We start from the raw sequence: 144,179 nt of genomic DNA on the forward strand, positions 1-144,179 counted from the left end.
TAACATCCTTCTGAGGAACGAGGCAGAAGGGCTGTCTGAAAAACGGGGCACGGTCTCCAGTGTGATGGCCGGTGCTGTGTCTTGTTTCTATGGACTCTTTTAAGAGAGATGACAAGTTCTGGACGGTGAAAATTCAAGCAGGTACGTTTAGTGCAAAACATCATGCAAAGTTTCAAATATATTGTTTTCCAACATTCACTCTTGGGTTACAGAGGCAAACGTTCTGTTGGATGGTAAGACCTTTGGTTTTTTTGTAGGGTTTTTCAGGACATTTTGCAGTTATGTAGTGGTCCAAATCTTTAAAGAACAAACTGAAAGCAGAAATTGTAGCAGGGAGCCCATGGCTGAATTCTGCAGAGATTGCCTTGAATGCATTTGTTTGTCTTGTTCGCGACGGCAGCAAGCTGAGATTAATTATGCCACATGCAGCGCTGGCAGTAGCTGGTGAAAAAAAAAAACACACAGCTGACCTCTCCAGGAAATAATATGAGCAAATATGCAGTCATGTTTCCAGTATTAGACAATCCACTGCTAACAATAGCTTCTAATCAATCCCTTATTATACTCAATACTCTCCAGTCACTTTCTGCTGTCTGAAATATGGTCTTTAACATTGAAATTATGGAAGTGCCTTCCACATCTACTTTATAGACAATAACTTACCAGTGTTAATCACAACAAAAAAAATTGATTTAAGCACTCCTTTTCCATTTAAACTGCTGCTCAATTAGTTTCTGGTAAACTTCTTGAAGATTTGGAGGGCATCATTTTTTTTTATCCATAATTGGGGTTTAGGTGCCCCTGTTATGGGACTTGGAAACCCACCATGACTGCTTTGAGACAGGCACCAGCTCCCCCATGACCCCATCCTTCAATGGATGGATGGATGGATGGATGGATGGATGGATGGATGAATGGACGGATGGATCAGCTGCTTTTACATCTAATGCACCCTTCATTGTCCTGATTACAACAGAGAAACAGAAGCATGAGGACACTGAACAATGTTTCCTTTTGAAATTCCGTTTTAGCTTCAGTTAAGCAGCTCTTTCAAGATTACCTCAAACATAAATGATCAAAGACAATTTGCAGGGTTAATTAATATAGAAAACTTTGATTTACAATAAATTACGTATTCCCCTTTTATATGCACGTGAGGTATTCATTATGCATACTGTCCATCAAGTCTAAATAAAGCTAGCTTTCATTAGAAATCTGTTGTTGATCTGTTTAACACTTTAGTAAATTGACTCTAGTTGTGGATAATTACATAGCTGTGACCACACCATTTTATAAAGTCTTTAATCATCCCTTTTGTTATTTAAACCGTTATAAATAACTCCTAAATGCATGCCAAAATACTAAGGAGACCAGCAAATATGACTGTAATGCATTACAGTTATTGGGGATCACACAAATGCAGAGAGTTTAAAAGATTCTGTTGAGCATTAGAATAAAAATAAAAAAGGTATCTTGGCTCTCAAAAGACCACCACATGCGTTGGCTTATTTAAAGATAAACTTAATTTTTTTGTGTTTTTCTAAATTTATAGTTAAACAGAAGCTCCTAGACATGTTCCACAAAAATTATATTTTGCATGTAAAGAACTTTGTCACTTTCAATACTTTCTTGATCCAGTAATGCAAATCAGTGCTTCCAGATGTGTTCATTTGTGGCGTTTGGCTAATAAAAATGGTTGTGTTTGTTTCCCCCTGGTGAAGTCACATCAGTAAATCAGACATCTAACACCCTCCAGCCGCATGCTCGATAAACTCTGTTTGTTCCCTACTTTCTGTACATGTTCTAGGAGCAGCTAGTTTTATAGTCCTGCTGCTGGTAATGTGAAGAATTATAACCCCAGCAGCTCCTGGTTTCACTTCCTATCAATCAGAGGACAGAGGGCAAAGAGCCACACATCCTTCCCACATGACAGGTGTTATGAAGCTTGTAGAGGAGGTGTTAATGTTAGTGATGGATAGATGTCTAAGAGATTTTTTCCAAGACACAATGAAAAAATTGCCTTACCTACTCAGCAAGAAGTGTATGAAAAATCCACCTGTCCAGCTTAAAGAGGGGGGCAAGAATATATATAATATGTATATATATATGTATATATGTATATATATATATATATATATATATATATATATATATATATATATATATATATATATATATATATATATATATATATATATATATAAACAGTACACTAACTGGCAAAAAGGTAAAAAATATAGAATTGATGTGGATATAATTTGACACACTGTTTATCTATTATCGTGCATTCTGCAAATAGGGTGGAGTTTTTTTTTCCACTGTTAAATATGTCCACTGTGCAATATTTTACATTTACTCTGGTATTTACTTTTATCTTCTATTCTTGGTGTTCTTTAGATATAATTTTAGATTAGACCGGTTTGTCCTTTTTTTCTTCTTCTTTTAATTGCTAGTAGTTGTGTGTAACTGACTGTGTGTTTGCTGGTGAATTTAATTTGCCAACCGACTTTCCCCATTGTGGGGTAATAAAGGAATTCTTCTTCTTTGCAAAGAGCTGGTTCATCAGTAAAAACACAGCAGACGCTGTGAGTAACAACAGTGTGAGTGCATGCTTAATTGCAATGGACGGTACAACCCAACAGTCATGGGGAATTAGGAACCATGGGGTAGGTAAGAGCAAGAATGCAATATCTGCCATCCTATAGTGTTCATTGGAGACCATCATTACTTGTCACATGGCACATGGATCTGTAGTTATCGGTGCACAACACATTCACATTAGTCTCGTCTGTGTTGGGTGATCACAAGTTTCCTAACCAGCATATTTTAGATGCATAAGACCTGAATCCCATGGCTGAATTACCTCCTCCAGTTCTGCAGAGGCCAGATAAAGTGTTATTTATTCGATCCAGGTGAGTTGGAACAGGGATGCATCTAAAAGTTGCACCACAGCGGCTCCCAAGGGTCTGAAGCTGGGGACACTAATATAAGGCATCTGAGGCACTCTCTGTATGTTGTGATCTATCGTGCCTGTGCAAGTTCTCAGTTATCCGGGTCATGACAACAGAAACAGGCTCAAATCGGAGGAAAACGAACTTTCGTTCAGTTCTTTCTGAACATATTTTGACACCTGTCCAGGAGTGTTTGTCAGTTCTGGTGGCTTGCGCTTGAGCAACCTGCAGTTGGTGCTCTGCTGTTTTTAAAGGACATGGAGGCCCATCCTTCAAGGCATATTCTAGGTCAGATGGGCCTGTTTGCTATAGTGACCTATCCTATACATATGTAGACTGTATCTGTAGATGCACCCGTTCTTTTCGATTCACTCTACATGTGTACCAAATTATATCCAAATAAAACCACTCCATCTTGGTGCTTATTTTGGTGCATAACTTCTTCTTGTTGGTGTCACTTTTTACTCAAAAAAAAGTTTTTATCCTGAATAAAGACTTACTTTCTTTGCTGACTCCCCTTATTTGTTTACTCAGCGGCAACCCTCATAAAAGACACCCATAAAACCCCAGCGTACTAACTCCTTTAATGGTTTCCACATGATTTTATGTTCCTTTGTTTTACATCTCTTTTAACATTATTTGTTTGTTTGTGTGGAATCCCCTTTAAAGCCCTAAAAAATGCAAATGTTATCTTAATTGTTTTAGATTAAAAAATATCTAAATGAAAACATTCCAATAAAAATGTACAGATCAAGCTTGAAGCACATCAAGGCAAAAGAATTTCCATGATCAAGATTTCTGCCGTTTTTACACCACTTCCACTACCTGCTGCTGCAACTGCAGTGAGATCAAATCATTTCCATATCCTCTCTCACACCATGATGCCTGAGGATTGTCGCATGGAAGTGAAAATTAAATTGTGGCTCCCCAAACAGCGAGCACAGTGTCATCAGCTGCACCTGTAAACAGCACAGAAATCATTGTTGTGTAGAAATTTGGATTTGCATTACTCACAGTACTGATTGCTTTTGGCAATGGCATGCTGATTCAACTGGTGACATCCCAGCAACCGCTTAATGAACAACCATAATGTGCAAACACTCTCACAGGAACACCTTTTCTACCTGCTGGTGTGTGTTTGTGTTCATGCTTTAAAGCTTCTCCTAACAAAGGGCAAGTCACAAAGTCATAAGGAGCAATTAAGCCACCACTGTTTACTTTTTGAGTCTTTCTTGAAGTGAAAGATGTACAAAATGCTTCTTTGAATATTTTAGATTAATATTTATGAAAACATCAGAGAAAAAATATAGCAGCACTGCAGTATACAGTACCATATTGATGCCATGAATAATATTATTCTTCATTTATAAGTCATTGACCATGAACCAGAATCTATTAGAGCTGACTTCTGTCTGCTATTTATGTGTATTGTGCAACACCACAGATGTTAAATTATAAACATGCCAGCTGGGAATATGCATACCTTGAACTTGTCACACATTTGACAGAGGCTGTTGCTGACGGTTGCACAGCGTCAGATCAAAAGCTTGCTTTAATGGCAAACACACAACATTAAGGTGAGCAGAATATATTAGTTTATATATTCTGCTCACCTTATATATATATATATATATATATATATATATATATATATATAGTATCTATCTATCTATCTATCTATCTATCTATCTATCTATCTATCTATCTATCTATCTATCTATCTATCTATCTATCTATCTATCTATCTATCTATCTATCTATCTATCTATCTATCTATCTATCTATATATGTGTGTGTGTGTGTAACATCATTTTACATAGGCAGTACAGTGAAGGCCGATGGTAATCCACCCATTTTTAGCCCTACTTGTTGTCAATCAAATAAAGAGGAAAAGCTACCTTTATGTTACTGTGCATTCCTTTATTTCTATGTGAGCTGTTATGAAATTATGAAATCAAAAGTATCATCTCTACATGTGCAACCAGCCCTTTTAATGACTCCATGATGCTTAAGTGCCCCAATATAGAAATGAGTTTGCCATTCCTGTTCTAGCTCGTATGGCCTCATCTACAATATCACAATCTCAATTTTCATGGTGTTCTAATTCTTCCCAGTCAAATATTCTTGCATCACTCACTACAATACCTACACTATATTTCAAAGGGGTTACTTTGTAAAATCATTGACATATTTTACTTCATCCTACAGTAGTACATTGAGAATCCAACTTTATGTTAATAAATTACATAAATCTAATTTGACAATAAAGAAAAATAAAACATGTAGAACAAAGTCAAGATTTTTAGTACACTTAAAGATTCCATCATATGCTTTTGCTTTGTGTTCCAGTTTTGGCAATACTGCAGTTCACTGAAGCATTCTGGACATTTTGCTTCAGGCAGTAAGTGAAGCAGATTTTGGCTGCACTAAAACAAAGTAAACAGCTATTATCATTGTCTTATCTCCGTAGGATCAAAATTAAGGCTAACCATAAATGTGCAAAAATGCATAAATCAATTGTTTCCTGTTAAATACAATATTTAACCCCAAACACACAATAGTTGTAATATCCTTCATACAGTTTAAGAAATCAGTTATGAGATCATTTTAACCTAATATAACATAATGTTTTAATATTTTATCATTAATAGTATAAAAAAACCCTCAGGGTGTTAACATCTTAGATACTTTTCAAAAGATTTGTTTTTGTAATGACAACACCAGAGCAAAGTGCAAAGATAAGTCTCATAACATGGAAGGCCATGTTATACAGGCAACAAAACGATTCTGTGGACATGTAAGTCCTGTGGAGGAAAGAACAATGGATGCTACCATTGAGAGCTTTTGGACCGGAACCCATGGATCATTTCATGTTGATAAAACCTCAGTTTGATGTTGCCAGGTCACTATTCAGCTTTCACAGGCTTTTATGAACTGCTGTAAAAAGTAAAAGCTGACTAGTTTAGCGTATCTGCTAAAGTTTTTTTTTTTTTATCATACACTGACATTTTCTTCTCTCTCTCTTTGTTTCCAGGTCACCCGATAGTTGTATTTTTCCGGAATAAAGATACGTGGAACCAAGATGTTTCTTTGACCAACGCAGTAGGACATTTTGCATCCCAAGGGATTTATAGACTGGCAGAAACCTGGGACCAACATGGACATAAGTCTCGGACATTCCAGTGAACAAAAAGAAGAAAAGTATTTTGAAATTCTCATGAGCGTACAGTGATAAACTGATTCTCGACTTTTTGTCTAGCATCGACAGTAGCTTTCTCTCAACTCTGCTGCCCACCAAATCTTGCTTTGTACTATACTTCTAATCCAACGGATTTGAAAAACCCAACCATGATGATATTTATTGACATGAAGACTGGATTAGAGGGTGAAGAACCTCACCTTAAAAACGTGTTATGTGAAACTTTTGTGTCATTTTCTTGCCACAAGGAGCCCTGGGACTGTTGATGCATATCTCTTCGGGGGCTCTTGTGAGGTTATAAGCATTTCGATTCCTTTTAGCCTTATGGGGGAGATACCTCTTCTGTTTCTTTTTGTTGGTTTGAAAAAAGCCTGGCCTTTCTTCTTTTTAAGTTTATTAGGATGTAAAGTCCACTTTTGAAAGACACTTAAGATAAACACACCCAGAAATAAAAAAAGCTGTAATTAAAGGTCAAAGTAGCTGAGTTCTGCAAGAAATGCTTTAATGGTATCTGTTACTTTCAAAGCCTGGTGACTGCTATTCATTACAAATGTCAATATTATCTCAATAAATCTAAGTCAATGAATATTGCTCTTTAGAATAATTGCAGTCTGTGTTGTATTGGTGAATTGGAGGAGTGCAGCATGTTAAGGAAATGTTCTAGCAAATAAAACGAGGGGGAGTATCACTCAAAGGTAATCGGGTTCAATCTCATGGAAGAACGTAAATGTAAAAAAAAAATCAGCAAATACAAAAATAGGCCATGGACAACAGAACAAAAGGCAAAATGCAAACTTTGATTTTACCTCACATGAACAGACTATACAATAAAAACACCGTCTTAGACCTAGTTCCCTGAAACCTGTAAGCAGTATTGTGAAAAAGCACCCCTCCCCCTTACAGTTTTCTTCAGTTTTTGCTTTTTTGTCACATTTGTTTTGTCACAGTCAAAGGTTTATGATCATCAAATACATTTTTATATCATACAAAGACAACATGACTAAATTTAAAAATTATTTATTACAGGATAATAGCTTTCCAAGCTTGGCCCTTTGTCTGCAGAAGGTTTTTATTTTAAATGTTTTAATCAGCAGTGATTTTGGCCAAGAAACTCGCTCCTTTATGGTATTTATGTCCTGTCTCATTCTAATAGTGGAATCCTTATCATAAGCTCGTGTGAGTTCTTCTGTGGAATCGGCTGTCCCCGCAGGGAAGGTCCACCACGGTTCCGTGTTCTCCAGTTATGGACAATGTCTCTCAAAGTGGTCCATTGAGGTGCCAGAGGCATTTCAACCCAAGATTGGTAGTTCTCATTGACTGCGTATCTAATCTGTTCTTGAATTTATTTAGCTCAGCAAATTATTTGTTGCAGACCCGAAGCCCGGGTGTTTCTAGTGAAATTGTACTCAGGTTTTCGAAACAGATGGTTAATCACAATAAATTCAGGATTTAACTATGCGTTACATGGGCCAGATTGGTAAATGAAATGATCATTTGAAAATTGCATTTTTGTTGCTCAAATTATCCTTGTCTGACATAATTTTTGACCATCTGAAATATGCTATAATACATTGACTAAATAGTGAAACAATTCCACTACTATTTATTTCCCCCATGTATATATATATATATATATATATATATATATATATATATATATATATATATATATATATATATATATATATATATATATATATACTTATATATTTACTTATATAGCGCCAATTCATGATACATGGCAACAATAAAAAAGAGTATATATATATATATATATATATATATATATATATATATATGTACATACACACTACCAATCAAGTGGTCAAACTATCCCAATTTCCGCCTCCTTTCATTCTTATGAATAATGCCCCTTAATATATTATTACAGTGTGGCATTAAATAAACCCTCCAATGGAGGTAGGCTGTGCTGTGTGATAGGATGGTGGGAGATAACGGATGAATGGAAAAGGATTATTAAGTCCTGGTGGCCTTGCCAGCCAGCTGCATCAGTGGGATCCAAGGGCAAATAAAATGTCTGTCCATTCTTACGCATATAATGTGGTTACTATCATTACCGATATCAACGTGAAGCTTCATTCCCTTCTCTGTGGAAGCCGAGCAGCAGGCTAGGGGGAGGGGAACGGTTGGGAATTTATTTATGTTTCAGCTGCATGTCAAACCACCTTAGGGACAGGAAATCACACTGTAAAGGAATCAAGCCCTTTTGCTGACACAATAAAATACAGTTAGGAAATGCAAATGTTATACTGTAGCCTTTTAACTTATTGCTCGATACAGGTCATCAAAATATCCATGCATAAAGGACAAACTGGGAAATTTGTTCCGATTGCGAATAGACAGGTGAAGAAGAAACTGTTCAATTTATTATAATGTTTAAACTCCCAACAAATTATTACTTTATGGTAAATTTCATATTTTGTAAGTCAATTTCCCTGTAATTGAAACAGTGCATTCACAAGAATGTTTCTTATACTAAACATAATTAATTAAGCCAAAACGTAGAAGGGTTGCTCCCAAAGATCCGACCCATGGGACTGATGCTGACAGAGAGAAATGAGGAGGATCGCTATGGTTAGCAATCCAGGTTGCGTCTTGTTTGGTTAGAAATCATTAAATTACAGTAATGACTAATTTCTCATTCCTGCTTGTAATTCACCGGAGACCACCATGGATTTAATAAAGAGCTTGCGATGAATTACAAACAGCAAATGGCTGAGGAAAGGCTACGTGATTATGCAGAGTAATTCAAAAGTGCATTAATAAAACAATACAGAAACATTGCTAAATCATTTGAGATAAAGGCTATTTGCATAATTCATTAAGATTAATCAGACCAGGCAATCTACCACAGTGCTCTGAGGAGCAGCAAGGGGAGACATGGTTCCTGTCCCCTGGAAAAAAAAAAACCTTCTATCTACAAACAATGATACAAATCTACCCTTGGATCAGAGAATTAACCTCTGTTCACTTTACAACCCCTGCAGTGTTGAAACACAATCCTTCAGTCATCCACTTTAATGTGGGCTAATATTGTATTAATAATGAAAGATCTTTTCATACATGAGCTCCTCTGGGTTCTGTTGCTCCGCCACAAAAGACCTTCAAAAAAAAGAAAAAAAAAAGATGAATGGATTTTGCATGCGTCGAGCTTTAAAACCAGAGTGGATCTGAGGTTTGACATTATCTTTGTACTTCTTTTAACTTGTGCTCGTCATTCTCAACGGATGATCTGGACAGAGGTCGCAGATCACACTCACCTGTTGTCCCCTTACCAGGTGTGCTTACAAGGTTGCTGCTGTTGGAGTGAAGTCCACACGATTCATTCAGAGCTTTTGGAAAACAACTTGCATTAAAGCTCATTCACACATTCAGTTTTCGTTTTAATGTGACATTGATTGCAAGTCCATGATGTTTGTGCTGGATTAGGGAAGGAACTGTACAAACAGCACAGGAAGAAATGATGGACTCTATAATGCCAGAGATTTGTAGAACATATGTGAGACAAAGCTCAAATGTAAGCTTTCATCTTTTGTCTACAAGGTCATTGAAACCTTTAATTTATCCGTCTCGTGTAAAAGAGTTGGCATTGCTATGTTGGTGAAAGAAGCTGTTACTGGAAAATATTATTAAATATGATGTATTTTTCTTTACGGATAAATAAATTACATGCATTTACTTTCCCCAGATAATTTAACATAAGGTTTCCTAAAGGCATAACGTTTATGGTGGCACTTAAATGATTATGTTGTGCAATGTACAATTAAAATCTGTCAGGCAAAAATTCACCCATCAGACTAAACGGCAGGAATAAAATCATTCTGCTCATCTAAGTTGGAGGATTTTGTAAAACGTCAGGCCATGTGTCGTACAGAAATGAATGTGTTATAAAAAGAATAGTCCATTAAATAAAAAAAATATATATTATTGTACCTTTTTGAGAGTTAGAGGGTTTACCACCACCGCTGTTTCCTTGTGGCTAACGTTTTGGAGATTCCACAGGTTTATGTGTGGATTAGCGAAAAGCCACAGTAAATTCAAACTCCTGCACACAATTATTACTTCAGATTTTGTTATATATTTATTCCACACTAAAAAAAACAGATTCAAATGCATAAATAGAAGCCCAAATGGAAACGGCAGTGATGACCTTGATGAGTGGCTTTAAACTGCTGGCTGGCACAGTAATATACAGTTGGGGGATCAAAGAGATTTGGGTTTTTTTGTAATGTGGATCTATGAGCTCTTAACTGACTTTTGACAAGCAAATGAGAATTGTTCAGATTTTGGTTAATTACATTTAACAATTACACGTTAGATTTTAACCAGTTAATTCTGAAGATTTATCTGCCAATACATGGATAAAATGTCTTGTCTCCGGAGATTTCCCCCACGCAGGATCAAAGCAGGACTCGGAATATATCCGACTGAAAGATTCATTACAACAAATGAGTTATGAATTGTGCGATTATGGTGGCTTCTGTAGAGAGGTTCTGTGGCGTATGGAGGAGGAGGGAAACAGATAAAGCAGGAGAAAGAATGAGGGGGAATCTTTTAACAGAATAACTGAACTGAGAGGCTTACTGAGATTGAGAGGAACCCCGAAATTCCTTGGTGGTAGCTTTGTAGAGGAAGTTTCACGGGGAAGATTTGCGTTCCGGAGGGATTCCTGATATGAGCGGGGCAGATGAAGGATTGAGATTCGGGAGGGGACTGTACAGACGGAATTGGTGAGAGGGCAGGCAGGGGGTGGCTGGAGATGGGGTAGCTGCAGTGGAGGACTGTGGGCGTATTTCAGGGAGAGCTTTGGACTTTGTGGAAATTATCCTGAGTTGGCGCAGAGACCAGCCAGAGGACTTCAACCTGGGAGGCACAGAGAGCATGGAAGATGAGTCTGAGGAACATAAGAAGAGTAACATGAACACAATGATCAATCAGAAACATGAAAAACCTGGTTTGACTGTACCAGATGGGTTGAGCTAGGGCGGGACGATATAAAAAAAAAAAGTATATCAATAAAATAGAAATCATATTGACCGATATTGATAATTATCAACAAATTCAAAACAGATATTTTAACAATTTTATACTGTTGCTTAGCGACTTATTTTTAAATAAAGAAGTCACAAAATTAATTCAAATTCAACCCTTTATTTAACCAACTTTTTACTAAAACTGAAAGTTTTAAAGAAAACAATAACGTGTCTCTCTAAACTCTTTGGAGGGGGCGGGGCTTGGCGACAGAGTGATCATGGGTGTGCATTGTGATTGGCTGGGAGGATGTAATGACTATAATATTAACCTACATGATAGGCTAGGATGCAAAAGGAAGGAAAACTATTGAACTTCCCATTGAATCTTTTTTTTTCTATTATCGAATATACATCTGTCTATCGATATTTATTGTTATTGAATTATCGTCCAGCCCTAGGTTGAGCATCAGGTGAACCAGGTCATCTAACTGCTCCTTAAATCTCCAACAGCCAGGAGCATGGCCAACCAGCAAATATGTTCTGTTTATGCACAGGAACCCCTAGTCACACACCAGGATCATGACATAAATGGATACCCCTAACTTATTTTTTACTTAAAACATCTCCTAAATACAGCAGATTGCCTTTCATAAAAAAAACACATTTTCTATTTAAATTTCTTCTTTTAATCATATAAATCATCCTGCATATTAAACTTGCCCAGCGTATCTGCTGCAAATAGAATTCGTTATAGTGTGTTATGGTATGTGGGTTATTAGCTTATAGCTGGATTCATTGCAGGTTTTACAGACTGACGCCTCCAACGCTGTTGATTAAAATCCTCCCATGACTCCTTCCCGGAATGAATTCCCTGCTCGAATATTTCAAGCAGAAAATAATATTAGTAAAATGGTATTTTCTAACTGCGGTCAGGGATGGGTACACACACTCTCTAGAAGGGGATGACAATGACTCACCAATTCGTTTTTTTTTTTTTTTTTTATTGGAAGGCCAATAATAGACCAAAATATAAACTCAAGCTCATCTTAGAGGTCCAGGTTTCTGTACACAATAAATTATTGAAATAGCTAGTCGTATCATTTCAACGATTTTTTTTAACAATTACAATCTGTTTTATGTTTATATAAATCACAAAAGCTTGCACTCAGATACATAAAGAAAGAGTTTTCCTCTCTTTAAAAAATAATCATAAACCAACAACAAACACGGAGCACTTTTAGATCTGAACTCCGGAGGATCTTGCACTGTGCAAAATATGTACACCGAAAAACAAAATGCTCACTTACACAAACACCATCTGTTGGGTCTGGCCGGGCATCTTCTTGACAGGATGAATTAGTCTGAAAAACTGTCAGATACACTGGGCAAAATTAGATTTTCTCATTTCATAATGAAAGCTGACAGAATGTAATGAAAAACCGCTCGATCTCGTAAACAGGCAGAAACTGTAAAAGTCTCTCTGAGAAACACTTTGCTGGTCTCATTTAACCTAATGCGGAAGTTCTTTTTCTTTAAATATCTGTGTTACTTTTCTCATTTGAACTGGAGGTTCTCCTTCAGTTTTTGGTGCAGTGTGATGTTTTTTTTTTTCTCTGATGGCTGTTTGTGTTTCTGTACTCAACTTAAAGGCAGTTTATTTTGAGGTGAGCTGTGCATCTTTCTGTGTGTGCCATGTTGTGACCTGAGGCATAATGGGATTATCCTGCTCAAGGTAAGACGTAGATGCCTTGAATTCTAATATCAAACCCTTTCTCCGTGTAGCTGACACGTCCTCTCTCTATTTTTGTCATGCCTGACTGGACTGAGAGGCGATAAGCTTATGAATCACAACACAACCAGCAAGCTGCTTTGGCAGATCATTCATACGTTCTGCCAGGGCTACGTACAAGAGGTTTGTTTGCTGTATAGCATCACATACTGTACTTTAATTTGCACTAACAGCTGCTTCCCTGTGAAGAACACATCAACCGATCAGACTATTTCCTTTTTTAACCAAAGCCTGGTAGAAGAATCTGACTTGACCGCCCTGCTATTGATGAAGCTCCGACAGATAAAGTCTCCAAGCACAATGTTGGTAAGACATTAGTCCTGCCCGGCGCGTCTGCTCTTCTCTCTCATCAGAGACTCTCTCCGCTCCCACGTTGCATTATCTGAACGGCCCTGGGTCAGTGGAAGGGTCCGTTGTAATTTGGAAAGGAAATGATCTCTTGCAGAACTTGTGAGGCGGGCGAAGCAAAGGAACAGGGGAAGAAGAGGTGGGAGTTTTGAGTGGGTGTCAACAGGCAAGGAGAGTTGATGGAAAGGTGAAAATTTTTACTTTCTCTCCCGGCAGCTGGTGAATGTGTTAATAGGAGCGAGGCTTGCGGGGACCTGATGTCTATATGGGCGGGCAGACAGGGGGAGGCAGACCCATTAAATGAAATCCTGATGGATTCCTCGCTGCATTTTTATTCCCTCCCTGGAATCATTTTCATAGCTCTGCATTTATTTGTTTATTTTTTTTTTTTTTGACAGTTGTAAATAGTTAAGTCAAATGGTAATAGACAGGAGGTAATTCCGGGGCAACATTTCAGAGGAGTTAATAATGATGACACAATTAGAGTATCTTCATTCACCTGTTTAAAGGCTAAATGGCCCATCAATCTAATGTCATTTACCGCTCAAAGGTCCAGAGAGATTGCTTTCCTTCCACATCCTTTGCCATTGTAGATCAAGTAGACCTTGTGCCTCATTTTTGAGGACATACAGTTGATAATTTGACCTGATGTTAAATGAATGAGAATTGTTATTAATGGTTGATATTCATCCTTTTTTGCTTATTGGTGTGAGAATTTGAATGTTGAACGCTGCTGCACAGTGTCATCCAAAATCCGGCCTTGGATTCCACTCCCGGTGGACTGACAGGTTAGCTAACCAGATGGATTAAAAAAAGCCTCAACCAGTACAATGTTGTATAATAACAGATTTTACTGGGAAGAAGAGGACAGCAACAAATGCATCTGCCAACTGGAAAAAGGAAATCCTGAGGTTGTGTGGTTTACACCTGCACCTTACAGAAGACTGATTTATTTTTAATTGGCATTCTGTGCTCGAGAACACATTTAGCCGCTACAATTAGACAAATTGGTGGATGCAGAGCCCCGAATCAAACATATTGCACTGCAAAGATGTTCAGCATGCGCCAACTGGAATACATAGTTGGCACCGGTACAGGCACGGGGTACAGATGGAACAGTCTGGTGGCACCACAGGTGAGGCTTTGCACACCAATTTGTGCACTAATTTACTAAGCTTTGACAAGCAGATTCACATTGGAAAAAAATCCTTCAGACTAAGAACCATGGATCTGAAAAGAGAGAAAAATTAGGTAATAGAATTATCTTAAAAACTGCTAAAACTAACTACAAGATTTAAGCAGTTTGATCTTGGCATTAAGCTGAATTCACAACTATAACGTTGGCTTGACCTGTTTGCTGACTCTCCTTCCAATGTCACTTATATGAATTCAAAACCCAACCTTTCACCGAGAGCGAAAGGTTACACAAGCTGTCTTCAATAGAAGAGGGAGTGAAGCTCAAGGCAGTAAAGTTTCATTCAAATTTTATAAATTAGCTTTTATTTTCATACATCCAAATATATTGGGATGTTTGGCTGTTCTATTCCAAAGCAAAACATGAATATAGAGTGATCTGCCATTTAAAAAAAAATAATATGCAGGAAGTGAGAAACAGGGAATATGCTAAATAAAAAAATAGCACTATCTGTATTTACTAACTCAAAAATGAAATAATGACAATCCGAGCTAATACTGTACTTAGTTGTTTTATGAAGTCAACCAACATCATCTCACACCTATGAATTGTCAGGTATTCCAGCCCTGGATGATTGGAGAGTGTAATTTGCACAATTTATCTGCCTTTCTGGGGACCTGTGCACATGACAACAATCCATTAAAATCAGGATTGTTTTTCCATTTCTTTTAACACATCTACATGACAATGTTTTAATTGCGATCAATGTGCACATGACAGTAGTAGTAATGTGAAAAACAGAGTAATTGCCCTTCCGTGACAGTTGTTGCTTCAGGTGACGTTGAATTATAAAACGGATTCTGTGTTTTTAAAATTGGCCGGCATCCGTTATGCTATGCATATTCATTTCTACTGATTGCAGTCATACGGCACATTTGCCAGGCCAGTGGTGGCAGTAAAAATAAACCAAAGGCCAAACAACCAAACAGCCAAATTTTTTTTTTCTAACATTAGTAAAATCTCTGTAGGGAATGGTTGGTTGGATAGAACCTGTGGAGTATTGTCAGGTCATCTGTTATCACTTCTTCTATTCATAAACGAGTAATTGTAATTAACTTTGTATGATACTTTTGTAACTTAATAAAGTAATTTAATTTCTCAAGCCACCATTTTCTAGACCTCACAAATGTCCCTTTTGTCCTCTGTCTGAATATGCTATCCAGCTTTTCTTGTAACTCTTTTAGGTGTTTAAAGGACTATTACTTAACAAATAATTTTTGTTTCTATGGATAAATAATACTAGATTAAGACTTGCTTTAGAGTATACAGTTGATCCATTCCTCCCATTAAATTGTTATGGATGCATAATAGAAAAAGTTTAAATCATTACTTTACATTTAATTTTTTAACAACCTCCATCTGGCCAGAGTTGTTGCTTTGCGACGATATGATTAATTTTTGATATCTACAAAACATTGAATAAAAACTTTTTTTATTTTCTTAATACAGTAATCAAGAAAACTTAGATATCTAAAGCACAGGAAATGTTTTTAGTAAAAAAAAAAAGTTTATTAGAGCAACAAAAAACAGACAATACACAGTTGCAAGGAACCAGTACCTTGACTTTCTAATTATGAGCAAACATTATATAAAATGGAAGATGTGTAGACAGTGGAGTAAACAGGAAGTAGAAACAGTGGAGTATGTAGGCAGGACATGGAGAGGAACCCTCGAAGCTTTTGGCAACCTGCATCCAAACATCTCCCCTCCTGCAGAGCTGTCAGCACAAAACCATAAAAAATAGAAAATAATTAAGAGTTAACAGTCCATCAAGTCATAGAACTGTGCTGAAACCGTTCATAATTTATGCCTACATTAACTTAAAATACCAAAAAAAGGTCCGGCGTAGTATATTACATTTTATATTCTGGTACTTGCAGTTATTCACCACAAACCTACTAAATGCTTTAGATTCACTTACAGTCAGAACAAACAGCTAGAAGCTAGAGTTTGGCCAACTAAACGCTGTAGTAACGGGGATTTCCATCCAGCTGCTCGGTTGGATCAGCAAGCTGACCGGCCTGTAAATGGAGCTCTGCTGCTCTGAAAAATCTGAGACCAGATTCAAAATAATCCTGAGCACTGACTTTACAGATAAAGTTTTGAGGTGTATTCTAATTTTAATTCTATTCTCTTGCTTAAAACATCTAAAAACACTTTTTATGACAAGTTAAGGTTATAGAATTTATATATTTGGGCGCTCACGTCCTTAATGCTCATGGTGGCGGAGGGTTTTGCCCTGCCGCACCCAATCACGCCCCATCAACAATCCCGAGGAAAGGTAAAAAGTCCTACGTCAGACCGGGACCTAGTGTCTTTGAAATGACCCGTGTGACTTTGTGTAGAAGTGCGTATTGTCAGCGAAAACATATGCAGTTGTGATATACACAAACAGCTTTTCAATTTTAAGCAAAAAATATTGCTGTGTGCATAGGTCCTTGGTTTTACTTTAGAAACAACATGTTTAGTTTCACCCAAGTTGTTGATCAGGGGTTGGAACCAGTACGCTGCTTACTGGTTGGTGTGTTAGAGGTCATTGTCTTGTTAAAGCAGATGATACTCAGCTATATTTATCCATAAATCCTGATGAATCCAATCAATTACTTCGACTGCAGTCATGTCTTGATGACATCAAAAGCTGGATGACTTTAAATTTCCTGCATCTAAATTCTGACAAGACCGAAGTTTTAATCTTTGGGCCAGAGTCCTCAAAAAATAAACTTCTTAACCAATCACTTAATCTGGGTGGCATTAACCTGGCCTCTGGTAATAAAGTAAAAAATCTTGGTGTTATTTTTGACCAAGACATGTCATTTAAATCCCATATTAAACAGGTTTCCAGAGTTTCCTTTTTTCACCTCCGGAATATCGGCAAAATTAGAAACATTCTGTCCAGGAGTGATGCTGAAAAACTGGTCCATGCATTTGTTACTTCAAGGCTGGACTATTGTAATTCTTTACTATCAGGAAGTCCACAAAATGCAGTTCAAAGCCTTCAGCTGATCCAAAATGCTGCAGCAAGAGTTCTGATGAAAATCAACAAGAGGGATCAAATTTCTCCAATTTTAGCTTCCCTTCATTGGCTTCCTGTTAAATCAAGAATAGAATTTAAAATTCTTCTTCTAACGTATAAAGCCCTTAATAATCAAACTCCATCATATATCAGAGCTCTGATTACCCCGTATGTTCCTAACAGAGCACTTCGCTCTCAGACTGCAGGTCTGCTGGTGGTTCCTAGAGTCTCTAAAAGTAGAATGGGAGGCAGATCCTTTAGCTATCAGGCTCCTCTCCTGTGGAACCAACTCCCAGTTTTGGTCCGTGAGGCAGACACCCTGTCTACTTTTAAGACTAGGCTTAAAACTTTTCTTTTTGACAAAAATTATATCTAGAGTGGCTCATGTTACTCTCAGCTACCTTTATAGTTTTACTGCTATAGGCTTAGGCTACTGGAGTATATCAGGATCTAATTTTCTCACTCTATTGAGTTCTACTGTTCTTCAATTATGCATTATGTGTTGTCATTTCTGCTTTAACTTTCTGTTCTCTCTCTTTTCTCTTCATAGTAGGTACACCTGGTCTGGCGTTCTGTTAACTGTGACATCATCCAGAGAAGACGGCTCACCCGCTACTACCATCTAATGTAGAACAGATTACTAGATCAATGTGTGCTTCTGTGCTTTTTTGTTTCTCTTGTTGTGTCTCTGCTCTGCCTTCTGTAACCCCAGTTGGTCGAGGCAGATGACCGTTCATACTGAGCCCGGTTCTGCCGGAGGTTTTTCCTTCCCGTTAATGGGTGGTTTTTCTTCCCACTGTCGCTTCATGCTTGCTCAGTATGAGGGATTGCAGCAAAGCCATGTACAATGCAGATGACTCTTCCTGTGGCTCTACGGTTCCCCAGGAGTGAATGCTGCTTGTCGGGACTTTGATGCAATCAACTGGTTTCCTTATATAGGATATTTTTGACCAATCTGTATAATCTGACCCAATCTGTATAATATGATTGAACTTGACTTTGTAAAGTGCCTTGAGATGACATGTTTCATGATTTGGTGCAATATAAATAAAATTGAATTGAATTGAATTAAAGCAACCCTTTCAATGGCCTTTCCTTATTAGCATAAGGCAACATGACCCACATCAATCTTAACAGTAGACTGTTTTTTGGATTCTGTGTGCGGGGATTGGCTTAAAAACTCTCTGAGGACCACAGAACCATAAACAACAATTTGGCTTTCATCAGTCCAAAATTGTTGCGGCATTTCTCGTTAGGCTAGCAGAGTAGTAGCGTGTTCTTTCTAACCTCGTTAGCTCGTCTTCTTTCAGTGCACAGACTGCAACCAAAGCAAAACTTTGTGGCGACACCTTGGCTTCACATAGGCATCTTCTTAATGCTACAGTACTCACAGATAGTTTAAAACCTTCTTTAATAATCCTGGAGCACATCACAAATTTTTGCCATGTCTGCAATTTTATCATCCACCCTGATGGTTTTCAGTTTTCTTCCACATCTTTCTGATTCAGGTTTAAAGCTTTGGAGTTTTTTCCAGCTGAGCAGCCTATCATTTTCTGCACTGCTGTAATGGTTTTTGCTCTTAAACCAACAATTTTAACATAGCATACCATTCATATGAATGATGTCTGCGACATCCCATTATTTCGATTTTCATTTTACTGTAATGACGACTTACATTTGATGACTTCATCCTTTAGCAAGAAACAATTACGTTTTTCATGGAATTAATGACCTCACTGAACTTATCTTTTATTTCGAGCATGCCCCTTTTCATTACTGATTATGTTACACAGCAGCATGCATAACTATTGGACCGGTTTCTATTATTCCATGTCGCCTACTATTGAATAATTCCCCTTGTTGAAATATAATTTCTAAATATGGCTGCTGATAGTTAGTTTAACTCTCACTATACTGAACGCTGCTATAGATATCATTCACTTCTTAGTAGCATTTTAGGTAAATTCTCATGCAACACAAACATGGGAAGCCATCGTTTTACTTCCTCTATTTCATGTATTCAGGACATGTTTACATCCATAATCAAAATGGTAAAATTTATATTCAAAAGTGAGCAAATGTCATTATGCTCAGAAGTGATTTAACTATTTTTTTCTGTTTCACCATGTTTTATGTTTAGTCAGTTTCTTTCACCACATATCTTGAAAAAAAGGAGGATCTCAATGATAAATACAAGTAGTTTATCAGTGTAATTAAACAAAAAAAAAATAACAACCTGCTTGCTCATCACTCTAAGCCAAAGTGTGCTATAAGATCGACGGCCCAAGAGGTACAGCGGAACTTCCTCCAACAGATGTTCCTGACTAATTATCTATTGTATCACAGATCCCACAATCCCTCAGTTCCTGTGTTGTTCTCCGATGGGAGCCTGGTCATCCCTGTTTCATATCCTTGGTTTGGTCTCCTCCTACCTGGGGCAAACCTCTCCATCTGTGGAGGGATCTAAAGCGATGCACAGGCTGGCCCACCAGCAGCAAGGCACGCTGCTCACACACCTTTAGCTGTCATTTTCAAGTACAAACACCACTCCATGTTGCTGCTGTAGCTCAACGGGAAAGGAGCTATATAAAATGAGCAGTCCGCAACAGTCCACAGAGGTGGAGTGTGATGAAGGCATGTGACGTTCGCCACATGGCTTTATAACAGGCAGTTTTCATTCTGCTTCAATTCATTCATTTGATTCAAATGAAAAAAAAGACAACAAATAATAGCAGAAAACAATATGTTCTCTTTTCAAACCATTTTTGTGGTTAGGACTTGTTTTCTACACACCTTACTATGATCCACAATCTGCATGCTAGCACATTTATTCCCAATGAAAGCATTTTCATGAAATGCAAACTCCATCAGTTTGTGCACACTTTTTTACAAACACAGCCAGAAAACGTCACGGAGAAAGGTCAAAGAAAATTGCCAGTTTCAGTTACGTAACATCAAACAATGGCTTTGTTAGGTGTATAAATCTTCAATGCCTTTACAAGAATCTTCCTCTTGCACTGATAAGTGTATCTGGTTGAGGAAAGCGTTCCTATGGGCAAAGCAAACCCCGGAATCACCTTGGACATCCTAGGCCAAAGCTGAGGAGAGCTGGGATGGATTAAGATACGACTGGCTGCCTTTTGCAGTCCTGTCAACATGGGCTGGGTGTCTTCGCTGCACAGATCAGAGAGACATGAGAAGGTCATCGCCGCTGGGAAAAAAACGGCAGTGAAAATATTGTCCTGACAAGATGTAGAGTGACTTTTGCAACCCCGAGGCTTGAGATTCAGATTGAACAGTTGGCTGGAAGAAGGAGTGAAATTGAAGGAGGTGCTAAAGAGGGATTCGAAGGGTGTTAATGCCATCACATTTGTGTGAGTCTTCTCCTTCAAATCATTTTACGTAAGATATCAAGAATACACAGATGACACATAGAATTTCATGCTTGTCAGAGATCTCTGGATGCCTCACTGGATGTTTTACTGGAGAGCACCGAAGAGCTACCTGGTGGAGTGTACACACTCTCTACAGAGGTTGAACCTTTGCAATGATGACCCTGGGCTTCAGAAAAAGTGACACATTATTTGACATCCCAGCAAAAAAAACAACATACTGCTCCAAAGGTAGTTTGAGGTAACGGTCACTGCCTCTAGGTTTTTTTTTTTTTTTTTTCCAAAAGCTCCATACAGTGTCAACATTTACAACATGACGTTAAGAGTTGGCAAAATCTTATATCAACGATTAAATATTTGGAAAGATGGGTAAAGACGTATAGAATGAACTAAGCATCTTTGATTAGATCAAGTTGGTTTATCATGAGGAAAAGGGTTGGCTCTAGAGCTACTTTTCTTAAATCTGAACCCAATGAATCCTGGCACTATAAGTGCATGTCAATAAATTAGAATATCACTGAATATATAAAGCATATGCTTTATATTCTCGACATGCAGGGCGATCCATTCCAAGTATTTCGGTTAGTTTTGAATTTAAAGCTACTTAAACCATCAAATTCCATTTCTCAGAAAGTTACAATATACGTTAGGATAAAAATATTCTATTCCAGAAATGTTATTCACAAAACCTCTGACTTACTGTGAAAATCTTCAGCAGCAACAGTAACTAAAGTAGGCTGACAGGAAAGGAGGAAGAAGCCTTTGGCAAAGGACCACAGGCCAGAATTGAACCTGGGTCAGCCACATCCAGGACTGAGGTCTCCGTAAATGGACCATGTGCACTACCCCTGTGCCACCGGTGCACCCAACCTTTTTAATCAATAATAACACACCACAAAGTACAAAACTCTCAATGTTTTGAACATTTATGGTTTTAAATGGCAAATTTCATGCTTTTAAATCCTTCCTTTTCACATTCAAACCATTCAGTTGTGGTCTGTCTAAAGTGGAACTGCAATGCTTTGGTCTGAATTCTTCGTCAGTAAATTGTAGCCCGATTGTAACACATTATCACTAGCCTCTGAGACCGCGTCCTTTTCATGTCGCTCTGATGCGGTCCTCCTTAACCCCCTGCTGGGTCCTTCGTTTCCATACTCAGTGGGATAGGAGCCCTCGATCAGAAGGAGTCTCTGGGCAAATCCCTCGTCATTACTGGCAAAAATTACTGAAGCATTGATCCCTGAAGTGCTTCACGCAAACAAGGAGGACTTTCTTCACTGAAAAATACTTTCTGCCACGAAAAATAAAGTCTAACACTTCTTTGACAAGGTTCTGATAACAAATAATTAGAGCTGTAGAGAGGATCGTTGGGACTGACCTTCCCTCCCTTCAGGACCAGTAGAGGCAAGCTTTACAATGCCAGAAAAAGGGATGTTAAAGTAGCTGTCGATCCTACTCATCCCGGTCGAAGGTTATTTATACCCTTACCTTCATGTCGGCGCAACAGAGCACTGATGGCTGAAATGAGCCTACACAAAAGCCAGTTTTTACCTCCAGGCTGTGTCTCTGATGAACACTTTACAGTCAGGGTATCCAGCTATTCTACTGAGGGGGAAAAATGCCAGTACATACTGTTCCTGTTCTTACCTTTGTCCTCTGAAAGCTGATTTTCTGTTATAGATTGGAGTTGCTGTCTGCTCACTGTTACTTGTCTGCCTTTTTTCCTTACACGGTGCACATGTAAGGAATCCAACACGTAGGAATCCAAAGTGAAATTCCTTGTGCATACCCTCAAACTTGGTGAAATAAAGTTTATTCTGTTTCCGATGGATGTGTGATATGTGGTTTATGTGTTCATATTCATTTGTCCTGGCAAAGAAAAAAAAAAGAACATAAAGGATTATAGTAATTGATGCATTTTAAAACTTGCCTCAGATATGTTTTTATGCTCACCAACGTCATGTTGTTCTTTTGGGTCACATTTGTTGTTGAGGTTGAAGGCTGACCAGTTAAAGGACGATATCATTTATCACGAACAGTAGAATTGAAAAGAAAAGTTTCTTTGTGGGTCAGATTATACTAATTTTTTTATTTTTGGTTGTGTAGTATTATCTTGACTCTAGCTGAGCAGCTCTAACACTGGTTTAAATATGGAAGAAGCCAAAAAATATAATGAATGTGCTGAAGGATTAGGATGCTGCTTCTGGAACGCGGGCAGAGGTAAAAACAGCAAAATGGCTTCACGCAGCTTCAATAGCAGCTGTAATTCTGAACATAATGAGGAATTACATGGTTGTCAGGTACTGAAGAGGAGAATGTTAACCCAGTTGTTAGGCAATAGAGGACGAAGAGTCCTGCATGCAGGAACCGCCGACACAGGAGGATGACCCACCTACTGAGCTCCAGAAGGTTGCACTCCACAAGGGAAACCAAGACCGCTGTACTGCATCCTTATCAGAGTTACAATAACGTTTTATGAGGTGAAGAAATTGTTTCTTTGGTATGCCAAACAGTGAAATTTATGAAAAGGTATAAACTTACCATACCTGTTTTAAATTGGACAGATCATTTATGGATTACACATTGCTTCACTTGAAGAAAAAGTGCCCTTGGTGAAGTGAAATGTTTTGTGTGAGTACTTGATAATTTGCACTTTTGTACTTTAGGCTAAAGAGGATTAGAGGTTTGGGAAAATTGCATGTTAGCTACTCTTGTTTTGGAAAAGTCAACCTTTTGTTTGGTCCATAGGCTATGGTGCAGGATTTAGTGTTTTTAATATAAACCTTTAACAATATACTGAAGATTATAGAAGTCATGCTATTGTAAGAGAAGCCGCATGGCCAACTGCTGAGTTAGGATGAGGTATGAAATCTACTATCTTAGGTTAAAGCATGAAAATTACTTAAGTTCTCATGCCTTTACAATGTCGATCTGGCGCTTTAAAAAATCAATCTCACTGTCTGAAAAGTCTTGCTCACACATAAATCGAAAGAATTGAAATGATTTTCAAAAGTGGGATGATCTGTGCTCAGAGATTTGTGTGCTTATTGTATTCTGCAAAATTGTTGATAAAGCAGACAAATGAACATTTTAAAACACTTCATTGTAAGTTTTACATTAGATATTTAGAGCCAACATTGTTCCCAAGACAGAACAAGGTTATTCTGTTTAAAGAATTGTCTTTTTATCCAAGTGTTTCCTCCTCTTCAGCCTTTTTATCACTCACTGAGCCTTGTGCTGATGAGATCATCTTCATACTCTTGATATGTATTTCTCTCTACGCTGGCAGTTTTTGTTAAGTTTCTAGTATGTTACAGGAAAAAAAAAAAAAAAAAACTTCAGCCCCAATCTGCATTAGTTTGGCAGACTCTTATGTATTAGCTGTTTTTAATTTCCCATTAGACCCACAAAAGCTCTATTCATGTGCTGTTTTAGGTAACTCATTAATTTAGTGTGATGCATTTGAGATGGTGAGTGAGGGCCTCTTGCCAGGAGTTGGTTAGCATTTTATGCATAAAAGAAGCACAGAGTGGAGCAGATGGTTGCATCAGGGACTGATGATACTGACACATTGTAGTATGTGAATATGTCTTTGTGTCTGTTTGCAGGTGTGAATAATTACTTGCTATATTTAATTAGGATACTGGGGGGTGATAATGTGCATAAACCTCTATCATTTTTTATGGTCTATCTTATTTTGTTAGGATGCATGTTGGTAGCAATCTATCTCTTTCTCTTGTGGTTAACTATGAATTTGCACAAAAGCAGAATATAAAATTGAAAATTAAAAGAAGGAGCTGAAAACAGGTGTAGTTCGATAACAAAGCAGTGGGATGCTTGCCCAGCAGATTTTTGCATGTTCTGTCCAAGTAACTGTGGGCCATACAAAAGGCTTAACTGGTTCTTCAAAGCAGGAGGAATGTTTTCTTCTTAACTTCTGGCTTCAACAAGTGTGTGATAAATATGCAAACAACATGAAATGGTATAATTCCTGCAGTTGGTGGTTCCATTTCCATCTTTTACCATCAGACAAGGAACAAAGACAAATGTTGATGAAGAATCTAAACCAAACAATCTCTGTTTCCTTTTTTTTACCTTTTCCACAAAAAGCCCATAGAGGAAACTACTTGACTCATTTGTGTTTGGATTGACAGCACTGCTAAAAGAACAATTTCAATAAAATGAGCACCATACTTACGTTCTTTTTTGATAGGTAAAAACTCATCAGTAAATGACATCCCAATCTTTCTGACGACGCAACCAAATATGCAATTTTTTTGGGCAATTCTCCTGTTCTTTGCAATATGAAGATGCAACTATAATTATGTTTTCTCTACAAGGCTCTAAATATATTTCATTTAAATTTGTTCTGCAAAACACCATTTTCTTACACATAAGAATGCTGGTCCAGAAGATACGTATACTTTACCCAAACAGGAAAGAATGTAATGGGTTCAAATGCCCATTGGGGTTTTTCCTTTGGGAATTTCAACTATGCATGAATGAGGTTTCTCTGCATACCATGCTCCCCTCTCACAGTTCCAAAGAATGAATGTTAAGTTGAGACTGTAAATTGCCCTGAGGTGTGAATGTGCACATGTAGAGTTATTTGTCCTGTTTTTTTGCGGGCTCTGTAATGGTCTGGCCACCTATCCATGATGTAGCCTACCTTATAAGCAATGCACCAGGAACGCTGGTGACAATAAGTAGGACTTAGCAAGTGCTGAAAATTGAATGCGTAAAAGCAAGCAGTGAAGGTTTACATCATATAGGTCTAAAAAGGAATAAGCATTACAAATATTATGCTTATTTTAATCAACATTATAGATTTTAAAGGGGATTTTCTTTAAGAAGTATTTAACAAATTATTATATTATATTATAATGGATTATATATATATATATATATATATATATATATATATATATATATATATATATTTGTGCACATCTCAATATTAAGTTTCATTTCTAAGTATTGCAAATAGATTTGATCGCTGGGATAATGAAAGATGTGATGGAGCTCTCATGGAAGAACCTCTGAGGGGCTGGAGACATTGCAATTATAGAAACTATTGACTTGTGTTTCCCAAGATATGATCAATTGCAGTGGAATAATGACATCTCTGTGTTGTTTTGACCCATTCACAGCCAAGGCAATTTATTTTGTGTGACAGGAGGCTTGCGAGGGACAACTCTGCTGATGTGTGCCAGGGATCAGGGGGAGGCGAGTTCTGAGCTGGAAAGACAGAGAGGGGAATCAGAGGAAGGTCATTACTTTGTGCGTTGGCCTCTTTTAGGATGAGCACCCACATATTTTCCTTTGCTGAAGTTTGTTATCCTTTCCACTCATCACCTTTGACATTTTGGCCTCTGTAGACAACTTTCAACAGACATAAAAATATTTACCCATAAGATATATTCAAAATCCAACTTCTTCTTGTAATTTCATCACGGTAGCAAATAATAACTAAAAGGGATCTAGTCATGTATTATGACCTTGAAATGTCTACGCTTGTACCTCTCTCGCAAACAAAGGTTTTCAAATTAAATTATCACAACCCGTTGGTTTATTGTATTTAATTTCTGTGCTTTTCACTTCGTTTTTTTGCTCTATTTGTTAGTAAACAAAGCACTTTTGTGTATATTTCCATAATCAGACCATGTGAAAAGAAGTACGATATTGCACAGAATAAACAAGAAGAATGGAGCCCACAGACAAAGTTATAATGATGCAATACTACTACTACTACTACTACTACTACTACTACTACTACTACTACTAATAATAATAATAATAATAATAATAATAATAATACATTATTTAGAAGCGTCTCTTAGGACACCCAGGCACGGTATACAGCTAAAAGTCAACATTCAATGAAATCAAAAATCAAACAAAATACTACAAATATCACACATTAGAAATATATACAAGGATGGGTTAGTGAATAAATACAATTAAAACTGTATGTTAATTTTCATCTGTGAAAGATAATGCCAGTAAATCTGGTTTGTACTGTGAATTGGTTGGTATGATCCCATGCAGCACATGACTGAGGCATCTTTTTCGAATTACTCCACTATATTGCTTCCAATATGGTGGTGACATCGACGTGCGATTCAGTGCTCAGCATCTACGTATGTATGTAAGTGATGGAACGCAATGCCCAGCGGAGGTGCGAAGAGAGAGAGGTTAATTAACCCTAAATCTGCAGATCGGGTTGGTCCATGACCGCGCCAAGCTGCTCTTTTACTGTGAGCCATTGGCTCTGACAGTAGCGCCATCGATTGGCGCCATCTTGCTTTCTGAAAGTTTCACAGTAGACAATGATCAGCAGACAATGTTCATGTCTGCTGATCGTGCCCCATGCAAAGTTATTTTCATACTCAAAAAGCAAACACTATCAGCACGAATGCTTGGCATATATTGTTTTAGTTCAAGATGAATATATGTTATTTTTGTTTTCTTTTTATGGTCAAAATATGTGACTAGGCTCCTTAAAAAACCTTTTGCAGATGGTAGCTTTATAGTATTTACCACTAAAGAAAGTGTAAATTTGGATGTAATTGTTAAGTACTAGCCAATGTGTTGGTTGATGAGGACTTTGAATTTGGATGAAGAGGTAATACTATACTTTCGAACCAGAATAGCTTCAAATCATAAATATATATCATGTACAAAATGGAATTAACCTAAACACAAAATGTTCTTTGTGTTAAATAAAGCACTGCATCAAAGTTAATTGTGGTCCACTTAGATTGTTAAATTTATTTATTTATTTATTTATGTTGTGTCACTTTCTTTTTTCAAATATCACATTACACATGTCAGCTTACATAATAATATATATGATTTAGCAATGGCATCTAGGTGTTATTCGAGTGTATCTGTTGCTTTATGTCTGTTGGTTGTGCTGTTCTTTTTGTCTCTTTCCAGGTGATGGAGCAGACAGAGGACATTTTATCATTCTCTTCCTTTTATCTCCTCTTTCTTTCACCTCTACTCTTTTTTTTTTCTTTTCTTTCACTTTTTGTAAAAAAAAAAAAAAAAAAAAAAAAAAAAAAAAAAAAAGATTGTTAATGTAGATTGCATGAGTCATTTTTTACTGTGGCTATGTAGGTTCTTAAATGGAACATATTGTTAAAAATCAAGCCAGACTAAAGAAAACTAAACTAAAAGACTTGAAATGAAAAAAAAGCAAATGTTGAATTGATTCATAGTTCTAAACTTTTTTAGTGTGTTTCCTGTTTCACTTATTGTCACTTTGACATTATTCATCTCTCTTACAGACATATTTGCGATTATGAGCAGACGATCCATTATGCAACCAGGCGATGAGGTCATTTAGCAATTTTAGAGCATTTTAGGACAGCTAGCAGCTATTTTCTGTATTTATTTCTTTTTTTATCTTCTGCACTTATACTGCTGCCTGTAGTGGTAAACAGAGAAAGCATTGTTATCTGTTAAAAACAGAGTAAGACCTCTTGTTTAAAAGGTGGACATAAGTGCAGATTTTTTCCTCACAGACAAAACTGTTGAAAACACTTTTTTATATTTAAAAAACAACTGGCTACTAGACGTCAATGGAAGGAACAAATCTGAAGGACAAAGACAAGAAGGTTCCTGGCATGGCTAGAATAAATAGCTTCACCATGTGACAGAACACAGGGGTGAATATTTGTGAGCGGTTTCTCTCGTGATATAAAAACAGATTTTACAGCACTTTTTATTTTTCAAGCATTCTCTGACAGTGAAAAGCATTCGCTGATGTCGACAGGTCCTGCTTTTAAGTAAATCAAACATTCAAACATTCTTTGTATGCTTTATTTTAATAACTAGTTAGTACTTTTAACCTCCCATTACAACCACCACATACAGCTTTACCTTCAGGTCATTGTTTTTAATATAGTTTACAAAAAGATGTCGCTCTTCTCTCTGTCTGACAATGAATCAGACTAGACTTGTCCTGATTTCTGTCAGGATTCTCTACATCATTTCTTCTTGCTAAATGCCAAAAATAATGAAGGCAAATGTTTTTGTTTTTTTTAGAAAAAAAAAAAAAACAGCTTTCATGTACTTAATATTTGGTAGTCTTGTGTTTCAACTGTATGAAACATTTCAGGTATCCTTTCATTTGCTTATCTCAATATTTTGCTAAATGTTTGGCCCATTCCTCTTGACAGAACAGTGAAACCTGAGACAGTTTTGTAGGACGCCTTGCTCAGACAGACAGAGAGAAATACAGATATTACTACATTAGAAAAAATAAAAAGATAAAAAATAGGCCCATGCAGAATAAACACTGATTAGAATAAATATGCAATTCAAATAGAGAATAATGTTATTTCGTCACAATCACTGTGATAACATCTTGCTGATTCTGCAATACTCGTACTTCACAGCTGAAATTATGTTAGTGCGTGTAAACCTCCAATTTCACTTGTATATATATGCTGCAAAAAAAGTTAATGTCCAAGAAAAACCTCCGGCCAATCCAGGAAAACAAAAAAGACTTGGAGTGGAAAGATGAAGAAAGGATTTATTTTCATCTTTGATTTGATACTTTAGAGCATCAGTTCATCCTCATCTCTCCATGGATAGAGAACACCATGTGTTGTTTTTCTCTTTGTCTTTCCCAGAGAGCAACACGTCAGAGATCTCTTGGTACATGTCTGAAGAATTCATCTAGTAACAATGCACCGTTGTCAGCGTGACAAATGGGGGTTCACAATCAAAGACGAACTGGTTACAAAAAAGCTATTTGGACTTTTAGGCAAATGCAGATTGAAGTGGTCACCGCTTGGTTCACCCTGTTATGTAAAACTCTCTTCAGAAGGAACTCCTTTTATTCCCTCATATCTATATATCTCTGTGACACAGATAAATGGAACAATTGGAGACAGTGGAAAAAGTACTCCAAGTCCACTCACCTGTTCACTGAAAATGATCCATCAGGGACCAGCCGACCTCTCTGCCCGTGCTTCTGCCTCGTCTGCAATTCGTTTAAGTCCCAATCCCAGTTCCACCCACACATCCATCCTCACTTTACTGCGGCTATCTCCCGTCACCGGCACATCTTGGTCACAAGCCCCCGGTAATCACTTCACAGGTGGGGCTTGTTGAGCAGCTGAGGTTAAACATTTGATTGGGAAAAAAAAGGTTTAACTACATCTGCTGGGTGACTTAACTCATGAGATAGCTTTTGCAGTAGATTGTACAGAAACAAATTACAATGCTTTTATGTTGCTTAACAGCCAATTAACCACCTAACATTTAGTCCAAACAGATAAAATAGATCTCCATTGGAAACACAGGATAAATTGGTGTGATTAGGTTGGTAAGATTGCATGAAATTATTGTAACATTTGTCAAAAAGTTAAATAAATAGAGCAATCAGTGAGTCTTTGAATGAGAGGCATGTTGACTGACTCAGTGGGACATGTTTGGGTTGCTGAGATTATTGGTGCAGAGATTATGGTCACGATTGTTCAGTTCTTGTGGAAATCATGAAACCTGCATGGAAAGCCTCCCTGAAGACCCCAAATCACTTAGGTTGCACTGGGTTTAAACGGGAGAGAAATATACATTTTTTATCTATTTCCTCTGTTGTTTAGCTCATTGAATACACACGGCTGTTTTCATTGCCAGCAAACCTGGTGGTGTTTTCAAGATTGACATCAGATGTCCACTATCTTGGATTCCATCATGACTGCTATAAATTTGAAGATGGCAACCATTTGAAGACAACAACCATTAGGGGCGACAGTGGCGCAGGGGTTAGGGAGTTATCTCCTGCAATTAGTGGGTTGCCGGTTTAATTACCCACTCCGACCATTGTTTTGTCCTTCAAATTAAATTGTCCACTAACACTTCAACTGAATAGCGTACCGCGAGCGAGCTATTTTTAGAAACGTAACGTCACGATGACGTCACATCACGTGGTACGCAGTAGGGCAAACTTGCAAAGTCCGCCGCTGTTTCGCTGTAAAAGAGACGTGTGTTACCCTTGGTTTTACTCGGTAAACGACTGCTTTTTCCAAATCTAAAACCATGGTTTTTAAACATTGTTGCTATGGAACGTGCAACAGCGACTCGAGGTACGCTGATCGGCCGCATATGAAGGATGTTTTCTTCAAGACTGCCAAGGAGAAATGTGTGTGCTGGGTTCACCGGTGCAGTCGGCCTACACAACAGTTCAACCCGGAAAAAGTTACCAAATTCACGTACATATGTAGCAAGCATTTTGTCGGAGGAAAGGGCACAACCGAAGAACATCCTGACCCAATTCCAGCGACATCAAGTAGTGAACAGGTAAGAGTTTTTTGGTGGCCGACATGTTAATAATGAAGCGCCTGCTACCATGATAGCATATAGGCTATCATGGTAGCAGGCGCTAACTTGATACCCTGCTACCAGGATAGCTTACTCAAAAACATTTCAAATAAGACAAACATTAAATATATACCGATCCCTAGACGGTGATTACAAACAAAAAAACGGCCGACGACGGCATGACCGCCGCGCAGGGAAAAAAAACACAAAGCTTACCGTTCGATCAAGTCGGCCAGTTTTCCGGTCTTTTTAAGCCCTCGACACTCAAGCCATCGTTTGAGCTGAAGGTTGGTGTGTTCTTTGACAGTTCAACCAGTAATCCGTGCGCCTGGGACATCGTCTTGGGAAAGTTTAACGGCTATAAAGTCGGTCATATCGCTGTTTCTGTTGCGAGTGTAATAGCTGTTTGCTACGGGCGTTCTCTACCTGTATGTCCTACCTAAGCGGCAAAAGGGGCGTTGCTCTTGAGTCGGTGACGTCACGTGCGCGGTACGCTATTGCCTGGTGGCGGTGGTCAGAGGGCCCGATGGTACCGATGTATGGCAGCCTCGCTTCTGTCAGTCTGCCGCAGGGCAGCCGTGGCTACTAACATAGCTCACCACCACCAGGGTGTGAATGCATGAATGACTAACTGTGGTGTAATAACTCTTTAACTAGTCGTCAGACTAGTTAAAGCGCTATACAAGTACAAACCATTTGTTACTCAGATTTTAGATTCCATGAACAATATCTTAGACACTAAAATTGTAAATAGCATCACAGAACTGTCTGTTTTAAACACTTGTGATTATGCGGTTTAAGGAGAATGAACGCACACAGTGTGGTAGTGGCACAAATCTTAAGAAACTTACAAAAAGTAGTCATTGTATTCAGTTCAGTATTTTTTTTTAACATAGTACCAATTCACAGCAAATATCTCAAGGCACCTTACAAAGTTGATTTAATTGAATTTAAAATTTTTCTATCTAATGACACTGAGTAGATTGCATCGAGTCATTGACTTGCAGCATTCACTCCTCCTGGATGAGCATGTAGCCACAGTATATGAAACTGTAAATGTATGTACTACGGTCCATAATATGGCTAATGTATTATTAAATAATAATACACTGTTTAACTATTCAAAACAAAATCTTTAAATAAAGCTCAAAATAATTTCAGTCTATCTTTTTTAAAATGTGTTTTACATTTTACTTCCAGCTTATTGAGATCGATATCTCTATATAATAATAATATTAAAAAATATATGATGTGATTTTTTATTTATTTATGTATGTTTGAAGTTTAACAAAGCTAAATACAGTAGAAGTATGTATGTTTATCTCACCTAGAAGGTGTGATTATCTGCTCTTTATTTTTAGTTATTTTTGTTTTGTTTGTTTGTTTGTGGCAGCACTGGCAGAAAAAATGTCTGGTTTACCCTCATGTATGTTCATGTGTGAAACCAGTGCTGTGTAATTTCGTCCTAAACAAGAACTAATTCTTGACTTAGTCCTGCCAAGTTCATAGTACACAGCTCCAAATTCAACAAATTATCACTAATTTATCATAATTTATCTGAAATACGGTTTAAAAATAGATATATAGGTCTTGTCATTCACAGAATTGTAAATGTATTATGCAATTGCTCATCATCTATTATATTCTCTCCTGTTGTCTTTTCACATATAAACTGTATTTTATAGAGGATTGATTTCCAAAACAGCCTTTTGTCTCTTTCTCTTATTTAATGGTTTCATAATCAGAAAAAATGTATGATTGAAGCCTTTCATTTAAATAATGTTTGTAACTTTGGTCACTTTTAGTTTTAACCCTCTTTACCATGAATTTGCCTGGTTTTTTTTTTTGTTTTTTTCTACAAAGTAAACTGTCCCTGCATAGTAAAGATTTACTACAACAAGTTCTTTTGCACAACACTGTCACAGGGGTAATCTTCCTAGTAGGTTTGTAGAAACGTTTTAATGAAGCTTTTAAAATTTGTATACATGTTGCACTTCAACAATTTGCTTAAAATCCTTTTCCCTGCAACAAAATGAATGGATCTGTTTTTCCAAATTTGCCAAATGACATAGTATTTAGGAATGCATTTCTGGTAATTCCTCCAGAGAGATGTTTTCCTCAGAATTTTGTGGAATGCCTTATTAGGGCAGGTAATTGTTTCCTGTTTTAATTCCAATGAATAACAATAGAGTAAGAAAAAAACAATCCATCTATCTCTTTGAACACCTGCTGTTGGTGGTGAAAGAACTGTGATCTGAAACAAAAATAGGAGCAAATTGCACCCATCTGCTGGACTTGATTATGCATGAGCATGCTTTCATTCCCATCTGCTTTGTGAATCCAGGAGAGAAATATTGCCAAAATTTGGGAGCAAAATTGAAGAAATGGAAATTTTGGAGGAGTATACATACTTTGGTGTTCACCTGGACAGCAGGCTGGACTAGAGACACAATAGTCAAGTTGTCTATAAGAAGAGATCATCTATTGGGGTAGCAGCACCAGAGAAAGTGATTTAAGAAAGTTCAAAAAGCTGAGAAAGATAGCTGGAGACTGTTTTGGACCCTCAGCAGATGATTGTGCAAAGGATTCAGCATAAACTAGGGCACCCTGAGCATCCTCTTTATCAGACGGTCATGCAGCAACAGAGTGTCTTTAGATCCGCTGTGATACTGACCGCTGTAGGAGATCCTTTCTGTCCACAGCCATCGGGATCAACAACACTTCTCTCTATAAAATGAGTCACAACGACGTTTAATATCCCTTTGGAATTGATACTAAGTTTTTGAATAGAACTAAATTGGATTTTTTACTGTGAGAATGTTTCAAATCATTTCCTAACTATTTGCAAGCCCCAGAACACCATTTATTTTAACACATAATCGCCTACATTGTCTTTGGTGTGTGTAAGGCACACACTAATTTTCAGGTCAAGATGTTTAACTGCAGGGCCCCTTCTCATGTGAATTAATTGATATATGAAAGGTTGTAAGAGCATGCAACACAACAGCAAGCCAAACCATTTGTGGTTTGGACTAACTGATTCATAGATTGTTTCCTAATACCAGGAGATCTGATTCTTAACATTTGTTGAGTTGTTTGGATTACATTTTTGCCAGATTAAAGGATAGAGCTACAAATAATAAAAATGTGTCTAGAACAATTATTAGCTGTTGGATACAAAGCCATTTTCCAAGTATGAAGTTACCCTCAATCACTCTGAAAGACATCTCAAAGATATTCCCCAAAACACTTTCTGTTTAGTCCTGTTGAAATTGTTTGGTGTACAATGAAAACATTTTGATCGTATGGTTGGGAATTTGATTTGTTAGTTGAACTGTTTGTGTTTCAGCCACTTTTGAAGAGATTTCTTGGCAGTAAGGGTTGGAGCATAATGCCAGAGTGATTTTTTTTTTCATCTCCTTACAGTAGACGCTGCAGTTAAAATAGCCCGAGGTTAAAGTCACAGACTCTGAGATCCTCGCACCCTCGTGTACTTGTGAAATCTGCTACCATCCTATTTCCGTATCTGTGAATCACAAACTGTCATGCACAATTAAACAGGAATCACAGCAGCCATCCTTAACATTGTGCATAGGTTTCTTATAGAGTGTGTCTGCTCATACAAAGCTGACTTATATGATTAGCTACATCGTATTGGTAAAATGTCTCCCAATAGATTACACCTCAACTATTATGTATAAAATCCATCTTTGAACAGCAGTGAATTATGATTCAAAGTTTTTCACACTTCCTTAATATGTGTGGTAAACCTTGTCCCACATTGTTTTGTTGTTGTTTTAACAGCAAGCATCTGCAAAGGTTTCCTTTCATAAGTGGACCGGAGAGGAGGGCACTGGAAGTCCCTTTCCTGTTTTCTCAGTGATAAAGGACTAAGTGGTGATAAAACGGAAACACATTTCACAAAGTAGTTTCTTTAATTAGACAACAGAGTCCTGGGAAAAGAAGAAAAATGTTGGGGGAGGGAAGAAGGTAGAGAAAGAAGGAGAAGAGATTGTTAATTCCTTTGCTGTCTGTTTGCATTTGAGTACTCATTAATCTAAGATGGGGGCAGACCCTGTTGTCTTGCTAAGCATCTTTCTTTGAGAAACCACCCTTAGCCTTTGTGCAGCATTGAGAAATTGTCAAAGATGTTTCACGGGTAAGATGTGCCAAGATCGAGAGATGGATGCTGTTAGCATACCGAGCCTTTCTGCTGTCCCTCTTTACAACACTCACGGCCGTGCAGCCAGAATGTGAATCCATAACACTTTTCACAAGCAGAGAAGCTCTTGGATTGTGACCTTCAAAGTTTACTTGGAATACCAATCAAGTCTGGCCGCTTTAATGTTTGTTGTGTTCCTGTTACAGTTAATTGAGTTATTGTTGGCAGAGATGAACGAGCTCCTGCCATTTGTTTTGCCATTAGCGTTCATGTGATATCAGAAATGATTTAGACTTTTTTTTTCTTCTCAATTAGAGTAATGTAATCTGTGTTCATAGAATACTCAACCATGTTTGAAAAATATCTGCTGTAATTGAAAACCAGACAATTAATTTCAGCACAAGGTAAATCAATGGAAAGCGAACAAAAGGCTATGTTTTTGCCATTAACTCAGAACAATTGGCAGTTTGCATGCTCTATGTTGAGTTTCAGTTCATCATCGGTGTATACATACATATTTATTGCCCTGGATACACAATTCACATAGCAGTGGGTCTCAACAAAGGTGGCAGAGAGGTGAACATCAATCATAATGCCTCCTACAAGTGCGCTGGAATGATAGTAGCAGATGTATGTTTATATGTGTGTGTTTGTGAGCAAGTACGTACACGGATGGAGGGCTTTTCCTTCCCCAATCTGCTCATCCCCTAGGCATTGGCACCTCTTCCTTCTCCTGGAGCCTTGTCAATAACATGTCTGCTGCCTCCATTCTGCCCAGAGGAGAACACCACGTGGCTGGGTCTAAGTTGGAGCCAGAACACCCCCCCCCCCCACCACCACCCCCACCACCCATCCTGCTCTCCGACTGCCATTAATTCACTGTTTCGGCAGACACAATCCATCTCCCCTCGGCACCTGTTTGACAGGGGGTAAAAACAGGGATGAGATAGTAGGGTGCAGATCAATGCCTTTGATCAGGGTCTCCATCTCAGCAGTCATTCTTCTGCCACTGGTTGTTGTTGCAGTTGTTGATGTTGTGTTGTTTGTCCTGGTGCTCTTCAACAACTAAATTGTGGTTATAACGAAGGATGGATCTACAATCTTAGCAAGTACAGAAGGAAATAAATAATTTCACTGGCGTTATGACAGGGATAATAATTGATGAAATAGGATGCAGCACAAGAACCATTTATTTTCGCACCCTAATAATGTCTTGATCATGTGAAAACAATTCTCAATTGCTTGACATAATGTGTTAATTTCAGCTAAACAAGAGAGCAACTTCTTTAAATAACAAACTAAAACTAGCTTCGTTATACCAAATCGTGGTCTTGAAAAAAAATCACAACCAATTATTTTACACCACATTAAAATAATAATCGCATGAACTTCTGTTTTCAACTTCTGCACTGACTATAGTTTGACAGTTTTCTTCAGTTTTGCAAAACAGTCACATTCAAGAAATTGCTAAATTAGTCTTCTGCAGTAGTAGTAAAAGTCAGTCATGAATCACTCATCCAAGAAGAGATTTTCTAAACTTAGACTTTGGAACAAAAGAAAATGGCAAATGTTTGTACTGAGACTTAGACTTAGAGTGAACTTTATTTATCCCTTGGGATTGCTCCTAACTGAACTTATAAGGATTTCCGTATCTCTCTCATCTACAAGCAGGATGTTATGCCACTACATTTTCCCTGTTCTGCTGTGCAAAGTCAGTCAGAGACTATTCTACAGAAGAAATATTCTCCATCCTCTGTTTTCCTGCGACTGCACTGGCTTGACATTGATGTCCTTAATACATAAAGATTGCATTTGTTACTGCTAAAATGTGGACATAAAATTTCAATACATAGCAATGATGTCCTTCGGTTAAACGACCCAATAAATGCATACAGAGAGTGAAACAGCAGGTCAGGACTGTTAGAGCGCAGCTAAAGTTCATAGGTTCTCATAGGTCCAAATTTTATTTTTTATTATAGGTTTTCTTGGCACCAAGGTATAGCCCTAAACTAAATTCTTAATTCTAAATACTTAATTCTCAGTTTTGGACAATTAACAGTAATCTTCTGCATTCACAGAGTACATAAACATTTACACAAAATAGCTTAATGGAGAAAAAAAAAATATATTTTATGACAGAACAAAATACTTCATCTTTCAATGTTAGACTTTTACAAATCATGGAAAAATAAAATGTTTATTACCAGGTACACAGTTTATTAAAATACTACCCAGTGTACGTTATCAACAAACTTAACCCAAAACATAAAGAACTCCAATATGTATGATGTCCCACCCCACAACAGCTGTTGTGCCAAAATATCCCCGTTAGCTAAGATGAGAAGCTAGGCTGAAGCTGCTTGAACTGAATTCCAAATGGGTTCCAAGATTTATGCTGATTTCTGGACCCGCAATGAAGGCTAGTTAGTTTAGGTCTACTGGTGGTTCCTAGAGTCTCTAAAAGTAGAATGGGAGGCAGATCCTTTAGCTATCAGGCTCCTCTCCTGTGGAACCAACTCCCACTTTTAGTCTGTGAGGCAGACACCCTGTCTACTTTTAACACTAGACTTAAAACTTTCCTTTTTGATAAAGCTTACAATTAACGTGGTGTAGGTTACCCTGAGCTACCTCTGTAGTTAGAGTTTGCTGCTATAGGCTTAGGCTGCTGGAGGATATAATGACCTTTTTCCCTCACTCTGCTACATTCTGCCACTGCTCTCCAAATTTTATATCATTTTCTGTTATTTCAGCTTTTAATATTATGTTATTTGTTGTTTTTCTTTTCATTGTGGCTACTTCTGTCCTGTAATTCTGTTCAGCTGTGATACCGTATATCTGCATAATCTGATTGAATTTGACTTTGGAAAGTGCCTTGAGATGACATGTTTCATGAATTGGCGCTATATAAATAAAATTGAATTGAATTGAAATCGAACACCGTCCTGGAAGGGGGCATCAGCTGAGCTACCGCTGCCAACAACTTTGTATTGTTCAATAGATGATATGTGCGGCCCTGTTTTTTCCGTTTTTAGGTCTGTTTCTCCTGTAAATATAACTACTGCCTGAGCGTTTACTGTGACTAACTTTATGTGTTATCTTTCATCCTCTAGACTTGAAAACTGGCACAGAACTTGTCTCTTTAGCTGTGTTCCTTTCCTAGAGGAAGCCACAAAGTGTATCTCAATTCAGGAGCTGCATCCTTCAAAGGCTGCATTTGTAGGTTGAATACGTCACAGCGCTGCAACAAAGGCTGTCCCAATTCACAACTCCTTCAAAGGCTCCTTCAAAGCGTAGCCGACAAATGTCTACGTCTTCTTTCCGATTTAAAGGATTGGTTCGTGTATCCTCCATGGCTCACTCTATCCCTTGAAGAGAATTGTTCAAATGTAAACAGCAATGGCGGAGAGGAATGAAATGATGTGAATAAAGTTGGATATATTACACTTGCTGTGACATAAAAGTAACTTTTGAAAAGTTTTTATGCAACATTTTGATTATGTAAACCCAAAATATCTTCTCCGTGTACTGACATATTGCTTAATTTCAAAAGAGCTTGAACATGTTTGTTGCTACTGCACTAACAGCATGGCTTGCCTTGCCAGCTTTCAGCTGTTCGGGCGGTAGAGGTTTGCTATGCTGAGGGAACACCTCTCTCGGCACATTGCTTTCAAACACCCATTGGCTTTCCGCATTGATTGAAATGCAAAAATCATACAGTCACATATCAATGTCAGTATTTGTTTTATTCATCATTATTATTATCTACAATTAAATTTATTTTAACTTTGCTCAGAAATGTATAGGGTGTTTAAATTGTTAAAGTTTTTGTAATAAATTACAAATAGTATTTGTCATCAATTAATTTTATTTAGTGTAGTTCTAAATCTATATAAATTTACTTGTAACACTTTTACTTGGCTGGTTAACGAATGAAAATGAAAAGATGATAAAACAGCAACATTTTAAACAATTATTGGGAGCCATCATGAATATGTGAAGGGGATAATAAAACAGTTATGTGCAGCAGAGACTGCAGCATTAACTCTCGGACTCCATTTGTTGGTCCTCATGGTTGCTTCACACCGTCTCGGTTGATAGGCAACAGGAGTTACGCTGAAGTAAGGTTGGGGACAGCAGGTGAAGGCAAGACCATCCCAATTCACAAGCCAATCTCTCTTGGTCTTCTTTTTTTCGTGGCTGATGAAGGACGCAGTCGAAGTGGGATGGATGCAGACCCTGAACTGAGACACACCCACTGATAGAACTAATATTGCCATTGCACTTTTACTTTTTTCCCACATAGAAAGTACTTCTGAATCCGCCTTTTAGTACTCTCTTTGTGTCTATGCTCTGTCCTCTCAAAATCCCAATCGGTGTGGCAGATGGCCGTTCACACTAAGCCTGGTTCTGCTGCAGGTTACTTTGTTAAAAGGGAGTTTTCCTTTCCACTGTCTCAACATGCATGCTTGGTACGAAGGATTCCATCAAAGTTAACGACACACTGCAGACAATGATCCACTGTGGCTACTTGCTCACCAGGAGGATAAATGCTGCAGGTCAATGACTCAATGCAATCTGCTGGGTTGCCTTAGATAACCAACCTGTCTTTATTATTTGATAGAATTTACATTGTAAATTGCCTTAAGGTGATGTGTGTTCAGAATAGGCATTATATTAATAAACTGAATTGAATTACTTTACCAGTGCCTGGAAGTTTCATTGTGACAAACAAATGTCTCCAAGTGGTTGGAAAACGTTTTTTTCTTTCAAACTCGCCCCTTTAAATTAATGTTAGGTATAAGAAATTGCTTCTGACATACCTATGAAGTTTTGATATATTAGACTTTAATCAGCCTTAAGAAATGTCTGAACATTAAATTTATTTTAAAACCTTTCCTTCTCAGTTGTAGTGTTTAAAAATTATTGTCACTAATTTGTTATATCTCGACTGTTTTTCTTTTCTTTTACTTAATTCAGTCATAAGGAAATAGACTTTTGTGTAAATATGATTAAAATAGCTTAACATGGCTGCATTGTAATTGAAAATATGCCAAGCCAAAAATATGAAAAAATGTTTCCTTAGAGAGTTGCAAACTTAGCTTGGTTCTACAGAAACTTAAAAGTAAATTAGCTCTATAGTTGCCAAGCAAAGGACAGGACACTTACAACACTCTCTAAATGTGTTAGTGAGATATGTGTTTGGAGTAACCTGTGCCCTAATGTGCCTCTCCCTGTCACTATGCCCCTTGCATTTAATGATACAGTAACCGATGCACTGCAGTTACTGGTGACAGGTTGGGACATTAGCTTTGATATTTGTCCTTGTGTTATCCAAGCAACACATTGCAGCTATACTGTGACTGCTGAAAGGTCAGGGAGCCATTCTCCTCTAAACTTACTTCAAGGTGAGATCAACTGTTACGCTATAATAGCTAATATTATTGGTGGCTTGTGTCATACTGCATATTGTGGATTAAAGAGTTAAAGTAAAATACTGATGAGAATATATTTAGCTGCAGGAGTCCAAAGGGTTAACTTGTTTCAAAGTTTCTGAAAAATGTAGGACTGGAATTATAAACCATAATTCACAGTAGATGTGTAAACCTGTCATCAAATAAAAGAAAAAACATTCGCAAACATGAAATGAGGTGAAAATAATTTTATAAACAGTGTGTTGCTTGGCTTGTGAGGTGCCACACTTTCAGATGTTACCCCTCTGTGGATTGAGGATGAGGTTTTGAAAATATTTGATTTACACGGGGAATGTGTCAGTGCTCCTTTGATGCTTCAATGATATTTATTCATATAGTGATAGAAAACTCAGATAGCATACAGTAGTATACCAGTTATGCCTGTGGAAGAACAAACAAAAATTTTGTAAAAAATGTTGCAATAAATAGAAAATCATGTCTCAAAAGGAGTCATGTGTTACAGCCTCTGCGAGATTACTCCACTGCATATAGTGATCTTCGCAACCAAAAGGTATTTATCATATAAACAAACCTGAAGACCAAAAAGCCCCAAAAACCACCATGGCTGCTTCTCATAATCAGAAACACTAAAGTAAGTAAGAGTTGGAACAAAAGTTTCTTGATGATAAAAGCTGCTGTGAACTATAAGCTTTTGTTGGGTGAATAAAAGGAGCACAGAAAAACAACCTATATACAGTAAGTGAATCCATACATGTTTGTAAAAAAGAAATAAAAACATCCTCTGGCTTGTATTTTTACACTAGTCTGTAGGGTAAAATGTTGCTCTCATTTGCTCTCAGTGTGCATTTTCAGAGAAATGCACACTGTATATCTGGTATGTTATGTCATCCACAAAAAAAAAGGAAAAGGTCCATACTGCAATGACCAATTAGGTCCATGGAGAAGATCAGCAGGACTGACCTTCTCTCCATCCAGGGCTTGCGCAGACCTAGAGGCCGGAGAAGGGGTGCTATCTTCTCTGCAGACCACACACATCTTACATCCAAACTGTTTAGACTATCGCCATTATGTCAGTGCTACAGAGCACTATTTGCAAAAAACAGCTGCCACAAAGACAGTTTTTTGCCCCAGGTTGTCACTCTGGTGAACACAATAAACACTTTACAGACCGAGCAGTCAACTACACTGCTGTAAAGCAAAATCAGTATACTTGCAATGTCACAAACTCATTCTCCCCCTTTTCTTTTCTTTTCTTTACATATAAAAACACACAAATACCTAATGTCTTTTCACTGTGAGAACTGTAACCAAAGTAAAAACCCTTGATTGTCTCCAACATTGATAGAATAAAGATTATTCTGATGATTGCTGTAGTTTCAGTTTCGAAGTGAACTAAAATATTGCAAATGTTTCCAGTGCTCAGGTTCACAAAAAACAATAAAAAATTAGTTTGACTTAGGACTTCAGTTGCTCAGGATTTGCACTTATATACTTCCAATTCGCTTTGTTGTTGCTTGTGTGCAACCTGGCCAGCCAGGTTGATAATGTGTAGTCTTAGATTGATAGGGCACATTATCTATTTAAGACTGCTCCATTTGAATCTGTTTTGGAAAAGGAAAGAACTTCAGCAGAATTATCTGAGCTGATTTGGCAAAGCGACACTGTCCGCCTACCAAAAGTTGGTTTTAGCCAATCATGGTATCAAATTAAAACATAAGCAGCAAGCGTTATGACCAACCACAAAAAGGTGGGCTAGTCAAGGCACTTCTTCTTGTACTATCAAAGAAGAAATTGTGGATTCTTACAAAACAGATATAATAGCAGCATCTATGCGTGCGTCCTTCTGCGTTGCCATTTTTTGTATTGGTTTGACTGTGGGCTCAGCTGCTCTTGCTTTCCTCGCAACCAATATGTTCCGCCTTAAACCTCAATACTGCAACATGATTGGCCTTAACAGTTTTTGGTTTGGACACAAACAGTTGAAGCCTGAGCGGTACAAGATGGATTCTTACCGCGAGAATTCATCTTGCAGGCAAGGTTAGCTCATTTAAGAGTAAACTGAGGGTGCGGGGCTTAGTAATACAGCAATGGTTTCAAGTGGTTGTTATCCAGATTTCTGTGAAGGATTCCTTTTATGATGATATTCTCCTCACCGTTGCACCAACCAGACAGAAACTGGAGGCTTGAGGATGTTCAATCAACTGAGATGCCGAAGCGGATTTGCATGCAGTTCCTTTGAAAGCCAGTGCTGGTGAAGATTCTCAGTCATCCAGGTCATGGTCATTCCAAAAAAAGGTAAAAAACAAAGCAACTGGACTTGTTTTCCGTAGTTGAAGACGTTTCGCTTCCTCTCCCGGAAGCTTTCTCAATTCAAAAAGTCTGGAGTAATGATGAGTAACAAGCTTTATACCATTACCAAACAAAGGCCTGTAATGGCTTGGATAACATGCAAATTCAATCGAAACAGGTGCACCCCTTAGTAATGGGCGGTCGTTAAAGCCATTAAGCCAGCAGAATGGACCGAAACTGGTCCACTCCTCTGTAACGAGGAGTCGTTAGAGTTGTTATTGGCTTGGCTTAAAGGAACAATGTTTTAATCACCTGAATGAGGGTGAGAGTTAGATGGATTTGAAAGCCAGAGATTAGTATCCTTTAAAGATAATGCAACACATTGACATGATTAACTGCTGATTAGCTTGTGTCTGAATAGGTTTGATCACAAGGGGCAGGGGGAGTTCTGGAGGGTTTTCTGGAGGATCTCTCTCAGCACTTTGTGGCTGAAAGCAAAGAAAATGTGCTGTTTGTCTTGCTTATGGCTGTAGAATTACTTATTTGGACTACTTGTACTGGCTTGGTAATATCATTGAGTAATTTGTTTTTTTAGCTCCATGTTTACCAGATTTAAGCATCTATGTGGATCAACAGAAAATATTGTTAGAGAATGGATTTTTTTAACTTAAAACATTTAAAGTGATTGCTTTACTTTTATAGTTGTCATTGCACACAGACACAATGCACGTAAATGGTAAGGGAGAATGAAGGAGTTGGGAACACAAATCATATTTCATTATTCGTTTGGCAATCTTCACATGTTGATGAATTAAAGCCATTAAAGTCATTTCAGAATCATAGAAGCTTTGAATTGAAACCATTTGTACCTTTCTAATTTTTTACAGGACGTTGTCAGCATTTTCTGAGCATCATTCCACCTTTTAGGGTGAGATCAGTGATGGATTATTGTGTGTGTGTGTGGGGGGGGGGTTCTCTTGGGTAGACAGTTGGTGGTATCCATTTTATGCATGCTAAACCAATGATGTCTGAAATGCCCTTGTGCGACTGAGTGGGCCATCATCACACCCTGGTGTGATGTGCAGGCTTTCACAGTGTACTGTGCGTAAGGTGAGAAAACTGGGAAGTGCTGTGATGCAGTATATCAAGAGTGAGCTTGGAAGGCTGAACCATGAGATGAGAAAGATGACTGAAGCAGTGAAAGCATTGCACCAAATTAAAGTTAAACATCTGAGTAATATGGAGGAAAAAAACTGTTTTAAACATATAATAATTAGAGTTCTGAGAGGTGTGGACAGCCAAGGTTTTTGTGTGAAGAGTATTGAATACAAACCGAAAACATAAATAAATCTGAATAAACACTGCAGAACATCACCATCCAGAGGCAAAATCATAGTTAACATAAGTTGGCAGAGGACCTTTAAGAGTGTCATAATGCTCAAACATAGCTGCAGGAATTAATGTAGGGTGTGCCAAGGGTCAGGCTCTTCTCTACAGTAGCTACCTGTTTTCCTCTGTCCTTTGCTAGGAGAACATTATTTCATGAATAAACATAGAATAAATATTTTACAGGTTAAGTTTTTAATCACTCTATCAGATGTGATGATTTCCCCAGCAAACATTGAACGTTCAGACCACATCTGCCGAACGTAGACATGAAAGTTTGGCAAAACGTCATCAGATGACATTTGCCGAACACAGATATGAAACATAATTTCCACGTTTGGCGAACGTTTGATGAAAGTTGACAAACGACATCGCTATGACGTTCAATGTATTTTCGCCAAACGTACTTTGAATGTCCAATGAGCATGCCAGTATAACGTTTAGAGTACATTCGACGAACGTGCATTGAACGTCATAACGATGACGATTGTCAAACTTCACCGAACGTGGAAATGGGTGTTTCATAAGTCTACGTCTGGCAAACTTCCATTTAATGACATTCGGCAAACTTTTCAGACCACGTTCGGCAGAGGTGGTCTGAACGGTCAATGTTAACATATACTGTTAAAGTATTCTGTTGAACTTCAGCACCCAAAGTGATTTTGCATAAGCTTTTTAAAACTTTAAAGATATCATCCCTTCCCAGAAATAGCCTAAGTAATTTTGACACTGGATGCCCAAATCAAGTTATTACTCATTGGCGTGTTTGTGTTTTCTAAGAAAAAAAAATGCAAAGGCCTGATATGTGTTGATTATGACTGTTTAATGTGTGATTTCAACATTCATATTGACAACCCTGAAAACAGAAGTGGAAAAGAACCATGTGACACTCTTAGAAACTTTGGTTTAACTCAACATGTTAAATAGCCAACGCACAAACAGGGACATATTTTAAACTTAATTATCATTAAGGGTGTAAATATTTCAAGGTCAATGTAACTGATGTTGTCCTATCTGACTACTTTTCTGTTATCTTTAAAACCTTTCACTTTGTCCTGTAATTCAGCAGATGAACTAGTAGATAGCTTTCTGTCTAAAGTTTCAGACGTAATGACTGTATTGCTCCAATTAAAGTGAAGGATGTTTCTGGGAAGAAATAAATCTAGGTGGAGAAGTGCTCCACCAGTTAGCAGTGGAAAAAAGGGAGTGTCAAAAAGCTGAACGCAGGTGGAGAAAGACTATACTCCAGGTTCACTATAACATCTATAAAGACAGACTTTACAGATATGACTTACAACTGAAAAATTCAAGGGAATCTTTCTTCTCTGAGATCATAAACAAAACAATAATAATGCTCGTGCCTTATTTGTCACGGTCGACAGGTTAACAAACCCTCCTGTGACTGTGGCACCTGAACTCCATTCCACCAGGGCCTGTAACGAATTTTCTATTTTTTTTTTTTTACTGAGAAAATCCAAAAGATTAGAGGGGCGTCCATATCAAGTTCAGTACCAAAGCTGTCTCCAACTACAAATGATCTTGACAAAATGCCCCAATTCAGCCAAATAAACTACAAAAGCTTACAAGAAATCAAACACCAACTAAGTTCCTCCTCCTGCTGTCTTGATGTTCTACCCACAGCTTCCTTTAACGTCATGACGTCGGATTTGACTGAAATAATAACAATGTCCCTTCTGTCAGGTGTATTCTCCCTCGCCCTAAAAACAGCAAGTATCAAACCACTGTCGAAAAATAATAATTTTCACAAAACTACTACTGTAGAACTACAGGTCTATATCAAACCTTTTATTGAAAAAAAAAGTGTTTTAACAGTTAAATACCTTCTTAATAATGACTAGTCGAAGAATATTTAATGTGCCTTACAATCCGGTGCACCTTATGGTCCAAAAAATAGTGGTCCTTATGCTCCACTTATCTGGAAAAAAACCTGAATTCCTTTAAATCAAGGTTAAAAACCTATTTATTTAGAGTTGCCTTTGAATACTAGTATTGAAGCTTGTCGTCCAACTTGTTTTATATACTGACCTGCTGCTACTGCTCCACTGCAGTGTGCTTTCCTCTGTAATGTTTTCTTTTCTTTGTTCTGTTCATGTACAGCTCTTTGAATTGTCTTGTTACTGAAATGTGCTATAAAAAATAGACTTGCCTTGCCGTGCTTTGACTGGATAAGTGTTCTTTAAGAAGCCATCCAGTGTGAGAGAGCTTGAACTATTTTGAAAGAAAAAAAAACAATAGGAATGGAAAAGACTTTCATGCACTAGATGTGTAGATCTTGTAGAGACCACAATAAGACACAGCTACAACTGTAATTGTAGCAATAGGTGGTTGTAAAGAATTGTGACCCAGGTGGGATGCACATTGTTTTTATTTGTAAAAAAAAAAGATAACTGTGCATTATCCTTCATCATCCATCATCAGTGAATTTTCTTCCATGTCGCAATTATGTGTTGCTTTTTGTTGCTCTGTAATGTAAAATCAAAAGGAAATGCATGTGTGGTTGTAACGTCACAAAAAGGGAAAAAAAATATATATTCTCAATGTGCTGTTTAAGCAGTAAGCTAACAAAAAAGTAGGTCTTCAAACTGATTCACAACAAATTACACCAATAGGAGACATAAACAAAATCCATAAAGCTCATCATATTTCTCTGATGCAAATCCAAGACATAAAAAGTGTTCATCTGAGTATGTTGTGTTATGTGCGGTGCAGTGAGAAAATCTCCAGGGTCCTGTTAGGTTTAGTATTTAGACTCCTCGTGACTGAGGTAGAAACAGCAGCTAACATGAATACACTCTTAGGTTGCCCCACAGTGGGTTTAGGAACAAAACACCCACACTCACTTCAGTACCTGCGAGTAGTCAGCGCTGTCTCGTTTGACCCATTTAGTGCAACATTATGCTTACGCAGCTGGCATGATTTTAGCCGTCTTTACCCTCCCCCGCTATTTCTGCCCTAGCAAACTACCCTGATGAGCAATTCAAGACATGGATGAAGAATCAGTCTGTTAAAAAAGAACTTTAGATTAAGCCTTCAGAACATTATATCCATCCTCCACCTTACTACAGATCCCCAAGTGAATGTGCCAGAGTCTTGGTTTGCGATGCAGCAACTGCAGCAGCAGGCTGTGTCTGATCTGTGTGACCCAGGAGAGGGGTCCAGAGACCTGGCTGCTCGTTGAGAATACAGATCAACCGCCTACATGTCCCGAACTCTGCCCTCTCGACTCATTACTGCACACATTTCGCTTTCCAGGGAATCGTGGTGCTGCGGAGTGAACCTCGCATTGAACATACCTGTTGAGAATGTGGATGCTGTGGAAGCTTTTTTAACTGTGTGAGAGAGCGGTTGTGCATTTTAATCCTGCATTGTGTTCTGATGACCAACTGATAATTTTATTGCCGAGTGCAATTGGCTGATGATGGAGCAGCTTTCCTCTGCGAAAATCAAACACTTCATCCACAGCTATGAATCTTTGTAAAACGTCTCCGCAAATAAACACACTGTACAATCACAAACCAGTTTTTTTTCATCCTAAGAACTTCAAGAGATTTCCGAGCTGAACATTTGTTTGTTTTGTGGTAGTGATTATGTGTTTTGCTTCCAGCAGGCTTGCTAATGTCATCAGTTGATGCTGACATAATTTTAACAACTCTTTCCACTGAGAATGCACCCTAATTGGTGCTATCACTTTAAGTTAAGTAGTACTGGAAGCTGGCTTTGCTTATTACACTTACTTCAAACTGCGAAGAGCACTTTGCTGTTTGCCAAGTGGAACTTTTTCAGTTTTGTGTCAATTTTGTTTATGTCAGGATAAATAAGTTAATTTCTAATGTCCAAAATTTGAGCATCTTGTAAAAAAGTGTGAAAGCTAAAAGTGAATACAAAGGTGTCGCAAATGCAGCTGAAAGTTGCTAGAGTGATGATATTATGTGTTAAATGCTAAACTTGAGAATCTGTGGAATGACTTTTCAAGACAAAAGTAATGCTATCAAAGTTTCCAGCAACAGTTTGATATAATTAAGTGATGATTTTTGAGGATTTATTCTGTGAGTAGGAGGAAATCAGGAGAAATGCTAACTTAGAGCAGTCGCTTGTAGACTTGGCAAAGTTCCAGCTGTGGAGTGAATTAAAGGCTTTCTGTGCTAAGCTCAGTATGTCTGCTACTCACCAGAGGAGCAAATGACTGCATGTGACAAAAACTATATTTCAAAACCAAAATTCTAGTAGATTTCTGAAAGAAACTGCAATTACTGGTCCACTTCTGACAGTCGTTCTAGCTCTGATGTGCACAGCCCTATGTTCTCCATGCAGAATCCATGTCATCATCTAAAGATGGAAGTGCTTTTGAGCATAATTTAAAAGTTTTTTTTTTTGTTTGTTTCAGAAAAGTGTTTTATAATTACCTGGCTAATTGTGATTTAAATATATGTTTTACTTCTTTATTATTTTTAGGTTTAAGGTTAAAAAATATTATGACATTTGGTCTCAATGCTAATTTTACACATAGACGAATGGCTCCATCCCAGCTGCCTGGTTTGGGACTTAATCAGAGCTCAACATATTGGAGCTCTTCTTGGGTATATTTACTATATATTCCTACAATCAAAACACATTCATTAATTGTGGTATAATATGAATATACAACAATGTAGTCATCATTAATTTATTCTGTATATTTTTATGTGTTATTCCCTATTGCGTGGCAAGAACCATGTTCAGTGTTGTCATCATACCTGACCATTTTTAGAAAGCCACATAATTCAAATGTATGAGTAATTCAGTGATAAAAATAGAACAAATCCAAAGTTTGTGTCTACTGCTGCCAGACAAAGAAGTGAAGAACCAGTTTGAATTTTGTTTTTACTTACTTTTTTGACAGTTTTTTAAAAATTTGCTGCATTTGTTGCTGATTCTATAGTTGCATCTGGGAAAAAAAATGCCAAAAGTAATAAGGAAAAAAGTTTGACAGCCAACTGTAGCATATACAAGGTGATTTGTTTTTTGTAGCTTTTTGCTAAAAACTTGCAAACCTCAGTATTATTTGTGGCATTTTCTGAACTGATTTGAAAATGATGAAACCAGGCAAGAGGAGAACAAAGAGCTCATCTCAGGCTTATAGATGTTGAGAACTATTTTGAAGGCATGTCTTTAATAAGTACAGAAAAGAAAAAATAGATCAAGACTGGCTGGAGTTCTAAACAACTATGTCCAAATTTGGGCTAACAGCTCTGTTAACACTCTTTCTGCTCCAGAATAATATTGTTTTTTCTCATAAATCCAATGTTTTTTTGTTGATAGACCCTTTGAAAATCCTTTGAAACATTTGAAATGAATTTTGATTCAATCTACTTGAGAAAAATGCAAAAATGAAAATGTTAAATTAAAATGTTGAAGCCAGTTACCACACCATTTTGATCTTTGGCAGAGCTTTTCGTCATGCCTGTAAGATAATTACTAAATTTTGTTTTATTAGAAGATATGATGCCTTAGATTTATGTAGTTAAAACTTTCAGATTTATTTGTAAAAATTATATCAAAACATACAGTCTCATATGACAGACTTTGACACCAAAGAAACTTTTTAATTAGCATGAACTAATTTAGACACAGTGTCCTGGCATGTCTAAACGAAACGACAACAAAAGAAAACTGCTAAAACACAGCAAACATTTTTTTTCCCTATTCAAACTTTTCAGCTGTGCGAACTCAAACAAAGCCCACTTCATCATAATGAAGGTCTGTCACAGCAGATTGAAGGCCGCTGTAATGAATAATTATAGCATGGCAAAGGAAGATGGCAGAATACAAAGCAAAGAGAGAGTGAGAGGGGGAGCTGTCGAGTAAACAGGTGTGTGTCATGAATTACACATCTGGGCTGATGCACCTTACTTTTTGATGAATGCATTTGAAAATGTCTTTGTGCTTATTTGGGTTTTCATTTGCATAGCTAAAGAGATAAAATATATAACACAGATTTTGTTTTTGGGGAGCATGAAAAGCTTTTATGTGTAGGTACCGCCGTGATGTAATCCACCTTTGGGGTAGTTCGTTAATTATGCTACAAAGAGATTAATTAGAGAGGACAGATGCACTATGTGTGTGCAGCGTAACTTGTGCACCAGCGCCATTGTTAACCCCCACACAAACACACACCACAAGCACACATTTCCACAGAGCTCTCTGTGCCCTTGCTCGAAGCCATGTGCCCCGCGCTGTTGGTCACAGAGGTGGGAGCAACAAGCCGTGAAGCAGGGGACTTCCAGCTCAACAGTTCCACTGGCCTCTGACATCCCCCTCTAGCCCTGATGGTAAACTAACAAGTGCTGGACCGGGGGATGCTTAGGCCAGCTTAAGAAGATAATGACCTGACTGCACAGCTTGGTCCCAAAAGACTGGCTGAAACTATCTTAAAAGACTGGAGCACATCACGTGTGTCTCCTTTTTTCTATTTCTTTTCATCAACATACTCTCTAAAAAATAACTCAAATAACCAAACAGATTGCAAGTGGTTGTTGCACTACAATCTATTTTAGTTCAGATACATTTGGTGAAACTGCAGGCCAAATGAGACCACATGAAATTCCTCCAGCCAGATTACACAAACTTAATCCTGTTTTGATTGTGCATCGAGAGAAATATGTTTCTTTTTTTCAGCAGCAGACCATGCATGATTTACAAATCTATTAGGTTTTTCTGCAAACCCAACAGAAAGCTGGCTTCTTTGTTACTACGTTAGGTCTTACTAAACAGAAACTTAGTTTATAGCAGCAATTTGAAGAAAGCAGATGAAATTCACTAAGCAGAGAAGGAAATGTTCTTTGTTGTTGGCAGATATCCTGTTCAGCATAGAGCAAGACTTCTGCAGAATCTGCAAAATCCATAAATTCCAACTTTTCCAAATGTTAAAAACAAAGTTTAGTACCATACTTGGAACAGAATGACTAAGTGAATGGACTTGTCGATGGTTTTAAAACAATTCTAGAAAGCAACTTGACAGAAGAGTAAATTAAGTTTTTATATGCTTAACAGTTAACCCGTTATGTAGTGTCAAAAACTTTTCTGTGTTTTTTAGGAAGTGATTTCACAATGAATAGTCATTTAAAGCCACGTGTCCTCTATGGCATAGACTGTCTGCTAGTCTCTAACCAATGCTCAGTTAGATTTATGTGAGAATTTTCTGTTTTATTTTACTGTGTGTGTTCAGATTTTAACACGTTTTCCTACAAAGGACATTGAACTGTCAAAACCTATCAGTCTCCCTACATCTCCACCATCCTCTCCCTGTCCTTGAAAAATCGCAGATATTGTGGCCCCGCTTAAGGAAAAACTGCCTCCCATCAAGGTGATAGAAATTCTAAGGTGCCAGGGTCTCTTCGTCTCTCACTGGGATTTTTACATCCAATCCTCCAGGTTGCCGTCTCAGCAATGATAGTGTATTCAGGTGGGATTTGGGGGGGCAGTGGGGGTGAAGAGAGATGGGATGTAAGTGCTCCTGTGGGAAATAAGGGTCACTTCTTTAATCTCTTTCACCTGACTGTGTATGTTTTTTCTATTTTGGACATTGCATTTCAGCTAATATGTTTTACATTTGTTGTCTGTTCTTATGTTAAAATAAAATGCACGATAAAGAAAGTCACAGAGTGATGACTTATCAGTGCTTTAAAAAGGGCTAGCCTTTTCAACTGAGGAATAAAATAAAAAATAATTCATCTGAATTTTGTTATCTGCATATTTTAAATTACAGTTTGCATCCTTTTCTCAACTTTGAAACTGAGACACAAGAACTTTTAAAAAGGGTTATGTCTAGTGTTCTGTAGTTCTTGAATGAATCGTTCAAAAGAACAGATCATTTGAGTGTACGATCTGAACCGAATCACTACATTAACTGATTCGTACATTTCTCAGTACAATTGAGGAGGAGGTCAATGCACGTCTTGGTCAGTACTGGAACTTCGCCGCTCATGACTCTGAACACGCCCAGAGTGATTCATTCTACAGGGGACACGCCACAGGGAATGGTATCTGTTTCTCCAATCTAACAATCACCAGTCAAGCCACATGAAAACAAACTTGCGTGCACACACACATGCATGTTGTCCCAGTTCCCCTCATCTTAACAGACGCAGAGCAATGAAACTGTGGGCAAAGGAGACAGAAGAAGAACGAGGAATAGCAGGAAAGACAAGATAGACTATATATTATATACAGATTTGAATCTGTGTGTGGCCTACGTCAAGAATATAGAAAGGAAATGAAAACAAATATAAAAAATCAAGACACTAAACAAATAAAATATATTGTGATACATATATATAATATGCAATCTCTTGTGTCTGTCCTGCTATTACTTGTTCTTCTGTTTCCTTTGACCATGGTTTCATTGCTCTGTCCAGTACCGACCGAGAGGTGCATTAACCTGCTCCTCAACTGTACTGAGAAATGTAGGAATCAGGTAATGAAGTGATTCGGTTCAGTTCGTTCACTCAAATGATTCGTTTTCTTGAACAAATCATTCAAGAACTACAAAAACACTACATTCTGACACTACAGCTAAACAGAAATCAGCAGAATAAAGGAAAAAGCACAGCAAAGGCAGTGTTTGCCTGTGTGTTTTAGTGTAATTGTGTGTGTGCGTGTGTTAGTGTCTGTCTCTGAATTGTGGCAGATAGCCATCACAGCCAAAGTTATTGGTAGTGAAGGGACATTATCAGGCAGTTTAGTGGCGCTCTGTTCCAGGTCACAAATGCCTTGTTTACATAACATCTATGAGAAATGAAGACATTCAGCCTCTCAAGGCCAACACAGGGAGGCCAGATTCTAATAATAGTTATTATAAATCCAATTCTGAACGCATTTTAAACATCCTCGACTGACAAAATCACAGACACATGATCCTCCTGGTCCACCGTGTGTCCAGCTGCAAATATCCCGCCGGGGCACGAGGGCTTTCCTTTGCCCATTCTTCTTGTCGAGAAAATTTGATTAATTGCATTGAGAGTCCAGCTGATCAGATCCATAATTTACATTTTGGAGGATATGTAAACAGATGCTCCAAAAAGATTGATAGAAGCAGAAGCAGGGCAGATACCGGGGATGAAGAGGTGAAAGTAGAGGAGAGAGAATGTATCCGCCAGCATAGAGAACAGGAAGGGAAAATTCAAGATTGTAGAGATAATGGTGGACTTTCAGCAAACACCCCAGCACTGTTTCCCCTTACCATCCTCAACAACACTGAGTCTGATGTGGATCTGTTCCTAGAAACCACCCTTTCTCAGGACCTGTGATTGTCCTCATACATAAGCACTGTTCGGAAGAAGGCCCAACAGAGACTATTTCCTAACTTAAAAAGTTTAACCTTCCACAGAAGTTGCTGGTCATCTTCTACACTGCCAGTATCCATATGTCCGATGTTTGTCCATTATTGTGTTCGGCATATCCATAAAACAGGACAGGTTCAGAATGCTCCAAAAGTTTAGGTCTGCAGAGAGGATAATCAGGACGGATCTTCCCTCCATTCAGGAGTTGTCGAGGTCTAGTGTCAGAAAATGGACAGTTAACATCTCCACAGATCCTGCACACAAACTGTTTACACTCTTACCTTCAGGTCAGTGCTACAAAGTGCTGTTTGCTAAGATCAGACACCACAAAGACAGTTTCTTACCCCGGGCTGTCAATCTGACGAACACTTAGCAGCCCGAGTACCCAGATAGATACCAAGCTAACTTGTCTACTCCTTTCTTAAAATGTGTATGTTTACGAGAAAAAAATATTTATATTTACCTTTTTTTGTATATTGTACTTAAAATGTCTTTATCGAGAGCAGAGAGGAACTGAAGTCAATTTCCTTGTTGTATGAAGTATCGATTTTTGATTCTTTTGCAGCCTCTAGAGGAACCCCGAGGAAGAGGGAGCTATATATCTGACTGTTTGTGGTTGCCAGATGAGATGAAGGTGGTGCTGTATGCTTGGTGTGTTTGCAGCCTTCTCTGTGCAGACGAGAAGCAGGTAGAGGGCAGTCAGGCACGTGAGAAATTTTCAGGAAGGTTCCTGGCAAGCTTTATCCAAGCAGCTGACAAAAGAAACAGGAAAGAAAGTAGAAGGTAAGTATGGAGCATGATAACCTTAGCAGGCAGTAGATAGGATGCGCAGGATCTAGTCCATGGGAGGGAATAGTCTCTATTCCCGAGAAGGGACATTAGGCCATCAACCAGGACTTTGAAAGCTCTTCGTACTTTTCAACACAACTTTGTCCAAGTAATTTCAAGTTTTGAGGACCTTACTTTTCCTGACAAAACATCCTCGTCAGGGAGTACGACTTTCTGATTACCCAGGGATTGTTGAGGGCCGGGATAATATACTAAACAACAATGATTGGTGGAGTCTTTCATTCAGTGCTCTGATTTCTGCTCATCTGCCATGTTTAAGACCTGCATGATGTTTTTGTTTTCTAGTTTATATGAGATTGATGTTCAAGCTTGGGTGACCAGAACAGGGACACTCCCTGTTTTGGGTGGCCTTTCCCCAGCACAGGCTCTCCTCAGACATGTCCTGATTTCAGCTTTTTATGATGGAAGAAAGAAATTGCACGCAGCAAGAGTTATTTACCGTGCCTTGCTGCTGTGAAGATGTAGTAGAAGAGCTGAGTGTGCCTCTACCCACCCTGTCAGTGTTGCTGGTCAACCGATACCCAATAGCAATGTGCACCGTCGTCATGGCTTTCCTTTCAGAAATCTGTTCACCTCAGTTCTTTATGATCAAGAAAGGACCAAAGGAAGAAGACATACACCAGTTCTCCATCTTGCTTTTGTGAACAAAAAGCATTGTATGGGCTTCTGAGTTTGGCTTTGCTTGTTTGTTCTTTGGTTTCTTCTTTCTTGTTTTCTTCACCATTTCCCATTACATCGTGAACCGTGATTTAAATCTTTTCCAGTCTTTCATAGCAATGGAAACAGAAAGTATAGAAATTACCCAGGATCCTATTACCGGGATAAAATAAATCCCAGGGGGTTAAATCCTATGCCTTTTGATGGAAAAGGGGGCTCCTGAGAGGTGAGTGAAATTTACAGTAGAGACTTTTTCCAGCAACAAGGAGCCTGATTGCCACAAAAAGTGTTGAGAGCTACCAGCCAATCCTCCTCTTGTTCAACCACTCCTTTATATTGCCTCCTGCAGAGCCTTTGATCGGCTGCATCTCGAGATGATTAAGCCTGTCAGACATGCTTAACAACAGAGACTGACAGCCCAAAAACACACGCAGGATCTGCAGACAGCAGAACCAGTGTATCAGAGTAAACATGGGGGAATAGAACTTTTGTAAAAAAAAAATATTTTTCTTTCTACTTATATTAATTTGAGTGGATTAAGAGCATACCATTCCAATAAATTATGTGATTTTAATATGACAAATATAAAAAATCTTCTGGGAATGTGAATTATATTACAATGCATGTTTTATTATCCTTTATTACCAGCTTAATACTCAGCTTTGTTACTCTGCGTTTTTTAACTTTTTTCCCTATCAGCAAAGACAAAATGATCTATCATAAACCCAGAACTCCTGACTTATACAAAATGTGGCATAAAAATTCAGATTTCTTTTTGCTAAATTGTTAATGTATGGTCTCAAAACTCCCTAAACTCCCATTAAAAAGTCTTATGGTCAAGCTCTAAAATGCAACGTCTACTCAGAGTATTTGTTAGTTAAGGTAAGGTTTCCTTGTACCTCTGCTGGCATGCACAACTTGCCATTTAATCACTAACAGGAAATTAACATTAACAACTTAACTTCAAAAAATGCAGCCTTACTTTGCTCACATGTTGGATCTCTTGCATAATTCTGTAATTTCTCCAGACAAGAAAGTCTCACTTACTGAAAGTTTGCATGGTTGTATCTGACTTCACTCCCTCAGCTGCTTTGGCATCTCCAGTGTGAAATCCTCTGGGAGTAGTTTCTACAAGAGCTATCCACTTTTTAAGGTCGAAGCTCTTAATTATGCTGGGTGTAAATGAGAGGACTGAAGAGAGAGCTGGCCAGCCAGGGGGCCCGTGTGGGGGTGACAAAGCTTATACCAGCACAGCGGCTTTCTCAGCCGTAGGCTCTGCGACGATGAAAGGAGGAGAGAGAAAAAGGCAGAACATAAGGCATGTCTGCTAATGTGTCAACTCAGTAAGCTGGTAGGAGGATGAATAAAGCTGCTTTATCGCTAGCGGAATGCAGAAAAAGATGTTACTGTGAGACACATTTTACTAATTACAGTCTCAATGTTTGCTGTTAGATTTGTGGGTCACTGATTAACTCATTTGGTGGATTTATGAGTAACACAATGAACTGATAGATCTGACAAGAAATAGACAAACAATGCGCCCTTTCGGGTGTGTCCTGTTAGTCATCCAACCTTGTCGTGTTTTTTCTTTTTTTTTTGTCTTATACCAGGGTCATTGTTTAAGGTGTCATCCAACACATAAAGGAGAGTAAATGAAATGAAAAATAGCTTCAGTAACAGCTACACACAGAAGGTTGAAAAGGCAAACCTGAAAATGCATTGGGGAAGTATTCCAGAGTTTAGACACAATTAGAAAAAAACTCAACCCAAAATTCAGTTTGTTCATAAGAGTAGAAAAAAAATGTATCACAATTTTTCAATCACATCTAAAGCCTTTCAATCAGGTTCTAAGGAGGGTTGTTAATTATCTAGAAGCTTAGTAGTGTGCTTCATTACATGGTACAGTGAGCTTTAGGCCAATTTGGGTAAAGTTTTAAAATCAGAAAAAAACAGTAAGCCACTGCAACAAGATTGTTTTATCTTTTTGTCCCTGCATTGAGTCAAGTCACTGTATGTTTAATAACCAGGAGTCACACCATCAACACTAGGCTAATGCTTTAATACAAAATAGAAAGAGCATTGCAAAATCTTAAGGTAAAGCATACTGGGGATTTGTTTTTTCTGACAGAAGATAACATGCTGGACTTTTATAAAGTTGAGATTAAAACAATATTACATCAAACTTGACTAAAATAAGCTGTAAGGTTTAAAAGATTACGATGATCCATGGATGATATCAGCATGGGAAAATGAGAATTATCCAGGTAAAAACCTTAATTATAATTTTTGTTCTTAAATATGATGACTGACAGGATGGATGTTGTCTGAAGAGGGCTTAGGACAAATCCCTTTGTTACATTGCTAAACATATGAATAATTTTGGAAGGCAAAGTTATTCAATTTATAATAGTTCAGGTCAAAGAGGAACCATATCATATAGTTGACTCATAAATTACAATGGAGAACTCAAAACACGGCAAAAGGATGTTAGAAATCTGAACATGTAAAATGACACAAATCAAGCAAGTCCATTTGTTCTACAATTTAACTTTATTGATTATAATTATAATTGGATATTATAATTGATAATGTTATTCTAATCAAAGGAAAGCAACAACATTTTTTTTTTCAAATGGTTGTGACTAAGGACTACCAGCCTTTAAAGGCATACTATGCAACATTTTTCAGTTAATTAATGTGTTCCATACCGTTTTGGATGATTAAATGAGTCATTTCAGGTCGAACAAAGGTTTTCTCGGCCGCCCTGGGGGTCTGTGGGGGAAATACCGCACTTGCAATTGCAGGAGCTCACGGCCCGCACACACAGAAGTCTTGCTTTACAGCAGGAACTCCATGTGTTTTTGCCCTGCCATTCACTATATGCACGCGCAAAAGCAACAACAAAGAACCGCGTGTTAACGTCAAATAAACATGCAAGCATATCGAGTTTTATTATTATTATTATTATTATTATTTTTTTTTTAACTATTTTTTTTTTTTATGTTGGCGAGACGCTACCGCGGCGGCCGCGGCGAGGCGGCGGCGGGGGCTGCGGCTTAGCGAGGCGGTGGCGGTAGCGTCTCGCCAACATAAAAAAAAAAAAAAAATAATAATAATAATAAAACGGACGAGGCGGCCGCGGCTTGGCGAGGCGGCGGCGGCGGCCGCGGCTTGGCGAGGCGGCGGCGGTGGCCGCCTCGCCAAGATAGCGCTGCGGGAAGCTTGATGTTCATACCTTCACTGTGTTAGTCATTGTTTGTACTGCCGTTTTTTCCACTTTTCGTTGCGTTCGCCTGTCTGCTAAGCTCAAAACAACCGCGCCTGGCTTGACGGGGAAACCAGAACAGCTGAGCATCTTTATGACAGTGCACTTTTACTTTCACCCTCTGGGGGGAGCCTCGCTGGAAAATCAACCCCGGTTGCATAGTATACCTTTAATGATTATAAAGTCAGTAGTAAGACCAAAGTAGACTTGTCACCAGTAAATGTTAACAACCTTTAAGTTGGAATCAGTCATTAACCACAAGCAAAGGAACATAACGTATCTTAAGTATTTGTGTTGTTAACCCAAAAAGGGGGGTAATTCATACTCTTAGAGACAATTCGACGCGTCACGTCTGTCGACAGAAAGGGGGAAAACAGATTTGTTTTCCTCTTGGTTGTGTGCTTTCAACTTGACTAAAATCCTAGGATCTCCTCTGTCAACCCAACGACCAAAGGGAGGGTCCAGCAAGGCGTTGACCATTTTCCGTCTTGAGGAATCTTCAGCTGGTATGAGCTCTCTTCGATACAGCTGACGCCGTCCGAAGGAGACAAGCCCTGTCCAGACCCAGAGGCCAGGGAAGAATCATACATTATATATGCAGAAATTTAGAAAACTTTTGAGGATTCTTTAATTTCAAGCACTATTGTATGTACTTGTCTTCAAAGTTTTGTTTTGTTGGCGCTTGTGTGGAGTAATGCAGGAATCAGTCAGGGAGTAGATGACAAAAATTGAGGGAAATGCAACAGGGAGATATGAAGAATAGTGGAGAGTGAGGGATGAAGTGAGAGATAGATATAGAGATGCAAGAGAGAGTGAGAATTTGAGAGAAAATGTGATTTGGTCTGAGTGTTTTTGGCTGCATGCTCCATTTGCCCTCCTGACAGAGAGGCAGAGTGACGGGCATTGGCAGGAATTGAATCAGTAGATTAAACACCCCCGCCACCTCCCGCTCGCCTTTCTCCATCTCCACTCCTCTCGTCTGCTTTCTCTCCACACGCCTCCTTCCCCTCTTCACCAGTTCTTCTGTTCTATTGACGGGGGAAATGTGGTGGAGATTGCAGGCAGATATGTTCTTGCCAAGTGTGGCTAAGGAGCCTTTGTCACTGGTAAGATTGATTGTGTGATTAAATAGCCAACAGCAGAGTATTAGTAGCCATTCTTGACCATTAGAACCAGTGAGCAGCAGAAATGCATTAAGTATATTTGGCAAAGGATGAACCTTTACTGCAAGTTATCATCCTCAACATTGTCATGATGGAAGTCAGTTCTGTGTAGCAAGTCAGGATGATAAAAGCAAAGTCCTCACATCAACCCTCCATAAGAAAAAAACAAACAACAAAAAATTAAAAGATAACCCTCCACACTCCGCACAGTTATGTTCGTTAAGCCCTCTTTTGATATCAAGATTTTGCAGTACCTCCAAAAATATTCACACCCCTGGAACTTTTTCAGATTTTGTCAAGTTACTGCCACAAACTTCAATGTATCTAGCTGGGTTTTAATGACAAACTAACCTAAAGCAGCGCATGAATATGAAGTAGAATGAAACCATGATTTTCAACACAATACTACAAATGAACATCTGAAATGTGTAGAATTCTTTTGAATTGTCCTCCTGAGTCAATATTTTGGGGAACCTACTTTCCTAGAGCCCCAATTCTACCAAATGTCCATATATTTAAATACCTAAAACTTTTTTTTACCAATTAAAAGAAATGCAAGGTAATTTTTGTTTTCCATTTCCACTGCTCTGAAAGGCTGTGGCTAATCTGTTTAAATAAGCCTAATGGCATGTGGAGAAGTTGTCAGGAAAACTGCACTATACCTCCAGCCCACCAGGGGGATGGTAATAACAAACCAAAGTCATCATCAGCTGTTCCCACACTTACCTCAGTAACTTATGTCATCTGTAATCATCGATATTTAATATATACGTAGACGCCCCATAGAGTTGTGTGTCCTATTGTAGCTGACGTTTCACAGTAGTTGCCATCTTGGATGGGTCTTTCACCCGCCCCCAGTGCATTTTTTTGTACTGAGGAAGCTATATGACCAAGTAAAATAAATCCTAACTCCCCAAATTTTTACCCGATTCTCACATGGTGTGGTTTGTTACAAACAGCAGAGATGTAGTTATTATACTGGATGCAGTCACACATAAAAAAAAACTAACATGCTTTCATGCTAAAATACGTTGTTTTATGCTCTTTAACATATGGACATAAGGTATATTAATGTATAAATAAATATGTGATTTCATACAGAAACACTTTGTTCTATACTATTTAACAAAGACAGGCATATTATTAAATATGTAAATAAATATGTGCTTTAATGCTGAAGTACTTGTTTATGCTCTTAAAGAGAAATGTTGTATTACATCTTAATAAATGTATGTATTAATACATTTTATATTTTAATAAAGAAGCAAGTTTGATGGGCTAATTAAATTTATTTCACTCTCTCACATGTACTATCATGAGCCTTTGCTACACACCAACAATAATTTCTTTATATCTTTGTGTGCAATGCATACACACATCCATACACACAGTGTTTTGTAAAGGCCTTGAAAATTTTTTTTTTTTTTCTTCCTAAGTCATTCAAGTGTCTTACACTGTGTTGTTTGCCACTAGGGCTGGAGCTGAAGACCCTTGAAAAAGACTTGTTTTGCACAGCTTCTTACACGTGCTAGTACTCTGTATCTCCAGGGTACTTAACTAATGTGATTCAGCCTTAGTTTGTGAAATACAGAGATAAGAACTTAATAAGCATGGAATTATGGTCCATCTCAACAGGTAAACACACATCTTCAAAACCAGTACCAGCTCAAAATGGTCATCTGCCCTGCGTGATCTACTTTAAGTAGTTATCGCAGTTTATTGCATCCATAAGCTCCAGAAAATATGAGCAAAGTTGCTCCCTCTGTGATTACTTCCATTGACTCCTATGCTAGCCTAGAGTAGGAAAAATCCATCCAATATGGCGGCAATCCAAGATGTACTCCAGTACAGAATGAGGCGTCTATGTATATAATGACCGTGACAACATAAAGCATAGAGCACTGAAGCTGTAAAACTGAAGCCTGAACCGTCGCTCTGCTTCTGTATTTTGTTTATTTAATCCCTGAGGAACACAAGCAGTTGTATAGTTGTTGCAGGCATGTTTAAGATTAGCGAATTGTTCATTTCCAAATTAACCCTCCTGCCCGCCGGTAAGACACCAAAGCTTAATAAAACTATCCCGTTTTGAATCATAACTTTAACCTCAGCCAACACAATTTGCTTAACAATAAGTATGGGCATTTCAATACTTGGAGTTTAATAATGGAACAGGCTAATAGAAAAACTAAAACCATCAGCCCAGAAGAAAATATAAAATGGTAATTCTGAAAACATATGAGAATGGAGAGGAGGAGTTTAAACTGAGATGTCAAAGTATTTTTATAAATACGAATTTGTATGTGGTTATGCATGTATATAGATTAGACTTAGACTTAGACAACTTTATTTGTCATTTTGTATGCACATAGTGTGTACAGAACAAAATTTTGTTTGCATACAGCTTGAAAATTACAGTGAATTGCAGTAGATTTCAGGATGAAGTAAATTACAGGATATAGTGCAGCAGTGATTTCACAGTCCAACAATTGAAATGTAAACAATGCAGGACAAAGAGACAGTGTGCGATCACAGTGTACAGATGAGTATTTCTTAAAAAACATTTGTATGTGCAGAAATGATTTGTGCAATAATGCATTTTAAAGACTGAGAGTTCAGCAGCATCCGTAATGCTGGATAAGGATGCAATGATGCAATGATGCAAATGTTCAAATATGCGAATGTGGTAGAGAGTCCAGTTTATAGCTTCAGCAGTTCAACAATCTGATGACAAAAGGGAAAAAGCTTTTGCAGAACCTGGTGGAACAGGCTCTGCAAAAGCTGTTTGTCCATGTATATGTGCAAAAATATGTTTATGTATATGTGTATATATACCCATATGTGTATATGGGTATATATACACATACACATCTCAGATGTTGATGTGTTCAGTGTTCGTCCTTCCACCTTAGCACCATGGGGAGTAAAACTTTTTCCTTGCTCTGCTCCCAAATTCTGGAATTCTCTTCCCCCAAACATCCGCAATACCAACATCCTCTACCAGTTCAAGTCTAAACCCAAAACCTATCTGCTAAAAAGTGCATACTCTCTGTGACTCCCAGTTCACTGTAACTTTTATTGTTTACATTCATTGTTATTATGCTGCTTGTTCTGTACGGTATCATTGAGTGCTCTAATAGGCACTTTTAAATGAAAAGCATTATTTATCTACTGTATATCTATGTATCTCTCTCATATATATATATATATATATATATATATATATATATATATATATATATATATATATATATATATATATATATATATATATAAAAATAAGATAAGATAAGAGATAAGATAGTCTTTATTGATCTCACAATGGAGAAATTCACTCGTAAGTAAATAAGAGAGAAAGAGAGAGACAGAGAAAGAGAGAGAGCTCTGTGGAGTTATTATGTCACATCAATAAAATAAACTACAGTATTTGATTATACTGTAAGAAACAAATGTAAAAAAAAAAGTTATAGGGTATGAATATTTTTGGAAGGCACTGAAGGGAAACAATCTTGAGATGTAGCAGTCAACCAATTTTAGCTTCTAAGTCAGCTTCAGAAATACCCTTACAGTGACAAAGGCGTTCATTTAAGAACCCACTCAATTGTACATGTCTGGGAGATAGAAAAGAACAGTCATTTCCTTGAGTTACATCTTTTTTTTTCAGAACTACTGCTCCTTCCCTGACTAATGTCCTGGTAATTAAACACGCTGTCAAGTGATAAGTAAAACTTAAATCCTCATCAAATATCCTCCTATTCTGCTCTAATCATTAGTTATACTCCACACAACTTCCAAGACACACCTCATTACCATATTTCCATTCCCTTTTTTTCACTATGTTTCTATTTAAATTGAATTGTCATTGCCATTATTTCTTTGTGTTCTTAAGACAGAGCCTGTTCATTTCGTCGCTCGTGCTGTGATTCAACAATGTGAGGAATTGACTTGTGACAGGATATTTCTGTCCCATCCCCTTGGGTGGTCTTAGTATAAGCTTTATCTTTCTTCTCTCCCCCATCTATGTTTTTTGATTACAACCTACTTGACAATCACAGATAGTGTTTACACTTTGCATTACATGGCAATTGCTGGCAAATGTTGGAAGAGAAGAGTGCAGGAACAGATGCCAGATTTAATTTTCATTTATCTTAAGCTGTAACTTGTGACTGATGTTGCATTATGGTTATGACTGTGGAGAAATGCTAACATATTTAATACAATAACCTAATTTATAATGCAATGTGACTTAAATTATACAAACTCCAGAACTGATATGTTATAAAGACTTGCTTTGATTCCTGTCTTATTATGTGAAACATAGCTGTGTTTGAGTGTCTCTGACAGAGGTAAAAAAAAAAAGCAGCAAAATAGAAACAAATTTGCTTCACACTTCTGCTCTAATTCTGGTATTAGCTCAGGCAATGGTGGATAAACCTGAACCCTTACACGCCTGTGTTTTCTACTCTGTGCGCTTTGATTTTACAATTCTGATCAATTCTTTCTGAGTTAGAGTTAAAGGTGCACATGTATTGATGGAGATCACTGGAGCCATGTGGTCAGGATGGTGTCAAAGCATCATCACCTTCACTTCTTCAACCTTTAATTTCTTCATGAACCCTTACTTGATAACTGCATTGATATGAACTAAAGCTTGAGAGCTAAGCAGATGTTATTTGATCCAACAGTGCATTTTAAAATCTAACATATTTCTATATGCGATGGTCAAGATTATTCAGTAGTTATCCTATGGTGGCTTTCCTGTTTACGTGTTAATACCTACCTAATCCTTGATTGTGTGATAGATGCATGATTTGCACTCCTCCAAGCATAATGGATGTAAAAGATTTAGGAATTTTAATGTTCAATCAAAACCATTGATTTTTGATACCGTACAGGTTCAGTTCATCTTTATGTACCGCAAGTTATAACAATCTTGTAATATACGGATTTATAGCAGCAAAAAAGAAGCTTACATTCCCCTTTGAACCTGATCCAGCATATTTACATATTACAGGTCGTGCACTAACATAATCAGTCTTTTTCAAGATGATCCAAATAACAAGGTGCTTTTTTGCAGAATGCACAGTGTTTATCATCTCCTTCTGAATCGAGGTTGACATACCTGGAAGCAGCACTTTTCTTTGATGAAAAGCCCCTTTTTCTGCTGTCAGCCAAAGTAGCTCTGCCACTGACTTAAGTGGACTTAAGCTGCAGTAAGGTAATATGTCATTTGCCAGGTAGATAAACCTCTTGGCCATGCACTGTCTTCCAAGTTATGATGGACCCCGGTTCCTCTGTGCTGACCTTTTGCTTCAAGGAGGATATGCTGACCTGGAAATTCTACTGTGCTGATTGGTTTAGGAGCTTGGAGATGCAATCTGGTGATGAATACTGAAAAGGTCAAGGCAGCCTTCTCTGAAGCGAAGCCGTTTCGTTCGGTTACATGCTGTCTAAAACGCTCTGATAATGCCTCCTTCTCTGACTGTGTGTCTCCCTCTTATTCATTTGTTTCCATTTTTGTGTTGGACATTGTGTTTTTGTCGCAGCTGTGTGTCTCTTTCCCATAATGAGGGCTCATTAGCCTTTGAAATGATATGCGGAAAACCGAATGCACTATACCCCCAGTATGTTGGTATCTATGTTGACATATCTACTAACTATACTCAGATTTTAATGTAAACTGTGAGACAAATTGGGAGCTAAAATGCACACTGCCTACGCACATCTGGACTGTATGATGGAACTATTCCAGTTCTTTCATTTATAATTTATTAAAACAGACTATACCATAAAGATCCATCATTTGATATATCTCATTCATATGTTATTTCAATGCATATTGTAGATTGTGTAAAACTTGATTGATTTTGGGTTAATGTTTATGAAATAAACTGCTATAGTTTCATATAATTTCATATGTTTTCTGTTCTATCAAAAAAGGAGGCCATTGTTCTAACAGCACTGTAAAAAGAGAAACTGCTATATATGAATGGATATAGCTGCCGTTACATATCTGACCAGAACCAACAACCTGGACAACCGTTATTTTCTGGTGATCTATACTTTATACTGAAGTAAACATCTACTTCTGCTGTCAAAATAACCAAACAATCTGTTATTTAAAAAAAAATCCATCTGTAATTCCCTGTGTTGAGATATTAGCTATTTTATGTATGTTCATATTAATGCATAAAAATTTAGTATTGAATATAACTTTACCACAAGACAAAATGGCCATGGATCTGATGGTGTCTTATTGTGTAACATAAAACAGTAGTTTTTTAATTTAACTGACCATGGCAAAAATTGACAAGTAATAGCTAATGGCTGTAGCATCTAATCTATATTTCATTTGTCAAAATGCAAAAGTAGGGCAGACACCTTTTTTTTTTGGTTTAGCAAAAAATACTGGTACACACATTATGACTCATCCACAAGCAGAGGAGTTTGGTGTCTTTTTCACAAGTGATGGTAGGATGGACTGACAGATTTGGAAAGTAATGTAGATATCTACAGTAATGCAGGCGCTACTCCAGTCTGTAGTGGTGAATTAAGAGCTGAGCCAAACAGCAACGCTCTCAATTCACAGGTCTGTCTATGTTCCGACCCTCACCTATGGTCATGAGGTATGGATCATGACCAAACGAATGAGATCCTGCATATAAGCAGCCAAAATGAGCTTTCTCTGGAGGGTTTTGCAGGCACAGTCCCACTGGGAGGAGAGACCTCTTGGAAGACCTAAAACTTGCTGGAAGGACAACATATCCCCTCTGTCCTGTGAATGCTTTGGGTTCCCCCAGAATGAGATGAGGCGTATCACTGGGCAGAGGGATGCTTGGGTTTCTGTCCTGTACCTGTTGCCTCTGCGACCTGATCTCGGATAAGCAGAAGACAATAGATGGGTGGATGGACATTCTGTAATGGATCGAGGCTGGACCCAGTAATCAAGGTCAGTGACGTTAAAAATGCTGTTTATTTGAGAATGTAAGCACGGCAATCCGTAGCGTTCGTCTGTGCTAGGACTGGGACTCCTGGAGTGTTGGAGCCGGGAACTCACAGTGTTGGCTTGTGATCGAAGAGCAGGGCCGGAGCTTACAGATCCGGGGCCGCCAGGGCTTTGGGGCACTGACAGGCAGATAGATTGTGCGGGGCTTTCAAGGTACGTAATCCAGGGGACAATCCGTGGTCGGGGCCGGGAGGGCGGAGAGCCAGTAACAATCCAAAAGGGGCAATCCAGAGCGAGGTCAGGTTTCAGTCCGGGTCTGGTTACAGCCTGGGCTCAGAGGCATACAGAGGTTAGACAGGCACAGGTACTCACTGGTAGGAGGGGGGAGGGGGGTCAGAACACAGGTTGGCAGTCCAGGGCAGGTAGACTCAGAAGTCTAGAGGCAGAGCAGATCAGAAGTCACAGACAGAGTCAGAGTGGGATCAGGCAGGCTCGGTAACGGAGGGAAGAACAGGTCGAGTATCAGGCAGGCAAACAAAGTGAACGCTGGATCTTTCTAACCAGAGGGCTTTAGACTGGTTAAGTAGAGGCAGATGCAGGTGGAGCGGGTAAGAGTCGATTGCAGCAGGGGTGGAGCTGGGCAGGTGAGTGGAATGAGTGATCACATCAGACCAGCACCAGTGTCAAGATCATTACACCTTTACCTTCAATCAAACCTGGCAACCCAGTTGAAATCAACCTATTATGCTCAGATACCACCCAATCCTTTTAACTTGACTTAACTTCTTAATGCTAAAAGACTGACCTGCAAGTCTGTGTAAAGTTATTTAATCAATTTATGTTCATTAAAAACACTAATTTTTAAAGTATTCTTCAGACCTACACTCCTCCATTTAAGAAGATGTCTAAGCACAGCAGGATCATGTTATGAATGTGCCGTGCAAAAAATATCTGCGATTAGCATCATAGGTGTTTGATTAGTTTTTTTCTGACTACAGAATTACGCATCACTAAAAAAGGCTTTAATCTGTACCTGTGAAACCAGATTTAAAGCTTGGATCACAACATGAGCAGATACTTCAAAGCAAATACAAAATCAAGAAACAAGAAATAGTTCACTCGAAGGGAACCTTGCATAAGCGATAGACAGTTTGGGGCCGTTCAGTTTTTCTTCAGCTAAACTGTAAATTATTATCACTTAATGTTCCTTTTTTTACTTTTTGTTCCACCACCTTTACTCTGGTTAAGATAGGATCCAGAAATACTGCTTAATCTTCTGTCATGAAACAAAATGTAATCTATCTTTTTTTGTATTTCAAGATTCAGCCTTTTTTTCTTGCAACTAAGTAAAATTTCACAGCAGCCAAGATTATTATCAATATGAGGGGAATGATTTTTTTTCTTTTTCTCCCTTCACTTTTCTCTCTTCTCAGTACTCAACTTGCCCTCCAAGGCCTGAAAAGGATTCTAACTTAAGAAGGATATTTCCCGCTTACATCCGTGGCTCGCACCCTGCCAATGCAGAGTTAGCCTTTTCTTTCATGCTGTGCCCCTGGGATTATCATATCAATCTGCGTGACCTGATTACCAGACTGTGGTTGGCTGCTGGATCACTGGATCAAGCAATCTCACCACTGTCTAATTAACACTAAAGTGTCATTGCCACACATCAATGAATTTTCCTCAAAATACAGTTTGGCAGTTCTTCATGTCCCACTCTTGGTGTCTGGATAAGTCCTTGATCTTGTAATACGACAGAAATGACTGATGAATTCAGACACATGGGACTTTATTCATACATTTTGATCAGATAAATACATATTTACAAAATATACTGTTACTAGCTAATGAACTGGGAAGGAAAACAATTTTCTAGGAAAAGTCCTTTTTTTGTGGGATTTGGACAAATTCAAACCTTTTTGACAAAATATTCTGCCAATATACAATTGCTGAAAACTTCCCTGCAATTCAGTTGGGATTCATAGCAAATTACTGTTGGGTGCAAAACTGAGTCAGAAGTCCCAAAAGACCCCAAGTGAGGCCCATTTTTACCTCAGTAAAAATATGTTAACCAGATTTATTTTTAAGTTTGTATGGATAGCTTTTTCACTAATGTTAAAACTGAATGGGGTGATTACAGTGGATGGAGAACATCCATGCCCCTGACAGATTTAGATTAAAAAAATATTTCAATTCAACTAAGAGGCTTGTTTTTAACAGGATATCAGAGAGGAATTTCTGATGGCCATGGCCTGAAGACACCAACAGAACCACATTATCTGCAAAAAGTTCCTAAACCAAACAGTCTTCCTTCCATAATCAAGCCTTGAGATTTTTTCCATCAACATCACAAAAGATCTGTGAAACAGGAGAGCCCAGGCAGAGTTTGACCCTCACAGCCAAAGGCATTACGGCACATATTTTACTATTGTGCATACTTAGCATGGGTGCCTCTTGCTGAAGGCAATGAAAGGCACACATTACTCTTGCTCGTAATTATTTTGCATGGTTTGTCTCACATGGTTTGACCTGAAAGGTTTATTTGACATGACTCAAAATACATGGAAACATGGCAAGGCAACTTTATTTGTACAGCACATTGTCTCCAAAGGCAAATCAAAGTGCTTGTACATAGAATTTAATAAAAACAAACTTAAAAAACATCAAATAATACACTAAAAAGAGTTTAGAACTCAATAAATAAACTACTATGGGTAAGCAGTGGCAAATAGAAAGGTTTTTAACATTGTTTTAAAGGAGCTAAGGGTAGAAGCAGTCTTACAGTTCTCAGAACGTTATTGCAGAGAATTAATACTGAAGGCTGTTTCTGAATGTTTTGTTCTGATTCCTGGAATGGTGAGTAGATTTGATTTGTCCCACCATAAATAATCAGAGGATGTCAACCACTCATCTAGGAAAAAAAAAAAGGCTTTTTTACCTTGCCCCTCACCAATGTTGGTAAAAATGGTTCCATCCTTTGTAACTACAGCTAACACCTACAGACACAGCAGTTCCATCTGAGGAGCAGAGCCCTCTCTATAAAGCACAAATAACTGATCTCTAGTAAGTAGCTACTTAACACAAAAGGCATGTCACACATTTCATTTATTCCACCTCTCAATAGTACGTTAACCTTTTTAATCAGATTGCATTTGTCCACTTTATTACTTGGATAGAATCTTGTGAGACTGACATCTAATGCAAAGGGAAAAGGACCGAGCATTCCCAGCAACTGAGCACCTTGTGGTTCGTAAGAGTTGAAACTGAGAAAGGAAGAAACATAGAGAAAGTCAAGAAGAAAAAACAGCAAAACCACAAAATGTCAAATAAGTTTTTGGAAAACAGCGGAATTACTTGACCAGGTATTTGCCAAATTTGATTCTGATGGTAATAAGTGATGTGTGGTTTTCGAGTGGCAAAATTTACTAATTATTACTCTTAATATGATTATTAAATAAATTTGTCCTTGCCATTTCAACTTGTTTAATTGCCAAACCTTCATTATATTGTATATATCACACTCTACATTCTACAGCAATTCAATTAATTTCGGTTTTATTTATATATCACCAATTCACAACACAAGTCTTCTCAAGGCAATTTACAAAGTCAATGCAATCAAACCATACACACAGATTGGTCAAATATTTTCTGTCTAAGGAAACCCAGCAGATTGTATTAAGTCTTTGACAAGCAGCATTCATTCCTCCAGAAACAATGTGTAGCCACAGTGGAGAGTTGTCTGCATTGTTGTTGACTTTGCAGCAATCCCTCATTTTGGGCATACATGCAGTGACAGTGGAGATGAAAACTCCCCTTTAACAGGAAGAAACCTCTAGCAGAGGGCTCAGTGTGCAGACACACAAAAAGAACACAGAAGCACTGATCCAGCAATACGTTTATGGTTAGAAGTAGTAATGGCAGACAACCTGCCCCCCAGGAGAGATCATCTGGATTCTGCAAAAAATAAACTACAAAGGTTTAGAAGAAATTGTTTCTACAGCTAAGTTCCTCCTTCTGTTGTCTTGGTATTTTACCCACAGGTTTCCTCAAGTTTTTTCCTGTAATAGCATTTGATTTGATTAAAATAATACACACTTCCCTTTCATTAGGCGTTTTCCCCCAGGCCTTAACATAGCAATTATTAAACCCTTGTTGAAAAAGAGCAAATTGCAAAAAGTTTTGCTATTGCAGAACAACAGGCCCATCTCAAACCTCCCCTTCATCGGTAAGATTATTGAAAAAACAGTGTTTCAACAGCTAAATACCTTTTTAATAATGCCGCTTTGACGTTTTTCAATCTGGTCTCCATGCTCATCACAGTACTGAGACGGCCCTGATCAAGTGTTCAATGCAATGTTCCTACCGTATTAATACGGTAGGAACATTTCCACTGGAGTGAGAAGGGAATGATAAAAGTTATGAATGAAAGGAGAGAATGCATTCGGTGGCTGGTAGGAGTTGTTAAACAGTGAAAACAATGTCCTGGAATTACCTTCATACACACAAACATGAATTTGTGTCCACAGCAGAGAAGACTTCATAGTCGTAGAAATAGTCAATGGCTTGTACTTGTACAGCGCTTTAACTAGTCTGACGACCCCAAAGTGCTATACATTACAATCAGTCATCCATCCATTCACACACACTCGGCGGTGAGCTATGTTAGTAGCCACAGCTGCCCTGGGTAGGCTCACAGAGGCGAGGCTGGCTTACATTAGCGTCACCTCTGAGCCGGCGGGCCATTCGGGTGAAGTGTGTTCTCCAAGGACACAAGATGGAGACGGTCAGAGCGGGGGATTGAATCGGCAAGGGGCCAGTTGCAGGACGAACTCCCAAACGCCTGCGCCACTGTCACAGTCAAAGCAAATGTTTAAATGACAATTGTATTAACAAGACTTTGGACTTTTTAGATTCATACGCACATAAACGCAATCCTAACTCGCACAATTTATCAGACTCGAATATATGACAGCAGAATTTTGTGTAAAGTATTTTTATTGACATACAAATAGAAGCCAGAGTCAATAAGTTCACGATGAGAACAGTATGAAAACACGCTATATACAGTACATGTTCACCTCAGTAGTTGTAGGACAGACAAGCAGATGTTGCCAAACCAAGGGACCAGTTACCTGACATTGCTGATGCTGGATTTTAACGGATTAACACTTTATATCTTGACCTTTGACCAAAACAGAATAACCAGTGTATTATTTTTAAACACATAATTAATGTAAAAGAAACACAGGACAGTAGCTAGAAATTTTAAGACAGAATCTTTCATTTTCTTGGTTTATTGAAAAAAAAATCATCACCCATCACACAAGACTTCTGTCCGTCCCTTGTGTGAATAAAGATGTCAGCTTTTGTCACGGTCAACCAAAACCTGTCAAGTATAACTATGTTATAGGTTTTCCATGTACTTTTGTTTTTTGATGTTAATGTGACAAAATTCTGCTGGACATAGGCACCCATCAAATTTTCTAAAAAAAATCTTCTGGTCACAATTAAAACAATGGATTTTAAGTGTTTCCCAGACAATTTATAATACACCTGTTGTTGTCGATCTAAATTAGTTACACTCTTCTCCTACAGTGCCGTGCCATTATTTTCCATGTAACAGTTTTATTGCCAAAGAGAGCACATGTGATGTATTTGTTATGCATTGCTATGCATACTTTCAATAAACACTTCCAAAACCCTTTTAGTTAGTGTGATCACCGGCTCACCGCCATGTGTTTTGTGTATGAGATTTAACTGCCATGCTAGGTATATGACACTTCCAGATGGTTACAAGTAGGAAGCCTCTCGCTGGCCTGTATTTAACAGGTGTATAATCGTTAACTCCATGATGGGCCAGTTTGACAGGAATGTGAGCTGACTATGCCGTCGTCTGCTCTGTGGGAGTTAAATAACGACAGCCAGCCATTCGTGTACTTGTCATGCTTGAGTCTGTGTGGCCTCATTACTCTGGTCGGTGACACGTCTTCCTCCTGGACTCCCTGCTGCACAACTCATCTAAGTGCTGGTTCATGCCACAGGATTTGTATTATCTGTGTTGTTGATTACCAAAGGTGAATTTATTTTACATCACCTGAGCACAGAAGGGTTCGTCCCTTTATTGGTATTGCACAACATAAAGGAGAGTCACTGCCAGAATAAGAAAGGGCTGTCTGTAAGAAGAGGAGACCAGACATTGCCTCATTAGGCTGTGCAGGTTATGCATCCTAAGGATGAAGTAATATGAGTTGTCGACCGACACCCAATAAATATTTGAGTTATTCATAACAAATAGAGAAATTCATAATGTCCCAGATTAGCATTTTACCATAATTGATTCTTGTGAAATGATGGAATAATAAATCAGCGCTGGCCTCCTTTTACATTAAAGATCCTTCTGCATTATCTATCCAACCTCTCTTACTTCTCAGCAACACTTTTTAACCTGCCATTTGTGTGCTTTTCATTACACATCTTCTCCCTCATGACACTCCAGTAATAGCCTTGGAGGCAAGCTAGTAAACAGTTTTGACAAATTAAAATCCCCCAGCTCAAGTGAAGAGGCTAAAGCTTTAAACCAAGGGATGAAGGAGTTAGGTGTTACCTTGCCTTTGCAATGACAAGACCAGCTCAAGACCACACTGTAAACAACCCAGTTGTGTTTCACTCATTGTCCATAAATAATCCAATATATATATATATATATATATATATATATATATATATATATATATATATATATATATATATAATCCAATAAATAATATCCAATAAATAATAATCCATAAATAATCCAATATATATATATATATATATATATATATATATATATATATATATATATATATATATATATATATATATATATATATATATATTGGATTATTTATGTTGCAACCGATTTCATTCAATTTGATTTATACAGCACCAATTCACAATACATGTGATATCAAGGCACTTTACAGTGTGAAATTCGATTAAATCATCCAGACAGATTGGTCAAAAAGTGTCCTTTCTAAGGAAACCCAGCGGATTGCATTGAGTCTTAACAAGCAGCATTCACTCCTCCTGAAAGAGCGTAGAGCCACAGTGGACAGTCATCTGCATTGTCGATTGCTTTACAGCAATCGACAATGAAAAACACTAAATCCACAAGACTTTAACAGACCTATTGATATATAGACTTCTATCTATAATTTTATATTCAAACCTGTTAGATATTTCTTTAAAGACACAAGCTCGGAATGTATTACAGAAAATTAAAAATGGTTAAAAAAACAGACAAACAGAAACAACATTTTGTTAAGTGTAAAACTTTATAGTTAGTACCTGAAAATGTAGCCCTGCAGGCATTTATTGTGCAAGATAATGACTACAAAAATGTTCTTAACTTCCTGTTCAACAAAATCACTTCCCATCCAAGACACTATCCATCTTCATTTTCCATCATGGCTCACTGACAAGGGTTTCCATCATGTGTCATTATTGGTGCAGGAGGAAACTCTGCGGAACAATCTGCCAGTCTGGGATCTGCATCAATCACTGACTCCTTGTCCCACACTGACAGCTCAGCTGAGAGACAACAGGGGCTTTGTCACACTATAAGGACCTGTTTGAACCCAAGCTGGGTTGGTCCAAGGAATCTCAGGCTGTCTTTAGCAGGAAATTAAGATTACAAACTGGTTAAAGGACAGCAGAAATATATCAAAATGTGTTTGGTACTATTGACTTGATTGAAATTCACACCAATGTAATCTCTGGATTATTATCAAGAATTTACAGATAAATTACTCTAGTCATCAGTGATAGGAAGTCTGCCAGCACCAAGTGCTGTAAGACAGCCCACATCACAATTTTCCCACCTGCAAACTTTCCTTTTGCCATGGGTTGCACAAAACAGCATGAATCCTTTCTAGACATTGACAGATTTCAGCTAGTTTGTATTTTTGTGTTTATCCTACTGTTTACTCAATACTATTCCTTGGACCATTTAAATGTTTTACTTATAGCTTCATTTTTAGACTAATTTGCTTTGATGCGTTTGTTTTCTGCCAACAACAATTTTCCGGAGACAATAATTAAAGAAAAATACATAATTTTTAAAATGTATTTGTCCCAAATCAGATGTTTACAAATATTTTGAGTAATATTCCCTTAAATATTTTGGGAACACACAGATGATATTATATTGACTTTGTAAAATTCTGATAGGTTAGGTCATGGCATCTGACAAACTAATCCATGTGTTTATCTTTAGTCTAATTGATTACTGTAATTGCTGTAAAAAGAAGCTTCTGTACTGTAACAGTACAGAAGCTGCAGAGAGGTTCTTTAAACTACGGCTCTGCTTCCTGGTCTGGATCCTGGGTTGTCAGTTTTTTGGAGAACTAATAAATCCGACCAGATTCCTAGAAAGAAGAGCTGCACCATGCAAAGTGGGATGGATGCCATCTCTCCAGATTAGACCAGGTTTTCACCAGAAAGTTCGCCAGGTGGATGGATGGAAGCAGAGTGCGTAGTCCCTGCTTGCGGAGTATGATTATTTTTCCAGTCCCCACTTGCATTGAAGAATTCCTCAGTTCTGACCAGGATCTCAGAGAAGCTCTTTGGAGCAATACAAAACTGAGAGAAACAGGCCAGGGAAGCTTCCCTGATGTTTAGGACTTACTCTCTGGCATAGGTGGTTGCAGTGTGCTAACAGTAGAAAGTAGAAAGAGGGAAAAACACACATTAAATGAGTGAGAAAAGTACAGAGGCAGACTTCTGCAGCGCCATAATGTTACAGCTTTCTATCAGTCTGTATTCACATGTCTTAAGACAAAAGATGCTGCATGTTTGAGGCGATAGCTGTTTTAGTTCATGATAAACGACATTTGAATTCTCCGGGTGGATGGGCCCGTGGGTCGTCTGAGCTGGGATCAGTGTAGAGGATTAGGGCCGGAATATGGACCAGGTAGGTCGGGTTTGATGGTGGTCCATCAGCAGTAATAATGCCAGGTATACAGTTCTGTGCACAGACTGTTTAGTAGTTGTGTGGTGTATTGTTACATCTCTCAGTGGGATGTGACAGGTGGATGCCAGCAACAGAAGTTTTCCATCCATGCCTATCAAGATGAGTATTTAAGTGGCAGGAGAAAGAAGGAAGGTGTCAGAGCATTAGCTTTCCCTGAGCGGTACCAGACCTAACTTTTGCTCCTTGTTATCTGGTGTAAGGTGTATCTGTCTGGAACGTGGCCTGGATTGTTCTCTCCATGCTTCTCCTAAAAGATCCTCTGTGTTGGTCCCAGTTCTGAGTCCCATGAGCCTTCCTGGCACTCTTGGCTTTCATCACGCTTCCTGTTCCGCTGGCATTCTCGGGTAACCACTGGACCACCAACTGCCTGTCCACCCTGCAACGTTATCCACCTAACATGCAGTCACCACACACCACCGGCAGTCTGTCGACCACAGGATCTGTGTGCTGCCACACCTCTCCCCGGGCTCCACTTTTCACCCAAACCGATAAGTCAGTCTCTGCTTACACTATCAACCTCCTGCTTGTTGTTGGTGCTTAGCGCTGTAATCTTCTCCAGACCAGAGCCCTTCCATTCATCAAGCCACAACTTCCCGATTCTCTCTGTCATTTCCAGAACCACTTTCCCCTCAATACAATTCTTACATAAACCATCTGCGTCCATGTTTGTTGCTTTCAGGGTTTAAATAGAAAACAAAAACCTGACAAATAACTAAAAATACTTTTCCTGGCCTTTGTAAAGAAACTTGTTCTGCAAACCTCTCCTTATTGAAAAGATCAACAAACTCAAAATATGGTAATCTGCTTTCTGTCAGGTTTGAATGTTTAGATATTGTTTTAAGTCAGGTAAACACCTAAACTATGTTGATGTAACTGACTCTTTTTTATCAACATGTTTAAAATTCAAGTGATGCTTTCACATTGACTCAGAGTTGAGGCTATAAAACATAACAAAGCTTACATTAACATTGAAACTGTATCATAGAGCTTCCTGGGTTTCCAGTGAGGCAGATCAATCAGCAGACTGCAGACAGCAGGGAGTTCCGGTTGACATTCAGACTCATTTTATGGACACAGTGAATTTCAATAAATACGTAAAAGTATGCGGAGGGTAGGAGGCATCCTGATTGAAACAGAGAATGAAAAATTGAGCGTTGCTTGGGTCATCTTTTAGATCTAAAATGTTGTGACTTGGTTAAAATTCAATTAAATCCTGGGGCGAACTTCCCAATCAATCTATGATCTTTATCAAGGCTCTGCCTCTCAGATCTCTATCTCTCACAGCAACCCGAGGGAAACGGAGACGACTTTCATGACAAAGGTTCGGACTCCGTGCTATTTCTGTGCCACTCCTCTCCCTCCTGTGCCAAACAATGCTGACTGTATTGACAACCTTAACCTTGAGAACTAGTCCCAAGTAGAAAAGGCGTTTTTTTTTTTTCTTCATTTCTTTAATAGGATTTAGCACCATGTCAATTAATAATTCATGAGGAAACACTGATACTCAATGAATTTTATTCTCACATTTCCCATAAGCTCTGGAAACAAGTAGCAATTGAAAGCAAGCCAGGTTTATGGAACGATGTGTGCAAACAGATGCACTGGAAGTAAAACAGACACACAAAGTGGATCTTAGAGCAGCTGCTATAGACCAGACTGGTTTGCTTTTATGTAGCCATATTCAACACAGTCCTCACCAACTCCCTTAATCTCAAACGCTCCTCCCTCAGTAGAAACTGTCCCCTTGTGGTTAATTACTTTCTTTGATCTAGTTTTGTTACATCTGCATGATGTATGGCATTCTGTAAATGTAATAAATATGCATTAGGCCAGTTATCTGATGTTGAATCCTGGCAATATTGACAAGCATCAAGTGTGTTTGTGTATTTATGTAGGCACATTGAAGGCTTGAAGTGTTTCAGCTGAAAATTGCATCAGTGCATAATGAAAGTTATGAATTACTCAATGATATTTCTGCATAATATGGGGCCAGATGAATGGAGCATCTCAAAGGAAAATTAGGACAATGGATAATGATAAAATTAATGTTTGAAGTGACAAAATTGATTTTCATTATGCTTCTTCTTACTATCTTTTTGAGTTAATTTGCTCATGTTTACTTATTATTTAGCATGTCAGTGTTTCAGTTTATTGTTGTCTTCATTCATATACAGCATAATAGCTTTTCACATAGTGTTTTTTTTCAGTTAAAATCAAACACCTTTATTCCTTTTAATAAACAGTTATATGTTGTTAATTCACAGATATATATCTTGATCTTCTTAAAAACAATTAAGACACCCCATTAAATATTTAATTTCTTATAAAGATATGTCCACATACCAATATCTACTCTATTTTCTAATCACTGAATAAACATATTTCAGTTTAGTTAAACAAAGAGTTAACCTAATTTACTCTAAAACAGAATAAGCTTTAAGAGAAAAATATCCCCTGCCCCCTATTAGCTGGCAATATACCCTTTAACTAAAATAAGGTACGTTAGATGGTTCTAGAAACCATCAATCGTTCTTTGACAAAGACTGACTGAAGGTTTGTCTAACACTTTATTTTAGGCTATTATATGTTTGAGTGTTTAGCATGTTTTAATGAGATACAGATATAGGCTTTTACATGGCCCACATCTTTACATTTTTTTAGTTATCAAATAGTCTTCAATGTATTTACTGTTATATATTTGTGTCTTTGTCACTTTTCCCCCAAGGATCCTCTGATTTAGAATTCATGGGCAGACCTGGGCATGTTGGCAGATGTTTTGACTATGTTAAGTATAGCGGAATGGTTGGTCTCCATCAGTCATTGGACAAGAGGCAGGTACACCCTCAACATCATAGGACAACACAAAGACACAACAGACAAACAACCATGATCGTAAACACACGTCATACTTTGGAGCAATTTAAAATCAACTTAACCTGTAGTCATCATTTTAGACTGTGTTCGAGTTAGAGTGCCCAAAACGAACCACTGGTTTAATGAGGAGAGAACATGTAGGAAGACACCAGTCTGAGATTTGAATCTATGAGGTTCAAGCTGCAGCAAGGCAGCAGTACTACCAACTGCTCCACAATGCAGCCAGCGGTGTTGGGCACAGTCGCACTATTCTGAAAACTGCTAATTGTAGACTTTTCGTTCATCGCATTGTCGTTCACGCTAAGTTTAGAAACTGTTTGCCGACCGGTTAGCATCCACTTTATTGAGTTTCCATTCCTTTAAGTAAGATGACACTGTACCAGTGCAAGTACCATGAGGTGGAAGGAGACTGGACACCAATCTTTGGTTTTGGTTTTCCGCATTGCTTAGCTGGACTTTTACTTTTCCAACACTTCTATACAAAACATTGGCCCCTGTGATAGCCAGCTTTTTGCCTACTATATGGCAATCCTGTAGGGACATTTAACCAGCAAGTTATGCAGAGACGCCACAAGTTATCAGTTGTCATTTCTAATTTACTAGGGATCATCATAAGACTCCATACTTGTATCATACCCAAATATAGTCTGAGGTATCATAATAATCATGGTCACTTAGACATAAAACCTGTGCATTTATGATGTTTGCAAGTAAGAAACATGCAGGTATGAAATATGTTAAGCATTTCACAAACCCACGTATTTAACACAATGGCTGGATTCCTTCCTTATCTAATAATAAGAAAATATTTCTATCCTGCATCTTCAGACATGCTGTAATAATTAACAAGTCCCTCTGAAATAAAGATACAAGCTTTGAAATCACACATGCTGTTACTTGGGGGACATCAGGTCCCCTCTATCAATGCTCTGTTCGTAGGTGGCACATGATGGATTTCAGATTGGTGCTCTTTCCATCTCCTCACAGCAGAGATTGCTTGGGGATGCTGGCGGGTCCCTGACAAGCACGGTCTCCTCCATGGCTCACCTTGATCAACAGTCAGCGTTGCCCCCTGAATTCATCACATGCGGTGACAACACAACCTAATTTAAGCTTTTTTTAGATATATTATAAGGTGATGTACCCGCTCCTGGTTATGGTGACAGTTATTAGCTATGGCTCGGTATCTCTCTCGGGCAGAGAACATTTAACAGAAGCAGCATTTATTTTTGGATAATTAAGAGAATAGATGCAGTTGTCGTTTTGATTGTTTTCAGGGTTCTAGTGGGCTGAGTAACCTGTAAAGCAGCATTAAAGTCAAGTAACTTTCAGGCAGTGAAGATTTGGGACAGGACACCGTTTGTGTTGTTACTGGGTCTTGCTGGGAGTGGTTCAGTAAATTGAGTGGCAGTTTCTAACATGCGAGATATGGCTTACTGCCTATGGAGACATTTCCTCAGGGGGAACACAAAAACTTCCTAACAATAAAGTTCCTTAAACTTCAACTCATAAAGTTACTCTCAAAAATCCATCCTCCAGAAGTTTATTTAACAATCTCACTTCTTATTAATAAATGGACCATTTATATATCTACTGGCACATGGCCTGCAGGTCTAGCCAGGGTCTCTGATTCCTGGTCAGCTGTTTGGGCACTGACTGAGCTCTGCTTGCCCAAACACTTACAGATTGCTTACGCCAGGGGTGTTGCTGCCTGTGAATGGAAACCTTACAGCTTGGAGTTCTATAATCCCCTCTGACCTATCTCTTCTAAAACATGTGAGCAGTTGCACTCAAGAGACGAGACCGGCTGTTGGCTTCACTCTTCCCTGGTTTGCCGAGGTCAATGCTTGCATATTTTCTGTGTAAGACTGTAAATATTTGGATTTGAGGTGTTTGTATTATGTCTGCTTACGCAGCCGGTCTAGGGAGGTGTGAGGAGGCGGTGGCCTCAGATTCGCAGGACACCAGGGCTGGGAGCCGAAGGGGGGCAAGCTGCAGCTTAGCCAGAAGTGTGATTACCTTTCTTTGCTCTGGTTCTCAATAAATGCTGGAACTTGATGGAATCACCAAATTTATTTTATTAAATAAGTAACTGGGTGATCAGTTATCATTATTTCCCACATCACTGCCATTGTTGTGCCTGGGGGCTCCTTCAGCTGTGCTTCACTGCCTTCAGGTCAGGCATATATTCTGCAGCCTCCCAGAGTCAAGGCTATCTGCTGCTAGGTGACTACTCTTCTCACCATTGTATTGTCCTCACAACACGCACACACGCACACACACAAGCAAACACTCACAACCCCATACAAAGGTTGAAGGTCATACATTGCTTCATATTTTATTAACCAACCCTTCTGCTCTGATGCCATATGCACATCTCATTTAATGAAGTCAATAAATCAGTTAGGATACTGTCTTCAAATATCACTTTTATAGAGCAAAGGCACCCTGGCAAACAACATGAAAATAATTTCACACTTCCAATGGGGGTCTATAGCTTATTGTTCCAGTCAAAATGGAAAGGCTTTCTCCCAGTGTTAGGCGCAGTCTCTACATTGTAAGAAAGTTTGGCCATACACCAAGGCTGGCTAATAACACTAAAGTTAGTATCTGATTTTCGGACTGTAAGGCGGACTTAAAATGCTTGGATTTTCTCAAAAACTGATGGTGCACCTTATAACCGGTGCACCTTATATATCCTTACTGTACTTGTTGTGGTTTCTGATCGATTTTATGTGGTACAGTGCCCTCAAAAATCTGTTAAAATGTGTAAGAACGACTTTGGTTAGCAACAAAGTCGCTTCGCTCAGTGGATGTTCGTAGTATTATGGCACGCTGGATCACTACCTGATCAGCCCCCTGAGCTGTCTACAAGACTGCCTGACTGTAATGTCTAAACTAGAAGTGCATTCATGAAACGCAGCTCGCACCTAGCAACAATAAACCAAGTTTATTTTGGCCATTTGTAAGACACAGGGCAGTGTAGTCCAACTACTCTTACCTCCCAACAGAGAAGGATAGCTCTCCCTCTCAGGAGGGGCAGAGCACACTTGGGAAGAATATTTAATGCGTCTTATAGTATTTAATGCGTCTTATACTCCGGTGCGCCTTATGGCCCTAAAAATATGGTATTTCTTTAAGGAGGGTTTCCTTTTAAGGAATATTGATGACAACTGATCATCGGTAATTCAAGTAGTGATATAAATTCTTGTGGATAGCCTAAAAATAATTTATTACAAAAGTAATGTAAAACTGTATGATTTACTACATAAATAACATTCTCACTCCTTTTTCCCATGACAATGTTATAAGGGCACAGCTGATACAGATATACAGGTTTACAGATATTAGCTGAGGCTCTTATAATACCATTGCAGGGAAAAAGGAATAAGAAAGAGCCTCGAATCATCTTTATATTACCATTTTGTAGAATTTATGTACAGACTGGCGACCTGTCCAGGGTGTACTCCGCCTCTCGCCCAGTGAACGCTGGAGATAGGCACCAGCAACCCCACGACCCCATGAGGGATTAAGCGGTTTGGAAAATGGATGGATGGATATCCTCATATACTATGTTTAAAGAAGTCTTCATTTTTTTATTTACTAAAATGTTTCTGAACGGCAATTATTTGCTCATTTTGGAGTGGCCCAGTAAGAGTCCTGTCGTGACCTAAAGATTAAAAACAAAATACATAAAATTGATATCTAAAATTATTTTTTTTGTTAGTTGTTTAAAGTGCATACAAGACAAATGACCCTAAAGCATATGGCTGTTTCCCTTCTCAGTTAATCACTTATTCTATGTGACATAATTATTGGTTCTAATCTGCTCATCAACACAAGCCTGTGTTATGTAAATGTTATTGTAGAGATTAACTGTCATAGTTTACCTCATTAAGTGCAACTTGTCAGATGGCTTTGTCATCAGTGGGATGTGCTGTGAATAAAGTTCTGAAACAATTAAATATAAATCACCATGCAAATGCAGTTTGTAATTATGAATGTACAAGAAAAGACGAAAAGAATAAGTGTTGTTTACTTTCTGAAGACTGTTCTGCTATAAATGATCCTGCAGATATAAACAGGAGCTGACTGCTGAAACATGAGTTTCCATTAGTTACCCATTTACTTAGAATAATGTGTCAACAACTACAGTTGATGTAAGATGTTCAACAGCTGTAAATCAGCCTCCAGTTGGTGTTTATGGTTTAGAAAAAGAGCACAAAATGTTAAATGCCCCCTTACTCACTTCCTCTGGTTTTGGTATTTTGTTACACATACATATTTAAAAATAACACTGGTATGCACAAAATGTAGATTTCAAATAATCTTCTGATAATTAAAAAATGCTTTTTGTGTCAACTTGACACTGTGTGAAAAAGATTATTGCTATTTGTCAACATTGGGTGCAAGAATTTCCATGATGCTTTTTTGACACTGTCTATAAGCCCTTTACATCAGCGTGTATGACTTATGGCACAATCTTTAAAAATTGTAATTCAGCATAATTTGAGGGTTAATATTTCAAAAGGTTTTCAATCAGGTTTAAAACTGGACACGTACCTAATCAGCTCTTTTGAAAGATTCAGTGTAGCTACTGACTTTGGTGACTGTGTGATTCTTGAGCTGTTTGATTCAACTGTTATATCTGACATGGCAGATCAGAAAATTTGACTTTCTTATTTGTAGTAGTGGGTAGGCATCATGGACATAGCATTGGATTGATTCAGATGCTATTTGACAGAGAACTTTTTTGTGTCCGATAGGGATCATATATTTTCCTCCGCTCCTTTCTCATATGGCATCTCACAAGGCTAAAATGTACTTATTTATTACTTTATTATTTAAAAGAACAACAAAAATAGGTGCATCATTTTAAATTGGAAAGAAGAAAATTATATCTGGTTATCTTTGTTTTTTTTTCTTTATCTTTTGTCCAAAGTAAAGTATTGGCTTGCATATGTATTGAGTCTCCTTCTAAATCAAATCTGGTGCGATCGATTGCCTCAATCAATTTAAGTTTGTGGCTGTAACTTGACAAAAAGTGAAACATTTCAAGGGGTGTGAATACTTCTACAAAGCACAGTCACTGTTTTCTAGTTTCGGTCCTGTCTCTTTATAATTACTTTTTTTGTTTGTTTGTGAATACCTCTAAAATCAAGCATTGGCTGTTGGCATCTAGTGTTTCTGGACTTTCAAGATTGTATCTGACAAAGAGTGAATCGAGATTCCAAAGTGGACACCTAGTAGGTCTTTCAGAGACACAACAAGGTCCTGACAAAATATCAGCATTTGACACCCTGGGATGAATGTAGGCTCCCTGTAGCCCTGAAGCAGACTTTTTTCAAAAACCAACCTGCTGACTTTTGAGAATGAAAACAGCTTGAAATAGCTCTAAATTTTCTCTGTAAATATCACTGACTTCAAAGACAAATTTCACTCTCCCCTCTGTGTCTTGTGCTCTCTCTCAGTGCACTTTCGGTGCCATTTCCCTCCAGATGACTGCTTTTATTTGATATCAAACTAATGAGATTTCCATTCTCAAAGCATATCCTCTCAGTGCCTGGTCTTAAAGAAGATTCCATTTATGTATATACCCCGGATGATATTTGTTTTGCATATTTACATAAGGAACATCCACCATATCTATATGTTTTCCAAATGCCAATGTTTTATTCATGTACTTCTCCATCATTTTTTTTCCTACCCTCAGCTACTTAAACCGCATAAACTGTCTAGAAGAGTGATGTGTATTATTGATGTATCGAACATATAATTTTGTTTGGAGCTTATGTGGGTGAGAGCTTCTATGGCTGTATACACAGACTGAGAATCAAACAGAGCAGTTACAATTGATGGCTCTTCAGCAGAATTCACTTAAAAATTACCTTCCCCGTTTTATTTGTCCCTGTCTAGAGGGCTCATCAACGGAATCAGCTCCAAATAATAGCATGATACTCTTTTCTAATCTGCAGGTGCTTTATATTGTAATGTGCTGTATTTGGCGGCAGCAAAGCTCCAAAATGCGAAGCTTATCCTCAGAGCTCGACTGACAGTAAATGAGCACACTGAACTGAAACACAAAGAATGACTGACATCCCAGTTGAGAACAAGACAGCGAGCACTCAACCACAATGGCAGAACCTCTCACTCAGGAAAACATCAGTTTGTGAGGGACAAAAAAACATCTTTATAATTCGTCTTCTTCCGGCAAAGCAAGCACAAACACTCACTCTCATATAGACTGATGAAAAGTATCAGAGTGAAGTGCTCAAAGTCCCAGTATAAAATATCATTATATTGCTGGAACTTATCCAAACTGCTCTTCTTTCAGTTTGTCTTCCTACATATGTCTCCTTTCCTTGGCACATATGCACACACATCTTTTTTATGCGCACACATGCACACAAGCACTGAATTATGGATGAACTCGGTGACACTTTGATGATATAAATTTTGTCATGTCATCCTTTAAAGCATTGTCCTTCCTTATGCAGCCTACAGTTCACATTTTGTCATTTGACATTTAGAGAGAGGCTTATAGCAGTCTTAAATGCTGTTTCACTGCTACCGCTGACATTGAATGCAAACTGCATGAATGCCGACAGTACCTAAAGGCCTGCAGAACACTGACTACAATTTAAGCTCATCTGAGCAGTTCCTCTGGGAAGGAGAAAGTATGCATTTTCTAGGCATAGTCATATGAATGTTTTAATTCATCTTATAAACAGATTAAAAACAAATTAGTTAGTTTAAATACTGAGAACTAAAAAAGTATAAAAAACTCAAATTTGATAGATGCCCTCAAAAATCTGCAACCCTCAAATCTGATACAGAAAACAAAACTCTAACCATTTGTGCCAACTTTAAGTCCCAAAATTTGGGTTATTTAAATGGTAAATGGCTTATTCTTGTATAGTGCTTTAACTAGTCCGACGACTCCAAAGCACTTTAATAAATGTAGTGTTTTTGTAGCTTTGGAGGCAAGGGTGTCAGAATTGGAGGCTCAAGTCCACAATATTGATAAACCAGCAGATAGCTGTTCGTTAGCTAGCATGGAGTCAGAAAGATTAGCATCACGTAGCAGTCCTCAGCAGTAGCAGTCCTCACGCAGCCAGGACCTCGAGCTGGCTGGGTTATGGTATGTAGGAAGCATAGTGCTAGATCTCAGTCCACGGGTCACCGTGACATTAGAGACACCAAGAACCATAATCAACTGTTTGCCAGGGGCTAGCAGGGACAACATTAAATTCGACCTGAAACTACTGCCTAAGGATAAGCGTAAATACTGTAAGAAACTTATTCAAGCTGGCGGTAATGACACCTGGTTACATCTGGTTGTTTAGGTAGTGCCCTGGAAACAATGGGGGCTACATTAATAACTGGAAAACTTTCTGGGCAATATCTCAGATCCGGAGAGACGACATCCATCCCACTTTGGATGGTAAAACAGTCCTTCCTAGGAATCTGGCCAAATTTGTTAGTTCTCCAAAATGCTGACAAACCAGCGTCCAGACCAGGAATCAGGGCCATAGTTTAACACACCTCCCTGGCGCTTCTGTATTGTTACCCACCCATTACTTCATTGAGACGGGGTTTTTCCCACAGACAAAACCAAATAGATAAAAAAACGGATAAAAAAGGAGCAAATCATAAAAGTTTCATAAAAATGAATACAACTCAACTTGAATCAAAAAATTAAAGGATTAAATTTGGTTGAATTAATATAAGGGCTCTTTCTTCAAAGACATTGTTAGTTAATGAATGTATTTCTGATAATCAATTTGATTTATTTTGTCTCCGAGAAACATGGCTGCAGGAGGACTATGTTCATAGCAAAGAGTCAACTTCCTCCAATTATTTAAATTTCCACATTCCCAGAACTACGGGAAGAAGAGGAGGAGTAATAACCATCTTTTAGTCTGATTTATTAATACCTACAATTAACAGCTGCAATTCCTTTGAACATTTACCCTTAGTTTCCATCATCCATACTGCAAAGCAATAAAAAACACTTTGTTGTTTGTTATTTTGTATCATCCACCAGGCCCATACACTAAATTTTTAGATCAGTTCTCAGACAACTTAGTTGATGTAGTGTTAAATACTGACAAGGTGGCCATTATAGTGGGGTATTTAAACATTCATGTCAACACTGAATTTGATAACCTTAGTGTTGTCTTTACTATCCTGGACTCAGTTGAATTTGCCCAAAATGTGCATAAACTGACACATTCTTGTATTCATACTTTGGATCTTGTGCTGACATATGGCATTGCTTGTGAAGAAATAAAGGTTTTAATCACTACCCTGTCCTATCTGACCATTTGTAATAACCTCTGAGTTCAAGTTAACTGAGTTCGCCACCCCAAAACTAAGGTTTCATTATAGTAGATATTTATCAATGTTGTAGCAAACTTTAAAGATTGTCTCTCTTCTAATTTCCTCAGTGTCACAGAATTACACAGCAGATGGCAGCAATTTTATTTCTTCAATTCAATTCAATTTTATTTATATAACGCCACTTCATGAAACATGTCATCTCGAGGCACTGTACAAAGTCAAAATCAATCATATTATACAGATTGGTCAAAAATGTCCTATATAAGGTAACCAGTTGATTGCTTCAAAGTCCTGACAAGCAGCATTCACTCCTGATAAAGTGTAGAGCTATAGGGAGAGTCGTCTACATTGTCCATGGCTTTGCAGCAATCCCTCATACTGAGCAAGCATGAAGCAACAATGGAAAGAAAAACCACCCATTAGCGGGAAGGAAAAACCGGGCTCAGTATGAACGGTCATCTGCCTCGACCGACTGGGGGTTAGTCTCTTCCTCCTTACAAATTGATGCTCTTGTTGATAGGGTTACATCGTCATTGCATTTTGCTTTAGACAACGTAGCCCCATTGAAAAGAAGAGAATTATTCATAGAAAGCTGGCTTTAATCTAGTGATGTGTTCTTTGAGGCAAAACATTAGGAAGTTGGAGAGAAAATGGCGCTCTACACATCTAGAGATGATCTAGAGATAATCATGAGTTTCTTTTAGTAAAGTTCCCAAACTTCCACAGAGTCATAGCTTTGTTGATCTATCCATTCCCTGAGCTCTCAGCAGTAATGTTTTTTTTGGGATTATTTAAACATAAAATTAACAGTATTGAAAATACAATTAAAATAAAATTCCAGAATGTTGATGCCAATGATGCATCTGCAAACTCCAGAGTTACTTGTGGAGTACTACAGGGTTCTGTGCTTGGCCAGCTCTATTTAATATATATATATATATATATATATATATATATATATATATATATATATATATATATATATATATATATATATATATATATGTATATATATATATATATATATATATATGTGTGTGTGTGTGTGTGTGTGCTTCCGAATGGTAAAATTATCAGATAGCACAGGATTGATTTCCACTGTATAGCTGATGATACTCAGCTATATTTATCCATAATTTCTGATGAATCCAATCAATTACTTAGACTACAGGCATGTTTTGATGACATCTGGATTACTTTAAAACTGTTTTTTATTTTTATTTTGACAAGACAGAACGATGTACCATATACCTGGATTTTCTGACCATTAGCACGCTTTGCTGTTCTTATGGAAACATTCAGTTTGGATCTGGCTGAATTTAGTGCTTCTCTTACCCCTCATTTGAACACTTGGTTTTTTTTGTTCTCAGCATTTTGTGTACCTTTCTACACATCCAGGGTTTCTGATTTTCCTGTGTGGTGACGGTCCTAATTGCAGAGACATCCTCCATGCAATTCTGAAAGTAGGCAATCACATATTCTGCATACTCTTCTACATCGGTGCGGACCCTGCAGGCCAGACCCTCTCCTGCTTCATGGTGGGTTTCAGTCTCTCAAAGAGGAACTGGTATGCAGGCATTATCATAACAGAAACATGGCCTGAGGAGCCAACGTAGGGGCAGGAGACTGCTTTGAATGCTGCCTTAATATTTGTCTAGGTTTTGTCTAGTGTGTTTGAGTCTCTGGTTGCAAAATTCCTGTGCTGATGAAAATTGCTGTTTATCTGATCCAAAGTCAGATCAAATTACTGGATTCATCCCTGCTCTGTGTGCTCTCATGTCAGTCAAACTGGCCCTGGATCTACACTTTTTCATTCAAAAAAGCATACCTGTGAACCTTTATCCTTTATCATGTAATTTGATCCTTGGGACTGCAAACTGCGTGTTACTAAGGCCGCTGATGGCCAGGTTCTAGCTAAAAGCGTCTGGGAAGCGTGAACAAAATGGACTGCTTTATTATACCAACCTGCTCCATCATAACCTGACAATGATCCAACAGAAAAAGAAGACTGAAAAAATGAGTACACACCGCACCACGTTTGCGTGACTGCATGCACAGGCAGAGAAAGACTGGCAGTCTGGTGCTGTCAGCCTCCCTTGTTCATTACTTGAACAAGGCTACAGCAGGAGACAGCTAATTTCAGTGCAGCAGCAGAGGCAACCAGAGAAGGGTTGCCTCTGCTGCTGGAAAAATGCATACAGTCCCTTTGCTACAGAGGACGACCAAATGGAATTAGTGCAAAATCTGCAAAAGTTAAATTAGTTCTCACTCCATCACTCCATCAAGATTTTTTTTTTAAATAATGTAAACCCAGAAATAAGTCCAAGTTAAGAACTGAGGGATTTTTGATGAGGGGAGGTATGACAGTGCATGAAATAACACTAAAAGCTTAAAACACAGACTGATAACAGTGTGAGAAGAAGAACTAGAGGGAGGTGAAAACAGAGCAGCTGTCTCCATGACAGAGTGGTTAAATTTAAAGTAATTACATTTTCAAACATCCATCCTTTTTAGCTCCGGCTGGCACTCAGTGTAAGTTGCTGTGTGGGTTTGTCTGGCACATAAATTTTACTTACTGCACATGTGCAACAGCTAAATGTCTACAGCTTCTGACTGTTGAACCATCAGCTCGATTTCAGTTCATCATTAATAATGTGGTCGAGTATGACAAGAAAAATCAATGAAATCCTGCCTAACGTTTTCCCATAGGAACAGATATTATGGTGGCTGCTAAAAGGAAATAAGTTAATATGAAGATTTATCATTTGCTAAACTCAAGTATCTAAAGTTTCCTCATTTATTCCTTATTCAGTTCTTATTGGTGGTTATTTACTAAACCTAAACATTGACTAAGTGTCAGGAGAAGTTCAGAGTATTTTTAACTGATAAACAGTGGCGGAGCCAGGCTTTTTAATTTTGGTGTGGGGTGTGGGGGTATAGTAATAGACAAAATTTATCTTTATCCTCTCTTTCACAAAATAAAGTGCTACATCAGCTAAAATTATTTCGTAACACCTCTCTTTCCCTTTAGGAGGGCAAAAAGTATTTAAAAAAAATCTCTTACCCTAGACTATTAAGTCACATTTACTGCACAAAAACAGAGGAAAACATAACTTAACATTCTTTATTAAATGGGTCTCTACTTAAAATGCAGTGAGCCAACATGCACACAGTTCCACTCAGTCAAGTTTAGTACTCACAAGACCTCAAAGAGGGGGCAGGATAAATAAATAAAAAAATGAAAAAAAAAAAAATATATTATTATTATTATTATTATTATTATTATTATTATTATTATTATTATTATTATTATTATTATTATTATTGCAGATCTGTTTATAAAATGTATTTTTCCATTTCCAGTCCAAACTTCAACTATTATATATTCCAATTCAATAGGCCTACCTTTATGATACGTTCTCAAACTTTCATTATTTTCTTCAATCCTCTTCACTGTCTCTGGATAGCTTATCTTATTGATTGTTTTAACTTGTTGGATTCCTACTGCCCTTTTCCTGACTTTCCTGACATGTCACTATGTGCTTAGGACCACAGTTATAAACAATACTTTTCCTTCACATCATCTTCACATTTTTCATATTTATGAGCACCACCACATTTGGTACACCTCTGTCTTCCTTCTCAGGTGGCAGCTATGAGCCCATATATTTGACATCTAGAAACACAGCATAATTCTTCTTATTATTTGGATCGCAAACAACATTAAAAGTGCATAGCGCCACCTAATGTACGGTACATGAATGTGTAACTATAGCCTTCACCTACAATATTCCACATATTAGTTTTGTACTTTTCTGTAAATGTAATGATTTGTATATGGAGAACCCAAATGTCAGCCGGACACAGAGCTGAAGCTTAAAAAAGGGTTTATTAACAAAAAGGTCCAGGGGAAAAAAGAACTGGCTTCAGGCAACACAACAAGGCAAACTCCAAAAGCGGACGAGCAGAAAGTTAAACGGGCAAACGGACAGGCAGGCTAAACAAAAACAGTCAAGGGAAAAGTACTCTTACCGGGGAACTTGGACATGAGGATAACACGAGACGTCCTGGCAACAAACCGAAAACTAAAGCGGGCTTAAATAGATGAACGGAACAGAAGAGCAGGGCGGGACTAATTAACCAAAACAGGTGGAAATAATAAAGGGAGCAACAGACTGATAAACAAAAACTTAAGGTAAGAAATAAGGCTAAACAGGCAAGGGCTGAAATAAACTAACAACAAAGGCCAGATAACAAAAACAGGCTAAGCATAACTCTAACACAAGAAACAGAAATAATTCTAAACTGAAAAAATAACCAAAACCACAACAGAACGTTACAGTAAAATATCAAAACATAGTTTTATTTTTATTTCCTGATTTCCTCCCTTTCTCCCTCTGTTCCTAATATTCCTTTTAGACTCCATTCTTTCTTGCTCCTCTTCTTCATCCCCTAGTCATTAGAGATTGGCAAAAAAAAAAAAAAAAAAAACTGGAGGTGTGCAGTACCGCCACCTTCTGGTTGGAGTGTGGTTCTTGATTGTTTTGTATTTCAAGTGTGTTTGTATGGAGGAAAATTTGAAAGGAAAATTTTTAGTATTTAATCAAACAAAAAAATGTGTGATCAAAAGAAAAAGCAATTTGATCAAAATAAATATAAAAAATAAAACAATATTTCATCAAATTAGATATATGTGATCAAAACTAATTTCCCTCAATATATATACAAATACTAGAAAGACCTAATTACTTTAATCTTTTTGTCATTAATTTCTACGTTTGCTCTATAAGTCTCTATGTTAATTTACAATGTGTCTATTATGTTAAGCTTTTATTTCATATTTTAAAATTCTAGCCTAAATCCTCTTCCATGCTTACATTTCAGACATAGCGATATACCAAGTTCTACTGTTTCATCTGTCCCACAGTTGTCACAACCTCCTGTATTATACTTTTGTATTTTAAAAGGTATAATGAAGTATATGTTCAAATCTTTCCTGTTTCATCTTCCTGTTCTTCCAAGTCTCATCTTTTCTGCAATTCTTTTTTTCAGTTTTTGTTCAATACTGAAAATACTCTTCAATACTGTTTATTATATAATTTACTCATATGTACTGTAAAGTTCTTGCTCTAGTTGTGAACCACCCTGGACCCTACATCAGAAAATCTGAATTAAAGTAATATTAAAGCGGAAGCTTATAGGAGACAGGGCCTTCTCTGTTGGGGCTACCGGGGTTATCAGACTCAGACTCAGCCATACTTTAATGATCCATACTTTTATGGAGTGCTCTGCTCTTGCAGATGCAACAGGCACCTTCACTGTCCATATTTAAAACTCATTTGAAAACTTCATTTTACTCACTGGCCTTCAACCCAACTGAGATTTGATTTTAATTAGTACTGGTATTGTTTTTATCTGTTTTTGCATTGTTTTATCGTGTTTGGCAAGTTTCTTAATTTATTGTTGTGTGCTTAGCTTTTTCATCCCTTAGTGTCATTTCATTCCTTTTGATGTTCAACACTTTATGTCAGCTGTGGCTGGTGTTAAAGCTCTTCATAAATAAAGCTGATCATGATAAATCCATCATCCAAGCACCCATTCTAAATATTCTAATTTCAAAATGCTCAGGAATGTGCTTCTGCCTAAAGAAACACTCCATACACCTAAGAATATGGAGGTACATTAGCCCACAAACTTGAAAATTGAGCTTGAGAACCATTTGCACATATTCATGCTTGGTGAATATTTGCATTAAGAAGGGTTTCTTTTATTTTGCCAAATGGGCCCAGTCTCCATCTTTCCAGCCTTTGCAGATGGTCAGTATGGTACCCAACTGACTCTGAAAAGGGGGCGTTCATTGAAATGAATTTTTATTACAGAAAACTGGCTGGCTCGAATAAATCATAATAAAAATGGAACTTGTGGCCTGCCATCTCTCAAAGATTGGCTACCTTGGGACACTGCTGAAACCTCTCCTATCATATGCCCCAGTGAAGCAGAGACGATGGGAAAGAGCATGGAGAGGATTTCTGTGCCAGAGGGAAAGATTTTGAAAAAGATTAAAATACAGTTCACTTTTTAAAGTCATCCTCTTTTTATAGGAGTGGAGCCTTCCAAATACAGCTGCAATTTTTTTTTTCTGTCTCCATTTTTTTCACTCTGCAGACAAGTCTGCATGTTACTTTATCGCTGTGACCATCACTTCTGAATTATGCTGATAAATCATACATGTCAAATAGGAACACCTGCATACACTTGTGGTTTGAAAGGGTTATTTCATGTTTAGTCAGTCCTCAGAGATTTGTCACCAATTGTAGCGAAGCAGAACAAAAGTAGATCCTTGCAGTATTTGATATCAACTACACTGGGAAACTAATAAAAGATACAGTTTGGAAATATTTATTGATGCTCCCTCCAGAAATTAAGCATATCGGCTTGTCAAACTGCAACCGTCAGTTTTTTTTTAAAACCCAGTTGCCAGCTGGTACAGGCAATTTATGATTCCCAGAAGTCAGAGACAAAATGTTGCTGAAGTATTTTTTAACAAAACAAGTAAATAATGAAGTTTTGCACAATCTGATGCTGTGAGTCACAAGATGAATTCAATCCTGACAGTTTTGTTAGATCTTTTTGTTTACCCAGTGATTTTCTGTGAACTTTCTTCTTATTACATCATCCCAAATCCATTAAGGCCTAGATGTCAAATCGAAATGTAACTCTGTATACGTTTTTGGAATCTCATTAATATTTCTGTTTGCTTATTTTGTTTAATGTTGTCCTGGCTGACTTTGAAGTTACACAATATTGTAATTGTTGCATTGCAGGAACAAGGTCATGGGTTCAAATCCCAGGAGGGACCTTTCTGTGTGAAGTTTGGCTCAGGTTGTCTCTGGGTACTCAATTTACCCCACCATCCCAAACAAAACAGATATTCAGATATTTAGAAAGTTTACAGTTCTCTTAGCCATGAGCATGTGTGAATGGTTGATGGTCATCTGTGTTGTTCTTGTGATAAACTGCCCAGTGTGTTTACCAGCTCTTGCCCACTGATCAAGTTACCTCAGTAGGATAGATAGATGGTGTTGACAGTGATACCTCAACTCTCCACCTTTTACTGCTTGTTTAAATGTTGGTCTTTATGAATGAGGACCAATTAACTCATGTTATATGATGAATGGAAAGAAAGGTTAGCAAGATCTTTGCTTTGTTTGATATCAGAGTTTTTTTTTTTAGATGATCATCGTTAATGATCGTTATCACTTGTTTCTTTGCTAAAATTGCTTATTAGTTTTAAAGAAGACCCAAAAGGTCTTGTAATGTATGGAGTTAAAAGACCTCTGATGTAAACAGGTGCCTGACGCATTAAAGTAAGCAAAAGGAAATTGGTTAAATTTTGTTCTACGTTTTACTGTTAGCCAATGCAGAGATACAATAACTGACATGACATGAGCATATAATGGTGGCTTGAGAAGCAGTATTGCAGAATTAATCAACACTAAATGTAAACAGGAGAAAATATTTTGGCTATTTAAAATAAAGACATTGTCTCTATTCAGTAGTCTTCAAATTGTCATGGAGACTGTTGGATGGTCTTAAAGCTATAGTTGGTAATCCTGTTCAGAAACACCTTTTGTAACACTGGGTAAAAAGGTCCTTTCATCCTGAAACTAGTAAATACATTATGTATTCACAAAAAGGAGGTTAAAAATTCCTTTTCTGTGGGCGCTGCATACCTGTATAAACTCTGACCAAAACATGCACCTCAGTCCGAAGGGCATGGATTTGACAGAGGTTTCTTCCTGCTTTCATTCCCCTCTGTCCCTCAAGTGCCGGGGCTATCACCGCATCTCTTGGTTGTTCCCATGCAAATAATTCTGACGCACTCACGTAAAGCCAGTGTCCGTGCTCTTTCCTTCCGAGTTTCTGCTTGCTGGCTGCGCATGCAGTGTTTAGGTATACGGTTAGCTTAGTGGCTAGGTTAGCAGTTAGTTTAGCGGTTAGCCGTTCATTGTAGCTCCACTGCTCTTACCATAGACTGAATATGGCTGAGAGTTGCATGAAGAGAACTGCGTTCATGTTTATGAGAAGAAGAGGAAGGCCTCGGGAGAAAGAAATAAGATCAGAGTGGATTTGGGCAATCTCCATGAAGAGTGGAAGACCGAGGTAAGCTGGTCTTATGCATAGGCAGTTATTCAAAAAGGGATTTGGGGAAACTTCCAGAAAAAACTCTAGGAAGGACTCTAGCTTTAATCCATTGTGAAGTTGTCCAAAGTCAAGACAACTAATGTGTTCTGTGGTGTTTTCTGATGTGTCTTTGACAAACCAAAGCCCCCTTTACACTACCCTTGTTAAACCGATCCGAGCCGAGACCAGTCCGAGCTTGGATCAGTTAACCAAGTCGAGCCTTGTTCTGACGACCATTTACACATCACGCTATCTCGGTTCCTTGGTTGCTCCTTGCCTCCTAGTGACGATCTGCTGCTCTCTGGGATTGAAGGTGGGACCAAGATAATCAAAACGGCGGCGCCCGTAACATTCAGGATGTTATGCATGGGTATTATTGTGATATTTCTGTGTTTGCTGTGAGTCAGGGGAAGAAGGCAACCATTGGTGAATTTACTTGAGAGAGTCGGCTTTTGGGAAGTGGATGAGACAAACAAACGTCTACTCCGGGTTTACAGACACTGGAAACGACAGACGCTGAGGTTCATCACGCTGCTAAGCAGAATCATCACTGCAAATCGCGTTGCCCAGTAAGGAAGCTAGTATTATTATGAACGTCTGAAATTTGTCTGAATGGAGTGTGAATCTGGACATGCAGCCAGACATGCTGGAAAAACCGCGGACAGTCAGCTGACTGTAAGGGCATGACGCGGTCTGCTCATGCGCTCTTCATTATTAGATAACTGGGAACTGGTCTGCATTAACGCGGTCCGGTTATATCTGGCTCGGTTCAGTTCAGTCTGCTTACCATTTACACTCCAGAGTTATCTCATTTACCGAGCTCGGACTGGTCTCGGCTCGGTTAAAAAAGGGTAATGTAAACGGGGTTCAAGAGACTGCTGACCCCATGGACTTCCAAATTATATCCTTCTGTAGTATCATGGAAAAATCTAACTATATTGTATGAATTCAGGGACCAATGTTCAATGTACAGCGTGTTCGTTTTAGCAAACTATCTGATTATACACATTTTTGCTTCAGCTTGTTTTCTCTCTTGTTGCAGAGTTCAAACTGCTGATATGAAAACAGGTGAAGATTTTTTTTCTTTTTTTTACTGAGAAGTAAGTTCCACTTTATAATTTTTCATAGGTGAAAAGAGGAATTTAATAGCTAGTAAATATTTTTGCTTTATCAATAATTTAAAAACAATACTGTACATAAAATTGTTTTTGAAAATGTGGCAATTATCAGAGCATCATTGAGAAAATGTCCTCTATGAATGTATATCATCTGTATAACAGTGCTAGCTGTACAAGTCCATAAGAGCGTAAGAAACATTCAGTGACAGTTTCTTTGAACCATGCAGTGAATGTACTAAATCTAATGGCTGTATTATCAATAAATCATTTTTTCAAGAACACTGACCTAAGATGAACAGATGAAACTAACACGTGACCATGCTTGAATATGTGGGGTCAGAAGGAGGGCAACGCTGATAAAAACAGATTTCATCTCGAGATGTTTCAGTCTGAACTCTAAATGGATCTTATTCCTGTATTTATCTTAGTGTCATCTTTTTGAAATACAATATACTGTTCGTTTGATTAAAATAAAATAAAAATAACAATGTTATACTCTGGCAAATATACGGCGCTGTGAGAAGGTGTTTGCCTCCTCACAGATTTTTTTCTTTGTTTTTTTTTTTTGCCTTCTTGTCACACTGAGATTCTTCTGATGAAACACATTTTATATAAAAGATAATGTGCACAGACAATATAAATTAAGTTCAGAAACACTACACTGCACAACTGGCCTTTTTCAGGTCGTTTCACAATGTCTCAGTAGGAAACTAGCTCACTCCAAATCAGCAACTTTGTTGTTTTTTTGAGGTAGTCAGAGATGGACTATTGCCATTGTTCTTTGGATTGTTATGTTGCTGCACTATACAAGTGCACTTGAACTTAAAGTCCCAAACTGATGGCTGGACATTCTCCCTCCGGACTTTCTGATGAAGAACAGAAATTGTGGCTCCATCAATTGTAGCAAGTCATGTACAGCCCGAAGAATCACACTACTACAGCATTTTGAATTGTCTTGTTACTGAAATGTGTGATACAAATAGACATGCCTTGCCTTACTACCACCATGCTTGACTATTATTTAATCTTCCTTTTTGAAGATGTTGCTTAATTTCATGGCAGATGTAACAGGATGCACACCTTCCAAAAAGCTTAGCTTTTTTTTTAATCAGTCAGCTCACTATGTTTCAAAAAGTCCTAGGAATCATAAAAAAACTATGTTTTGGGAAAACAGAGATGGGCCTTTATGTTATTTTTGCACAGCAGGGGTTCTTGCATTGGAATTCCCCTGTGGATGCCATTTTTGCCTAGTCTTTTATGTGTTTATGAACGATTTGCCTGATTTAGGCAAACAGTGCTTTAGATGTTGCTTGGGGTTCTTTTGTGACCTCCAGGATGAGTCATCAATGGGCTCTTAAGATACGCTAACATCGAACATGAACAAGGAAAATTTTTGCATTGATCGCCTGCCATTGGTCGCTTAACATTTCGACTTGTGCAATCAATTTGTGTTGACAACACTGACAATTTTTGCACAGCTCGTTTCAGAGCATCATCAAATAAGAGGAACATCTATCTGCTTGCAGGTTTCTCCTGTCTGCTCAACTCCCCCATGGCTGTGCGAGTCACAGTGCTGTATGTAATGTGGAAAACTGTAAAACGCCGTTGGCGCCCTGGGTCCACCAGATCCTCCAGAGACACATCCGGTTTAGCGAGACCCACCACCTGCAGCTGAGTCTGGAAAACAGTCGCTGTATATCTGTCTATGACCTGGCATGAGGACCTTTTCTCGCGCATCGGGGGAACGGATCACCTTCCGGGACACATACTACAGGCATCTTCGGTTAGTGTATCCATCATTGCTCAATAGAAATATGGCTTAATATTTCTAAATGTGCGACATAAAAAACATTTTAGCACTAATAAATGGATGAGGAGGATCCTGAAAGCGGCTCGAATCAACAGAACATTTCTGATTGTTGAACTCAAGCGAAAGTTTGCTTCACTCTAGATTAGTATCCACTGTGCCTTTTTGCAGTTTCGGTTGGCTCTTTTCGCACAGCTACTATGCTTTTCGAAGTTTTGCTTTGCTCTGTTCGCTAAATTTGCATGATTTGCATTACTTGAAATGCGTCATTCACATTGCGGACTGTTAATTTGCACCTGAATGCCCCTTTGCATAGGGATAACATGTAAAAAATTATCTTGTGAGATTAACTACTCCTGGGAAGGGTCACCGTTCTGTTTTCTACATTTGTAGATAATGGCGCTCACTGGTTCTCTTGAGTTTCAGTCCCAAAGTATGAATATAATTTTCCCCCTGTCTGATATTCAAATTAGTTTTATAATCTAAAATATTCAAATGTAACAAAAACAGTAACAGAAGAAATCTATAAGAGGGAAAAACTTTTACTGAAGTTATGACACAAACATTCACCTATTTTGTTAGTAAGTGGTACAAGGAACAACTTAGACTAAAGATTATTTGTTTTTAATTTAGTGATTTTTATGTTTTGATGTTGTGAAAGTATGGAAGAACACTTTGATTTATCAGAAACAAGCTTAGAACCACCATGGTGTAGGTTGTACAAAAAAAACAACTACACAGTACATCTTTCCAAAGTCTTTCCATATTTACATTGCCATAGAGTTTAAAGAAATATCCAAAGAAATGTTCCAAATTGTGACTTCACAGTACTGAAAGAAGGTTTTATAGACACTTGAGAAAAACGCAAGTTGTCCAGCAACATAACAGAAGAATATGCACAAAAATAACATTGAGGTAAATGTAAACTCTCTATCGCATATGTTAATCCATGTTGCTTCTCTTGTCATGGATCCATGAATGGATTCAAACTCTTCATCCTGAAGCAGTAGAGATTGACTGGTTTATGTCTAAAAAGCTGAGCCATTCTCTTGGACTGTCTTTATTAGGGACAGGTGTATGTATGTAAAGCCTTGCACTGCCAGTGAAATTACAAAAGAAAATCCGCAATGCTGGATTAGTTTATGCATTTAAACAATCCATGGAGCCATAACACGTCCCAGTCCTACCATGCAGTGCACTATCTCAGGTAACACAAACTTTCTGCCCAGCTTTCTGTATGTGGAGAGCTTAATGTAATACTTACGTATTAGAATAGAAAAGTTATAGAAAAATAATTCAAAACACTATTTTTTATATGGTATTACTTCCTGAAGGCGTCTCATAACACAGTGAAATTCGTTTGATGTTATGTTTATATTTTTTCATGACATTTGAAATGTAAAACTTGAAATATAGTTTATCTGGAGTTTCCAACAGAAATAAATAGTTAAAGAAAAGCAGAGAAATGCAACTTAAAACAAAGAAACGAAAATAGTTGGTTCGGGTGATGATCAAAGTGAGTCAACAAGCTAAAAATACCAAATATATGTATAAAGTAAGAGTCATGGCAATTGGCTCAAATGCTGTACAGCTGTCTTGCTATGGAACTTGTTATTTGTATTCAACAGTGCAACATCCTGCAACAGAGGGTGTGGTGAGGTGTAGACTCGGCCTATAAGGTAACTTAGGCTTACATAACAATACTTTTGTACTATTCAACACCTCAAAAGACCTGTGGGAAACAGAGTAAGCCCTTTTGCTGCTGCTGCTGCAGCTATCTGCAGTAAGCCTATTTAATACCAACCCCTTCAAACACAGTGCCAGTATGAGTCAAAGGTTAATGAAAGGACACCTGGTTGCGAGGATGAAGACATGGCAGCAGCGAGAGCAAAAGGGATTAGCCCTGTTCTTATATCAAAGGGTTCCCCAGCCAGTAGGGCTCAATTTGGATTTAGTGTGGAAATCTGACTCCATTGCAGAGATATTGGTTCCAAAAGCTTGGATCTTCATCTTCTCTCATATCCTTCACTCTCATACATACCAATGTTCAAACTAGCAGTTGAAACAGAGTATGATGCGTAATACTATGAACCCCGAGGTGGCTAAAGGCTTCAGGTCATGTACCCCCAGAAGAAAGTTTTGAAACAAAGACATAATATTTGAGAAAGGATGGTAAATTCTACTAAAGATATTCACTGTTCAGTAAATAAATTATTTTCACTTCAGTTCTGCTTTCAGTCTACTAATGGCATTAAAGTGGCCTCTGGTAATAAATTAAAAAACGTGGAGTTATTTTTGACCAAGACATGTCATCTAAATCCCATATTAAACAGATTTCTAGGCTTTCCTTTTTTTGCCAAAATTTGAAATATTCTGTCCAGTAGTGAGGCTGAAAAACTAGTCCGTGCATTTGTTACTTCAAGGCTGGACTATTGTAATTCTTTACTATCAGGAAGTCCACAAAATGCAGTTTGAAGCCTTAAACTGATCCAAAATGTTGCTGCAGGAGTTCTGATGAAAATCAACAGGAGGGATCATATTTCTCCAATTTTAGCTTCCCTTCATTGGCTTCCTGGTAAATCAAAGCCCTTAATAATCAAGCTCCATCATATATCCGAGCTCTGATTACCCTGTAAGTTCCTAACAGAGCACTTCGCTCTCAGACTGCAGATCTGCTGGTGGTTCCTAGAGTTTCTAAAAGTAGAATGGGAGGCAGATCCTTTAGTCATCAGGCTCCTCTCCTGTGGAACCAACTCCCAATTTTGGTTTGTGATGCAGACACCCTGTCTACTTTTAAGACTGGGCTTAAAACTTTCCTTTTTGACAAAGCTTATAGTTAGTGCGGCATAGGTTATCCTTAGCTATCTCTGTAGTTATGCTGCTATAGTCTTAGGCTGCTGGAGGATATCAGCGTGACACACTTCAGGCACGGATGGACGCAGAGACTGAGCAGTTGGCAAGGTTAGGTTAAATTTATCTGCTGGTATCTTCATCCTGCTTCACCTTCCTTCTCCATTGGAATCAAGCTTATGCATCACAGCTGTGAGTCTGCTTCCCTGCTCGGCTGCAATTAAGCTCATTACCCACACCTGTTTAAAGGACTTAAATAATTTGACGCATACAGCGGAACACTACCAGATTATTAAAAGCTCATGGTTAATAGACGTCCATCATTACTTCACGCTGATGCCTTCATGATTGTCATAATTACATTGCCAAGACCTCGATTCATGTCTTTGGATTTCCCTGCCTTGCCTTGCCTTGCCTTGTTAAACATCTACCAAGCTTCTGGTTTCTGGACCACGACCTGGGGAAGTACTCCAATTTACGAGCTTTGCCTTGTCCCTGGACTTCTCTGCTGTTCTCTGATCATCTGTACATGAACGAAGCCTGTCCCCTGGACGACGATCAAGCCTCTGGCATCCTGCCTGACACCTCTGCAGAGAGTAACCCCACTGTCTTCACTGCCAGGTCTCCAGCTTCAGAAGATCCGAGCACTCTGACCGGTTTGAGTTCTGGGTCTCTTGCCTGTCCAGGACTATAACACTCACCACTGATCTCTATGTAAAGAGGAACAGTTCAAGTCTTCCATCCTTGGAATGATCTTGGGGCTATCAAGTTCAAGGATAGGTGTTGGAACCACATTCCACAGAAACCAAGGCTTGTCAAGAGTATAAAAAAGTTGGACCTAAAGTTAAATGTTCTATCACTTCTACTTTGTTGTATTGCTGGTGCTGGCAAGTTTGACTGATGAAGGTTGTTTGAAATATTACTACACATTGATCACTTCCAGAAATGAAAGTATGTTTGAGAAGCCTGAAGACTGTGATCTGTCTGGGGTGTCCCCTGCCTCTCACCCAATGACCGCTGGAGACTGGTAAAAGTCCTCCTGTTATCCTACACATATAAGCAGGTATAGATAATGCTATTAATTTATTTTCTGAGGAGCAAAGTATTTATAAAATGTTCTTTCTCGCAAGGTTTTGCTAGTGGTTTACATGTAGTATGCACCATTGCATTTGTAGTTGGTACATATTCTTTGACTCACAATATATTTAATGGGATAAGATAAGAATTTCTTTATTGTCCCGCAAATGGGGAAATACGGGTTGGACAGTGACAAACACAAGTGACAAACCATTATTAGCAATGAAAAAAGAGAAGAAGAAAAAGAGCATTACAATCTTATCTAAAGTTCTAAAAAAAAGCTCTAAAAATAAAAAAAGAAACATAAGTGCAACATAACAGGAAATATCAGAGTAAATATTGAAAAAAGGAAAAAACATTTGACCACGGGAAAAAAAAACTGCAGCCCCTTTACATAACACACGATAATAGAATATGAAAGATGCATAATAGTGGGGCTCACCTTAGCATCTGGGAACAGTGTGAACAAATAATGGTTGGATCAGAACCTGAGCAACAATTAGCATGAAGAAAACAGTTACTGAGTTTGTTTGGAGCAGCCAAGTCTGACTGCAGCTGGGAGGAACAACCTGCAGAAGCGCTCCTTGGAGCATCTAGGATGCAGCAGTCTGTCACTAAAAGAGCTCTCCAGCTCTGATTGTTGGTTTTATTTATTGTCATAAAATTTGAATTGGAGTATAATTTTTTTGTGTTGATTTTAAATCCATTCTGAATCCGTTGAAATATGCAGAAATGTTTTGGTATTTTCCTTTAATGAGATGCAATTTTTTGTTTTTCTTTTGTTTTTCTTTTTTCTTTTCTTTTACTGTTCTCTAATAGAATTAATTTTGTTGGTTTAGAACATGAGGCAGTTGCTTCATCATCAATTTGTAAAAAGATCATGCCCCGATAATTATTTTTCCCCATTATACCCAACTGGACTTAGCAGAAAGTATCCTTTAAAGTATCCTTTAAAGTATCCTTTAAAGTCTCGGTGCATATTTTTTTTAAATACAAAATAAAAGCTTGCGTCAGTTAAAAAAAATTGCACAGTGGTTTGATACTGACCCAGTTGGACATACAGAACAGACACCGAAATGGTTGTGATGATAAATGAAAGCTCTAAATCCTTATTTTATTTTGGAAAAGCAGTGCTACATTTCCTCTACATACACACTCTGACCCACTATAACATGTTTGACATTGGCTCTGATTATCTTTGCATATGGAGTGGTCTAAAGAAAATGTGTTTCTGTGTGAAGGCTGAGGGGAATTGTTTTGGCAGAGATGGATCGGCTTCTCTGTAGCCATCTTTATAAATTGGATATGGCAGCATAATTCAGAGCTACTTAAACACCTCACAGTCACTCCCTGTGGTCCCACAGTGTGTCAGCTTTTCTCCAATATGTTCCTCAGAGATAGGCCTTCTGGATTTTCATAAAAGAGCCCAGTTGTTATGAAAGGATTTTAATGGATTTACAGGAAGTCATTAACATTAGGCGCCTGTGTTTGTCTAAGGTGCTATTACCATGGGATGTCAACAGAATAAATAATGTCATTCCTATTTATCTCTGCTCGTTGCCTTGTAAAATTCTGTGACACATACTGTGCTGATTTACTTTCTTTAATCTTTTTCAGATGCATTGGATCTTTTGGGACAGCTGAAATAAACCTTTCTCATAAGAAGACATTGACAGATTGCTTGTGCAAGACCGGTGCGTAATCAAACCAAATTGTTCATTAATTTGAAGTGGCTTTTATTACTGTATATTTATGCAGCAGCAAAAGGTGCATCAGCTCGAATGTGTTCAAGTTTTTGGAAATAAATGTATCTGAACAGCAAATACCTTTAACACAAGGGGAATGGCAACAGTACACAACAACGTAATCTTCATTCCTTCATTTGGAGGGAGGTCATTGAAGTGTGTGTAATCCTAAACCACACATTTAATCTTTCAAGTGGGCACTCTTAGTTAACTCTTATGCTCCATAATAGGAATGTCAGCACTGGGAATATTCTACAGTGCATTGGCACCACATGGAATTAAAATTGATAATTGAGAGATTGGACCATTTCATCTACAGAACATACAACTTTGAAGATGCATTATTTTTTATTGTGAAGCAAACAATACATGGAACAAAATAACAGAAAACTTCAGCTTGGATAACGTTTCACCCCCCTAAAGCCAGTATTTTAGAGACATGTTTTATGGCAATTACGGCATCAATTTGCTTTGGATCAGTCTCTATGAGCTTGCCATGTCCTGACACTGGAATTTTTGTCCAAAAACTGCTCCAGCTCCTTCATGCTAGATGGTTTTCGCTCATGAACAGCAATTAAGTCTGACCAATTGTATTGAGGTCTGGACTTTGATTAGGCCATTCCACCACATTTAAATATTTCCCCTTAAACCACTTAAGTATTGCTTCAACTGCATGGTTTGGGTCATTGCCTTGCTGAACCTCCCTTCAACTCTCACATAACAGGCAGGCTGAAACAGGTCTTGCTTGACAATATCCCCATATTTACCAAAATCCATCTTCCCCTCATCTCCAATTTCTCAGTCACTGCTGCTGGGAAACATCCCCACAGCATGATACAGCCACCATGTTGCACTGTGGGGGTGGTGTTCATGGGGTTTTGGGATGTGGATTGTGCCAGACATAGTGTTCTCCCTGGTCTCTGAAAAGTTATATTTTAATCTCATCTGACCAGATCACCATCCCCCAGAGTTGGGTTGTCACCCACATGCGTTTAGGCAAATTCAGAACGTGCTTTATTATTTTTAACACCAAGTAATAGCTTTTCTAAAGATCTGCATTCACAAAGATTCCCAGACTCTTCTGAGAACGCGCCAATCTTAACCTAAGAATTCCAGAATAGGAGTCTTAGCCTAAGAGTGATTCAGATGGTTGCTAAGAGCAACTCTGAGTTAGGAGACAATAGAACACCAAACAGGCTTAAATCAGAGGCAACGGGACTTCTGTTCAGTTGTTTCTGAAAGCATTTCGACACCTTTCCAGAAGTCTTAGTCAATTCTGGAGCAATTCAGAATTCGTTAGAAGCTGTTGCTTGGTGTGAGTGGAGTACTTGGTCACTTGAATCATCATGAGATGCTGATGTAATCTCTTTGGAATGTGTTGGAGGACTGAGCTGTCAACACTTGGGAGCTGGTTGTGAAATCCTCCCCCTCTGTTTAGTGATGGCTTCTTTCACCCCTATTTCAAACCGTCTGTTCTCCCGGTCGAAAATCTGGTATAATTGTTGTCTAAAGAGTGCCCTTTGTTCTTGAGGTGAAAGTGGACTGCTGAGTCTTTCACCGAGCTGCTGACCCTCCTGTGCTGTGCCACGCGTTTATGTAGCTGTGGTTTTAGTTTCTCCAAGGTAGGAGTTCGAGCAGTACTCACTGCATTTATTAGTAAAAGTACGCTACTAGAGCCACCTTTAACCTGTTCTCCTGCTGAAACCAATTCCCCATTTTGGGTATGATAAAGTTTATCTTATCCACATATTAATAATTGTATGATTGTTAAAGCCATACTAAGTTATTTTCATAGTCTCGGTTCCCCTACAGGACCTTATAAAAACAGGACTGTCATAAATACTCGCTCCCCTCAGTATGCCAAGAGGGAACATGCTTCTGCAGCATTTATGCCCAATGAAGCAACTCCTCTGAAATAGCACTATTCTCCTAGACTCTAGAGGGCAGTGTTGCGCTTCCACAGCAAGCATACTACACACAACACATAGAAGTAGAAAACCCAGTTGTTTCCAACATTTAAGCCTCTTACTTTCTACCAAGAGCAATGTCGATTTCTGTCCATTGTTAACAATTTGTTGATCACGGTGATCTTTTTGGACTGAAGCTTCTGGCCAGCAGCTTTTAGGTGTGCATTACCACCACCTTCTGAATAGGAGTTTGGATCATAATTTGAAACTTACCTACACAACAGTCTATTAAATAACCCTGCTTTCCTTAAAAAACAAAAAAAGATATACTGGAATAAAATATGCCCTGAATCTAATTGAAGTAAATGTAAAACTTTAGAACTGTCTCATCTCTTGATCAAATCTATCTATAAGTATCTCTCTCCACTGTTGGTATTTTCTGCAGTGAATAAACAAGTTGTCAGGCACACTACTGTAATCACAGTTCCCTGTTGCATGTCTGACAATTCCAAGGTCCCCTGACTGACAGGGGCCCCAAAAAAGAGAATGTTATACCTACACATACAAGCTTTTGGGATGATTTAGATTTTTTTGTCATGGGGCCCATGAATTGTAGTTAGCATCTCTGAAAGAAAACCCAGATATGTTGAAAGTACTTTGTTGTGGGCTTACAGAATATGGCCCAGGAAAACTAAGCAACCCGGACACAACTGTCTTAAAAAGTTGGCCTTCAACCCCCCTGATATGAGAACACAAACATAATATGGGTCCTTGACAAGTTACAGGTTGGTTAGAGTCATCTAGAGTTAAACTAAAAGGCTTTTATTACTTTTTTTTGGTTGGTTGGTCGGTTGTTTTTTTATTTGAGATACTCATGTTGTGGTATTTATCTGGGTTTTCATATTGCATTGGTACCATGGAAATGGCAGTATCCTTAAATGTCAGAGGGTGAAAATTCCTCATACACATGTTAGCAGAAACTTTCTAACAGTCTTTCTCAAATTATGAGCAAAGACTGGAAAAAAAATGACATTCTTTTTATACTGGCTTATATGATATGGCATAGAGCCTACAACAAATCTGTAATGTTTCAGTCTCAGATTTTCCTTTTTCCCTTTTGAGTTGAATTGGTTTATTTGCCAGCCGTTTAAAGCAGCCTGTCCTTTCTGTTACACTTCAAGCCTTTCCATCCTTAATCCTTAACAACAGTGTTAAAATAAATATTCCCTCTTTTGAAGGCTCTTCAACAGCTGAGAATTATAGCTTTTTTATGAAACTTTTGGTCAGACATAAAACTGGGATTTACTTAGGGAAGATTTGAAACCAGGGATTTATACAGATTTTGTCCCTTGATAAAACAAGAAGCCTTCTGTGCCACCTTTGCAAGGCATTCTTGAACTTCAGAACAGAAGTAAATAAAATGTGTTTTGTGTCTTTTCCAGATTTGATATGTATGGGAACAAGAGGATTCAGACATGAATCCAAACATTTGGTTTGGTTTATTTAGCTGTTGAAAGTGGTGGACTTAAATCACCAATGTGTCTACAACATAAACCTTTAACTTTGATTAAAATTAAAATATAGCTGTAAGATTTTATTACCTGGTTCCAAAGTAAAGCCACAAAATGTGTTGGTACCATTAACTAAAAAAAACAAAAACAAAATATAAACCTCCAAGATATGAGTATACTTCTCACTGAAGGTGCATTGAGCTGAGAAAGGTATTTTCATTGTACATGAAGGTAACAATTTATGAATCAATCATTCTTTAGTTATAGAGCACTTAACACACCCAAGGCGAGCAAAGTGCTGTACTGGTCTACAACTTCAAAGAAAACACATTAAACATGACCAAAAGACACTACACCAACAATAAAACAAAGAAACAACAAGAAAGAACAACTAAAACAACAAACCAGTAAGTAAATGAAAAAAAAGACAAATAGTTCATACTGCCTGATATCTTGCTTAACTGGAATTAAAAGCCAAGTTAAAAAGATGAGAGAGTTTAGGAGCAACAGCATAAAAGGCTCTGTCTTATCGGGTCACAAGAATTCTGGGAACATCTTCCCACACATTTTAATATGTGGCAACCCAAAACAACCAATGAGTGTTACATAAAACAACCATGTAAATAATTTAACTATGCTTCTCACAATGTTTAAGTCAGACAGGTTACTTGGTTATTATTAAAACTACCTATTGGATGTTGGTGTGAACAATACCTCCGAAGATAAGACCAGTGGGACCTATTACATCAGATTCTATGTGTAATACTTTGTTAGATTTCTGCACTAGTGAAGTGCATAATAGTGATGTGTTCACAGATTCTTCATGAGAGCAATGCTATTTCTTCATGCAATATGCCTTGCAGTTTGTGAAAAAAATAAATAGTTCTTCAAAGCTTTTACTGATGTTAAATGTTCTTGCAATTATAAGACATTTCTTTGCTTTTTATTGTCTAAACCTAACCATAACCCTTTGTCTATGCATGTTCTTGCTCCACTACCTAATCTGGTACAACTACTTGCTTCAGCCACCATTGGAGCCCTACCTGTAACCATCTCAACACAAGTGAGGTTAAAGCAGAGTGCTCACAATCGACATACAAAGTTCAATAACAACTCCGGCATTGATCTTTCCTTACTGAGAAAACGTCCTATTCCGCTGCTTAAGAAAACTGGTTTACTCATTTTGTTCAAAGCCTTTCCGTATTCATACTTTCCAACTTTTGATGTCGTCATGCACAGACCTTCCACGATAACAGATTATCTCAGTTTTTACAATGTGAAGACACTTTGCGGACATTCTGAATATTGTTGTAATGGTTTTAAACATATTGGATTATTTCAGCATTAAATTCCAGCCTGATCATATCACATTCACTGTAACGAACAGAACCAGAGGACCCAGAATTCAGCCAGACAAACAGGTAGCATTTTAAGACAGTTTATTAGAAGGCAGGTAATTGGGTAAGAACCGGGAAGACAGAGGCAGAACAGGATGATGAAGGGAATAAACCAGAGTCTGTAGTCCGAGAGCCAGTCCAGAGTCAGAGCCAGGTGATTAGAGATCCAGGGAGAGTCCAGAGCAGAACCCGGGAACAGAGTCAGGGCGCAGAAAGAGGTCCGGTAACCGGCAGGCAATCAGGTCCTACAAGGGTAAGGCAGGTAAGGCAGGCTCAGATAATCAGGAGACTGAAGCGGATCGGATCACGGGCACGCAGGCAGACAGAAAATGCTGGATAAGATTCACCGGAGGTTCGTAATGATTTGGCAAAGATGAGTAGGCTGAGGCGGGTATAAGTAAGTGGAAAAACAGGTGATGAGTTGAAAACTAATTAACGGCAACAGGTGGAGCTGATTTAGAGAAGGGTGGTGGCTGGAGGCTGAGAAGTGACAGGCTACATAAGAAAAGTCTCAAAAAGTCCAAAAACAAAACTAAACAAAACCCAAACTATGACATTCACTGGGTTTCTAAGAAAAAAACAATATAAATAAAACATCTTAAAAATCCATTGAAAGAATAAAATGTACACTCTGTTGAGCTGTGAAGCTAGATTTTGACTTTTTTTTATTTTTTATTTATGGAGGAGCAGCAATTTCTTTACAAAGATCACAGCTGTTGTCAATCTACTGTTTTATTGTGTTCAAGTATTGCAGGAGAATAGCCATCCACTGATTTGCCTTACCCACTCTGTCCCTGCTGGGTTGCAGGGACACTGATACTTAATTTCAGCTATCATTGGGTGAGTGGTGGGTTACACCCGGGACAGACGCTAGTCTCATCATACAGCAATACAGTGACATTACAGGACTAACCACCATGCATGTATGCTAATGGTGTTGTTAGAGAGACCAGGAAACTACAATGCATGTTCTGGTTTGTGGGACTATGTTGGAGTACTCAGAGAGAGTATGCAAACTCTATGCAGGAAGGAAATGGTCAAGATTCATAACCATGACCTTCTTTCTCCAAGGAGACAGTGCTGTGCCACCATGCAGGCGAAGAGAGAACAGAAGCACTTTAAAACTATGTGCTTCAGACTTGTCTTAGAGAGAACAAAAATCCACATTGCCTTGTTCAAAACTGCCTTGAAGTACACTCAGGCTGAGAAATCACACTATTTAGATTTAAATTGTAGGGTTTTTTTTATGAAAGAATTTAATTGAAGAAATAAAAGCTTGTACTTTTCCCACATTAGACACATCATGGCAGAGCTAATGAAAGGTCTCAAGAGGACATTTCGACATCTGAACATCAGACTGACTGGCATCAATTACTGGAAAGAGTTCACAGTTTTTACTGAAATTGTACACTGCCTTAAAATTGGTCCAGTTAGACCAGGGATGTATAACACAGATGGTTGATGCAGATGGAGACTTTTTATTATTGATTAGGGAAAAATCTGTTTTACTTAATTTATTAAATATAGGAAGCAAAGTCTTTGGCTAAATACAGGAAGTGATTACAAAGAGTGACACAAACCATGTTTTTTTTTTTTTTTTTGCTCAAATATCTACTTTTTTTTTTTTTCAATTGAACCCAAAAGCAAACTGGACAGATTTTTTTTTTTCATAAAGCAAACAAGCAAAACAAAATCAAAATTTTGGATTTTCAGGTGGCAGTACAAATAAAAACCAAAGCCACAAAGCCCTATCCTTTTCTTTGCATTCAAACAAATAATTTGATTCATTTAATAAAATTTCAAATGGATAAAAGTAAAGGAGTATTTTCAGGTCATCAGTTCGTGCTTCCTGTATTCTTAAATGAGTAAAAGTACTTAAACGTACAACCTCCTGGAAATGTTCTTTAGGTGATAGAGGGCCAACTTTGTAATTATCTTTAGATGCTTTTGAAGGTTCAGGTCTGAGTGCATCGCTACACCCAGATTTCAGGCCTGATCGGTGGTTACTAGCTCAAGCTGTGTGCTAACACATAGTAGCACAGTATGTAGACCTGACCTCTCCGTTAACATGCATGTACTAACACAAGTAATAACAATGGTGGAGTCTGATGTTGCGATTATGTTTCGGACACTGTTCAATTTATTGTGGAACACATTTTGCTCCTCTACTGCATTTATGAAGATCACTTTGTTATTGGTCCACACAAACAAATGTTTTTCTCTCTCCTGCATTTGTTGTTTTCTCCCTGCTCTTCTTCCTTCTTTACTTTTATGGTAAGATTAATGCCACGCAGTATCTTTTTGCTCAAACCTTTCTGTGCTTATCCAATATTGAGCTCCGTGTGTATGTACACTTAGTGCCGAATGTTTAGCTGGTGAACTATGAACATGCATAATTCATGATTCAACACTGAGAATTAAGGCAGGTGTAAAAGTAAAAGAAGGCGACACTAAAAGTGTACCAAATTAAGCAGCAAGTGAGTGTACATAATTATGGTTAATTGAGTTGTAAGGACATTTCCCACTTCACATATACAGGTTCTAGATATCCAGTCACAGGTATGAAACATCTACACCTCCCAGAGAAGGACTCTTACATTAATGTAGCCTAATTTTACCATCATCATGATTTCTGAATGAAATATATCTTTTTCCAAGGAATTTGGTTGGATTCTATTTAGTTTGATAACGTTGTCAGGCGCTTTAACATTTCGAGCAGATTAGTAAAATGTCCAACCTCCTTCTAATTTCTTGTGCATGATTGGTTCCTGTAATTAGATACATTCAGATTTGAATTATATCACAAAGAATGTTATACATTAACATTACGTAATTTAAATTAAAATGTCCTTATATTGCAATTTCAGATGGTCAGACTTTTGGATTACACATGCCATGTGTTCACACAGTTTTGCCAAGGCTGTGGGACTGGACACCTTTTGCCCTTGCAAAGTCATTCTTTTAAGGACTAAGAGTTTTCTGTACATATATTTTTTTGCTTGGTGCCACAAAATGTTTTAAAATCAGCTTGATGGCTTAAAGTATAGGCAGTTTCTCACTGACCCCCTACAGAACATAAAGGGGTGAACGGAGAACAGGTATTAGCCCCATAGATCATGTAAAATTAGCAGCAGGAACCGCTGTCAGCTCAGACATTGGCACTTAATCTTAGGCTTTTGGCAGACTGTTGCCTTAACAGGTCAAATGATATCTATAAATCAAGGATCCCCTGGTGGAGAGTGAGAGGGAGCTACGGAGAGGAGGGGTGTGCTACACACTGCTGGCGCTGAAACTCAAAGGAATTAAACCCTGGTCATAAAGCCTAACCCAAGGAAATAATCCCGTCTATTGCATAAAGGATTAGAACCTTCAAAGAAGATTAATTGCCTCTTTTTGCATTTCTATGCACTGTAATCCAAGATTATGCAGATATCAGGGAGTTAGATTTTAAAAGACATTTCTGCACAATTCATGATGAGGGTGAATTCCTTCTCAAGATTGCCTGGTTGGTTTGTCACAGAAGATGTTCTTTTAATTCGGGAGTGGAAAAATCTGTTTTTTTGTTTATTTTATTATCGTTATGTTCACCAATCCCATTGAATTTGTGAAAGCTATGACATTTTTTTTCCCCTCACCAAGGTCAACGTTACTTATCAGAGAATCCAAAACTGATAATGGAAAGAAAGAAAACGGTTTCAACATTCTCTCTATTTCTGAAGCCATTTCTGAAGCCAGACTCCATCCAGGGAAATAGAAATAAGTGGTCAGGCAAAACAAAATAATGATAAAACGTGACACTCTGTAAATATAATTTCTGAATATAATTTCAAACAGGTCAGCGAGGCAGAGAAACAGACATCAAAAGGATTTTCAGCAGGTTAGAGTGAAGAAGGATGGCGATGGAAGTGTGCAGGTGCAACAAGTGTGATATGGAGATGGAAGGACTTTCAAGAGTTATTGAATGAGGGAAATGAGAGAGAACAAAGAGCAGAAGAATGTGGAACCGGAAGCAGCAAAGATTAGTAAGAATGGAGTAGGGAAGACACTGAATATATATATATATATATATATATATATATATATATATATATATATATATATATATGTAGAGAGAGAGAGAGAGAGAGAGAGAGAGAGAGAGAGAGAGAGAGAGAGAGAGAGAGAGAGAGTTATCTTGTTGGTGACAAGGGGATATAGACTTTTTTGTGGGAAAATTAGTTAATACAAATGATCTATTATAGGAATAGTGGATGATTTTTCCAAAAATGAGAAAAATAAGAAATGCCCGACTGACTTTTTGCATAACTGTGCATGCACAAGACTATTCTACCTGCTCTTCCGCTCCTTGGGGTATTTGTGTGAATGAATCTCCCAAATAAACATCGGTCTTATTTCTTTCTTCCCGAAGCCTTCCTCTTCTTCTCATAAATTTCTGACACAGTTTGCTTCTTGCGACTCAGCCATTTTCAAAGTATACTGTGAGAGCAGTGGAGCTACAATGAACGGCTGAAACCGAAGCTCATTGGACACATAAACACTAGAACTGTTCATGCGCAGCAAGAGGAAACTAGCAAGGAACGAGCATCCACATTGGTGCTAGGTGAGTACGTCACAATGAATGACATGTGGGACAACCGATAGATAAGATGAACTCAAAGCTGAAAGAAGATCGGCCACTATAACTTTATCATTACCCAACTATGCCTATATTTCTCCTTACAGGGATAGTATTATACTGATGACAGCACAGTTACTTGTTTACTGTCATCTCTTAATTCAGACATATCTAAAACCTCAAAACATTACATTGAATTAATACACGAGTCCATATTGACACCTTTTTGGATTAAATTGATAAACAGTATTTCTAATTACAAAAGTTGGATTTTTTGATACACTGAAGAACAGCTTTTAATTTATACAGCCAGTATGAAGACTAAATTAACAACAAAACACAATGAAAATAGCGAAAGTGGTTAAATGTTTATTTTTAAAGTCTGAACATTTAAGGAAACCATCTTTGTCTTGCCATGAAGATATGGATGCAATAATAGGATGTTTAACAGATGTATAAGACATTACACAGATGATTCAGAATAGGAAAGTTCAATAAAGTTTCAGCAGGTTTGTGTGCAGTTTGGCAGAAAATTCCTAAAAATAGATGTGCCAATGGAATATTTCATTACAAAACGTAACCTGGGAATTTTTAGGGCAATAGTGGAATATATAAAAAAAAAGTTAACAGAGTAAATTCCTGCCCAATAACTGGTTTGAGGTCATGAAATTTGAAGCTTTAGAGTTAAGTAGAAACATTTTAAAATCAATAGGAAATATGTAGCCAGTTCTAGGAGGTAAGTACAGACTAGCGGTATGGTGTTTGTGTTTTTTTGTCTTGTTAACAGTCTACCTGAAATGCTTTTAACTAACTGTGTCTGTCAGGATCCCCGGGGATGTGATTACTCCCTGGGAATTCTGCAGTCTGTAATTATGTTACTCTTCTGCATTGTCCACCCCTAGGTCCTTATGTGTGCTACTTGTTTAGATTTCTGTTCAGGGTTTAGGTTTATTAGATTCTGATATATGTTGAATCTGGTTTCTGTTAGTTTGTGTTCTTATTATTTTATTGGTTATGTTAGATCCTTATTTTATGCTTGTCTGCCTTTAGTTCAGCTTTATGTTTGAGACATTCTTATCAGTAGATTCAGCTCCTGTTAAACTTTACTTCTGTTAGTAGTCTTTTATCTGTTAAATCTGTTCCTTATTAGTTTCATCTCCCCATGTCAGGCCATTCTCTATTTCCCTGTGAGGCTCTGTTAATTCCCTGCACCTGCCAGTTCCTTACCCCTCCTTCCCTTCAGCCTGATTGAAGTTGGCGCAGGAGTTTGAGACAATCGGAGAGAAATTAGAATTAGAAATTAGAATTTAATAAAATAATTCAGTACAGTAACAACACACCTTTTGAAAGAATAACATATCAGGAAAAGTTAGAGGTTAAAGAGTTCAGACCTGATTCAGAATTAGAAATACTTTAATAATTCCAGGGGGAAATTGCTGTTTCAGTACAACCGCCATAGGGGACAATTTACTGAGGCTTTGCTGCCAAGGAACCACCTTACACGGTGCCTACAAGGCGCTGCCCTGATTAGCCGGATATTATAAATTTTCACCTGTCCACAGACAGAGGAAGACGATATACTCGTACAATACGATCTATTTCCAAAACCTGGTTTAGCAGCAAGATTTGGTTAACGGCATGTAATGAGGTTAAGGCTTTATTCCCTGCCTCCTTTTTCAATCATCAGCATCTGACCCAGTATGAGCTATTGAGAAATTTGCTTATGTTGAGGATAGAAAGGCAAACTTTATGTATAAAAAAGTAGAACTTACTTTTGTTGCTTTCATTCATGTAAATACACTTGTGCAATATCTTAGTATAAGTTTTGGTATATATTGTGAATTGGCGCCAAATAAATAAACTAAATTGAATTGATACTTAATGTCTATTTTGAATTTATAGCCCGCCTGGAGAAAACTTCACCAGCCACCTATGCACACAACCCTTCAATCTCACAAACTGTTGTCTGTGAGGTAATCTATGTTCCAGGCAATTGCTTCCACTTGAGTCTTCTGGAGTTTCTGACAAAGCAAAGCAGACTGATTTGTGATAATTGCACTGGAAAAATCAAACAATATGATCCTCATGGTGCTGTCTGCCTTGTCTAAATGACAGTGTTTTTGTGAAGCAGGTGTATGATGGCATCTTCAACCGAATCTTCATGGTGATAAGCAAACTGCAGGGGGTCCTGATAGCTGCTTGTTTGCTTTCTCAGGTGCGCCAACAGGAATCTCTCTGAGTCTAGGACCTTCATGATGTCGGGTGCAGGCAGGTAATGGCGGCTTTGGAAATGTGTACTCAACGGTCATGACATAGCCAGAAATGTCAAGTGTGCTGTTGCATAGCGACATATTTTGTTAGAGAAAAATATATATAGAGATCCAAAAAACGACCCTAGATGCCATAATAAAATTAAGGTGTACCGTTTCCAAACTGTTTGGGTCAAATGTTTTCTGTTTGGAGGTCTTGAAAATCTTTTTAGACTATTCCTAACGGCAAAATCAATAACCTTCTTTGTAAAACCTTGCTGTAGTTTAATGAATGGGTTTGCCATAGCGTGCTTTTAAGCAAAAGAAAAATAATTCACCTTAATTTTGTTGTCCTAGTTTCTAAGGTTCCAAAATAAATTTAATAGGATTTTATTCATACAAAATATCCAGATGTAGCCTCTGTTTTGTTCTGCTTTTTGTTGCTTCAGTCTGAAAGCAAAAACATGAATTATTACATTTCTAGGTATTTTTTAAAAGGATTAAGGCAGTAGAGGGTGAAGTAAAGTATTTATCACTTCATTGCTGCAACATTTAAGAAAAACATTTAGGTTTTAAAAACTTTAACCAATAATGTTCCTTGATAGAAACAAAAACAAAAAAAAAAAAAACACAACATGAACGAAAACTAAATTATATTATTTAAACTTAGCAAACCAATGCATCACCTAGTGCTACAGTCTCTTGTCTGCACAGGGGGGAAAGTGAAGCACAGAGACAGAGTGACTGGAATATCAGGTGAAGAGCCAATAACGATATGTAATCACAGAGTGCGGTCAGCAGCCACAGTCGGAGCAGAGGAACTGAAGGTAGTGATGGAAATAGAAGTTTCTAGCATGTGTGTCGATGTGTTTGTGGAGAGCGACCCCCAAGTTAAATGCTTCACCACCCGTGGAACTAATTTAAAGTCCTCGTTTAGAGGCTGTCACACGAGGGGCTCTGATGACCACTGATCTCTGCACATTTAACGGCAAAGGCAGCTGTCAGGGGCTTGACAGACAGGCCCCACCACTGACTGATTACATACAGAGCAAGAGTGAACTGTGATCTAGTGAACTTTATTTTCCCTGGCAGGTCCAACGTGGGGTGAATGCCTCGGCTTGGCGGCTATTCGCAGATCTACTCCGTCTTAGATGGACTCCCATCTCCACCATTAACACCGCATGCACACACTCAGTAAAGTAATTATTTATTAGGTTTGAAGGCAGCAATTCCTTGACACCTTTGACAATAAAAAAATAAACACTTGTGGACAGTTTTATTGCCTTTAAGGAAAAAGTGCAAAAACCGCCCATTATTCAGAGGATCAAGTATGTCCAGCTTCACTATAAAGCTGTTTTTAAATACATTCTGCAAAGGGAAAATCTGAAATATTTTTTTTAATCTTGTTATCGTCACATATATACTAAAGCAGGCATTATTGCCCTGGAAATATAAGTGTTACCAAAAACTGTGCGTTTCTTATTCCAGGTGGGACGAAATATCTGTCGTTCTTAAGAAAAAGAAGGAGCAGGAGACACTGTGACTTCAGAAGTGAGCCGTACTTCATATTAATTTACTGCACTTCAAAGCTGAGAAGTTTTCAAGCAAATAAATGACCATCTTCGTATGACCTTTATGAGATATCAGACTGAGACTCCCTATCAGCCTGTACCTTTTCTTAAAAATCCTGGACCAGTATTACAGACAAAAAAAATCTGAATGGGTCTGTAAAGCAAACAAAATAATATGACATTGAAAATGATTGTCTAAAGAACATCTCACAGGCCTGAGTAAAATGCATATAATTTATTCTTAGAACCAATAATATGCATGCCAGGCAGGGAAATATAACATGGTATATTAGGCACCTGCTGCTCCATCAAATCAACACTCTTTAGCTTCACAGTATGTTAGACTACAGTTTGCTGATATGGCCAACAATAAATATATTCATAAATGTGGGCTTTATCTCAAAACACAATATATGCTGAAATATTTTAGTTCTGTTCTTACTCATTGTATTAATATTCAAATATATTATGGTGTGGTGAACAGTGACTAAGCACCTGACCATAGCTTTGTGTTGATGTTCTTTCCTGAATGTATTTGGACTGGTTTAAGATGCCTGGATTATGCTGTCTGTGGTTTGTTAACCTTCTGTGTTTGTTTATTTTCCCTATTGTTGATTGGTCAGTCAATTCTTCTCTGCCTTCTCTCACCGTAAATAAGCTGTCAGATTTCCTCTTCTCTTTTCTTTTCCTCCAGTATTCTATCTTCTGTTTGTTTCTCTTCATGGGTGTATGCTTCCTGCCACCCTGTTTCTCCGTGCCTGTGTGTTCAGTTTCCTTCCTTGTCTTTAAAACATTGTCTCTTCTGCATCTGCATTTGAGTCCTTCTCAGAGGTGTCAAGTAATGAAGTACAAATATGATACAAACTTTTACCTTAAGCTAACATTTTGGTTACCGAATTTTTCACTATAAGTCGCACTTTCTTTCATAGTTTATAGTCAGGTGCGACTAATATATTAATTTTAAATGTTAATTCATATTGACCAGCATGAACCAAGGAGTAAACATTAGCATGTTTTGCTGCAAGAGGGTGCTCTAGACTTGTGAAAACTATATGCTTAAAAATTAATTAGGCAGGTTTTCGCCCACCTGGCTCCCACTTCTTTTGAGCACGTTGGACTGGTAAAAATGGCTTTTGGTATGTTGTTAAAATTTGGGCTGCATTTGGCAGGTTTTTAGAAAGTATTCATAGGAAAATTCTATCAAAATAGTTTCATTTGTGTGGCAGGAAAGTAAAAAAAACTACATTGTAATAAAACACTTTTTCCATGCACTTATTTCATTCATTTAGCTTTAAATGTCTAAAATTTGTCAAACCTGACATCATAAATGCTTAATAATTATTGGTTAATCAAATTTCATTCTGAAACTGTATTGGTCAATGTCAATTGTAAATGCCCCAAATGGGGTTAAAAGTAGAGTGGACGATTTGTCCCTTTTTAATGAGTGCACATGTGCAAGATCAATTTATCTGCTCTTTCGCTTCTCAGGGGGATCGCGTGAAAGAATCTCACAAAAACTTCCCGTTCTTATTTCTTTCTTTTGAGGCCTTCCTCTTCTTCTCATAAACGTATAAGACAGCTTGTTGTGACTCTCAGCCATTGTCAAAGTGTATGGTGAGAGAAGTTGAGCTACAATGAATGGCTAAAACCGAAGTTGACTGGATACATAAATACTAGAAGTGCGCAGCCAGCAAGCAAAAACTAGGAAGGAATGTGCACGCTTTTTTGGAGGTTACACGAGAACATCACAATGACTGGTATGTAGGAACACCAATAGATAAGGTGATTCCCCCTGGAACTCATCATCTGCTATACCGTTAGAACTTGAACTGATCAACTTGTTATACAGCTGCCGCTGAGTGTGAAAGAGAAATGTGAGATTGATCTATACTCTGTGAGAGAGATAAAAAGAGAGAAAGGACTGATCTTTGAGTGTAGATTATTTGGTTGCCTGATCCCACATTTTGTGTAGATGTATGTGCAACGTCTATGCTTTGCTTTAGTGCTGTTGTTTGATAATGGCACATTATATTATGTTTGTAATATAATTATTCACTTTTAACATGATTTCTAGAGAGGTTGAGTGTTAGCCTGTTTTTTTTTTTAAAGTTGGGCAGGTTTTACATTGTATTTGGGCAGGAAACTGTCAGTCAGATCTGACATCCCTGAACAATGAAGAAGAGCATAGCATATGTTTGTAGCTTAGCCTGAAGATGTCTGTAGCAGGGTAGGGTAACCAGATATCCCCGATTTCTTAAGACCCTGGAAATGTCCCAGATTTCAGCGTTTTAAAAATGAGAAAAAAAGGTGACCTATTAAGTGACCTGTGTCCGTGTTCATAAAGAATCTCAAGCCAAAATGTAGCTCTTAGGCTACGTTTACACTGCAGGCCTTGATGCCCAATTCCGATTTTTTGTGAAATCTGATTTTTTTTGCATGTTCATTCACATTTCCAAATATATGCGACTTGTATGTCATCTCCTGTGTGAACTGAATTCATACAAGTGTCCCGCATTTGCAGTTGAGGACGCGATGACGTCACACGTAGCAAGCGTGCTTAGTGTTTGTGGAAGTAAACATGGATTATAATGCTGATGTGCATTTTGCGATCTTTAATTTCTTTTCTAACCGGAGCTGTCTCTCCATTGAGTGCTCTCCTCAGTGTTGTCCGCCATGGGTGTCGTTTTTCTTCCCGCTTCTGCATAGCAGGACGCAGATTAATGACGTTTGTCGAGTTTCAGTGACGTACAGGTCGGATGAATGCGACCTGGCCGTACAGACACAGGTCGCATTTGAAAAGATCAGATATCGGAATTAGGACCACATATCCAAGTGGCCTTGGGTCGCATTTGAAAAAATCCGATCTGTGTTGTTCAGACTGTCATGAAAAGATCAGAACCCTAACCCTAAATGGTCATGTGAAGTTTTCTTAAGTGATGCCTTCTCCTCTCTGGCTTTTGATTGCTGCATGCAGTGCTTCTCACTTTCCAGGCTCGTGGGTACCAAGGCGCACAGAGATAAAGTTGCATTTATCTGCTGCAATGTGCTTCAAAGTCTGCTTATTTGTGCAGTGATCTTGGGACCAAGTTACCTTTCAGCACTCCTCTATTGTTCTCCTCAGACCTGTGCAGACAGAGGCGCTGCTCCTCTCAGTTTTTTTATCCACCTTTTTTCTTACACTTTGTTGGTCGTTTTGCAAAATTCAGCCACTTTCTACAAGCATGCAAGTACGCAATCACAATCAAATGCTGACAGGTGAATGCATGTTAATATCAAATAGATGAATTAGTAAAATGACCATTATGGCCATAGCAAGCAAATCAAAACGATAAATAGGATGTAAATAAGGTCCATTAAAACATTTTGATGCTGTGTGACAATTATTTAGTTTTGAATTTTGACCATCATGTCCCACATTTCAATCCAGTCTAGACAAGGGGGGCAGAAGATCAGGCAGGCAACCCGGGGGCCATCCCAGATGTAGCAGAAGATCAGGTATGTGACCCAGAGGTCATCCCGGACATAGCGTGGTCTCTGGAGGCAGTCAAGTAAAGTCCCAAGTAGTCGAGTCAAGTCCCGATCAGAGACACGAGAGTCTCATGTCCAATGTTCTATACAAACCAGTATCACTGAATGTGTAACAGCTACGTTGGTCCATGGGGGGAATGTAATGTCACATTTTTTTTATATATATATTTCAGTCGCCTATTTTATTTGGTCATTTCATTGGCTTACCACCAGGTCACATGACTATCAAGTTTCCCACAGCAGAAAAAGAACATGGCTTCCCTGTACTATAAGTGGAAAACTCAACAATTAAAGGAAACAACAAAGTTTGTATGCATTTCAACGACATTTCAAGTGAGAAGTATGCATGATATTTTCATAATCTTCATTCAAGACAGGTAGTCAATCTTTCCTTCATCAGTTTCACAGAAGACAGAAGAGACGGGAGATGGTTATGTTTTCTACCGTTGCTTTGGTGGATGCTGCAGATGCAGGGTTCTATGTCACTGACTTGAGGATGGATACAAAGTAAATGGAACACACCCCCTGAACGAAGATTATAAATGTTCTACTTTTCGCTAGAGATGTCATCACAACGCATATTACCATCTAATGTAGAACAGATTACTGGATCAACGTGTGCTTCTGTGCTTTTTTGTCTGTCTTGTTGTGTCTCTGCTCTGTCTTCTCTAACCCCCAGTGGGTCGAGGCAGATGACCGTTCATACTGAGCCCGGTTCTGCTGGAGGTTTTCCTTCCCGTTAATGGGGAGTTTTTCTTTACGCTGTCGCTTCATGCTTGCTCAGTATGGGGGGTTGCTGCAAAGCCATGGACAATGCAGACGACTGTCCACTGTGGGTCTACGCCAGGAGTGAATGCTGCTTGTCGGGACTTTGATGCAATCAACTGGGTTCCCTTATATAGGAAATTTTTGAGCAATCTGTATAATCTGACCCAATCTGTATAATATGATTGAATTTGACTTTGTAAAGTGCCTTGAAATGACATGTTTGATGAATTGGCGCTATATAAATGAAATTGAATTGAATAAATAATTTGAATTAAATATAAAAAGCATTTTTTATGAATGTGAAAGTTGCCGCACGTCAGTGACGTATTTGGCTGCTCTCTTAGCAAATGAAGATCATGAAAACAATATCCTTACTTTTTGCTAGAAATGTCATCATAATGCATATAAATGCAGTTGTTTTGCTTAAACGTTTACTTTTCTGCAGGCAATGGCAGCCATGTTCTTTTTACGCTGGGAGAAGCTTGATAGTCACTTGACCTGGTTGAAAGCCAATGTAAATGAACACACTAAATAAAACTTAGGACTGAAACGTATTAAGGAGCCAAACTGTGGCAACACTACATTTCCCCCTGTGGACCAAGGTAGATTTTATACATTTTTCAGTGAGTCTGAGTTCCCTTCCAAAATTAAAATAAAATCCATAAACCTTACAGCAGTAATGCCACATAAACAAGAAGTAGATATTTTAACCCATCTAACTCCAAAACAAAAGCTAAGCCACAGTTTGACCGTTTCTCCTGAAAATAGTACATTTCCTTCACAAACATATTTGCACAAAAAATGTTAAGTCTTTTTTATTAATCTTATTTTACCAGGGGTTTTGAAAGCCACTAAGTGTCATGCTAGTTATGTTATCCTTACTTTTCTTTGCCTGCTTCATTTATTAGTTCACCTCAGTGTGCACAGTGGATGTCTGGGCATGTTCTTCTTTTTGAATATCTTTTGATAATATTCATTAAATATTCTGAGTAAATTCTAAGTCACTGCCATATAATCTGGCATTCATTTTCAAAACCTTAATATGTAGCTTACTGGGGGAAAAAATAGTGTTATTCACATGTGCTACAAATTTGGGATCACTGTCACTTCCAAAATGGATTTTTGCTTGACTGATCCGACAAATCTTTTGAGATATCAGCTGCTCTGCAAGATAAATCTACAAAAGAGCTGAAGGGACTGGGTAGCTTACTGATGAGTTAATTAACAGAAGCTTTTTTTCCAGCATATATCTGATGATTGACTGTTTGCTTAAATAACCAGTAATAAGATCATGCCATTCACTGACCGTGAAATTTTTTTTGACTATTAAAAAAACTAAAATACTCATAGCAACATAAACTTTGGGTCAAAGACAATTAAGGAATATGTTTTTGTAATATATGATTTAATTTGTGACTTCTGAAATAAGTGATAAGATACTTTATACAGTAAATATTTCTCTATCATGAATGAAATAAACTGTTCTGATCTTAATGGTCAATGAACGTAATGTCTTTCTCAAAGAAGCTTCTAATGCTGCGCTGTCTTTATATGTATTCATTTATAATTACAGGCAAAGGAACTTTAACATCCTTGTAAGAATTTTTCTCCCATCAGGTGTGGTGCGTTTTTAAATTTGCAGCGGGACGTGTTACAACCAGAAACAGAGGACCCAGAATTCAACCAAGACAAACAGTTAGCGAATAAAGACAATTTATTTAAAGTTAAACTGCAGCAGGTCGCAGGTTAATCATCAGCGTATGGGAAAAACCTCTAGAAATGGAGACAACAGGTTAGTGACCACACAGGCTTTACGTGACGGATCAGTTACTAATGTAACGGTTACTAACCTTCTCACAAACCAGGGATTTGCAGGGACAGTGAGAGTTGGCTTCGGCTGATTGGTCAGATTGCTGACGAGCCTCGTTATGGTCAGGGAAGCTTTCCGGTGGATCTTGGCTGGTGCTCGTTGGTCAGGGGACAGGCAGAGGGTCAGAACCGTGATAACTATGACAGGCAGGATGTTCAGGGGGAATTTCCAGAAACCGTAAACTGAGGTGAGGTCAAGTGTCCAAGCGGGTGATCCGAGGTCCAGAGAGAATCCAGAGGGAAATCCAAGGCAGAGTCAGGGCACAGATCGAGATCCAGTAAACAGGCAGGCTTTCAGATCACACTGGGGTTAGGCAGGCTCAGAGAATCAGGAAGCATAACAGGTCAGGAAACAGGCATCCAGGAAGTCAGGAACAGAACACTGGATTAATATTACTGATGGCTCGAAATAATTTGGCACTAGTGCCTGGTCTGAGGGCAGGTTATATAGCAGGTGGAGCAGGTGGATCTAATTAGGACGGGTGGAGCTTTACGGGTGTGAATGATAGCAATCAGACCAGCACTAGTGCTGAGATCATGACAGTATGTAGGGTGTCAACCAATCAGAGAGACCTGGAGCTCAACCGGGAGCTGCCCTCGTCGCGACAGCTCCCAGGGGCTTCGACACTGTGGCTATTGGGGGTTTTCTGGGGCTCCTTTTTGTTCTTTCCTGGGATGGGGGAAGCAGCTATCCCTGTGTTGGTCCATCGTGGGCACCTTTGCTCTGGAGGTTCTTTTGGGGCATCTGGGGTTCTGGTTTCCCCAGCGTCTGCCTTGACGCTCTGGGGGGTGGGTCTTTGGCTTGTCACAACCACTGTTGAGCATTTTTCTCATGGATAAACACAAGTGCAGTCTTGCAAACAAAGGGGCTTGGATTCACTTCTTTATAGCCCTATTGTTAGATTTAGTTGTAACTTTATACATCTCATATTAAATAATACTGCATATTGTTCAGTGATATTATCAAAGCATTGTTGTCTCATCTTGTCCTGTTTTTTTCTCCTCTGCTTTTTTGTTTAACTGTCCATTGAACTTGAAATAGTCCCAGAATAAAATCTAATAAAGCTTTATGTAAATGTAAATCAAACAGGACACTATGGCAAAAGCAGTAATGCTCCACTTGTGAAAGTAAAATCTGTTGGGCTGTCATTGTCATTAAGAAATATTTAATGCTAAACTGACTGACAGGACGCGTAACAAAAAAAGTCACATGACACATTCAGCGATGGAACCAACCTTCTCAAGTTGCATAGGCGAGTTTTTGAGAAGGGTAGCCCACGCAGAGCATCAATACACACCAAGTTCTGAATATTGACCCGAAAAATTATTTCATTTGTCAGATTAAGCTAATAGTTGGGTCAAAAGTTACACGGTGCTGCTTTTACACTTTACTAATTGTTTTTAAATCTCTTAGGGGCCTTGTACCTCATTATTTAACTAATTTTTAAAGTGTTTATGTGTGTGGAAGGTCATCCAGTCATTTTCTCTTGGATTACTAAGATTAAGCTGGCGTGAAGTAGGTGTGGGCGATATATCGAATATACTCGATGTATCTCGAGTTTTCCTCGCCGCAATATTGAAAATGGCTTTATTGCGACCATCGCGTGCAAATTTTCACGGATTGAGCCGCTGTATTTAATGCGGTACCGCGCACGTGACGTCACCGTCTCAAGAGCAACGCCCCTTTTGCCGCTTAGGTAGGGCATACAGGAGAGAACGCATACAGGAGAGAACGCACGGATAACAGATATGACCGACTTTACAGCCGTTAAACTTTCCCAAGACGATGTCCCAGGCACACGGATTACTGGTCGCACTGTCGAAGAACACACCAACCTTCAGCTCAAACGATGGCTTGAGGTTCGATGGCTTAAAAAGACTGGAAAACTGGCCGAGATGATGAACGGTAAGCTTTGTTTTTTTTTCCTGCGCGGCGATCATTGCAGCGTCGGCCGTTTTTTTTTTTTTTTTTGTTGTTTGCAATCACCGTCCAGGAATGGGTATATGTTTAATGTTTGTCTCATTTGAAATGTTTTTGAGTAAGCTATCCTGGTAGCAGGCTATCATGTTAGCGCCTGCTACCATGATAGCCTATATGCGATCATGGTAGCAGGCGCTACTTTATTAACATGTCGGCCACCAAAATACTCTTACCTTGACTTGATGTCGCTGGAATTGGGTCAGGATGTTCTTCGGTTGTGCCCTTTCCTCCGACAAAATGCTTGCTACATATGTACTTGAATTTGGTAACTTTTTCCGGGTTGAACTGTTGTGTAGGCCGACCGCCCCGAAGCGTACACATTTCTCCTTGGCAGTCTTGAAGAAAACATCCTTCATATGCGGCCGATCAGCGTACCTCGAGTCGCTGTTGCACGTTCCATAGCAACAATGTTTAAAAACCATGGTCTTAGATTTGGAAAAAGCAGTCGTTTACCGAGTAAAACCCAGGCTAACGCACGTCTCTAACAGCGAAACAACGGCAGCTTTCCGGAGTTTGCCCCACTGCGTACCACGTGATGTGCCGTCATCGTGACGTTGTGTTTCTAAAAATAGCTCGCGCGCGGTACCGCATTCACTGTGAGTTTAGTTTCTCCCACATTCTGTGAACACATCATTCGTTCCACCTTCAAGCCAGATAGCGCTCAGGCGCACACACACACAACAACGTACCCATGCGATTACTTACGTTGACAGCGAGAACCATGGCGACAGCGAGCGTTTAAGGCAGTGGTTTGGATTTCACAAGAAAGATGTCGAACAAAGTGCGGTAATTTGCAAAAAATGCTGTAACACCATTGCCACAAAAGGTAGCAGTAGCACAAATTTGTTCCACCTAAAAAGTCATCCAGTGCAACTCTTGTAAAGTCAGCTTGTCGACCCACCCCCCCAAAAACACAGAAGGAAACTTTAATTAAACCAGCCGTAAAACGGTTGAAACTGGCGTCTTCTTTTGCTAAAACCCATATGACAGAAAAAAAACGTTCATTTAAAATTTCCCAGCACCTAAAGAGCAACGGAAATATTTTTGAGATGCTCTGAATATGTAGCTGCGACTGGTCAGTTGATTTTATAGTCACAATACATGCTTTTGTTTTTCGGATTGTCACATTGTTATTATACAGATTTATATGTCTTAAGCAAAAAAGAGCACCTTTTATTTCAGGTTTATTTTGTGTCAGATTTTTCCTTGGTGTTCCTTTTGGCCACTGGAATGTTCTGTTTAAGGTTCAGTGTTGATCACGAAAGAGCTCTAATATGACAATATTGTAATTTGTGAAAAGCTTCTATGTGCAGCTGTGGTTAAAAAATGGCTAAAATATAACATTTTAAATAAATTTTTATTTTGCAATAAATTTTTCAAACAAAAAAATTTGACTCGTTAATATGAGATATGCCAATGCAACTTTAGGCACTATTTGTCTAAAAACATTTGTTATTCAAGGTTATTTGAACATATTGTGATATATATTGTGTATCGCGATATAGCCCAAAGATATCGTGATATTAGATTTTCTTCATATCGCCCACCCCTAGCGTGAAGTGGTCTTATCTATCGTAATTTAGGGGGTTTGTTTGTTTTGTTCTTAGCTTTTTCTGAACTTAATCTGCCTTCACCTCAAATTCATCATCCAATCAGCTCTGTCTCGCTCCAGCCACCACTCTAGATCATCTCCACCTGTTGCCACTAATTAGTCAATTCGGCTCACCTGTGCACGTCTGCTTAGACCTGCTTCAGCCAATTCTTTCCTGCCAGAAGATCTCTTCTCTTCTTGTCCCATTTCATCTAGTGTGATGTGCTTTGACTCTATCAGTTCCTGTCTGCTCAGTCAGCGAAAGAATGTGACATTTGTTGCCTATGTAAAGGATTTGTCTGCACATATTGACTATTAATGCACTGACTGCAGTCCACCTGTTGTGAAGTTCCAAATTATTGAATGGATTTCGCTAGCAAACCTCTCAAGGCAGCTGATATCCATGTAGCTGGAGCACCATTTCCCATCAAATCTTTGTCTTCAGGACATTTGACAAGTCAGCAGTCTTCCCAGTTATTTTGCAGCCTACTGAACCAGACTGAGAGACCATTTATGGGCTCAGGAAACCTTTGCAGGCGTTGGGTTAATTAACTGTGTCGCAGCGACTTCAAGAAACAAACAAAAAAAGCCACAGAGAGGCTGAGGTTGAGCCATTCCATGCCTTATATTTAATTTATGACTCCTGCTAGCTGATTAGGATGTGACACCAGGTGTGTTCCATATCTTAACTTTCTAAATATTCTAATTGTCTGAGACACTGGCTTTTATCATCTGTAAACCATGATTACCAAGATTACAAGAAATAAAGTCTTAAAATATTCCCCTTAATGTGTAATAAATCCTTTTAACATGAGTTTCACTTTCTGGGAAATTAGTGCCAAAAAAAGTTTAAACTTCTTCTTAGTACTCAAATCATTTTAAGAACTGACATGTTTAACTGAAAAAACTGTAAGCGTCATCTAAATTCATGTTGTTGTACAAAATAAGCATTTCGTCTTTTTGACGGTCCAAACATCTGCAAATGGTTGTACATCTATCTCCAAAAAAAAAAAAAAGAAGTTTTGGTTATATTAGAAAAAGAAGTTTCTTTATATGTCACTATTTTTATTTTATTTTTTCAAAGCTGATATCTCTCTCTCTGCTTGGAAAAAGAAAGCCATCAAATAAGAATTCCAGCCTGTCTACCTTCAAATCTCCCTCTATCTACGGATTAGATCTAAGTCCTCCAAAATCTTTGGCTGGTGCTACATCAGAGGATGTGCAGCACCAGGGAAGTTACGTAACTCATTAAGACCTCACTGCTCTCTCCTGGGTTGGCTCCTTATCCCTTTAAACTTGCAGCCTTTGAGCAAATAAAGCCATATAAGAAGGCTGAACTATAAGACCCTTGCAAACTAAAAAAACTTTTTGATCTAACAGCTTGAATTCAGCTTGAGGGCAGAGCATTTGAACTGCGTCATTAGACATCGATATACTTACTGTCCCACATTATATCAGAAATGCTGTTATAATAAGAAAGAATTGATTAGTGTAATTTATAAAGATATGTTTACATCAAAAAATGAACAAAACAAGCTTAATTTTTCTTAGGTTTTGCAAAAAAGATTTAAATGCTGCATATAAATGGATGGTTTACCCCCAACCCAACTTTTCTGAGACTTTTATTTCTGATAGCTTATTACCTTTCTTTCATAAGGCACATTAGCAAACACTGCTATGATTGGCACTCTGTACTAGCTATCCCCTTCACACCTTATTTCCTATTGTCATTCCACTGCAGCACTGCGCTGCAATGTTCTCCCTCAGTCTCACTGAACTGCCATGACAACGCGCTGCAAAAGCCCGAAGAAGCCCGAAGGCCTCCTCAGTATGGAGGGCTCTGCTCACCTCTGCAGATGACTGCACCATTTCATTTATTTTCAGGAAGGAAAACAGAAGGAAAAATTGAACAAGGGATAAGTGAGCAGGAGATAAGGTAGCACAGCTAAACACACCAGAGAGACTGACCTCACACACACTGTAGCTGGCACACAAATTGCAGCAAGAATCCAAATTGTCTATGATCATGAATGACAGAAAAATGTTTCTTTGGGTTTAATGAAATCCTGTGCCTTATGAAATCATGTTCATAAGGCAGTTATGTGCTTAATATTTATGAGAAAAAATCACCTGCGTAATCTAGACTTCTGATTTTGAATTGCTATATATATATATATATATATATATATATATATATATATATATATATATGACATATACTAGGTCCTTTAGCGCTAGCGCCGTAAATTACATATACTAGGTCCTTTAGCTCTAGCTCCGTCCAGCCAAAACATCAGAGTAAAATTAAACCTCTTCAGTTTGAACCAGAGCGTGATGAAATTGATGACAATACAATAATATTAATTATTATTATTATTATCCATCCATCCATCCATCCATTTTCCGAACCGCTTTATCCCTCATGGGGTCACGGGGGGTGCTGGTGCCTATCTCCAGCGTTCACTGGGCGAGAGGCGGGGTACACCCTGGACAGGTCGCCAGTCTGTCGCAGGGCAACACAGAGACAAACAGGACAAACAACCATTCACGCACACACTCACACCTAAGGACAATTTAGAGAAGCCAATTAACCTAACAGTCATGTTTTTGGTTTGTGGGAGGAAGCCGGAGTACCCGGAGAGAACCCACGCATGCACAGGGAGAACATGCAAACTCCATGCAGAAAGACCCAGGGGTGTACTCGAACCCAGGACCTTCTTGCTGCAAGGCAACAGTGCTACCCACTGCGCCACTGTGCAGCCATTATTATTATTATTATTATTATTATTATTATTATTACAGTATTAAAAAAGCAATGAATGGCACATACCATTAGTAGGACTGTGTGATCCCGGTAAGTAGTGCTCTCTGTCAGGCGTAAGGTCCAATAACACTTGCTTAGGATCAGATCGGTTCTCTCTTCAGTCCATTAACACCTGTTCAGGATCTGGTCTTCGGTCCGGTGTCGGGTCCATGATTTCACATCCCAAAGTGTATAACTGCATGTGAGTACGACAATGACCGACATGTCAAAGTCAAACAAGCCCCAGGAGTGCAACCCCACCCGTTCCTGAAAGAGTTCAAAACACACCTAAAAGTTCTGTGTTGTGTTGTTATTAAGATCTCAATATATGAATGTGTTAAGTGGGACAGTTCTCAAATGACGTCACATTTTTCCCGAAGCAGCCGGTTTCCCACCTGGTCGGACAGGAATAGTGCAAATTACATTGCCAACAACCACTACACTACGTCCCAGGAGCTGCATTTCAGCCTGCTTCAATGGAGAAACCCAGCATAGAACAGCTGAAACGTTGTTTGAAATGTAGAGGCCTCAAAATGATCAGAAAGAGAGCAGTATTAGTAGAAAGGCAGGAGACGCTGTCCTTAAACTAGAGGAAGAAACCCACTGAATCCGCTCAGAATTGCAACTAATACTAAGGAAAAAATACATTTACTATTGGAGGCCTGTGTTTTAATTTATTATAGAGCTCACTGCAGAAAATAGACTTAAAAACAGTCAATCATCCCGCTGTAATCAGACACTCAGATCCCGTCTCCGCTTCACACACATACTCACGCACCCCTCCGCAGACACACACAAACACGATCACTGTGAGAGAAACATCGATTTGATCCACGAAAAGAAGCAGAGGACCGGCAACAAAGCCAACCACAACCATGTTCTGTCTGAAAAAAGCGAAGCCCAAAAGAATGAATGCACAATCAGAAACAACCCCAAGAAACCGCAACCGCCGACTCAAAAAAGTTACACGTGACTTTAGAGAAAAACAAGGCCAGAGTCGCTGATAATAATAGGAATAGTTGCCTCATAAGATAATAACGAGTATGTTTCTTGTATTTTTTGTTTGTTTGTTTAGAAATAGAAAAGAACACTGCACATCTTTCCTTTTAGAGGTCAGAGGTCTAGTTCTATACTTGACTCTTTTTTGGCTGGCCTATGGTGCCTCATAGTTCCAGTGAGGTCAACAATTCCTCATCAGCTCCTGTCCATGCACCGTAGTCTGTTAATTTTTTTAAATTAATAAAATTAATAACCAAAATTAATAAACCTCTTATTACCTGGACAAGTTATTATGGCATTTCATTTGATAAAAAAAAAAGTGTTTGTTCTTTCAATCCTAAAGTACAGAAAATCAGCTGTCCTCACATGAACTTACAAAACTGTTTCTGTAAAATAGTGGGTTTCAACATTTTAAGAAGTACTTTATATATATATATATATATATATATATATATATATATATATATATATATATATATATATATATATATATATGGCAAGACTACATTGTCGAACTTTGAGAGATATATGATGATGCATAAAATCATCATGTAATACATACATTGTGCATATGTCCAAATCGCTGTAAATGTTACAAAATGGAAGTAATATTAAAATATTTTCAGTTTTTAGTTTTAATTAAATTGCATAAAAAACACATTTTGGCACCAGTCGCCGCTCTTAAAGCAATCAGCTGTGGTTTATTCATTCCTGCTCATTTGTGCTGTGAAAACGTTCAACATCTGTCAGACCCTTAGAGGAAGGCTGTTGAGAACTCTCCTCTCTGAAGATCCCTTGCTGCTTTGATGCCTCAATAGACCTACGGCCAAAAAGACACAAAGAGGTGGAGAGATTACTGATGCAACATATCTCATTTTTTAACTGGTTGAGACCCTTCAGGGTACAGAAAAAAAGCAAATTAAGATAAAAACCTTTGCATACAACCACAAAAATGTAGCATCATTATCCCTGCTAGTTGGGGTATTTTACATTTCCAATGATATATATGTGACCTTTAAATTTATTTTTCTTTGTTTAATTTTATATATATGATGAGAATTCATTGTGCTAAGGAAGAGAAAGCTTGTTTGCACAACAAAAGTATGCTAAAATGTTGTTTTTGATTAAAGAGGACACTTCTCCACAATGTCATTCTAATTTTCATGCACAATCTTTGTCTATGGTTTTGTAAAGGTTAATTTGTGCTTTTATCAACAAGGTCATGATCAGAACCAGCTGGAATTGATTATGGACCGAATAACTTTAATACATATTCCATTTACCTTTTCCGGCTATTCAGCTCTATTCTTCAAATCACTTTTTTTCTTTTTTACACTTAGGGCCTGATCTTCAAAGATTCCAAGTAAGGACCACTAAATTGTGTGGGCAGAAAAAAAAAAAAAGTGGCCGCGTTGCTGCTGGTTTACAAAGATTGTGTCTTCAATGGAAAGAACGTGCAAGCGGAATTTAGTTCAGCCAAATCAAATGAGTAAATTGCATGTACTGTACTACTGGCAGTTTGGGAGCTGCTGGAAAAGAAAGAGGAAGATCAAATCCTTCATATAATCTCTCCAGACACCCAGGATGCACAAAACTGTTTTTAATAAATGGAGAACTTCTGCTTCAACAAATTAACAACCAATCCATGTGATCGGCAGACATTGACCCTCATGGGCGAGGTTCTATACAGTATTATGTTAATTGCAATTCCACCTGTATATTTTCACAAGACAATGTTGGCATTTTTAATCTGGCTTTATTGCCACACAAACTGAAGCTAAACCTGCTAAGACCGAATAACGGACGTCTCGGTCCGCCTTTGTCGCTATTAAACTTGGATTAGGACCAGAATTGATAATGTCCACCAACAATAAGTGATTACAACAGTATGTACAAATTAAAAGTTTACTCCAGTCTTTATAACTGCTTTATATTCAGCACTTTTAAGTACTTTGCAAACTTGCCTCACAACTACCAGTCACCTCCGTTCCACTGCGGGATAACAAGAAACGAAAATTAGGAAACTTCTGTGCTCATGTTCTTGCTAATTTACTCCAATAGGATTTCCTCAGTTCATTTGCTCTGATTCTAATAGCCAAGCGAAATGATTTCAGGCTAAAACGTGTAAAAATTACTAATTCAGATGAAAATAAGGTTAACTGTAAAAAAAAAAAAAAAAATCCAGTGTGGCAATAAATATTCAATTTTGTGCTTTACAAGCATGCCAAAATATTTAAGATGAGGTGGTATTTTTCGCTTTGGTTTAATTGCATGAAGCTCGTTACAGCACACTGCCTTCCCCATCCCCCCCCACTCACCCCCTTATTTTCACACGCAAATTGCTTTGCACCTGATATGATGATCAGTTTTGTACATGCTAATGAGCTTGCATGTGTTTTAACACATGCAAATCTTTTGAAGATAAGACTTTGCTGTCTGACGAAATTTTGATTTTTCTTGAATATAAAATGGACCCAGGTGAGATGAAAGCTTAAACAGGAAGAAAAAGACGAGAACTGCACAGGGTGTGTGGATGTTATTGAAGATAATCTGGAGGATATGTTTCTGGATATGGTTTTAGCCGATGTACCCTCTGCTTCAACCTTGCCCAGAGCTGTTGTAGATTTAGGCCAGTATGCTTGAGGCCCAGCCATCTCTGAATGATTAGATAAAGCAGGTAGGCCAAGCATCGGGACCCACTGCCAGGTTTTGTGGCATTGACCTCTCTGAGATCAACATCAAATCAGCAAGCACAGTGGGAGGCTGTCACTGCTTTTATTCTGTCCCAGCACCTTAAAGAGAAGTAAAATGTCTAGAAACAGTCTAGAAACAGTTTCCCCACCAATTAGTTTTCTTAAACAAAACGTTTCCACTCTTTTGAGGCAATTGTCATGCTTCGGGTGGGAGCAATGACAACAGCTGCCTAGGGGCCACTGCTATATATTCCATGCTGTGTAAGCGTGGCTTTTCTTTACCCCACTTTATGGTAATGAAATTCACTGAGGTGTCAAATGCTCCTCTGGGCTCCTTCCCATCTCCCAGTTCAGGTCAGACGGGACCAATGTTCTGACAGTTTCAAATGCAGCCATATAATATCTGACATGACAGGGAGGTTTCAGAACATTGCAGGAAGACACCTTGGCATTTTCATTGAAAAACTAATACATTTCCAAAATGTATCAAAATGAAAGTGGCTTCTCATTTAAAAAGACAGATTTGCATTTGTATGGGAATCTGAGATAAGGTATCCATTTATTGAGTGAATCAAACCCTCACTGCTGAAATAGATTTTGGGAAAAACATGAAAACAACAATATGGTGCTCTTGCAAAATGTATTTTATTTAACTGAAAGGTGACTGTATATATGAAAACATTTAATGAGTTCTACACTGCGTAGCAAGATGTCATACACCTTACAATTGTCTAGTTTTGGTCAATTTGAAAAATGATTGTGATCACAACCCAAGGTCAAGGAGTACATGCACTGCCAATAAAGAGGCAGACAGGTTGTAGAAACCAAGATGTATTTATATGAACAAAAACAACAATGAGGCTACAGAAACCGGAGGGCCAAAACCAGACAGAAATAAATCTGGGGACAAGAATGAGTTAAGAAAAGACAGAACTGATAAACAGCAGGGATCTGGAATAGAACAAGGTCCTAGTGTGCAAGAGAAGCAAACACGATTATGTGAAATAAATCCGTGACTTCTTTATGTTTAGAGCTTAGAATGCATCTGAATTCCTATTTATGTTTTGTAATTAAATGGAAAAAAAGAAATTGTTCCCATCATTCCAAATGTGTACTATTCTATGTTCACTTCTATGCCAATTCTTATGTTTCCTCTACTTTTTCCATTGTCATTAATTTTTTTATTGAAAGGTTTACAGCAGGGTTAGAAATGCTCCTGTAAAAATCTCAATGGAAATAATTACACTGTGTTTAGAAATGTCATTTGTTAACAGCAGTGAAAAATGTTTATTACACAGTATGCCAGTTAATTTGAAAGCAAATCAGCAAGCAACAGTGACAGAAAGTTAAGTCTTTGAATTCCAGCCAAGTGCTTTCATACTCTAATGCCCAAAGCACAAGCACCATCTGTACATAATTTAATGAACATTTTGCTATTTCATACCTTTATAAGTCTGCATTTTCATGGAAAAAGTGATATTCATCTCATTTTCGTTAACCTGTCTGTGTTGAGTCACATTTTTGTTCAAAATCGGATAATGCCACGACATTGAACTTTTTCTCATTTTGTCACAACCACAACATTTCTATGTAATATGTTAGAATATTTGTGTTAGCCTAAAACAAAGTGGCATATTTAGTGCTGTGATAGATTTTGAAGTGTTAGACTTCTTACAGATTTCTTTCATTTTTTTGTCACAGGTTTCAGATCAGCCGAGAAATTTCATATCAGACCAAAATGACCTGAGAAAACATAAAAAGAAAATTTTCAAATGATAGTTTTCAGTTATTAAAGCTATCCAAACCAACCTGGACTTGTACAAAAGATGAATTCCCAGGAGAGAGAGAAATGAGCACAGAGTGTCTGGCTGTCCCCAGCACCAGTGCGCCCAAAGCGCATGGTGCGTCTGGAGGACGGGTGCTGATGAATGCTGTTCTACAAAATCAAAGAGACACAACTAATGAAACGAGGGAAATAAAAAACATATTGCAAAACATGTGTGATGTTATGTGTGAAATATCACACACATTACAAGAAGTTGTTAAAGAATGAACCTTATTGCTTTGTTAATTGTTGCATGACATAATCATGGAGCTGAGATCCCTGTTGAAATTGGCGTTGTCTAGGAGGTGGCTGTTGGTTAGGGTCAACACTCTGAGGAGCAGGGAGGCCAGGAGGGAGATAGATGCCACACCTCAGTGCCATGTTGTGCAGCACTTCACATGCCTTGATGATTCTGAATACCTTCCTCAGATGATATAAAAGTCTCCCCCATTCTTTTTTTATTATTTGTGACAGGTCCTCATGTATAGTTATGGGTCCCCAGCGCCAGCATGAATGACACTGCGGTTTTGAACGCTTGTGATAAAGTCGATCTTTGATTAAAGTCTGATATGCATTTGAACATTTGAAAACAGTCATCATGTAGTTTGACTACAATTCACCACTTTACCATCTGCGTCGCCAATTTTCCCTGTCTCCAAATTGAGTGTGAGCCTGGGTCAGAGTTGACTTGAGGAACGCACATTTTCACCTTTTTTTTTTTTCTTTTTTAAAAATCCCAACTTTTGCATAGAAAGTGGCGTTTCAGGTCCCATTTTGTCCATATGCAAGGTTTATAAATGAGATTACTTTGTAAAAGTTCACATATCTGATTAGCAGCTACTTTCTCAAGAATTCTAGATCGGAAAAAAAGATTAGATATGGGTCTGTAATTTATTAAGTCATCTTGCTCAATAGAGGGTTTCTTAAGTAAAGGTTTAATAACAGCTACTTTAAAAGTCTGTAGTACATATTCATTAACTATGGATAGATTAATCGTTTCTAATATAAGAGAATACCTCCTCAAATAACCTGGTTTGAATTTTGTCTAACATACAAGTTAAAAGTTTAGATGAAGCTAAAATTTTAGATAACTCAGAAAGCTCTATTGCATCTAAACATTTCAAACACCGATCAGGTTTTAAAGATTCCTCCAACACTGCCTCACTTACAGAGGATTAGGTAATCATGTTTGGGAGAATGTCAATTATTTTATTTCTAATGGAATCAATTTTATCTATGAAGAATCCCTTAAATCCATTACTGCTGAGAGCTAAGGGAATGGATGGATCAACAGAGCTATGACTCTGGGTAGGTTTGGCAAATAAAGAGAAACCTATTAAGGATGAAAAATATGCTGTTCTAACTCTGCAAATGGTCATTTTATACAACGGTAGACTGTTTTTCCAGATTAGGTAGGATTCCTCTAGATGTGTAGAGCTTCATTTTCTCTCCAATTTCCTACCGTTGTGCTTCAAAGAACACATCTCTAAATCAAACCAGGCAGCCTGCTTCCTATGAATAATGACTTTGTTTTTCAAGGGTACTATGTTGCTCAATGTAGAAATTCAAATAGGAACTGACACCACCAACAAAAGCATCACTTTGTGAATGGAAAGAAACAACATTGTTGCCATCTGCTGGACATTTCTGTGATACTGAGGAAATCAAAAGGGAGACAGACTATTTCAAGTTTGATGCAGAATTATCTGATAAGGATCTACTATAATGAAACCTTCTTTTGGGGTTGGAGAAATCACTTAAATTGAACTTAAAGATTATTTTTTTTCAAATGGTCAGATAGGACAGGGTTGTGAGGAAATACTATTAATTATCTGCAATCAATGCCATATGTCTGCACAAGGTCCAAAGTCTGAAGGCAAGAGTGCATCGGTTTATGCACATTTTGAGTAAAACAAATTGAATATAGGATAGTTTTAAATGCTACACTAAGGTTACCACATTCAGTGTCAACGTGCATGTTAAAATCCCCCACTATAATAACTTTGTCAGTGTTTAACACCAAATCAGATAAGAAGTCAGGGAACTGATCTAGATACTGCGGGTAAGGGCCTGGTGGACGATACAAAATAACAAAGAGAAGAGGTTATATTAATAACTGTAGTTATTAATTGGCCTGGAACCAATTAATAAATCAGACTGAAAGATGGTTGCTACTCCTCCTCCTCTTCCCGCAGTTCTGGGAACATGGAAATTTAGATAATTGGAAGGAGTTGACTCATTTATACTAACGTAGTCCTCTTGCAGTCCGATTTCTATGAGACAAAATCAATCAATCTGATAATCAGAAATCAATACATTAACTAACAGAGTCTTTGGAGGGAGAGACCTTATATTTAATAAACCATGTTTAATTGTTTTATTTTTTGCTCAAGTTGAGTCATATTGATTTTTACAATTTGCTCCTTTTAGATCTTAGATTTAATCTGTTTAGTTTTAGCCTTGGGAAAAACACTGTCTCAATGGGGTAAGGGGTGGGTAACAGTACAGAAGCTGTAGAGAGGCTCTGCTTCCTGGTCTGGACCCTGGATAGCAGGATCTGGCCAGATTCCTAGAAAGAAGAGATGCACCATCCAAAGTGGGTTAGATGCCGTCTCTCCAGATCAGACCAGGTTTTCCCCAGAAAGTTTGTCATTTATCAATGTAGCCCATGTCGAATGATGACATGCGGCTAAACATGTGATCACTGGTCAGATCAGGCAGGGTGTGTTATTTGCTAGAGTGATAATATGTTGCACTCTACATTCTGTACACTATCAGTTTGGGACTGCTCCCATCAAATCCGTTTGGGGAAATGAGGGACCTTCAGCAGAACTTTCCAAGCGGATTGGGCAAAGTAACATACTGTTTACTGTGTAACAGTATGTTACACAGTAAATTTATCTGAGTAAAATTTACTCAAATTGAAGATTTGAAGAACTTACTATATACGCAGTTATCTTTGTCTCTGATTTTAAATTTATTTTGAGATTAGAAACATTTCTCTTGGACAAAAAAGCAATTGCAGAAGAAATCTGTCCCACAGGACATACTGATGCTGAGAACTTTAGTTATGAAGAAAAATAGAAATCATATTTGTTTTTTTAAGTGCAGCATGCCATTTCTTCAACACCATTACACACAGTACGATCATATTTAACCTTTGAGTGGCTCTAAATTTAATTTAGAGGGATCCGAGTGAAAGAGGATAAATACATATGCATGCCACAGTTTTAAGATTTTGACTGAAACATGAAACCATGTATTATTTTCCATCTGCTCCCACCATATAAATTTGAGGTTGTAATTTAAAATAAGTTCAAGTGGTATGTATACTTTTTCATGGGTGTGTACAAATTTCTAGTAGGCTGGGGGGGGGGGGGGTTTAGCTCAGGGCAAAACATACATTTTAATAATGCTGCAAGGCACCTGTGAGCATGATTGATGGTTTAGTGCAGGTTTTCCATCACTTAGTTAAGGAGCGTGGGTCCTATGTTTTAAACAAAAAAGCAGTTATCGAGGTCCTCAAGCCTTCACCAATCCCAACTCTTTAATTTTGCAAAGGCTTTTTTTCAGGGGATGTTTTTTTATAGGTAGCTACAGTCTTTTTAATTCCTTTACTTCACTCCCTGACAGATGTTTGTTGTAGTAATTTATTTATTTATTTTTAGAAACTATAATAGCTACGAGTAGGTAAACAACAACTGCTACTTGAAATGTAAACAGGAACTGACAGTGAGTATATGTGGAGTCATCCAAGTCTAACAGAACACACAATCTCTAATGTACCGTGTTTGTGGCCACTTATGCTCGTCATTGCTTGCCATTGTCCCTTGTCAGCCTCTCATGGGAACACCCAGCGCGGACAGGGCTTCCACTGCTTCCACTGCTTCACAGATGGAGTTTGCAATTGGATACCTCCAGTGGATAATCTTCTCATTACTTATCGTGATGAACTGTGGCATGCAAATATCAATAAGGGACTGTGGCGAAGCAATCCAATTAAGGCCTAAAACCATGAGTCTCATTAGTGCTAAGTCTCTGATAATGCAAATGACATCCAACAAGTAATCAACCTTGAATATAAATGGCCTCAGCAAATCCACCCCTGTGCAAGACTCCCACCAACAATACTCTGAGAGTTTAGAAGATATGCAAAGAAAGGTGAAACCAGGGAGGTTTCCTCAGTCAGTGTTTAACATATTACCTTAAAGGCTTATGTAAATCTGAGATCCCTGCTCTTTTTGCAAAATTTCGCAACTTCTGAGGAAGTCTAAACCTACTGTCAGACTATTTCTTATCTTCCCATATATGACAGCATCTTGAAAAACATGTATTAGACAGATCCAAACATGAATGAAATGTGTTGTGGAGCATCAAATCCTTTCCCACCTTTGTAGTAGACTAGATAGATATTTTTTCCGAAGGTTTGCTATCTCAAAGAAAATTTTAAGGCTCGGTGGGATTGATCCATATGAGCTTGTTAACTAGATTAGGACTAGTCATAGGATTTACATGACCTGCCACAGCCTACTGTCATTCTTAGAAGCTGAGCTTTTTTGCTGTCTTGTCATCGGAATTACTTTTTATACTGATGACGAATCCAGAAATGTTAGGTCTTCAAAGGCTCACGGACAGAGAAATTTTGAGTGGGTTAAGGGTCTCTGAGTGTTTCCAAAACTTGTTATTTCAGAGGTACGTACACAACACAGCTTCATCTAGCAGTGCTCCTCCTCTGCTCCAGGGTCTGCTTCAGTGTCTGCTTCAGTGTCTGCCTGGCATCCACTCTGCATTCATGTTGGAAATATTAAGGGGCTTGTCGATTAATTTAGTTATGAAACAGGGGAATTTCAAAATGGGTCTTCTTTACTTTTACTTTGTCTGCTACTCTCAGCTGGTTAGGCTACCACCAGCAGCCTGGTAAAAGTTTAATGAAAAATAGCTTAACAAGCATTGATTTAAACTTACCAGTCTGAAAATGCTGTGAACACACACATGTGTATCAGGATATGCCATTGAAAGTAAGGTTTGGCTGTCTCACAGCTGTTTTGCAGGCTCCATCCTGCCTCTCTTTTAGTTAATTTAGAGAGCTGAGCTCCTTGGCTTTGATTCCACATTTGAACACTGAAAAATCTCAACCCATCGTTCCTTTTACCGAAGCAATCATGTTAACGAGTGTGACAATTACTGACACAGCACATTTGAATCATTTTTTTTTTACTTAAAAAAAAAACAGAACACAAAACAAAGACAGCATTGTGAATGAAAGCAGTGTAAACAAACAAATGCCCTTTTCCAGATGCCCAGCTATCCCACAATGCAGTGTGGTTGTTACACCACCCTTTCAAGTCCCATAATATTGAAAAAAATTCAGTCTGTTGTAATGTCAAGGTTTCAACATGTGAGGGTAAGTAAATCTTCATCAGCGCAAAAAAAGTATGCATTGTGTACAATGAAATGTGCTAATGTTATTATTACTTTATTGCTACAACATTTACATCGCATCTGTGTAAATTTTATAACGATAGATGTCTTAGAGATGCAACGCTAGTGCTACATTTGTATTACCGTTCTGTGAAAAATGCATGGCTGCCTAGCTTAGCTGGAAGTACATGTGGCATAGTTTTAAATGTAAAGGAAGGCAATGCCAAAACATTATGTCCTTACAACACTACATCATCACATGCCTTTGAGGAAAATTAATTGTGTGAGCTACTATACCCAACAACCAAACCTTTTGGCTTATCCACTTGTAGCTTCTGCATCCTTGAGCTTGGAAACAAAAAAGTGGTGAGAAATAAAAATTACGGTTTTCGCAACGTTATCCGGAAGTCCATGAACTTCTGACATATTTGTTAAACAAAAATGTGATACAGAACAAAGACAACCGAAATGATAAAAAATATGACCAAAACCAAAGATAAAGACTTTATTTAGCACCAGGAGAGACTAAATTAAAATTGTTTGCACTTGTAGAGTCTCCAAGTAATCAACATAATGTATTTTGATGGTTAAAAAGTGGATTTTGCATATGTACCCTTTAAAGTCTAGTTCATCCGTTTGTGCCATGTAGCACTGACTATGTTTCATTTTACAGAGGATAGGTCATGTAATATATAAACTTAGTTGTCTGTTTTCTCAAAATAGAAAATATATCTTTTTGTACAAAGCTCATTAAATGAATGGATCCATTTCCTAAATTGTCTTCATCTGAGAACTTTATAATTGACTGTAGTAGGGAAGATAGCAATCAGTTGCATATTTTTAAACAAACTAAGTTTCAGTGGTAATAAAATAATGTATAGCTCTGTCTTAAACAGGATTATGAATAAGAACTGGAGTCTTAATAAAAGAAAAAAATGAAGAAACGTAGAGAACATGTATTTTCAGAGTATCAAGCAAATGTCTCCCCTCACATTTCGACCATCTTAAACTCCCCTCAGGTGTAAACATGTTTCAGTTTATTGTAACAAACACCTGAGTTCTGGTTAGAAAACCAGTGTTCAAATGTCACTACAGAGTTGCTGAAATGGTTAATGACAATCTAGAGTGATAGAGGTGAGGATAGGTCAGCAGAAGCAGCTTCTTACTGGAGAACCAAGAGAAAACTGATGCAACGAAAATGCAACCCAATGCATGAATTCCTTGGAGGGTTTAAAGCCTGCCTGGTTCTCCCGGTGGCAATTTCACACAAGCTGATTGTGCCTCATGAGCCTCAAATAGACAGACATTTCTGTTTGTTTGTACACACACACTGTCTCTCTCTCTCTCTCTCTCTCTCTCTCTCTATCTCTCTCTCTCTCTCTCTCTCTCTCTCTCTCTCTCTCTCTCTCTCTCTCTCTCACACACACACACACACACAACACTCCTATTTTACTGTGTTACGAGGACATTGCATTGATTTTCATTTACTGCTGTTCATTTTCAACTATTTCTATGGCCTAACCCTAAACCTAAACCCTACCCAACCACTAAATATAATCATTACAAGTACATACCTAACCCTAACCTTAAGCTAAACTCAATTCACACCTTAGTCCTAAAATTAACCCCTAGCCTCCAAAAACGTGATGACCAGGAAAATGTCCTCATTTTGCAACAAACAGTCCTCTCTTTGCTGGTGAAATATAAAAAATAGTTCTCCCTACGCAGCACAAAAAGGAGCACACACACACACACGTATATAATTACATTTCCCAAACAACATATCTTTGTCCACAACTGGATAAAGCATGTTTTTTTCTTTCATTGATTAATTATTGGCTTTTGAATTAAATGATAAATAAAAGTTCTAGAGCTGTTTATTGTCATGTAAGGACTGAAATCAGGAGGCTGCAGAGCTCAGGTCAGTCAGAACCCACCCCTAAATTGAACTAAATTGTGCAAAATGTGTTGCCTCATGGAGAACAGCCATCGTTAAACCCAAAAGTATTCATACCACTTTATAATTTTGTAATTAAAAGAAAACCCAAATGTAGAAGATATGAGAAGAGGAGAAATAAGGACAACAAAAGCTTCCCTTTAAATAGATATTGACTAATAGGGATATAACACCACAAAGCTGGTTAGATTTTTTTCTTTATCAGTAAAGGGTAAGCAGGTATAGTTGACGGATGGATGGATGAATGAGTGGATTATACGACAATAAAAAACTCTTTGAAAATGGATATTGTTGTTGTTCAGGATTCTTTAGATAAGATAAATACTTGCCATTTGTTTAGCTATAAAAAAAATGCTGCATTTGTTTGGTACATGTGAATATGGAACCGACAGAGCTGTGATAGATATATTTGGAACTAACAGGCATACCGTAACACCCCGCTGACTTAGATAACCAAAAAACAAGGAGGTAAATGTGAGGAAGTGAGAAATGCTAAAGTGGGCTTTAATGGACATCAAGGATCACCGTGGTGTTGTTTTTTTCCCTCTCTGGCTATATTATCTGTGTTTCCATCACAAGTATCGCATTAAAAAAGGTTGATTAAACGGTAACATTTGAAAGAACTTGCTCAATTTTGCAAAACAGTTTTTACGTTCGCTTAAGGGGTTGTTTTTTATCTTGAAAAGAAGAGTTAATGTGCAAAATGGGAGCTGGAAACACATCTGCTGAATAAGTTCTGATGTAGCAAATATTATCCCACATGACAGATGTGCTGTTTCTGCTGTCGGACTCCTCTCGGATATTCCCATAACACACATAGAATTGCATTACTTTCTCAATGTCTCTGGACTGCATGTAACATCATCTAAACTAGTTGACATAACAGAACAACTACAACTTGCCCGATGGCAACACATTCCTGAAAACCTCTCTCTTTTGTTTGTTTGTTTTTTGAAACATGTGGTCCATGCTAGTTTGCAACCTTTACTTCATGTTTATTCCGGCCATGCGTAACATCAACTTTTGATGAAATTACCCTTTGCATAGCCTGGTTAATTATTTCTAGACCAGTGGATGGAAAAGCACCTAATTAGCATTTTCTTTTTTGCAACATTTTTAAAGTTTGCTCAAAATTTGCATGACAATTGGATGGAAACATGGCTATGGTGTACCACGTTGCCATTTGATTAATGTTGTTGCTAATTTTGATGCAAATGTATTATATTGTATAAAAAGTATTGTCCAATCTTAATTATTGCAAATAAGCCAAAAAGAAACAAATTCAGGACAGTTACAGACTGATAGACAAGAGTTGGGGAGGTTGTCTTGTAACTGGCGGGTTTCCTGTTGGAACCCCCAGCTCCGACCATCTCAGTCGTTGTGTCCTTGGCAACTGCATTACCTGCTGGTGGTAGTAAGACGGTTTGGTGGCGCTGTTGTATAGCAACCTTGCTCACCATTGTCAGGTGTAAATCCTAGGATGTATCTACTGAGGCAGTAACTGCGTAAATGGTTCCCTGGATAAACATATCTTTCCCACATAGCTTTCAGCTCTCTTTACTCAGGTCATTTTCCATCTCTGACACACCCGATGGCTGCAGAGTCGTCTGAGTATTCCTGCAGATCACAGTACTCAGACTTCTGCTGGAAGTCTGAGGTTTACAGACTGCTGAGTACCTGATAAGACGCTCAAACTGGAGTCTGCTTGTCAAGTAGTTGATCCAGGTGATTTTGTGGGCATCCACCTGTGTTTTTCTGGTGTGCCTGACATAGGACATTA

The 144,179-nt window shown here is 38.2% G+C and overlaps 1 protein-coding gene across 1 annotated transcript in view; it reads left to right on the forward strand.

Annotated features, from left to right (window-relative positions):
* The window catches only part of si:dkey-238f9.1 (chemokine-like protein TAFA-2), a 171,549-nt gene extending 164,801 nt beyond the window's left edge, over window positions 1-6,748 (forward strand). Inside the window, exon 5 of the mRNA XM_036151676.1 lies at window positions 5,986-6,748. Coding sequence (XP_036007569.1) covers window positions 5,986-5,997 — 12 coding nt within the window. The 3' untranslated portion in view covers window positions 5,998-6,748. The remainder of the gene's footprint in view (window positions 1-5,985) is intronic.
* The last annotated feature ends 137,431 nt before the right edge of the window (window positions 6,749-144,179 follow it).

This window comes from Fundulus heteroclitus, chromosome 20 (genome assembly GCF_011125445.2).
Source record: "Fundulus heteroclitus isolate FHET01 chromosome 20, MU-UCD_Fhet_4.1, whole genome shotgun sequence".
Classification (NCBI taxonomy): Eukaryota; Metazoa; Chordata; class Actinopteri; order Cyprinodontiformes; family Fundulidae; genus Fundulus; species Fundulus heteroclitus.